Source organism: Muntiacus reevesi, chromosome 6, assembly GCF_963930625.1.
Source record: "Muntiacus reevesi chromosome 6, mMunRee1.1, whole genome shotgun sequence".
NCBI lineage: Eukaryota > Metazoa > Chordata > Mammalia > Artiodactyla > Cervidae > Muntiacus > Muntiacus reevesi.
In genome coordinates, this window is record NC_089254.1 from 41,294,875 (window position 1) to 41,439,053 (window position 144,179).

At 36.5% G+C, this 144,179-nt stretch overlaps 3 protein-coding genes, 3 non-coding genes and 1 pseudogene across 6 annotated transcripts; 3 read left to right on the plus strand and 4 right to left on the minus strand.

Moving 5' to 3' along the window:
• Positions 1–1,842: 1,842 nt before the first annotated feature.
• On the plus strand, positions 1,843–1,988 carry LOC136171284 (small nucleolar RNA SNORA57). Its single transcript, XR_010663825.1, has one exon. It is a non-coding gene; the product is annotated as a small nucleolar RNA SNORA57 (small nucleolar RNA).
• Positions 1,989–5,183: 3,195 nt separating this feature from the next.
• On the minus strand, positions 5,184–5,290 carry LOC136171344 (U6 spliceosomal RNA). Its single transcript, XR_010663868.1, has one exon. It is a non-coding gene; the product is annotated as a U6 spliceosomal RNA (small nuclear RNA).
• Positions 5,291–8,351: 3,061 nt separating this feature from the next.
• LOC136170582 (Parkinson disease protein 7 homolog) lies at positions 8,352–9,280 on the plus strand. The gene has a single exon (XM_065938901.1). It carries the CDS (start codon positions 8,488–8,490, stop codon positions 9,055–9,057), a length of 570 nt encoding a protein of 189 aa, XP_065794973.1. The 5' UTR covers positions 8,352–8,487; the 3' UTR covers positions 9,058–9,280.
• A 6,819-nt stretch (positions 9,281–16,099) lies between these two features.
• Positions 16,100–102,691, minus strand: PTPN12 (protein tyrosine phosphatase non-receptor type 12). The gene is made up of 18 exons (XM_065938595.1): positions 102,539–102,691; positions 65,667–65,775; positions 54,448–54,524; positions 52,796–52,891; positions 52,049–52,087; positions 49,048–49,119; positions 45,521–45,580; positions 43,266–43,408; positions 41,267–41,333; positions 39,106–39,183; positions 38,911–39,009; positions 31,535–31,620; positions 26,534–27,495; positions 22,505–22,582; positions 21,584–21,651; positions 20,628–20,658; positions 18,180–18,287; positions 16,100–17,647 (listed from the first exon to the last, which is right to left on the minus strand). Exons 1-18 carry the CDS (start codon positions 102,635–102,637, stop codon positions 17,586–17,588), a joined length of 2,334 nt encoding a protein of 777 aa, XP_065794667.1. The 5' UTR covers positions 102,638–102,691; the 3' UTR covers positions 16,100–17,585.
• LOC136171309 (small nucleolar RNA U13) lies at positions 45,023–45,127 on the minus strand. The gene has a single exon (XR_010663848.1). It is a non-coding gene; the product is annotated as a small nucleolar RNA U13 (small nucleolar RNA).
• LOC136171222 (developmental pluripotency-associated protein 3-like) lies at positions 61,211–61,728 on the plus strand. Its single transcript, XM_065939988.1, has one exon. It carries the CDS (start codon positions 61,237–61,239, stop codon positions 61,726–61,728), a length of 492 nt encoding a protein of 163 aa, XP_065796060.1. The 5' UTR covers positions 61,211–61,236.
• A 26,230-nt stretch (positions 102,692–128,921) lies between the features above and the next one.
• LOC136171087 (large ribosomal subunit protein eL33 pseudogene) lies at positions 128,922–129,440 on the minus strand (annotated as a pseudogene).
• Between the last annotated feature and the right edge of the window lie 14,739 nt (positions 129,441–144,179).

Genomic DNA, 144,179 nt, shown 5'->3' on the forward strand with positions numbered 1-144,179 from the left:
TAACCTTAAAAAGTTCTGAGTATGACAAAAACCACTACAATATTGTAAAGTAATTAGCCTCCAACTAATAAAAATAAATTTTAAAAAAAGTTCTGATACATACAACAACATGAGTAAACCTTGGAAACTTTATGCTAACTGAAGTAAGGCAGACACAGAAGGCAAATATTGTGTGACTTCACTTACTTAAGGTGCCTGGATCAGTCAGATTCACAGAGATGAAAAGCAGAATGGTGTTTACCAAGCGGCTGGGGCTGGGGTTGTTGTTGTTTACTTGGTAAGTTGTGTCCAGCTCTTGGCGACCTATGGACTGTAGCCCCCCTGGCTCTTCTATCCATGGGATTTTCCCAGCAAGAATACTGGAATGGATTGCCATTTCCTTATCCAGGGGATCTTTCCGACTCAGGGGTCGAGCCTGTGAACCCACATCTCCTGCATTGGCAGCTGGATGCTTTATCATTGAGCCACTAGGGAGGCCCAGGGAATGAGGGAATGGGTAGTTATTGTTTAATCGGTACAGAGTTTCAGTTTATGATGATGAAAAAGTGATGATGAAGTCTTTAGATAGGTTACCTGATTTAGTATTTACAACAGCCATATGATGTAGTACTATTATTATCTTCATTCTATGAATAAGGAAATCGAGGCACAAAGTGGGTTAAGTAGTTTGACCAAGATAATGCAGTTGGTAAATGTCAGAGCTTAGGCAGTTGACTTCAGAAACTATGTTGTATCAGTTAATTTTATTACATTCCTTGAGGGGATTTCAGATGCTTTAGGGGGCTGAAAATGGAGGAACTCCTTTCCTAACAACCAATAGTTTTCGATTTATTCCGTTTCATGTCCAGTACCTGAATAGGGAGAATGAATTCATAGAGTTGTTGATTATTTTATTTTTTGCATTACAGAATCTTAATTTGGAAGAGACTTTTTGACTTTTCCAGACATTGGACTTTCATGTACAATTAAATTTTCAAGATAATTTTGGAGACTAACATGGAGTTTTTTACTTTCATTTTTACTAAGGTAAATACAATGAAAGCATGAAACTATCTTTCATTACCACTATTAACAAAAAGGATATCTTAACACCAAAATAAATAGGAAGGTCGTAAAGACAGAAAAAAAAGGAATCCAATTCAGTTGGATGAATTTACCTTTATGAAAATGATGCTTGCTGCTTGTTTCTTATTTCACTGAATGTACCTGTGGTTAGTGTAAACCTTGACATAGAGAAGCAACATTCTGAGAAAGAACAAATGGGTATTTGGTCTCAGTCAGCCACCTCCCACCAATATCCAGTTGCTTGGATTCTATCACATTATATCAAGTGGCTGGGAGCCTCTGATGGCTCACTTGGAAGAATGTGGTTCCTCTAAGGTGTGTTTTAATGACCATCTTCACTGGGCTGTTTGAAAGTCTGTAGGGGCCTGCAGACCTTACCTTCCTTTAGCAAGAGGATAGCACTTGCTCTAGCAGATTACTTTGGACATTTAACCGTTTATAGCTTATGCCATGACACTTCTCTAAATACCTATTTTGAGTATAAAATACAAGGTGATTTTATGGATTTTAAATCTCGTTTCCCTGTCCTTGATTCCCATCTAGCTAGGCCACCAATTGTGATCTCTAACAGGAAAATGGATAGATCTGAAATTATTATTCATGTTGCTCTCTATATAGACACATTAAAAAACAATTTGTCTCTCATTCTCTTAAAGAGACAAAAATACATGTTTTTTAAAATATCACAGTAGCGGAGGGCGGCGACTGAGTGAGTGTGGCCTAGTAACCGTGGGGGTCAGCCTGGGGATCTCGGGGAGGGAGACGGTGCCTGTGGACCCTCCTTTCCTTGGCAGGGGTCGGGCGTGCAGTCCCGATCCGCATGATGTACAGAGGTAGAGGGGATGGGCTCTGGCCCCCTTGTCCTGTCTTCAGTACCAGTGGTCACCAGTCTGCCGGTTCTATCCTCAAGCGCTGGGACATAGAGAAAAAAAAGGCGGGGGTGGGTGAGGAAAAAAAAACAAGGAAGAAAAAAAAATCACAGTAGCTGTTGAGATGTGTGCTAGCTTGATGAACTTGTGCTGAATATGGAAATACTCTTCCAAGCCAAGGAAATCTCAAAGAAAATGATCACCTTAACATGGTAATTTTAAAGTTGCAGCACATTTGAATTTCCTCAAGTATCACCAGTTTAAAAGTCCAAAAGGAGAATAACATCAATAGCAATAATTCAGATTCCACGGACTCATCCCCCCTGGTTCACAGACAGACTTCATATTTGTTTCTAGGAAGTCCCAGGATGTGTTTGAAAAGTGCCCTAACAATTCTGCGAAGCTTTCCTGTGGTCTCCATCAAAAGGCAGTGCGGGAGAAGGAAATGGCAACCCACTCCAGTATTCTTGCCTGGAAAAGTCCGTGGACAGAGGAGCCTGGCGGGCTGCAGTCCATGGGGTTGCATGACTGCGCATGTGTGCACAAGGGTGGAGGGAGATGGGTTGGTAGCAATAAAGTGGTAGAACTAAAAAAAAACAAACAAAAAAAAGGCAGTGCGGCTTCTGCCCAGTCAGGGGCTTCGGCAAAACCTGCTCACCAGTCAGGTGAGCCTCAGCGGTGGATACACTATAGGCTTGCACTGAAGTTCCCACTGCATATGGAAAACGTGTCATTTTTATATGATTGCAGCTCTAGCTCTAGATAATCAACCTATGTGCTTATTTTTAAGTTGAGGCTTATTTTTATTTTAGAAAAACCTCATTGATTAGTAATGACAGGAAATATGTGAATGTTGTATTTCGAATTAAGCACTTGAATTCACCAGTCCTTCAGTGAATATTAATTGAGCACTAGTATGTGCTAGGCAGTGTTCTACATGCTAGGCATAAATGATAAAGTAAGCTCCTGCCCTCATGGAAAGTTAACATTGAGTTCATGATGCCAGCTCATTTCTGCAAATATACCATCTTGATTTCCATCAAGTTTTCTGAGATTCTGATTTAAAGAGTTTCTACCTTCAATAGCACAAATCATTTGAATAGGAGAAAGACCAGTTATGTGTTTTCTCTTTTATAATTGAAGTAGCTGTAAAAGGAGGGGGAGAGGTATGAGGGTAAAAATTAATAATGTTGCAATTTTGCTGGATTTCAGATTGGGTCTCTCCGTCTGATTGATGCCCTTTACACTCCGTGCAACTTCTTGCCTAGACCTTCCCCAGGACTTGACAACTTAGACACTCTAGACTGGTTTGGACTTCCCTGATAGCTCAGTTGGTAAAGAGTCTGCCAGGAATGCAGGAGAGCCCAGTTCGATTCCTGGGTTGGGAAGATACCCTGGAGAAGGGAAAGGCTACCCACTCCTGTTTTCTGGCCTAGAGAATTCCATGGACTGTATAGTTCATGGGGTTGCAGAGTCGGACATGACTGAGAGACTTTCACTTTCATAGACTAGTTTACTTTCTAATGCATTTTACGGCATTTGGAAGCCCTCCAGTGGCCATATACTATACTTGAAAAAAAATTTTTTTTTTGCTATTCTGAAGTATTTAGGCGTGAAGTGGACTCATGTTTTAGGCTTCCCAGGTGACACAGTTGGTAAAGAATCTGCCTGCCATGCAGGAGACTCAAGAGATGCAGGCTTGATCCTGGGTCGGGAAAATCCCCTGGAGTAGGAAATGGCAACCCACTCTAGTATTCTTGCCTGGGAAATTCTATGGATAGAGGAGCCTGGCGGGCTACAGTCTATGGGACCACAAAGAGTCAGACAGGGCATGACTGAGCGTGCATGCACTGTACTCATGCTTGCAACTTACTTTGAAATGTATCAAAAAATAAGATGGATTAATGTATGATAGGGAGATGTATAGATGGTTAGACGTGCGGTAAAACAAATATAACAGTGTTAATTTTAGGGTTCAGGTGACAGGTGTAAGTATAATTTGGTCACTGTATAGGTCATGGTGTAGTTTCTTTCAACTTCTCTGTTTTACATTTATGTAATAAAATATTGAATAAAAATCTCTTTGCCAGACTCTGAAGATTTATACCTATTACTTCATACTATAGAATTAAAATTTTGTGAAGATAATATTTAAATTACTTTTCAATAAAATTATCCTCATTAATGGATGTGGATTAATTTTTCTTAACATGGATTAATTTTTAAATGTTTGAAAAACACTGGGAGGAGGGGTAATTGAAGGAAGGTGGTCAAATGGTACAAGTTTTCCGTTATAAATATGTACTAAGGATGTAATGTATAATGTATAATATGGTGACTGTAGCTAACATTGCTGTGTGACATGGGAAGGTTATCAGAGTAAATGCTAAGAGCTCTCGTCACAGGAGAAAGTTTTTTTCTTTTCTTTTTATTGCATCTACAAAATAATAGATGTTAACTGAACCTATTGTGGTAATCACTTCACAATATATATAAATCAAGCCATCATACTGTATGCCTTAACCTTGTACAGTGATTCATGTCAGTTATTTCTCAATAAAACTGGTAGGGAAGGTACTTCTTTGTTTCTTTTAGAAAGTTTATACAATGTTAATGTGAAATTGAATGATTTTTTTCTTTTATTTATTTATTTATTTTTTATTTTTTTCTTTTAAAAAGGCTTACCTTCCTAAGATATTTTTACATACTCAGGCAGTTGTTAACAAACTTAACTAAATTCACTCTTTTAAAAAAGTGAGAGGCAACTGTTTGACAATTGCTGAAAATATTTTTTCTTAGTGGAGCTATATTAGTCAGGATTCAAAGCAAAGAACAAAATCCACTCTAGTAACTTAAGCCAAAAGGGATGTATTGCATGATCTTATCACAAATGGTTGGCAGGGTTGAAGAAACAGCCAGTGGGTTGAGCTTCAGGAGTAACTCACAAATCCAGGCTGAAGAACTGAGCTGTCAAAGGACTGTTGATCTGGCCATGCTCAGGAGGTTATCTGCTGAATGGGGAAGACACCCCTACAACCACTGTTTCCACAGCCACGTGTCTTTTTTTTTTTTTAATCTTCCCCATAGGAACTTTTTTTTTTTTTTTCTTTTTTTTTTATTAGTTGGAGGCTAATTACTTCACAACATTTCAGTGGGTTTTGTCATACATTGACATGAATCAGCCATGGAGTTACATGTATTCCCCATCCCGATCCCCCCTCCCACCTCCCTCTCCACCCGATTCCTCTGAAAAATATGGAATGCTTCACGAATTTGCGTGTCATCCTTGCACAGGGGCCATGCTAATCTTCTCTGTATCGTTCCAATTTTAGTATATGTGCTGCCGAAGCGAGCACAACCACGTGTCTTTCACTATAATACAGGCTGTCATGAAGGTGCCTCACAACCCAGCCCTCCACAGCTCAGTTCACTAAACACAACTGCCTATAGTTGATGGAATTCAAATCACATCAGTAACTCTAGCTGCAAGAGAGTTTGAGAAATGCATTTTTAGCCTTCTAGATACTAAAGCCCAGGAAGGCATAGTAAGAGGAGGAAGGCATATTAAGAGGAGGATGGCATTATATGAAACGTTGAACGCTTTTTGATGAATAAATCAGCCTGACAGCACTCACTGTTCATACTATGACTGGGTATGATGAGTAGATGACAGCATATATGAGGCCTTCTCGCCCCAAACATCAAACCTGAATCTGAGAAGCTCACTAGATCCAGCTATTAAGTTTACAAGAATTAGAAGGATAGAGGCTCATGTTTTAAAACACCACAGGGATGCAGTTAGCAAAATCGTGTGGGAAACTATATAGGAAAAGTGACACAATTCAACAAATAAATGGCAAGGGGAAAAAAGGGAGAGGAACCTAAAATTAAGAAATTTAAAAGATGGATCAAGTAAGTGCAGTGTGTGAATCTCGTATGTATCTTCATTGAAACAAAACTATTGTCAAAAACATTTTATGAGACTCTCAGGGAAATTTGAACATGTAAACTTGGAAAACTAATCATATTAATAATTATTTTTAATTTTTTAGACTTGATAATAGTATTGTGGTTATGTCAACAATCATTTTATTCACTTACACAGTAAGATCTTTGCTTTTTCAGTTGATTATATGTTGTTTCTTTCATAATTTATGGCTTTGTGTTTTATACTAAGAATAAACTATATTATGCTAGGCATTTTATGTATATTAGATAATTTAATCCTTGTAGCAGTCCTTTGGTAAAAGGAAATTATAGTGTTCATTAAGGGAAACACACCTATTACAGCCTTTCTGGATGTGGATGAAACAAATGTCTATTTTAAAGTACAGTTGTCAATCGTATGTTTAGGAAGGAACAAGGAGGCAGAGTCAAGGAAGGAACACCATTAGCATTTTAGCTAATTAATGGTTAAGGCACATTATCAGATATCTCCGTTCAAGAGAACAGATTTGTTAGATTCCATAAAATAAATATTAGATTCGGTGTTCAAAATATTTTCAGATTGTTCCCTTGTCCCTGAAACTATAAGAGAACATGAAACTACTGTCTCATTTTAAAGATGGAGACAAACCTGAAACATCATCCCAGCAGGGTGATATAAGGGTGAGTAGCACATTGAGAGTCTTAATATTATCAGACACAGCCAAGGGGATGACTCCTGGACCACCAGTGACTCTAAGACTAGTTGGCTGTAATCTTTTTTTTTTTTTTTTTTGGCTGTAATCTCGAGTTTGCAGTTTTCTGTTAATGGGCTTATACCATGCATTCTGAAACTTTCTTAAAGGCAGAAAGACTCTTGAATATAATAATGGTTTTTGGCCCTTGAAAGTTCAACTCTACCCAACAAAATCTTATTTCTTATCACTCTCACTAGGGAGAATTTAAATTTAATTTAAATATTCTCCTGTAGGAGTAAAGCAATAATGGAAAAAAGTTTTAGAAACACTGGCTTAGACCAAAAGGCTTCATTTAGAATACAGTAATGTTTTTAAAGTATAGTTGATTTAAAAAGTTTCATGTACATAGCACAGTGATTCATTTGTGTGTGTATATATATATATATATACACACACACACATATATATATAAAATGGAAAATAATATATATAGGAAAATACATATATAATGGAAAATAATCCAAAGAGCATACATCTATATACATGTATGTTCTTTTTTCAGATTATTTTCCATTATTGGTTATTACAAGATACTGAATATAGTTCTTTCTGCTATATAGTAGATCCTTGTTGTTTATCTATTTATATTATAGTATTGTGTTTCGGTTCATCCCAAATTCCTAATTATTCCTCCACTGCTTTCCCTTTTGATAACTGTAAGTTTGTTTTCTATGTCTGAGTCCATTTCTGTTTTACAAATAACTTCACTTGCATCATTTTTTTTTAGATTCTGCATATAAGTGATGTCATATAATATGTCTTTCTCTGTCTGACTTCATTTAGGAGGGTAATCTCTACATCTGTCCATGTTGCTGCAAATGACATTATTTCATTCTTTTTTTGTGACTGAGTAATATTCCATTGCAGAATACAGTGATTTTTAAATCATGGTTTCATGTTCTTAGAAATGGATATCATTATATTCATTTTTAATTAATTTTAAAAGCAAATACTCAAGCACGTATAGGTGTTTTCCCCTCAGATTCCAAGTGACTTATGAAATCAAAGTACTACCTTGTCTTCCTAAAAATGATTCACCAAAACTGTGGCTTCTCTGTCTAATGGAAAATTGGTATTAATTGATTAAAAGAATGACTGGATAGCTCCTTGAAGGAACTGCAGCCCCATTTGACTTAGGCTGTCTGTCAGTGAGCTTATCTATCAGTGCAACTAGTAGTAAATGCTAGTTTCCACTAAACTTTGTGCTTCATAAACGATCTAAAACTTGTTGGTGTGTTGACTGTTTAGTTAGTGTTCTCTGCTTCTAGATTTTGTCCCCTGAAAGTGAAAGTCGCTCAATCATGTCCGACTCTTTGTGACCCCATGGACTGTACAGTCCATGGAATTCTCCAGGCCAGAATACTGGAGTGGGTAGCCTTTCCCTTCTCCAGGGGATCTTCCCAACCCAGGGATTGAACCCAGGTCTCCTGCACTGCAGGCAGATTCTTTACCAGCTGAGTTAGCAAGGAATCCCCGATTTTGCCTGCTACTCTTGCTAATATGAAATTGCTGTGGAATTTTCTAACTTGAACTAAAAATAAGAGATTGCTATTCTTTACCCTGAAACTGACAATGCCTTGAGGCAATATCAGAAATGTCACCTCTACTTGTCTCTAAAGTTTATATTATACTAACTAAGTCTGGAAAAGATGCCCTCTTCACTCTGACTGAATGCCACCTCTATTCAGATGATATCATTACAATGAATGTTTTTAAATACACACTGTAGAGTGGTCACCGGTGCAGAAGTGCTGACGGAACGGGCCGAGGCTGGCCGTCTGTGGGAAGAGAGGCGAGGTTCAGGTCTCCTACGGTTGCAGTGAAAGTTTCTTGAAAATCTTGTTTTGATTGAGTCTTTAATAAATATAAAAATGGCTTCAAAAAGAGCTCTGGTCATCCTGGCTAAAGGAGCAGAGGAAATGGAGACGGTGATCCCTGTAGATGTCATGAGACGAGCTGGAATTAAGGTCACCGTTGCAGGCCTGGCTGGAAAAGACCCGGTACAGTGTAGCCGAGATGTTGTCATTTGTCCTGATGCCAGTCTGGAAGATGCAAAAAAAGAGGGACCTTACGATGTGGTGGTTCTGCCAGGAGGTAATCTGGGTGCACAGAATTTATCTGAGTCCGCTGCTGTGAAGGAGATACTGAAGGAACAAGAGAAGAGGAAGGGCCTCATCGCTGCCATCTGTGCAGGTCCTACAGCTCTGCTGGCTCATGAAATAGGTTTTGGAAGCAAAGTTACAACACACCCACTTGCTAAAGACAAAATGATGAATGGAAGTCATTACAGCTACTCCGAGAACCGTGTGGAGAAAGACGGCCTGATCCTCACCAGCCGGGGGCCAGGAACCAGCTTCGAGTTTGCTCTGAAGATTGTCGAGGTGCTGGTCGGCAAGGAGGTGGCTGACCAAGTGAAGGCCCCACTGGTTCTTAAAGATTAAAGTGGAGAGGCTTGATGATGGTCAGAGAGACAGGCCATTTGTAATCCAGCCTCATTGTGTTCACTTTTAAAAGGGGGGCAGTCATTGTGCAGAGTAGCCGTCTTCCTCACTCCCTCCCCGTCCATTTGTGGCTCTGAAATGATAGCTATGGAGAGATTCCGTTATATCCTCCCATTTCTGAGCCTTGATTGCAGAATAAACAGGGCATTTAGCAAAAAAAAAAAATAAAATAAAAAAAAATAAATAAATACACACTGTAAGCAGAAAACTGGGTTAGGCTCAAGAAAATCACAAGTTACTATGGAAGATATATTTTATGAACAACTAATTAAGGTGATGTAGGAGGAACTTCCCTGGTGGTCTGGTATTTAGGATTTGGTGCTTCTACTGCAGGGGGCATGGGTTTGATCCCTGGGCAGGAAACTGTAAGATCCCACATCCTGGAGAGCACGGCCACAGAATTAAAAAAAAAAAATTTAAGAAAGTGATGTGAAAAAATTGCTTAGAATCCTAGAGCTAAAGAAACGTGATGGAAGGAGCAGTTGATTCTGTTGGAAGTCTAGAGAGTTATATTAACATATTGAGGACCTGGAAGGCTTTGTGGGGAAAGTAGACTGGTAGACTTTGAAAGGTATGTGACTCCACTTATACACTTGAGGAAGGTTCTATGTAGTGGGTGACTGTTGGAAGGAGCCAAATGAGCAAACAGAGGAGAAAAATTCCAAGGTATATTTAGGGGCTGTTTTCTGTAGCTAGAGGGTGGAGGGGGCCATGGTGATGGGCAAAAGCTGGAAATATTGGAGACACATCATGGATCTCAAATGACATGCAACAGCCTCCTTGCTCTCATGGTTACTTCCCTGGGAAGAATTACTTACACAGAGCTGTTACTTGAATACATAATACCATCTAACTCCATTTCTGCTTTCTACTCTTCCCCCTTCTTCCCTCAGAGAGAGCAAAATTTCCCTGCATTGTAACCTTGAACAACTTACTTCTCTCTGTACCCTGATTTCCTCATCTATAAATGGATATTAAAGATAGTGCCTTCTTATTGAGTCACAGCGATATATGGACATAGTAGCAGAGTGTTTATTACATAAATAATGTATACAGTTCTACTTAGTAGAAAGTCTCAATTGTTCTGAAGCATATAAGGAAAGGAAAGGGTTTCAGATCTGTTTGGATCTCTGCTACCTTGCAACCTTGAGCTTAAGACCTTTCACATTACAGATTATTTATGTATATCATTATAGCCTTTAAGAATGTAATTGCTAAAAGAACTACTAGTGTGCCCTTTTATTTTAGAACTCAAGAGAAATGCTTTTCCAGCCCTTGGAGCTGCTTACAGAGTTTCATTTTGGGTACATTTCTAATTATGTAAGGCATTATTTAAGATTTTGGTAAGTCCTTGGCTTTTAGCTACAGCCTTTTGACATTTTCAGTTCATTACCAATTGTATATTATAAAAAGGAAGAGAAAGAATACATAGGGCTATTTTATACCTTTATGAAAAGTGGAAAAGTGATAGTAAATAGGAAAAAAGTGGAAACCACATTAAATATTTTGAGATTTAACTTACGCATTTTCTTGTTCCCCATTTTTGTTTTGGTTGTATACTACATAGTAAACTTTATGGTAAAATATAATGTCTTTAAAACATCACTTTGTTTCTCATAGTTCTGGTGATAAGGAAGTCCGCCTAGACGCTCCTCCACGTGGTGTCGGCGGCATTAGCTCTCCGTATAGTTCCTCATCATTCTCTCATTGTTCAGTGTTTTAGCCTGAGTGTCTATACATGCCAGCAGGACCCCAAGGGATTGAAGTAGCCTGCCCTCTCAAGGTCTAGACAAAGAGTTAGCCAAGAAAACATACATGCAGCATTTTATGGGTCAAAACAAAGCACAAGTCCAGCCCAGATACTCGGGGTGGGAAAACAAACTTCACTTTGATGTGAGGACCTGAAAATATTGTGGCCATGATTTCCAACCTGCCACAGTATCTGACCAAGTTAACTATAAAGTTAAAATTGACCAAGTTGGTAAAACTCCAGATTCTGACTTCTGTCCCATACTTTTGCCCTAGAATTACTCTACTGCAGGATAGGAAATAAACAGAGACACCAAGGAAAAGCATGCAAATGGACTTCATCTGGATTTTAACTGCCCCCACCCCTTTGGGATCTTAGCTCCTGGATGCCCCCTGCCATGGCAGCTCAAGTCTTAACCACTGGACCACCATCAGTATTCAAGTCATGTATCTTAAAGCCTATTAGTGACATTTGACTTAAGAAACTAATCCCTTTTCTAGTCAACTAACATATCCACGTTTCTTGCCTGCTAAAGCCTACACTCCTAGCTTCTCTGAAAACTAGAGCATATAGTACTGTCAGTAGTTAAAGTGCAAGGACTTGTAATAGGAGCTAGGCTTAAATCCTGGCTTTGCTACTTTTTGTGACTTTGTGTTCCCCAGATTAACAGGAATGTCCATCTGGCAAGGTTTTTGTGAAGATTAAGAAAGGTAGTGTATTCAGAGATTAGCAGGTCTGGAACTTGGTAAGCATTCTGCAAGGTTAATAATTTTTGTTAGATAGGCCTGAGTCTGCATGAACGTGTATTGATGCCTTAAGATTTGCTTATGGGCGGGGGGGGGCAGGCACTTGGCTTTAGGGACTTTACACTCTCAAACAGTGAAGCCACCCCAAGAAGCTTTAGGGCTATACCTTTCTGAATTTTGAGTGCCTTTCCTTTTTTTTTCAGGGGGGCAGGGCAAAGTTTTCCTATAAATTTCCTTTGCTTGGTAGGCTTGCCCCCTTCTGGCAGAATGGGGAAGAGTTCAGTGATGTCGCACACCTGCAACCACTGAAACTGCTAAAAGCTATTGAGGTTAAAGAATCCAACTTTCAAAAACCTCTAGCCCTAAATTCAAGTGAATTCACATGAAAGCAAAGTCTAAATGTAAAATCTCTACATATAGATTTTTGTTTTTATCTGTTACATGGAAATTGATAATGATAGATGAAATAATATGAAAATGGACAACTCATAAGTTGAAAAAATGTTGAGACTATTTTGTTCTTCTAAATGGCAATAGTAAATTTCCTATAAACTTCATTTTACCTTTTTGACACAACAAAATGTTTACCATATATAATTTTAATTTAAAAAATGTTTTCCTAGGGAATTCCCTGGCAGTCCAGTGGTTAGGACTCAGTACTTTCACTGTTGACCAGGGTTCGACACCTGGTCAGGGAACTAAGATCCTGGAAGCCAAATGGTGCAGTGCCAGAAAAAAAATTAAAAATAACAAAAAAAGATTTTCTTTTTTAATGCTAATGTTTTAATGTTAACCTCAGCTAATCACTATATCCTTCAAATTACACAACATATGTAGCATCCCCAGATTGGTACTTAAAAGTGTTTGTATAGAAGCTGCATGAAAATGTTTTTGTGTACTTATTTCAAATACAATGAGAAATCTAAATGTTGATTTTTATATTTAATATAGTAAATTCTTTCTCACATTTTAGTTTTAGAAAGTATTGAAAATACTCTAATAAGTTTACATACAAGTAGATAAAGATAAAATTTAAAAGCCACAATATTTTAAAACATCACCAATGTATTACATGTTTGTATACTTATATGTTCTGCCTGAAATGTTGGCAAGAGATTTAAGTCACAACTGCTATTACATTAAATCATGATTTTAGTACATAAGGCATTTTATCTCTAAAAAATGAAAAGTGGCTGGAATCTTTGGAATTCTCTTCCCCCACTAACTCAACAAAGCCCAGATCTGTTGTAGTTTAGAACGCTGAGACACACTTTGGGCTACTCAAGCATAGCTGCTTTTTCACTGGTTAAATTGTTCACGATCTAATTGGTCATTTGCCTATCATACAATACTTGTGCACCTTAAAGACAAATAGCAGGGGAAACAGAATGCAGCAAATCTGTTAAGAAAACAGGTTGGATGCATGAGACAAGTGCTCAGGGCTGGTGCACTGGGAAGACCCAGAGGGATGGGATGGGGAGGGAGATGGGAGGGGGATCAGGATGGGGAACACATGTAAATCCATGGCTGATTCATGTCAATGTATGGCAAAAACCACTACAATATTGTAAAGTAATTAGCCTCCAACTAATAAAAATAAATGAAAAAAAAAGTAAAAAAAGAAAACACAGTTTGTATTAAAAACTAGAGCTACTTTTAGCTATTATTGAATGGATATGTACAAAAATCTTTTTTCAATATCTAAAATAACATTACTGAAAGCAGGAAGGCTTCCCTGGTGGCTCAGTGGGTAAAGAAACCACCTGCAATGCACGAGATCCAGGTTTGATCCCTGGGTTGGGAAGATCCCCCAGAGAAGGGAATGGCAACCTGCTCCAGTATTCTTGCCTGGAGAATCCCATGGACAGAGGAGTGTGGTAGACTATAGTAGCCCATGGGGTTGCAGAGAGTTGAACACAAATGAGTGACTAACACATTTACTTTCACTTTCAAAAGCAGGTAAGTAGAGGAGATATCTGTGTAAGAAAACAAAAACAGCAAAAATGTTTCCAAAACTAGCACAAGAGTGATTTACTTAAACTTTATTCTATATTTAAGATTAAACTAGAATGACTTCATGGATTGCAATCAAGACTACCAAATATGTACTTCAACAAAAATATTACGATCAGAACACATTTTAAGACTAAATATAATTAAGATGTCATTCTTCACTTGAATTTCTCTCAAACCTTCAGATTGCATTATTTTTATTGCTCCCCATCACGGGTAGCACAAAACTGTCTCTTTTTAGTTAAATAATTATGTGCCCATCAATAGACAAATGGATAAACATGTGGTGTATATATACAATGAATATGTTACCAAGCCCTGAAAAAGAATGAAATTTTGCCATTTGCAACCAAAAGAATGGAACTAGAGTGTATTATGCTAAGTCAGACAAAGGAAGACAGATACTGTACAATTTAACTTATATTTGGAACTTAAAAAACGGAACAAGTGAATCTGGAAAAAAAAAAACAACCAGAAGTAGATTCATAGATGATAAAACTGGTTGTTGTGAGGGAAAAGGGGTGGGGAAATGAGTGAAATAGGTGATAAAGATTAAGAGGTGCTAACTTCTAGTTATAAACAAGTCACAGGCATGTAATGTACAACATAGGAAATATAGTCACTATTTTAGTAACTCTGTCTGGTTACAGATAGTAACTATAGTTATTATGGTGATAATTTTGTAATGTATAAAAATACTGGATCACTATGTTGTACACCTGAAGCTAATACTATAAGTCAATTTAAAAAAATGACACAGGCCATACATAGCATTAAGAAATGTTTTAAACAATTAAAAAAGAAAGAATTTCATAGATTCAGCTATTTTAAGTGACCACAGGGGTTTAGGATATACAGTTATATAAATTTGCTCAGGCAAAAACATAACCACATGTCCTATGAGGCCGTTACCTGTGAGGAAGTCATTTAACTATTGTCTGAGCCTAGCTCACCACTCATATACAACTATGGTTTTATTGCTCTGTTTATCAATATAAGGAAAAAATGTCCATAAAGTAAAAAATACTATTTGTGAAAAATTGTTTCCAAAAGAAAGGTAACTGATAGTGTTACAATGGAAAAGGAAAGATTAAGTCTTTGTAGTATGAGCTACAAGGTAGAGGTTTCAGATAAAGTGGCAGGATGAATTTGGCAATAATTTATCTCAGATACAAATAAACTTCTTATATGCTTTATATAGGAAATTAAAACGAATAATAACTTTATGGACTATCTAGGCAATATAAAAATCACTGGGAGAAAGCTAAAGATGGAAAAAAGCAGAATTTAAAACATAAAGATAGGCAATGGAATAGAAAAATCTAGTAATTGACTAAGATCAATGAATATATAACTTATGATGATAAGAGTATATATATTTAATGGAGAAAGGACATTAAATAGTGATTCATCAAGGAAAAAAGAAATCTACCTCATACTCTATACAAAAATTAATTCTGCAGTTTTAGATAAAAACATAACAAAATAAAAATATAAATTAAAAAATTAAGCTTCTAGAAAACTGAAGAATATCTTCGTGATCTTGGAGTGGGCAAACATTTCTAAAAGAGAACACCAAAAAAGAATAATTACAAAATAAAACATTCATAAATTGGATTTAATTAAATTTAGGAACTCCTTTTATTAAAAAAAAAAAAAACCCACCATTAATAGAGTGAAAAGGCAAAGCTCAGGCAAACCCACAAGGATTAAAATGTAGAATATATAAATAATTCCAACAAATCAATATGAAAAAGACAAATCACTAAAGAGAAAAACAGGTACAGAGTTGCCAGATGATAGAATATGTGTGTACTCAGCTTTAGTAGATAAGCCAAACAGTATCTTTTTGAGACTTGAACAGATCCTTCACAAAAATGAACAGCCACATGGTCCTAAGCAGGTAAGAATGTACTCAACCTCATTAGTCAGTAGGGAAATACGTAACAATCAGAACAACCAATTTTGAAAACTGGCCGTATCTACAAAGCTGAATATATATGCATACTCTACAAAAACTGCACTCCTGAATTATCTACCCAACAGATGCATATATATAAGTGCACCAAAACACATTAAAAAGTATTTATAGCAACAAAATTTTTATAATTTTCTGAAGCTGAAAACAACACAAATGTCTGTTAGTAGCAGAACAGACAAACTGTGATATATTCACACAATACAAAACTCTAGCAATGAAAAATGAATAAAGGAACTGCTGCACATAATAAATCTTACAGACCCAGAGGGAAGCTTCTCAGTGGCTAGTCCTATTCTACTGCTTGAGGGTGGTCACACTCATAGAAGTGTGTACTTCGTGATGGTTAGTATACTTTCTGCACCCTCTGAATACATGTATACTTCAATGAAGTACTTCAAGGAAGGTGTTCCAAAGCAACTCCTCCCCAAAAGAAGTCTTTACAGATGATTTCAGTGCCATATCATACAAGTCATAAAGTGTATGGAGACTAGGTATTTTTTTCAGTTAAACTTTATTTCAGTTTAAATTTTATTAAGAAAAATGACATGCTGTAGAGGTGTTTGTTTCTTGTGAATATCAAATGCCCACTGGATTCACAATTCTTTCTCTTTTTTTTTACCAAATATATGAGGAAAATGTGAAATTCTAAGACTACTGAGCTTTGAAAATTTTTTGACATGAAATTATAATAGCATTTTCTCTTCCACAGTGATTCTCCTTCTGTTCATATATGATTACTTTATCTCACCTTAGTCTTGTAATTTCTTCCCTCTTTTGTATGCAGAGGGAAAGTACAGGTATCTATCAACTTCAATCCAAAATGTCAAAATTCAAACTTGGTACTTATGGACAGGACCTCTGCTGCAGTGCAGGATGGGAAGAAAGCAGTTCCCCTTATCCAACTGCACCTTTGTTTGGAGATTTCATGGATCCCAGTAGGCAATAATGATAAGGCTGAGAAGTATGAATAGGGCCGACTCAAGATAAGTATTTAGAACTGCACAGCCATGTTGTTGCAGAAGGTGCTCCCTATTTTATAAACAAGAGATTAAACCCCATTCACACATGACTTAAAGATAAGATTGAGCTGGCAGGAAGGTGGATATTAAGTCTAATTTTCTAAAAATGAGGAATGAAAAACCAAAACAAATAGGCACTGTAAATTTGTTTTTGTTTTTTTAATGACAGGTCAAATATCCTGAACACATATAGTTTGATAGTCTTCTAATCCCAGTTGAGTTCAAATATTAAAGTAACACACACAAGCTAAGAGAATTCAATATTGTTCCAAGGCACTTACTGAATCTCCATGACTAGATGAAAACAAGGACAATTAGGATGGACAATTAGACAGTATATAATATAAAAATAACTTTTTGCTTACAATTTACAAAATGTATTATTATTACAATCTTTGATCTCTGATAACCTGTAAAGCTGGCTGCATGAATCCAGCAATTTTAAAAAATCAGAAACTATTTTCTAAAACTTCAGGGCAAATAATTTACAAATAAGGTACACAAAGATTTAGACCATGCAGAAATTTCTTACATCTTCTGTTAATAATATTTTATGACTGCAACTTTATCAAATTATATACCTACTTGCCCTGTACATATACAAAATAATGCATACATGATAAAACATTAGCAAAAAAGAGTAGTCCTTAAACTCAATTTATCATAAAAGTATTACTATATTAACATGTCTACAAGCAGCGTGTAACAGGGTTAAGAGACATTAAGGCAATAATACTTGAAGTTACAAAATAAACCAAATGTAATACTTTTCCTAAGTGTAATATAAGGCAGGTAGATGGTCCCAGCAAAAAAAAAAAAAAAAAGAAAAGAAAAAATCACTAAGGTAACAATCTACACTGCTGTTCGTCCCACATTTTTAAGATGGAATACCATAAATCTGGCTTTCAGTGGCACTTGAATTTTCCAGTATAATTTAAAGTGTCTTTTAGTTCCCTGAATCATGTCCATTCTGAAGGTGGATCTCTTGGTCCTTTAGGTTTTCCACAGCGATTACCAAAACCTAAATCAAAATACCACAATAGTTGGCTAGTGTTCAGAAATAGTTTTACACTATTAAACCATATCTGTAGACATTCTTCTTTTCTGGAACAAATAAATTTCCATATGGAAATTTAGCATTTAAACAAATATTTACAAACATAAACCAACTCTTAATTTCTTCTGTATAGTTGAAAAAATAACTGTTACTTTTATAAAAATAAAATCAATTCTATAAAAATGTAAGAGAAACATTTAGGATATTTTAGTCTTTTCAACACAAAAGTAAGATTTGTTTACATACTACATTTTATATTTTAGTTTTTAATCTCATATGAAACAGGATAAATTTATTTTATAATTAATTCCAAGCAACTTTGATGGTACATGTTTTATTCTTAGCAAGTGTCATTTAAAAACCTGAAGAAATCATAGCATAAAGTTTGATAAACTTTGCCTTAAGGAAATTCTGGAATGATGGCAAATAACTGTTTTTCATTCTTGCCAGCATTAAACACAATTATAGTTTAAAAATTATTTTGTAAACAAATTACCAATCTCTGTGGCTTCTGTTGGACTTTCTGATAGTTGATCTTTCTTGTTACTAAAAGTAGGTGGACATTCTGTACAGGTCTCTGTATGAATACCTCGTGCTGGATGATCTAAAATGCAAACCAAAGCCATTATTAATCAGTCATTTGTCGTATAATATGTAAAAAATTCCTCTAATTGCTTTTAATGTGGGCAAATAGTTAAAAGACCAGTTTTCTCTTGAGCATCATAATTTCAGAGGCCCAGGCAAATGCAAGGGTAATGAACACAGGAAATCATGTTAGGTGTGCTTACAGGCACCTAGAAATCTGCTATGTGAAACTTCTCCTTATACTCTTACTTTAACTTCAACTGAAACGCTTTTCTGTGGAAATCAATAGCAAATAAGTTCATAGTTTATTAATGGAGTTAATATTTGTACCTAAAAAAGTAGTAATTCTTTTAAGGTTTAGTATTGCTTAAATTAGTATTGCTTAAATTGTAGATAGTTTACTTATTTAACTGCCAGTGCTTAAAACTAGTAACAAAAGAAATCAACTACTATGATTCAGTCATTCTTTCACCACTCACCACCTTCATCACATCCCCTATACCCCTGTAATGAACTTCTCTGGAAACTTCTGGAAACTTGGAATATAAGTCAAATGATAGACTATCCTTGTCATCAGGTACTCAAAGTCTAGAAAGAGGCTGACAAACTTTTTCTATATATGGCTAGACAATAAATACTTTAGGCTTTGTAAGCCACATATGGTCTCTGTCCCATATTCTTCATGGATTTTTGTTTTTATTTTCTAAAGTTAATTTTGCTTTAAAAAATAATAAAATTTATTTTATTTTTTAATTTTACTGGAGTATAGTTGATTTACAATGTTGCATTTCTTTGTTTTTATGTTTAAACAACTCTTTAAAATGTAAAAACCATTTATTCAGCTCAAGGGCAGAATAAGAAAACAACCCAAGAGCAGAATTAGGCCTATGGGATATAGTTTGCCAATCCTTGGTCTCGTAGGAGAAACAGACAAGAACATTATTATAGCAGTGTGGTAAGTATAGGGACAGAGAAGAGAGGCATGTAGATGAAACTAGTGGTGGTGATACATTCATGGTTGCCTTCTATGAGGAAATGATGATTTACATTAAAAGCCTCAATTTTCTGAATGAAGTAAAAGGTTTACTACTGAGTAAGAGTTAGTGGGATTCATGATTTTAGAAAAAAATAAATGCTGAGGGCTCAACTGTGGATCAATCCCAGAACTGTATGCTCAATCAATAAAACTGAACAATGTTCCTCAGCAGTATTGAGTAATCTTGAGGGATAAAATAAGATGGCATGGGAATCAGGGACAAGAAAGTTAAGGATAACTATGTGTGTGATTAACGTGATGGATGATGGTATTTAGACTGAATAGAGGAGAAAGAGAAACCAGAAAGGAGTTAACAAAGAAAATAAAAGACCCAGGGATCTAGCAGTAGTAATATAATAAAGATAATAATAACAGCACTGCTACCATTTCAGTGCCTACCATGTGCTGGGCACTGTGTACCTTCATAACAATCATAACCTCCTCTAGAGTAGGTTACTATCATTATCTGCATTTCACAGAGAAGAAAATTGAGGCCTAGAAAGATTAGGTCACTTCCCAAAGCCACGTCATAAGTAAACTGGCAAAAATAAGATTCCAATCTCGGTAGGCTTGACGCTAAAACTTCTGCTCTTTTTCCTTATATGTTGCCTCAGAAAAGTAAACAGAGAATAATAAACAGTTAATGTGATGGAATGAGCTCCATTAGGTACAGATTCAGGGTGACAGCAGCTGAGGCAGAAGAGAGGTTAGGGCAGAGATGATAGATAAACTGAGGGAACTGTACAGGCTAGGATGTTTGGTGAGCCACTCACATGGTTACTCCTTTAAAGGAATGAACAATAACTGGACCTATTTTACTGTGATAGTAAAAGTAATGCAATGGAAAAATTTTCTAACTTGGCATTATAACACTGGGTTGAGCTAACATAAGCTTACAGACCTTCACAAACGTGAAAGTCCTAAAATTTCCAAAACAACCCAATTCAATCATCTAGGTTAATTTTGGGCATTTATTCAAATCACTGTCACATCTAGATTCTAGGTGTTTTTATAAACAACAGAAAAAAATATAAGAAACTATTCTAAAAATTATTTCCTTCCTATCAGTCATTAATGACTGATAATAAATGCTGTTATGCTCCTGACCCATAATAATACCTGATATAATAATAAATTTAAAAGAATTACACTACATAATTCAGGTTTCAGAAAAGTCATCCTACATATTTTTTCACATGGAGAAATAACCAAATAATAACACCAAAAACAAACAAATAACCAAATGTGTACACCATGAGACATGCTATTTTATGTAACTTAATCTATATAATCTATAGCAGAAAAGAACACAATCCAACTTACCACATCTTTCACTTCCAGAGGTTATCAAGCCCTATAAGGAAGACATTCAAAAACTATTATAGTATATCCCTTTCATGCACATAGTATAGAAAATGTGGTGTTATATGAGTATATATCCCAATAAATCAAGATCTATCAAGATTCTCGGTGTCAAAGGAAAAGAAAACAATGGTATTTTCAATTAAGAGTTAAAAATTTTAATATGGTGTTTTTATATTGGGAATAAAAAGACAGGGAAATCCATTTTTCCTTCTGGATGAAAACCAAACTTACAGCATTTACTGATGAGATAATATGCATACAAGTGCATTTTGCCAAGCCTCTACTGTATTCATCAAATTATATTACTGACTGTAAGACATATCTTTATTAGTATGTTACCAATACTTTATGTACCAGTTAAAGTATGTCACAATGTTTTTTTTAACCAATTTTAAGATAAACTCCAATTTCAGAGATATTCAAATATGAGGAAAATACACAAAATATTAATGTTGATAAAAATAGCATTCCCATTGCTAAAATATTGAGCTACCAAAACATTTCCTGAATGTGAAAGGAAACCTCACGTAACCAGAAGAAACAAAGGGAAAGACTATATACCTGATTTTATAATAGAAAGAACAAACTCTAGGATGTACTATGACTCTGAAAATCATTAACTCCTGTTCCATTCATATCTCCAAAATGGTTTGAAACAAGGCATAAGTTACAAATTTCAAAAGCATCTTGGAAAATAATACTCTGAAGTGATGGTCATGATGTTCTTTAAAAAAATTTTTGATCTGACATTTTATATAGGCTTTTTATCTGAAATCATAGCATAAGATACAATTATCAAAAATTATATTTAATAGTGTTAAGGTAACAGCTTTTATAATAAACAACTGTTAAGATCAATTAATAAAAGAACAAAAATATTGAGCTATAGCTGTTCTAATCCCGAAAAGACTCACTTCAGTTTTTTTCTGTTCAGACTGTTCCTCATTTTGAAGTTCATTCCACTCAGCTCTTACAGATGTATCTGAGAAAAATTAAATCTTACAATTAAAATTAACATCTTTAATTCTTTAAATTTCTTGCATTCAGGTAATATTTAAAAACAGATATTACAGATATATAGAAACTATCACTTCCACTAAATTTTTTCCCAGTTTTTATTAACTGAAGAATATTCCTTCAATTTTTTCTTTTTAAAATTTAAAAATTCCATTATCAGAGCTTATATATAAGCACATTGTAATCTACAGGTATGACAGATTTATTTATTTAGCATTAATGAAGTTTACAGCTTCACTATTTTTTTTTAATTCTTAATCAGTTAAAATTAATAAAATACTGGTAAAATGCAACAGATAAGACAGGTAGTAAGCACCTTCACTGAGCACAAGACATTGTAAATATAGCAAAGTTGTTTCTGTATTCCTTTTCAGGATGAGGAGGAGAAATATGTATGTGATCACTTTCTCCCACTTTTCATTGATATTCTTGTGGACTTAAGTGTCACTCAACATCATCTGAGTGACGCTGCCAACAACAGAATTTAAATGTATGTCTTTTCCTATGTAAGTGCTATTTTTATCGAATGAAAAGACAAATTGTATATTGTTATAATTACATTTAACTGAATTATAGTATTTGATATAAATGCAGCCATTTTTTTTTTAAATGCAGCCATTTTATTAGCAGTCTTAGCAAATAAAAACACCATTTTAAGGTATTTTTCATACAAAATATTAAAAACATTTATCAGTGTAAATTCAAGCCTGTTTTTGAATTTAATTATGCAGCTCAAGAGCAACAGATTATAATTAGCCATGTTTTTCAGAGCTTATTATTAGAGTATAAAATACATAAAATCAGAAAGATACACTCACTATGTTCATTTGCTAGTACAAATGATTCAGGAGTTCTTTCAGGTAGGGGAGGAGGCGAATCTTCACTAACATCAACATCTATATTAAATACATAAAATTTAGACAAATTATGAACTTGTTAGAAATGTTAACTCATTTAAAAATGAACTTGTTATCTAAACAAAATGAGAGTTTTTTTGACATTCTTAAAGATCACTGTCACAAGTATCTAAGAGAACTGGCCTTTAAAAGTGCAAAAAATAAACAAGATATCCTTATCACTAGACTCATTATCAAAAAGAATTAGGAAGCTTATTGAGCAAAAAAACCTCCATCATTGTTGCACAGAAGAAATGTCAGTGATTCTCCTGACACCCTTTAGGCATCAACCACACTGTCCTCTGAGTTTTCAAACTCCAACAGAGAAGCCAGCAGGCAAGTGCCACTGGGCTTGCTGATGATCCTTTGAGTCCACAAAGGGAAGCTTTGTCATTTGAAGTCAGTGTTTCCCAAACTATAATCAACAGCACAACTTCATTTATGAGTTTTGCCATACTGTGGACCATATAAATATATATTTAAGTCCCACTCATTTTCAACTTAATGATGTACTTCAGTCATGTTTTAAATAAATATTCATGACTAAAATAGATTGATAGTGCTAGTTATTTTTCTAATACACAAAGTATAACCATTACAAATTTTAGGGCAAGAGAGGGGACTTATGTATACCTATGGCTGATCCATGTTGATGTATGGTAGAAACTAAGATAATATTGATAAGCAATTATCCTCCAATTAAAAATAATTTTTAAAAAGGGTGCACTAAAATGATTCACATGAAAGCAAATTTTTTTGGAATGTTCATTTCTTTAGTGCCTAAAATCTTGTAAACAGTGCCATATGACCATACTTTGAGAATACTGACTGAAGCCATATTATAAAAGCTTTTCATCAGCAAAAACAAAATTAGCTCTTGGAAAAGATAATGCATTAAGTAAGTCTCATTAAGTAAGTCTCATCAGTTAGCCTTATGATGCACATGAAGACTATTAGATCCTTTGACGCTTCACTGGAGGTAGATAAAGAAAATATAAAGATACAATTTTTTGTATCCGTAACCCTTAAAAATATTAAGAACTGTGCTATGATACTTTGCTGTTTTACATTTGACAGGACACGAATTAAAAAGAGAGTGAAAATCAAGAAAATCCTTTTCAATTTTCAACATGCATGAGGCTAGGTATGATTACTCTGGTCCTTCCTACATTTATTTAACTGAAGCCAAAGAAAATACAGCCCCCTGGATTCTCCTGAGAAGAGTTACAGTCCAGTACTTTATATATATAATATCAGTATTGTAACTGTTTCTTGCATATAAAGTTAAGCAAGTAAAAGAACTATCCACCTTACCTGGCAGTAACGGTCTGAGTATTAATCCTATTTCCCCTTGCCCCTTTGTTACTAACAGCTCACAGTGAAGAGATGGGTATTGTAAGGAAGGAATGCATAATCTTGGCATTGTGGTGTCATTTCATAATTAAGTGAACAAATCAGGAAGTAGTCTGGTTGTTTACATCAAGTATCTTTTGGAAACTCTATACCTCTTCTGTTGTAACAGTCCTCATTTTTAAGACTTTATTTTCTAACTGTATACTTGGCTTCTCAATTGCATGTTTCTCTCTGGATCTTTGAATTGCCTTTCCTGTGTAATAAAATTCTGTTTCAGATGTTAGCTAACCAGAGATGCACATTTTCATAGGCTTTTGTAAATAATACACTTTATGGGAGCCTAGTGTAGCCATGTTTGAAAATCTTTCAGGAGGCCTGAGTCAATATTAAAATCAGAATTCATAGCCAGGAATTTGTTTTCAGGCAATAACTTATGCAAAAGGTTGTTTCAGGCATCAAAATTATTCCATAACAAATTTTAAAGCAAACAAGCAAACAATAATCTAATCCTGGTGTCAATGGTTCATCTACAAGGTAAAGTATGAATAACATTAAAATTTAGGACTGCTTGAGGGACTTCCCCGGCAGTCCAGTGGTTAAGAATACACACTTCCACTGCAGGGTATATAAGTTCGAGCCCTGGTCAGGGAACTAAGATCCTAGTACAGTGTGTTCAAAACAAAACAAAACAAAAAGAACTGCCTGTAGTTATGTTGCAACACAGAAGTTCTACAGGAAAATCTTGAATGCCAAAGTCATTTAAGCATAGTTTTGGTCAAACTGCACTGCCTGATACGCTAAAACAAACAAACAAAAACAAAAATGACAATTTCTTGTCTATGTATTTTCTTGTGTAGCTATAACCCAGCAGTTATTTTTCAAATCCTGAAGTTGAGGGAAAAAATATTAACAGTTTTAAATTATGCCAAACTGTTACAATATTTATTATGGCAACCAGTATCTTCTAAAGATCCCTCAAATAAAATGCAGAAGAACAAAGAACTAGCTTGCTGCTGCTGCTACGTCGCTTCAGTCGTGTCTGACTCTGTGCGACCCCACAGACGGCAGCCCACCAGGCTCTGCCGCCCCGGGGATTCTCCAGGCAAGAACGCTGGAGAGGGTTGCCATTTCCTTCTCCAAGAACTAGCGTAGTTCTTAGTAAATTTAAGAAACTAGCTTAGACTCTCATCTACTCTATCAGATAGATCCCCAAAATAAAGAAAATGATAAATAATGTTTGAGGTGAGGAAAACAGGTACCACAATATGGGTGGACTTGTCAGAATTAGAAGAAGTCACCTTTCATGTTCACAGTACTAATTTTGCCTGCACATAATAAATAGCAGTCTGTATGTGTCACTACCAAAGTTCATGGATAAGTAAAAGACCATTGATAATCAATCTATCAGTAAATAGCTTTTGAGTTTATATATTTGCTCCCAACTTTATGTTCTATTTGAGATAGCAATCATGGTAATTTTTATCAGATTAAAGAGGAGTTTCAAGACCCAATAATACATCATGCAACTTAGGGCATGTGTTATCTTGAGATGCTTAGATTGCTTAAAGAGTCATTAATTCAACAGTAGTAGCACTGATGACTAGATATGGAAATATCCCATTTTTTACTGACTGAATTAAACTTCCCATATTCTGTTAAGCAGTTGCAATATTGCTCCTTGGTTAACCTCATTGTTGAAAGGAGCTTTTACTAAGAACAATTTTAAAGAGGTATGTTGTAGTTAAAAGATCATAAAATATAATGAAAAAAATATCTGTTATGTTTTTGTTGTTTAGTTACTAAGTCGTGTCCAACTCTTTGCGGACTGTAGCCTGCTCCTGTCCGTGGAATTTTCCAGGCAAGAAAACTGGATTGGGTTGCCATTTCTTTCTCCTGAGGATCTTCCCAACCCAGGGATAGAACCCTCATTTCCTGCACTGGTAGGTGGATTCTTTACCACTGAGCCAACTGGGAATCCCTTACTCTCTGTAACATACATGGGTGAAATTAAATAGCCAATATGTCAGTGTCACTTTAAGTAATTCTACCTTCTCTAAATTATTTCCAACTATTCAATCATAGACCCATTTATACTAAGAATTGTAAGATATAAGAAGAGAAAGTTTTCAGTTACAACAACTGAAATATTTTGGAAACACAAAGTCTGGTAATGCACTGTGATCAAACTAAGGTAACAATAAAAATAAATTGTTGTTATTGTTCAGTTCATAAGTCATGTTTGACTCTCTTGTGACCCCAGGGACTGTAGCCCACCAGGCTCCTCTATCCATGGGATTTCCCAGGCAAGAATACTAGAGTGGGTTGCTATTTCCTCCTCCAAGGATCTTCCTGACCCAAGGATTGAACCCATGTCTCCTGAACTGACAGGCTGATTCTTTACCACTGAGCCACCAGGAACGCCAACGGTAGAGGCTTACTTTAAAAAAAAATTAGCATAAAAAAATAATAGAATTTTGCTGTATGTTCCAGAGTAATGTGTAGAATAAAACATAATGAATCAATATAACAAAACTGCTCAGAACAGTGACTGACTGGCACAGAGTAAAAAATGTTAAGTGTAGATACTGTTATTATTACCTTTTTCAGCACCCGCTATATCATGCCTAGCAATGGACATTGGTAATACTTTCCTTGGAGAAACGCTACTAGTGGCAGCAGAAACAGTGGCACTTGCTGTTGAAATACTGGTTTTATTCTTGGTCACAGCACCATCAGAGTTCCTTTCATCTGAGTCAGAGTCATCAGAGTGAAGAGGATTAGTAAAACTGAGGGGTGCTCTGAATAGAGGGGAGCTGTCATGATGATCTGCAAGATCATGGGTTTCAACTTGTATTGTGGGGCTTGGTGTTGAACTCACAGTTTTCATTGTTTGACAGTGGATATCTGAGGATTTGCCTTCAGATGAATCAGGCATGGGTAGAGTGTTCTCAGGTCCATGAAATGACCACGTTAAATGTCCTTTTCCATCAAGAGGTAAGTGGTCTGGCCTTGGAGGTGTGTCTGAATTCTTCTGTGAGGCTTCCGGTAGAATAATCGGATCTTTATTTGACTGTGTTGCATTGCAGTCCACACAAGAATTCTGGGAAATATCATCAACTTTTAGATCTCTTGAACTCAATTCCTGTGACTTAGAGATTTTATCAACTGTACACGGTGAAGCCGAAGCTGATTTAATTTTAATTGCGTGTCCCCTATTTAAGAGTGTGTTCCCATCAAAACTTTTTGGTCCTTCTTGAAGAGGAACCTTCTTAATCTCAAAACTTAAATTTCGCTCCAATTTTTTATCTATCTGTTCAATAGCTGATTCATTTTTCCCTGTAAGTTCTGTTGATTTATTATAGTTTCTGTTGAGGTCTGTTGAAGGTTGTTCTGATGAAACCATGTGCAACACTGGCTTTGGATGATATCTGTCATTGTCCTGCCACACAGTAGTGACTGTTGGAAAAGCTGAAGGGGGCGAAGGTGTCAAGATGGGGGGCACTGGGTGAGGTTCTGGAGGCTGCAGTATTTCTTCCTTAGCATCCCCTTCTACAAGGCAACTGGAAAACATGAAAAAAAAATAAAGGAATTATAAGAATGTTCATCCTTTTAAAAAATAAGTTGATAGGTAAGTTATGTAGCTAAGCTTCTTTCTTATGTTAAAAGTCAGTAAATAAAGTCTGTGGTTATGAATAAAAAATTAAAATTTGCCAAACTAAGAAAATTAAATGTTTAACAAGGTAGTAATACATGAACATTGTTTCAAGAAGTTAGATAACACTAAGAATTTTAATAAAAAACCAGCAGTCCCCTCCCAGCCCTCCAGTTACCCTGAAACATCAAGTTTCAACTTTCTTTTTTTTCAAGTTAAAAAAAAATTTATTTAGTTGGTTTACAATATTGTGTTGGTTTCTGCCATGCATCAACCTGAATCACCCACAGGTAGACATATGCGCCCTCCCTCTTGAGTTTCCCTCCCACCTCTCACTCCATGCCACCCCTGCAGATTGTCACAGAGCCCCAGCTTGAGTTCCGAGTCACACGGCAAATTCCCACTGGCTATCCACTTTACGTACGGTAGTGTGTTACATGCTATTCTCTCCATTTCTCCCTCCCTGAAGTTTCAACTTTTTAAAAACTGCTGCTTCTAAGATTTACATTCATATTTCAAAATATTATAAAATGCACAAACTTATTCTGGATCTTTCTATTTCACACATACTTTACTGTCTTCCAGCTATGTAAATGTCTTCTCCATCTTCCTAAGGTTACTAATGTTTGGTTAGTTCAGTCTTATGACTAAAGTTATCATTCATAGCAATGATAGCATCATTCCCTATTTTTTCTTACATAACTCTTATTTTTCCCTAATAATTGCCTTGGGTTTCCTATATATTATCTGTAATTCAGTCCTTCAAATTTTCCTGCAGGTTTGAACACCTCTTATCAACTGGTCAAACACACCACATAACCATCAATACCACAGAGACGTCCCTCTTAGAAACCTTGAGCTTCCCACTCCAGTTTGGACCATTGGCCCCTGAGGCCACCGCAGAGCAGATGATCCTGTTTCCCAGATCACATCTTCCTTTGTCTAGGTATACACACTTGATTTAATGGGTTATACCCTCCAAATTGCTTCTTAAAAATTATAAATAGGAAACAAATTTCCTGAGGCCTATATAATTATTATATTTTCAAGGTTACTGACTTTTGGTAAAGGTTAAATTCTAGACTAGATATAACTTTCCTTCAGAATTTTATATCAGAATTATGATTCCTGTTCCTTTGAATGTGAGCTGTTTATTCTCCCTCTTGTAGCTTTCAAGGTTCTCCTTTTTTTTTTTTAAAAAAAAAAAAAAAGAAAGAAAAACCTTTTGATGTTCTATAATCTCCTGCATGCTTAATTGTTCAGTTGTGTCTGACTGTGCGATCCCATGGACTGCAGCCCCCAGGCTCCTGTGTCCATGGGGATTCCCCAGGCAAGAATACTGGAGTGGGTTGCCATGCCCTCCTCCAGAGGATCTTCCCAACCCAGGGATCAAACCCAGGTCTCCTGCATTGCAGGTGGATTCTTTACCATCTGGGCCACCAGGGAAGCCCACAATCTCAGCGTGTTAACTTTTTAAAATCCATTGTGTTACAGTTTTTAATCCATTGTATCGAGAACTTCCTATACAAACATTTATGTTAAAACTGGGGACTTACTTCTTTGCTGATTTATTATCTTCCAGTCTCCTTCCAGACTACGGCTAGGTTTAGTTTTCCTTATTGTTACTACTATTACTATGTGACATACTTCCTAGTTTGATTCTCTAATGTATTTTCTCCACATCTTCTCTTTTTGTTCATTTTCTTGGGACATTTCCTTATCTTTGAGCCTTCCTTAATTAAAATTAAATTTTTATTTTAAAAACTTATGCTATTATTTTTAATTTCCAAGAGTATCTTCTTTATTATGATCTGGCTCTCTGGTTCTTATTTCATCGCTGTAGCATTAAGTACTGAGAAAATAGGCCCCTCCCCGCATTGTGTGCGGTCTCTGTTTCATCCACGTCTCCCTTTTTTCCCTGCTTATTTGGATATGTCTTTCATGTTAGAATCTTTTATCAAATGTCTGATAATTCCTGGCTTTGTTCATTTTAAATCTACAATTTAAATATTTATAAACCAGAATCATATGACTGACTAAATCAAACACAACAAATGTGCCGCCTTCTCCAATATGACCTACACAACAGATTAACCTGCTTATTGCAGCCTACTAAAAAACAAAGTGTACTGTTTTCTATCAGTCTTATGCTATTTGGATTTTATTTTCAGTTAACAGAGTATTCTTTGTGGAACACAATGAAATTCTGCCAATTTACTCTACTGCATGAATAAGAAGATGACCTAAGTGTGTTATACAAAATCACACACACATAAAAATTTGAGTATATATCCCCAAATAAAACCCTGACATAAGCTGAATGAACATTTTTCTGTTAACACTCATTTACTACTTTTTAAAATTACCTTTTTGTTTGTTGAAGAAAAACAGGACTCAAAGTCTTAAAAAAGGTATATATATGAGAAGGGTTTAAAATTCAGAACACTCTACTCATTTTTTTCTCCTTCAAAATTAGGAAGAGGCTACCACTATCTGTTGTTGGAGGTAGATGACCATATAAATCACAAATATCAGTGCATACTCTGAGGACCTCTACCTTGGCTCAATCTCAAAATCCAAATGAAAAGATTTTAGTGTAGCAAAACAATGTTTCTTAATTTCCTTTAAGGTCATTATAGTGTCTTTAGGACTCTAAAGAACTGAGAGTATGGGAGACAAAAAAGTTAGAGAACTTATAAGCTATAGGTTTAAACTGGCTGCCTTCCACAGCAAATGTGAAAATGAAAATCAAACAAGAAAGAACTGCTGAGAAGTGCTAGTGGGCAGCTGACACCCTAAGCATTGAAACACTGACACCTAAAACCATCATAGGTTTCCTGATCTTCCTTATAGAAGCATGCAAAGGAATTCTAGAGACTATGATACATAGTAACTATTACATCTTTTCTTACTTATTGTAAGCTTTTACTTTTGTAAAGAAGGATCTCATAAAGTACAGTAACCCAATGCCAAGACACAATCATAGTTGCCTCACCCAACTTTAGTCAACTACTATCAAACTTTTAAGGGGAAAAAAATTGGTGAATACTATACAAAGAAGTTCTACTTTGCCGAAGGTCAAGCTGTTTGGGCAGATCTATGCTTGGGATAAGACACAGCCGAGTCATCCCAACAGCATTATTACAAATCTTCCACTGCGCCTCCTTTTAACTCAGTAACTCAATCTTAACTCCACATTTTAAAGAGAAAACCAACATTTGGTGAAAACCAAGTATGTGCCATGTCCTGTATGTAGCATTTTCATATACGTCATTTGATTTACTCGTCAGGAAAATACTTACTAAGAAACCAGTGAACCAACCAAACAGAAAACAAAAATCAAATAAATTAAGTGACTTACAACTTCAAAGCTCGTAAGCAGCTGAAAAGGATTTCAAACAAAATCATTTTGACTACCTATATTCTTTCACACTACCATCCACCTGACCTAGCACTAACCTGAAAGAAACGGGAGAGAAAACGGGTATCAGGAATATTTATTTTTATCTATTATAAATGAGCACTTAGTATGAAAGTAAGATAATCTAGAGATAAATTAACTCATCTTTGCTAATAATATTATTTAACCTCTTCATATAACTTCAACATGCAAATAATTTGACAGTCTTATTACTTGTTATTAGAAAACTGAAATAAATCTTTATAATAGCTAAATTTTTAGTTGTACCATATCAAAAGATGAGCTATAATCAATTCGTGATTATGCTCACTGTTCTGGTATACTACTGAAAATTTATCTAAATTGAAAAGTATTTTTTATAGTATACCATTAAAAGATCAGCTGCCATACATATGCTACATTCTAAACAAAAGAATGATAAGAGAAGTTATTAAAAAAAAACAGTAATATTCAGATTTTTGTTGTTGTTTTAGTAACAGTAAGTAAAAGATAAGTATCGTTTCAAACAAAATGTGACATACAATACCTGCGGGTCCTTGGTGGTTTTGGAGGGGGAGAATCTTGTTTGTCTTGATCTATGGAGCTGATCATATTTTCAGTGTTAACTTCATTCTGCCAAGAGGAAAAAAAGCTTCATTAAGGCTAAGGGAAAAATAATTTTCCTTCTTGCCTATATCACTGCCTAACCAAATGGACCCAAAAAAGTTATGTTTCAGATAAACTTTTTAATTGGGTTTTTGAATTTTTAAAACAATGCTAATTTTGCTGAATAATCAAATAGGTATTATATCTTCTGTACTTAAGAATGAAAAGCCAAATTCAATGAGAAAAATTAATATATAAAAAAAGTCCATCTTCAGTTACTAAAAAAGTCAATCATATACAGCAGCATTTCAACATACTTCAAACGCTCCTGCAAAGAAACAGATGTTTCAAGAAAATGAAGATCAAAGATCTTTTTTTTAAGGCATCACTACCAGTAGATTTGCAACATGCAGATGTTGGGGGGGGAACCACAAAGTAAGTCTTATGTCCTTCAACTTTCCTAAACTTCTTGGAGACACCTATTGCTGCCTACTATTTTTAAACAGGTCCTGAAATGAACTTTAATCATTCATTGCTCCACCATCCCTCTATCAACATAGAACGCCTACTCTATTAGGGTACACAACCCCTATTATCACTGCCTAACCAAATGGACCCAAAAAAGGCAGGCAGAGCCTCCAGGGATATACTCAGTTCTTGCTGGTGACACGGACCCGTGAAGTCACTAAAAGGGATGATCCAGAGTTAGTACAGCTTTAGGTTGTATTTAGTTATGATTGTGAATAGAGATTTGAAATTATTATATAAAACATTGTCTTGAATTAGTTTAGCTTCAGGAAGTACCTCATTTTTATATAGTTAGGCTGTGTTAAATCTGGGCCAGAAGACAAGAATGATTTTCACCCTTGCCTACATCTTAGATAATTTTAGAAAACAAACAAACATCTTTCTAGATACTATAATCAACTAAAAAGTTAGTCACTCAGTTGTGTCTGTCTCTTTGTGACCCTATGAACTGTGTCAACTAAAACCTCTGAAACTGTAGTTTCCTTTTTTTTTAATCAAACCAACCTCTTCCATGTCCATCATGACATCTTCCTTATATAACAGTTTCTTGCCAGTGTTTTTTACTAAGTACTCCCAACAAAAGGAATCAGAGACTCTAACTCTACAGCAAATTTTGTGTACCCGTCTCCTAACATCAGATGCATCCGAAGTATTTTACACATCTTACTGTGTATCTTGTTCTAATCAAAACAAGAGTTACATTATGAGATGAAAGTTTTCATCCTTCATTAGCCACCTCTCAAATTGGAGACTTCTGTTGTAGGGATATCTGCTATAGATAGGTTGACCATACAATTTATTGTCCAAATTAGGACTTGTACACCTAGACAATGAGTATAAACTGGTTTTGCTTCAAGTAAATCAGGAATTTTCATTACCACACTTTTAGATCCTCGACTATCACCAGAATTTAAACTCTGCATCATAAAGACTCCTCTAACATGGTAGTAATCATTTGTTTATTATTTCTATTAATTAAACAATCATACACCCAAAATAGCACTCATTAATATTTTTGTACCAAAATCTATATAAATATTCTCACTAGGTTAAATAACTGTTTCTAACTTACAAAAACACAGCAATTTGTAATAATTAAAACATAAATAGCCTCATGTCATGTCAAGTCAGGTTTTGCTACCAAATACCAAACACATACACACACAGACAAACACACCAACCGTACGTTTTCAGCGCATTTTCAATTTTAGAACAGCAAGCACTGGAAAGGATACAAAAATGTAAAGGACATGGCCCCTAACTTTAAGAATTCTTTAACTATCCAACAAAAAAGTGAAAGGGTAGTAAATCATAAAGTGGTAAAATCTGTACACTGAAGCTATGAAATCAGAGAAAGGAAATGTTATAGATGAGAATATTAAGGATATAGTCAGGAAAATATTAAGAAGTTGAAAATATGAACGTACCATGCAGAATGGCATTAAGGGGTGGATAAGACATTGACAAGGAGAACAGGAGCGAGGTATAGAGTAGGTGGGACTGAACAGGAAGAGAAAGTAAGGGTATTTGCAGGCAAATGACTATATGTGACAAAAGAAGGTGTCATTGAAGACTCCTTATTCTGGGTGAAAGAGTGCCATTAACAAAAAGGGACAAAAGAGGAAAAGACCTTCTGGGGGAGGTCAGATTTTGAGCTTGTTGAATTTCCAATGATTAAACGAATCAATGTAGCAAGGCAGAAATGCAACTCAAGAGAGTCACTGCCCACACTGCAAGAACAAAACCTCCTACTCACTGGACTTAAGAAGGGAACAATGTTCTTGGATTCCTAGTTTTTACCTACAATAATATTTGCTGTACTCTTATATCTTCTGATCCTCTTATATATACACCTTTTGTCCCCACATTTGTCCTAATGTATACTGCTCTCTTTGGCTGCTTTTATTACCAGTTAAAACAATCACCAACTTTTGAAGTTGAAAGGTATTTTAGAAATTAAAGAATCTACCAGAGATCAGGTTCTAGTATATTGTTTGTTTCAAGCAGAGATTACTAAAATTACTTTAAAACTTCTGACCACCTTCACCCATTTCACTAAAGTTATGTATTAATATTTCCACATAACAGAGCTGTATCAAGGGCCACAAAAAAAAAAAAAAAAATTAGAACCTAATAGTCATAAATACTAAGGATGCCACTCTTATGGCAGAAAGCAAAGAACTAAAGAGCCTCTTGATGAACGTGAAAGAGGAGAGTGAAAAAGTTGCCTTAAAACTCAACATTCAGAAAACTAAGATCATGGCATTCGGTCCCATTGTTTCATGGCAATTTGGGCTCCAAAATCACTGCAGCCATGAAATTAAAAGATGCTTGCTCCTTGGAAGAAAAGCTATGACCAACATAGTGCATTAAAAAGCAGAGACATTACTTTGCCAACAAAGGTCTGTCTAGTCAAGGCTATGGTTTTTCCAGTAAGTCATGTATTGATGTGAGAGTTGGGTTATAAAGAAAGCTGAGTGCTGAACAACTGATGCTTTTGAACTGTGGTGTTGGAGAAGACTCTTGAGAGTCCCTTCAACTGCAAGGAGATCCAACCAGTCCATCCTAAAGGAAATCAGTCTTAAATATTCATTGGAAGGACTGATGCTGAAGCTGAAACTCCAATATTTTGGCCACCTGATGCAAAGACCCGACTCACTGGAAAAGACTCTGATGCTGGGAAAGATTGAGGGCCGGAGGAGAAGGGGACGACAGAGGATGAGATTGTTGGATGGCATCACCGACTTGATGGACATGAGTTTGAGTAAACTCTGGGAGATGGTGATGGACAGGGAGGCCTGGTGTGCTGCTGTCCATGGGGTTGCAAAGAGCTGGACATGACTGAACGACTAACTGAACTGAACTAAGGATGTATTATCATTTGCAGGACAAAATAAATATTACAACAAGGTGCTTAAAAAAAATGAGGAAAAAGTTCAGAATTTGATAATATCACTCCCAAAATGTAGAACATGAACATAACAAGGATCATGACACAAATTATTGTTGTTTTTACTCAATAATCCTAAAACCAAAAATTCTGGCATCGATTAATGGTAGTATCTTTTACATACAAGAAAAAAGGCATCAACTAATGGTAGTATCTTTTACATACAAGAAAAAAGGCACGTATGCGAACCTTTGCTTACCGAGGTATTTCTATATCCCAAGTCCATGCTACTGAATTTGAAAATAAATTTTCTCTTTAGATCTCCTACTCTTGGAAGTGATTTTAGTTGTAGTTCTAAATATCTCTAACAAATACTCTTTATTAAAGAGTCATATTGTTGACTAGCATTTCAAACGAAAATCTCTACAAAAATAATTCCAGAACATAGTTTTAAGAGGTTTTGTTTTTAATTCCTCAACTTCCATATTAAGTAGTCAGAGAAATAATAAAGGGAGATTTATGATTATTTCTCAGAGCATAGGTTCAAAAATGTAAGTAATATATTTCAAATCATTTTACTCATCATACAATTCTAAGATAATTTCCCCCAATTTTTTAGATCCCACATATCTCTGACTGGGATTTGTGGCTTCCAACCATATATAAACATGTTTAAAAAACAAGTCATTTATATTTTAAAGTACCTAGAAAACAAGATTTCTTAAGAGGAAAACATTAAAAAATTATCTAAAATGATATCTTATCCACTTCTATCCACTTGTCTTATCCATTCATCCACTGAAAAATACATTCCAGACATTATGGTACACAACCTTTGGCAAAGCCATCAAATACAGCTTTCTTATAATGGATTCTATAGAAAATTGTTTTTCCCTCTTGCAAAACAGGAAAACCCACCTTGTTCAAATGGCAAATTCAGCAGTCACCCTGTCAGCTTTAACAGAAGTTAAAGCTGCAAGCATGTAGTATGTGTCTCCTATATAACCAGGCAATGAGGTAAGAGACTAGGACTGAAATAACTACTATCTGCTATTGTATGTTATTTCACCTAATCTCATACAATGTATGGTTTTTCTTGTATTCCTTGGGGATTTGTAAACCTTTGAGCTACTAGGCAGAAACTATAACAAAATTATACTTGTAATGTGGAGTTCAGGCTAGTAAAAAGGAAGTTTAATTTTAGGAATAAAATCTAAAGAAAAATCAGGTAATGAGAAAAACAAAGATGAAAATAATGCAATGTTTATAACATATTTTCTGGCGATAACTTAAATACAGTTAAAAGCTTTAAAAAATACAACACTGAACACTGTAATTTTTTTTTTCCCTAGCAAAGGCAACAAAAGCAAATTTAAGCAAGTGGGATTATCAAACTAAAAAGCTTCTGCATAGCAAAGCAAACAATCAGGAAAATGAAAAGGCAACCTACCAAACAGGAAACAATATTTGCAAACCATGTATCTGATGAGGGGTTAACACCTAAAAAAATTTAAGAAACTCACAGAACACTGTAGCAAAACAAAACCAAAAAACAAACACAAAAAAACCCCACCACAAACAAGTCAATTAAAAAATGGACGGAAGATTTGAAAAGATATTTTTTCCAAAGACACGAGGATGGCCAACAGGTATCTGAAAAGGTGCTCAACATCACTAACGTTAAGGGAGATGCAAACCTATCAAAATGGCAATTATCGAAAAGACGAGGAAAAAACAAAAGGGAACCTTTGTGTAGTGTTGGTGGGAATGCAAATTGATGCAGCCATTATACAAAACAGCACAGAGGTTCCTCAAAAAATTAAGAATAGAACTACTATATGGTCCAGCAATGCTACTTCTGTATATTTATCTGAAGAAAACGAAACACTAACTTGAAGATACACACATGCACACACACAAATGCAATATGGAATATCATTTGGTGTTAAAAAAGAATGAAATCTTGCCATTTGCAGCAACATGAATGGAACTTGAGGGCATTATACCAAGTGAACTAAGTCAGAGAAAAGACAAATACCATATGATCTCATGTGGAATAAGAAAACAAAAAACCAAACTCAAAGATACAGAAAACAGATTGGTGCTTGAAAGAGGTGGTGTCAGTGACAGACCCAGAGTGAGTGAAACAGGGTCAAAATTTGGAAATTTCCAGTTATAAAATAAGTCATGGGATATAATATACAGTTTGGTGACTATAATTAATAATACTGTATTTTATATTTGAAGGTTCCTAAGAGTAAATGGGCTTCCCAGGTGGTGCCCGTGGTAAAGCATCTGCCTGCCAGTGCAGGAGACGTGAGAGAGATGGGTTCAGTCCCTGGGACAGAAAGATCCTCTGGAGGAGGGCATGGCAGGCCACTCCAGTGCTCTTGCCTGGAGAATCCCACGGAGAGAGGAGCCTGGCAGGGTACGTCCACAGGGTCACATAGAGCCAGACATGACTTAGCACATAAGAAAACAAATATTAACAGTTCTAACCACAAGAAAAAAATTCTGTTAACTATGTATGATGATGGATATTAACTGGACTTATTATAGTGATAATTTCACAATATATGCAAATGTTGAATCACAATGGTGTACACCTGGAAAGTAATGTTACATGTTAATTATATCTCAACAAAAATTAACGTAAATAATTTCTATACATTAAAAATATTTGTTTCTAGAAATAAGGAAATGGTATAACTCTGAAATATAAAAACTTTAACTTTGAAATTAATATTGCATTTATGGAAAAAACAAAAATATTTTTCAATTAAAGTTTAAAGAAAAATGTAGCCTCCTTAGTTTTTGTAAATTTAAAGGAGTCTCAAATAAAATTATACACAGTAATATACAGACATTCTATTTTATATTATAAAATATTTGGCTATGTTGAGCACAGGCTATAACAGGCTTTAATTAAACTAAAGAGAAAACAGATGTGATAATACATGAGGCATAGTTGCACAATGATTCCTTTGTTGATGAAGGAAATACGAATGAAGTCACATGCATGAATCTTAAAAATCTGAAACTATCACATGTCTAATAAAGGAAATACACTATCCCCCAAATCCATGGGTCAATATTAGACTACTTAACACACTGAGGCAATAAGCATTTGGTTAACAAATCTCTCATTTATAACACCAAGATATTTCAAACAAATAGTCTCGGAAATTGCCAAAACCACATAAAGGGGGAAAAAATTAAAACAAAGGTTATAAGTTTTGCCACTAATACCTTCATTTTACTTAAGTTATTGGGGCTAAATTGGTTTATCAAGTGACAGTTAACTTAGGTTCAATAATAAAGACATAAAGAAATTTATCCAAAAAAACTCCAAAATATAGCCCAATACCTTCAAGGATAGAATGATTACATAGAGGAAGTAAGAGGAGTATTTTTTAAAAAGGCAGAAAGAGAGCACTGTGAGAAAACACTAAAATGACAGAGAACTAAAGCCCCAAAGGGACATAATCGTGATCCTATAATTCTACTTAATTAAAAAGCACATACAAAGTAATGACAAAGCTGTATATCATGATGACCAAAAACAAAGGAGAATCAACTTAGAATTTCTTTTGTTGGGTGGAAGGGGAGACAAAAATGGAGTTAATTTGTTAAAAGTAATCTATACTTGAAATGATATTGAATTATATAATTTTTAAGATCTAAATTCATAACTTATTTAGAATATTATTTAACTTTTATTAGAGTCATTAAATATTCATCACCGTAGAGACTGAAATAGGGAGAAGAAAAGGAATTAAATAAAACTAATAACTAACATATTTATTATTAGATAAAACACAAGATGAAAATTAAAAAGCTAAATATCACATCTTGGTAAAAAGTAAATTTTCTAAAATTAATAGGCAAAGAACACCTACCACTCCATCAGTAATTTTCTGGGTGCCATGAATTTCATATAGTTGTAGTTGTTTTTCAAACAGTTGGGCAATAGCTCTATGAACAAGCTCATATTGTTCCTATTAAGGAGATAAAGTGATAAACAAGGGAAAAGACATTAAAAAATGAAAGCAATTATAAAAATACACTTAATAAAGTGAAAGAGAAAAACATACCTTAGTTTGTACTGCAGAATGCCTCTGTGTTCTCATTTCTTGTATTAAGTTAAAAACATTAAATTCTTCTGGTATTTTCTAAAACAAAGAATTTAAACATGAACTCTGGACAACAATTCAGAAAAACAGTATAATAGTCTTCAACTTTTCATACAGACGTTATATATAGCTGGATAACTGAAAACATTTATTAAGCACTACCTACCATGTATCAGAGACTGTCTAGAGCCAAGAACTAATCTTGACTCTCAGCAGTTGAGTTAGTGAGCCAGATATGTTGACAGATAAATGTTCAGCCAATGTATGGTTGCAATACCGTGGGAGTAAAGATGCTGTGACCAACTCTGATTGGTATGTGAGTAAAAAATGAAAGAAATATACACAAATATGGCAGATAGAATGTATAATCTATTTGGGGAATAGAGAAACTTGTTGTAGATAAAACTAACTGAAAGACTGAATGAAGGAGAGCTATTCAAAAGAGAAAAGATAAGGCTACTTGGTATCAGAATACAAACATGATAAATTTTTTTTTAATTCATTTTATAGGCTAGCTGAATTCATTTTATAGGCTAGTGTTTTCTTGGCTGGCTCTATAATAGAGCTATGTCTCTGGAGACTGATTGTGAATGGTACAGAATTAAGTTTCTACACCTGGTATTTTAACTACTACAATAGGCAACCACGACATGAGCAGATGTGATATTCGGGTAACTTCTGTAGCAGGGCAAATAACAGAGTGAAAAGGGGAGAAACTGGTAGAGGTTTACTGAAGCAGTCCAGAAAAAAAAAGAAAAGTAGAAACAGATTTGAGGCATATTGCTGAGGCAGAATTATTAGAACTTGGTCATCAGCAAGAATATTTTGGAGATGAAGATAGAAAAGTTAAACATAATTTCTAGGTTCACTGCTTAAGAGTCTTGACATATATCAAAATATTTTTTTTTATCAATTCCTAACCTAAGGCTTAAGATTATATTTGTTATGTCAAACTCAATCAAATGGGGACTATATTCAAGATACACAATCCTTCTGAAATTACAAGATGTTTGTCTGCTTGTATTCATCCAAATGCTTCCCATCCCAATTTTAATCCCTGATTTTTATGTTAAAATGTGTTATAAAGCTACTTAAAAATTTTCATATAAGTATCAGGAAATGATTAGAATGGGGAAATACAAAAATAAAACTTAACAGGCTTTTTGAAAAAACTATTGAAAATTTAAATATTCCTTATGCAAAAGTACAAAATGGAAAGGCAGAGAAAAAAAAGGAAAATAAAAGAAGGAAAAGAAAATAAATTTTATTGTTCATATTTTATATGACAGATTGACATATTCATAGAAACTATAATGCTATGAAGAATAAAACTTCTTCCTAATTCATAGAAAATGAATGTACTATTGAATCAGCAAATAAACCAAATCTACATATAATGAGGAGACTTAGGCTTTTTAAATCTGTAATGAAGGCTATTTCTTTATATCCTCCATGGTATCAAAACCAATTTCTTGAAAACAGAACTAGTAGCAACAGTAATAACAAGGATAATAATAAAAACTAACAGTAAATGGAACGCTTGCTACCTGCCACACATAGTAGTGATGAACTTTACAAGTTTCTTAAGAACTTATTTAATTCTTCAATTATTGACATTATGATTCCCACTTTCAAATGAAGAAATTATGGTACAATGAGATCAAGTAATTTGACCAAGATCCCACAACTAGTAAATGACAGAGCCAGAATTTTAACCTGGGAGGTCTAGCTCCAGTCAGCATTCTTAACCACTATACTATATGTTTCCAGGTAGACATAAATATTCACTGAATTGATCATATTTATACACAGATAAATATAAAAGACAACAGGGGTGCAGTATTTTGAAAAGTCAATGCAAAGTGTAAATGTCTAATGTAGGTATAAATTCATCCAGAACAAATGAGTGACAATATGTTTATTTTGCTGCCCAGTGTATTATCTCAAGCTAATATGCATCATTTATACCTTTCACTGCCTTTATCTCTTACATAACAAAGCTACTTCTAAAAAAGAAGTAACATGTATAATAAAACATATGCTACAATTTACTGAACTTGTCATAAGTTTAAAAATCATAACAGATGAATTAGATATAATGTTATATAAAAATTATTCTTACCCCAGCTTTTAGTAAATTCCATGTATAATCTATGGCACAAATGGCACCTGTTCTTCCACAGCCTGCACTATGGATATAAAATTTGAAAAAAAATTTTTGATTTTTTTAATAAAAGAACTATAAGATAAACGTGGATGGATATGTTAATACTCAGATGCAAAAAACCATTTAAGAAAGCTGACAAAATTCTACTTATTTAGTAAATAAACTACAACTTAAGGTGTGTGCAGGCAAAATCCTTAACATTATGATTTATATCTTGTTTTCCTTTAATTTAAGGAACTTTCAAGAGTAATACCTAGAAGCGTGAAGCCTTCACTTTGAAAGTCTACCTCTTGAAACCTTGTCTAGCTAACAAAATACCTTGCAGAGATAAATTTATACTATGTTCTAGATAGCTCTGGTAGAGGAAGAAATCTACATCATTTCAATTTGCAAAAGGTACAGGAAAGATGAAGATTAACAAGCCCTAGAAACTGGTTTGAACATAAGCAGTGATTACACTAAAGAAAGAAAGGCCACTAATGCTTTCTAATCTCCTGAAGAATAGAACCTAAAGAATGTAAAGTAAAATATCAAAGTTAGTTATTTTAAAACATGACAAAAATACTTTAAAGCAACTGGTTTTCAGCTAGAGGGAGGCAAATGTAACCAAGGACTGAAAATCACTATGAGTAAATAAAGATGTTACTGACATCTTTGATAATTTTAGGCAGAAAAAAATTGGGGCAGCACTTTAATATGTATTTTCAAACTTTTAGAAATATCAGTAATTTGTTAAACATGTAATCTAAGAATTCATGATAAAGTACATTATAAGCAATTTTGTATGGTTCTTTAAAAAGCTCTTAACAATAGACATCAATAATATTAATTTTAAAGCACTGATTTGTCAATTCCACACATCAAAACATTTCTGAAATTTTAGAGTTAAGAGTTATTACAGTTAAATGATATACATTTAAAACTTTATTACAAAGACAACCATATCAATGAAACACTACAGTTAACATAATATTTTGGTTGTTCAAAAATATTAAATGATCAACTTATTTTATTAAAAGAAAATCTTCACATCAAATTGGATTTATGACCTATATACATTGGCTGGACAATATGAATACAACAGGAAATAATTTCAGTTAACTTGTAAAGAAGTCAAGCCAAAGCAATTTCTTTATCTTACAATTCTACAATTAAACAGACCCTTCTCTTTTTAACGAGTTAGCTACTTAGACTCAACTAATCACAGACGAACTAAAGAAAAATAATTTTAATTAAGCAGGTTGCTAACTGATTCCCACGCCTCCATCAGCAGGTCACCTTTCTGGTTCATAAAGAAAAAGCAGCCCTTTCACTTCACTAAGACAGGCACCACAATCTGACCAACTGGCTAAGAAAACTGTCTTTGGTGCTCCATCACCACCAATGTCTTTTTTTAACTTTTTGTTTTTTATATTCAAGTCAATTAACAATGAGGTGACAGTTTCAAGTGGAAAGCAAAGAGACTCAGCCATACATATATATACATGTATCCATTCTTCCCCAAACCCCCCGCCCATCCAGGCTGCCACATAACATTGAGCAGAGTTCCCTGTGCTATAGAGTAGGCCCCTGTTGGCTATCCATTTAAAATATAACTCCACTAATATCTTTTAACTATTGAATTAACCTGAGTTAATTAACCTCTGAGCCCAAAAAATTTCATTTACTTTTTATAACAAATGTGAATGCAGGTATAAGTCACTTAAAAAATAAACTGCTGTTTTATGCAATAAGTACTATGATTTTAAGTCTTTTGGAAGGATCTAATGTAAAATAAAAAATTAAGAAGGAAAACTGCCTCAGGATCCAAACAGCTTTTACTATTTAGAAACCCATATAATGACCAATCTAATGAAATTCCAAACTTATGTTTCAAAATGCTATACATTACCCACATTATAATGCCATCTATATTGAAAAATATTTAATTAATACTTAGAAAATTCTTTTGTACCTGCAATGAATACAAATAGGCACATCTTCATGTTCCTGGTATTTCCTCATTAAGCTTATCATGTCCAGAATAGAATCAAATGATGAAGGAACATCATGGTCTGGCCAGTTCACATAATGAAACTGATACAGCCTACGGGATTCCTTCAAGAATAACAGAAATTCAACCATTATGAAAATACAGTTACAAATTTTTTATGAAAATACAGTTGCAAATTCTAAACCATACAGAAAAGCTGTACATCTCACTTTGCTGCCATTTCTAAGATATATATGTCATATTCAGCACCTCGTTAAAAAAAATTGATAGCCTACATTCATCACATACCTTTACTTAATCCCCCATGTAATACAATGGGGAAGGTACTATTAGTACTATCCTAATTTTATAGGTAAGGAAATTGAGACAGAAAGAATAACTTGCATAATGTTTCATAGCAGATGACAGTATGGGATCTGAAAGCAGGCAGTTTTACTTCCAAAACCTGCACTTTAACCATTATACTATATATACTATTTAGTTAATCTACAGTAGTAAATGGATGAGAAATATACCATAAGTATTGTTTTAGAATCTATTATAGTTAGAAGGCTAATAGACTATATAAATGAAAAAGAAAATTAGAAATGAAAATTTCCGAACCCAAACCTACTCAAATTATGGTGCAGGCTGCCATCCATCTCTCTACCTTTCAAGGGGTTTGTGAAATGGCTTTCACACTATTTTAATAATACTAAGGTGTTATTTGCCATTTCCACTCATTCTCTCATCAGTCTTCTCAAGGCTACGTGACTTAGGATGATGTCATCACTTTGAGAGCTAATGGAACGTCTGCTTGTGTATTTAAAAAAAAAAAACTCAGTTTTAATTTCAAATATAGTAAATGCTAAAAAGATACAACCCACATAAACAAGAGCTCTTTGGAAACTTCGGTAATTTTTAATAACCTGAAGAGTGGCTATTCTAGGTGTTAAGCAGAAAAAGCACTGCTTGGAATTCAGGCAAAACTGCATTCAAATTCTGCTTCTGTCATTAGTAACTTTAGGCAAGTTACCTAACTTCTCAAAGACCATCTTCATCAGGGGGCAATGGAGAAAACAGTATCTACCCCTATACAAGCTAAGAGGGCTGAAATGCCTGATACACTACTGAAATTCCATAAAGTACCTATCATTATTAGTACAGATTAAAAAATAGCAACCAAAGTTATAATAATTGAGTCAACTAAAGGGAAACGATTAGTCGGTTCAGGGGTTGCTACAATTACTGGAACCATGTCTACTTATAATCAGGAAGGAATTAAGTATGTTTATAAATGCACTGGTTGGGGAAGAATGGTAAGCTTTATGGCCAAGCTTATTTACTTTACAGTGATTTAAATTTAAGACTGAGGAAGAATTGATAGGCATTCTCTCATAGCCGTCAGATTTTTGATTCCTCCTTTGATTTTTTCCTGAAAAAAATGTCATTTTATATAGTTCTGTTGAAGTCACAGGCCTCAAGTGAAAACAAGATATTGAATGCACTGTCTCTTCATTGCTGCACGCAGGCTTTCTCTAGTCGTGGTGAATGGGGGCTGCTCTTCGTTGTGATGCAACGGCTGCTCATCGTGGTAGCTTCCCTTGTTGCAGAGCACAGGCTCTAGACAAGCAGGCTCGGTAGTTGTGGCACATGGGCTTAGTTTCCCCAAGGCAAGTGGGATCTTCTGGGACCAGGGACCCCGTGCACAGACAGATTCTTTTTTTTTCTTTTTTTAACGTCAGACAGGTAATGTGCCGATGTCGTAACAAGGTTTGGAGGGAGGCACGTGTCACGCAGCAGCGTGAACACCCAATCATCATGCTCATGAACTACAAAAGGATCTACAGACAGGTTCTTAACCACTGAACCACTACGGAAGTCCGAAGACTAGCTTTAATGGTGGCTTGTCTCTTTTTAAAACATTGTAAACTAGTAAAAGTGGGTAATAATTATGTAAATAATAACATAATCTGTTTATTGAAATAGAGGAAGACTATCTACAGAAAAGAAACCAATTATTTCATAGTGTGAATTTAATTTAGGAAAAGATTCTAAGTGAGTTAAAGTTTATATTACTTAAAATATTACATCTGATTTTCTTCTTTGTTACACTACATGACAAAAAAAACAACACATCTCCTTAACTATGTAAGATAAGATAGTATACTGTTTACACATATCCTCTCTTTAGGGTACATATTCTTAGAAACTGTCTCTAAATGGAAAATACTTACATTTTGAAATTCAAGTAAGAGTGTCCTAATGAAGTAGTCTGTTCTTGCTTGTTCAGCTTCCTAAATAAAGAGAAACACTTGTGAATCAGTGAGAAGATTAAAACAAAAATATTTACATGCCAAAACAATAATTTCATATTTAAAGTTTACAATATGAAATTACCACCTTTAAAATTCTAGGTATGTCTAATAATTATAAAAACAACCATTCTAAAAGTCATCAATTTGGTTATTTAAGTTTTATTTAGAAGTTTGTTTTTAAACAGAAGTGTCTGTCAACCAATTACTTGGCTAGGAATGGATCATCCAACAAAATACTTGCAAGGTGACAACCATCACCAGAATCATGCAACAGAAATACCACCTACAAACAAAATGTCACTCCTAAGTACCTACAAACACCTTCAATCATTTTATCTATTATGCTTGATTTTTCTCTACCTAACACTCAAACTCTGAGTTAAATGGTTGCCAAATGGGTAAGGAAAAGGATGCATTCAGAAAATCCCAAATTATTATTTTGGTTGATGACAACATAGTCACTTTAAAAGTTACTGTTATTTGTCAGGGTATTAGAATGAAGCCTCTTCATCAGTTTGTCACTAAGTAAACTATTATTTTTGCCTTTTTTAACTAAAACTACAGATATGCGAGAATACCGATTGTCAAGAGCAACAGATATGCTGCTTTATTAATAAAAAAAAAAATCAACATTATTCTGGCTTTAATGTTATAAACCATAATAATTTATTTTGAACTTTTCAAATAACATTAGGGAGAAAGTATGTTTTTAAAACAGAGAATAAATGAAAACATTGGCCCAAGACAACATTTCCTCACCTATAAAAGGTGAGATAAACATTTTTGACTTTGTAGGCCATAAAGTCTCTGTTGTGCTATGATAGGCAAATATGTAAATTAGTGGATACGGCTGTACGCCAATAAAACTTCACTCACAAAACAGGCAGTGGGCTAGACTGACCCATGGACAGTGCTGATCGAAGTGGTTACAAGCAGCACCATGCTTATGAGCTCCTGCTAGCCAGGCCCTCACCCTTCACCAACTCTACCCTCTTTCCCATCTCCAAATCGAGAGAGCGTCTAATACTCTCAGTCTTTTTTTTTTTTCATTTATTTTTATTAGTTGGAGGCTAATTGCTTTACAATATTGTAGTGGTTTTTGTCATACATTGACATGAATCAGCCATACTCTCAGTCTTAAACACTCTGATTGCCAAGTCGAGTCAAATCACTTACTATGGTTATTTTCACTACCTTGCTTTCTATTCATACATTTGATTTGTGTTTTACAAAAGTGATAACAAATCTTGAGTTCTCTGAAACAATCACATGACATACAAATTACTTTCCATTTTGAAATCTTGAAAGAAAAATTTTGCTTTTTCAGCAATCCCATCACTGACAAATCAAACCAGCTCTTACTGATCAAATCAAACTTTTTATTAACAGGACTTTAAAAAATTACTCTTTAGTGCAATTAAAAAACCAATCCTCAAATCAATTCATCTTTTTCCAAATTTTAAACTCTTTCCTACTTTTCTCTATTCATTATTATAAATTGTTTACTATTCCTGATCCTTGCCTGTTAAAAAATTTTTGTTTTTTTGTTGACAATTAATCACTATATGCTGTCACCTAAATTGTGACATTCATTACAGTTAGTACATTTAAATTTACAAATGTTCAACATAAGCACACTGCACAGAACTAAGTTTCCTGAACTGTCCAGGTACCTAATTCTGTAGAATACTCTCTAAACTGGTGGTGGGGAGGTAGGTGTGGGATTAGGTAGTGTTCTGTCACAGAAGTACAATATGGTTATATACTGTTTTTTACTCATTGCAAATAATATGAAATGCAGTAGAATTTTTAAATATTTAATTCACAGTTAATTCTAACCAGGATTTTAGAGAATTGACTATATATTAAATGCAGGCTGTTATATAAATATGAGTTAAAGTGAACATTCTAACAATCACACTGCATTGTAAAGGAGACTGGGGAACATAGTTTGAGTCCTTATCTAAATCAACCAAGAAAGCACTAAATTCCTGGCAGCATAAGAGGAATTCAGAAGTCCTAAGTACAAATAAGTCATAAAATTAAGGACTTCTTGAATACGATGACGAGGAGTAAGATCATAGAAATTATATTTCATTTAACCATGGAAAACAAAATAAAAAACAGTTTTGAGATGGGTAAGGTAATGGTCAATTTTATGTGTTAATCTGGCTTGGCCACGGTGTGCTCTGATTCTTGGTCATACGTTATTCTTGGTGTTCCTGTGAGGGAGTTTTGGGGTGAGATGAACATTTAAATCAGTGGATTTTGAGTAGAGTGGCTGGCCCTCATCCAATCAGTTAACTCATGAATAGAACAAAAGGATCAGACTCCTCCAAGGAAGAGAGAATTCTCCAGGAGACTGCTTTCAGCACTGACTCTTCCTGGTTCTACAGCTGACCGTCTTTGGACTGGAGCTGAAATGTTAGTTTGTCTGGGTCTCAGCCTCCCCACCTTTAGACTAGAATTGCAGTATTGGCTCTTGGTCTCCAGGCTGTGGGTCTTCAGCCTGAAACCGAAGCATCAGCTCGTCCTGGATCTCCAGCTTGCGCACCTCTGCAGATTTTGGACTTGCCCGTCTCCATAGTCTCTTTTCTGTATATACACATTCTACTGCTTCTGTTTCTCTGGAAAACCCTGACTAATATAGCGAAGTTATTTTATTTTCATGTATGCTTGATCATGGTCTTTTGAGTTGAACAAATAAGACAATTTTCTTTTAAGTGATTATAAAAAGACACCATCATGTATAATCCAAAGCAAAGTGTTGGTTCTATTCTAAAGCTTGCTGTTTCTTTTTTCCCCCTCATTGTTTTTGTTTTTTAATTCATCATCTCAGATTTGTGCTTTGTTAGTTTTAGAATTTGAATTTAATTCATTTCCAAAGCTCATCAAATAGGTATCTATTTTAAGTTTTATGTCACGTTTCCTGCCATAAAGGGTCAATCTCTGCTTTTAGGATGGAGGTTCTCAAACCTATCTTTGTATATAATTATAATAATTCTGGGAAGAATAACATAGATATGAAAGATTAACATCATAAACTATACTTCATCATCAAGGATCTTTCCCATTAGTTGAATAAGAGCATAGTTATTTGTTTATTCTTAGATATGTAACACTTACAATCAACTTACATGCAAAGACTAAGACAGAATTAACATAATAAGGAAATTATACATTCATGAAAAGTCATTCTCAAAGTTCCTTAATTTATAAGCATTATGCAACACAATATTGTAAAACAATTATACTCAAATTTTAAAAAGCAGTATAAAACAAGCATTATTAATATTTGTTTATTATAATTAAGTATAGATTCACATGAACACATTGAGTGCTTAGCTTATATAACCCATAAGTCAGCACATATTATAATTTAACTACTCATCAGTCTGACATAGCCACTACCTGATTAAATAATGTATATGAAAATAAGTACTTACACAAGAAATTTTAAATGGTGCAAATGTTATAGGGTCTTCTCCATACAAAGGCCAATACCGTTCACATTTTTTCTGTTGTCCAAAAAAGGTTAGTAAATAACTGATAATTTCTTTTATTTGAACTTTTACAAATATTTTGTGTTCTACTTGTTCTTCATTCCCAGAAAACAAACAACTGCCGTCAGTAGGCAGGGACTAGGAGCTTAGATTTATCCAAATCTTTAAAGGTGGGCTACTAATTCCTCGTCAAGATTAGTAATAAGAACTTTATTCAACTAAGTGTATAAACTGTTCGTTTCTACCTGCTTGTTATATAGACTCCAAAGATCCTCCTCTAGAAAAGAAAAATTGCTTTTTTTTTTTTAAATGCCTAGCACAAGGAGGTCAATTTAGTATAAGAAGTTGCTCAATTTAGTGTAAGAAATTTAGCATGTAAGTTTTAATGGCTAAAAATGACAATATCTATAATACCTAGTTGAATTCTCATTAAGTATAAAATCTGTGGCATAGTGGAAAGAGCACTCCACTTGGTATATGAAAATGATATAAGTAGCAATTTTACTATTTGTTTACATTTAGTTCCTTTACCTATAAAAACAGGGATAATAATCCTTATCTTACATGATTATTTTAAGTAATTTGAGTATATTTCAAATGTTCTACTGTTTGTAAAAACACTATATAAGAATAATGTATTATTTAAACTATTCACTTTTATTTTTGATTAGAGAAGGTATAATCAAACAGTATCCTGTCTTATTTTCCCATAATAAACAGGTATAGAAATAGTAGAATATTCATTTACATTGGTTTCTAGTGTTAAGCCTCATTATTTTAAAATTTTAGGTAAGTGAATAAAAGCCTAACTTCATAGAAGATCCAGTGATTCTGATGCAAGAAATAATGTAATTTTACCGGTAAGACCCAATAAAATGAAGGTCTTTATAACTGACAACCTAGGTTAAAATACACACTTTAGCAGTGGGAAATATTCTTACTAAATCCTCATAGTTCTAAATACAGTAAGTGGAATTGTTACTTATAGGCTGGAATTAACTGTAAGTTGACAATACTGCTCTCAGGGCAAAAAGTAAAACTGCCTAATATGTCAGTTAGCTTAGAGTAAATACTACTAAAATTTTAGAAGGTTTAAAGTCACAAACTTCATTTCCCAGTAGAATTTATAGAAAATGATAAAATTAATTATTTTGAAGGTTTTTTTCTTCTTCTTGGCCTTTCACTTAGTAAAGCTTTAATATCTTGAAGCAGAAAACAAGTTTATAGGAGATTAATTTAGTAAGAATTGAAAGTTTGTGACTAACATGGCTCTCATTCAGAGCAACATTGAGTAAAGATTATATTGGTATTTATATTCCAGGTATGAACTAATTACTGATACAATTGATACCAAAATGTATGTGTTAAACATCATACATGAATTTTATTGTTGTTCAGTTGCTAAGCTGTGTCCAACCCTTTGTGACCCTATGGACCACAGCACGCAGGCTTCCCTGCCTTTACTATCTCCTAAAGTTTGCTCAAACTCATATTCATTGAGTTGATGATGCCATCCAACCATCTCATTCCGTCATCCCCTTCTCCTCCTGCCCTCTATCTTTCCTAGCTCAGGGTCTTTAATCTATAATTTGTCATTCATTTCAGAGATGAGGAAGCGGAAGCTCAGAGGGGGCAGTTCACTGCACCATGCTCCAAGTGCCAGTCAAGTGTAGGTTTGTTTGATTTCATTACCTGTGCTCTTTCCATTAGGTCACACTCTTAAGTCAAAGTGGAGATTATCAAATGAATCCATAGCCCTGACCGATAAAACAACAAAACCAACTAACAAAACACTATGAATCCAAAAAAAATCATTAGGTTCAAAAAGTTCTTGCACTCAATACAACTTTATCTTTTAAGCATTATTACTGATATGCAGTGTGAGCTTATTAATAGAAAGAAAAGAAACAAAGCCTAAATCTTAAAAGTAACTTAAAAAAATTTAGGAAGGTTAAATTTAAATTTCGTAATACAACTAATTAATAATAATAATGGTACCGAAGTACATACTGACAATATTTAAACAGATAATTACTTAACAGTATCTTAGTCTGTATGTTAATCTTACACTGTTCATTTTCTGTCCCATTGCTAATGTTTCCACTACTGGTAACTAATGTGGTTGGGAGTAATGACAAAAATTACTGATAAAAATAAGATTTTCTAGTGATTTATAAATAATAATATTTCACATAACTGAAAGATATAGTATCATCTTGTTTTATGCAATATATCCTTGGCTGAAAATTTTAATAAGTTTTACAACTTTTAAATCATTTCTTAGTTTAACTATAATGCAGTTAATGAACTATGCTTGCATAAGGATACTTCAAACTATCACATAATTTATTTGTCACATTTATAGATGTTCATGCTTAAAATGAAGATTTAGGAATCAAGTTCTGCAGGAGATCAGAATGGTTTTGATACTAATTTCATTTGTACACATTTTTTACCAATGTTAAAAAATTTCAAGTTAAGGAATTTTCTTCTCTTTATTTTGGAGATACCATTACAGACATGTAGTGGAATTGGCAGACAGAAATTAGAAATTTCAAGCTGTAAATTAATCAGAATTATTTAAATCATTTTTATTGTCCATAAACAGTGTTCTACTTACAAACCATTAAATATTATAAGACTAATTAAGTAACAATATAGAATCTATTAAGTAACAATACTAAGTAACAATATAGAATCTGTTATTTTAAATATATCATAAAATGTACCTATAAAACATAAAAGATTTTATGTGCTTAAGAATGATTTGGCTCCTTTTGTTAAAATGAAAGCAACAGCAGAACACACAAAAAAAGAAAAGAATTAACTATTTTAACAACTACAGCTAAGAATATAATAAAAAACCAAGAATATATATCCCTAGAAATGAAGTAATAAAAAAAAATACTCCACAATTACTTTAAATGTTAACAGTTATACATACCCTTCCCATCTCAAATTCACGACAGGCCATCACAATGATCTAAAAAGAAAGGGGGTGGGAAAAGATTGAGAATATATCAGTTAAATGCAATTTTACTTTTCTAACAAAATGAACATTTCAAGAATTATTTTTATTCTGAGCAGAAGTATACCTGTCCTGTCAAAAAAAGTAGGTTTAATATAAAAAGTATGAGTTAAATTGACTTCAAATAACAAGATGTATTTGATTTGAACTGAATTTTTTGAATCTTACAGATATGTCTTTTGTAATTAAAATAATGCATTCAGGATATTTACCGCATAGATACTTTGCTTACTAAAGGTTGAATGTAACTGTCTTTAAACACGAAGGTTATTACATTTGCTTTCCCATCCCAATAGTTTTATAATGTAATGTTTCAAACATACAGCAAAGTTGAAATAATTTTACAGTAAACACTGTATAGCTACCATCTATGTTCTACCATTAACATTTGACAATATTTGTTTTTATCACATAGCTGTCCTTCAGTGTTTGGTAGTTGTCTTATACTACCAACTTAGACCAAGATTTAAAGTACTGCCATACTCTTCTTGAAATATTTCAACAAATTTGTCAAAATTTAACAAGACAACCTAGCCATCAGTTTCTGTCTTTTTAATAAACTAACCATAATTGACATCTCATTATGACTCAAAAGTCATATTGTAGGATACAGTTAACGCATCATTATGGCTAGAAAAGCATGCCATTTCACGCAATACTTACTACAACATTGTACTCCCATATCATCCTCCAAAAATCGATTACTGTATTTGCTAAAGGTCCTTGGGTTGCCACATATGCTTTTGGCCCATAAACACCCTAAAAAAGTTAAAAGCATACAAATTATGATTACCAAAAATATTTTCTTACCTAAATTTTAAGTTTTCAAATTTTATTAGCATTCCTGCTGTTTTCACCTAAACAATTTCCAAATAATTTTTCTTTAATAACGTATAAAAGCATGACAAAATATATTTCACTTCAGCTTCTGGTGAAACATGGTTCATAGAATTCAAAAGTAAACATCCTTATGCTGTTTTAAAAATTATTAGTTACCTAGGAATTGAAAGCCCTAGTCAACAAAACTAACTAGCAGAAACTTAAAAGCATGCATCAATTCTAAAAAATAAGACTAGAACTAGCTAATAGTTCTTTCTTAGCTAGATTCTTCCATAGCTGCCTTTGGTTTAAGCACCTACTAAATAAACTTTTAATAGTAAACCCAAGAATATATCAAACAAACTAGCAGACTAAAATGTTAAACCAGCACATACAGTGAGCCAGTATTATTAGGTACAATTAAAAACTAGAACTTTTAACAAATGTCCTTATGAAAGAACATAAGCATCAATTACATCTGAAAGAATGAACTATGTATTAGTTTTTTATTTTTTCATATTTATTCATTTATTTGGTTAAGCCAGGTATTAGTTGTAATACTCAGGATCTTCGTTACTGCATGTGGAAGCTTTCTGTTTATTTTTTAGTTGCAGTATGCAGGATTTAGTTCCCTGACCAGGGAATGAACCCCTGCATTAGGAGTGGGAAGTCTTAGCCACTGGACCACCAGGGAAGTCCCTAGTATTAACTATTAGTTTTGGGCTCTGCCATATTTGTAATAAAATTGGCTTTTCAGGAAAAAGCTTTTATTTGGAACCATAATTCTTCAATGTTAACATTGATATTAATTTTACCATATAACACTTACCACCTTAATATTTTTCTCAACAAAATACTGTACTAAATAAATTCAAAAGCACAGAGTAACAGAACAAAATAGTCTTCTATTTACTCAAGTAGCAGTCTGAATCTCTCTACTGATAAATACCCTATATGGTTCATTAACAGAAATGACTAAGTACATCTCTGTACATAACAAACATGACAATTTAGCAATCAGTAAAGGCTTCCCAGGTGGCTTGTGGTAAAGAACCTGCCTGCCAATGCAGGAGATGCGGATTCAATCCCTGGGTCTGGACGATCCCCTGGAGAAGGAAACAGCAACCCACTCCAATATTCTTGCCTGGGGAAATCTCATGAACAGAGGAACCTGGCAGGCTACACAGTCCATGGGGGTCAACAAAAAGTTGGACGTGACTTAGCACCTAATCAGCAACAAAGGTGTTTATAATAAGCCTTCAATGTAAAAGAAAAAACACACAAACAAAAGAACTTTATCTCCACTATCATAAAATTAAGCAAAAATCTTTAAGGATGCTAGAAGGAAAACATAAAAATATGTCATGGCTGTGACTTTATTTTTACTTCTTTTACTGTTGCTATCACATCAGGCAATTTAAAATTTTTTAATAAAACTAGTATTGTAGAAAGTCATTAAATATGGCAGAGAAACACCGTTTAACGTTAATACATACCTTAATAAAATTTGCATTGATATAGTCTGAATCTTGAGAAGGAGTCTTTAAAGTCAACTTAACTCGGCTATGATCAACTACAGGGAAAAAAAGGGACTTTTTAAATAATGTCCTATGAGCAGACAAGTTTTTTCCCTAATGAGCCATAAATAAGATTAAATAGCTAAAATTATTCACTTTAAAAAAATGAAAATTGACTTTAAGCAGGGTAATTTCTAACATCATATTGATAGGAAGTAGGTCTCATTATAAAGCTGTGTTTCAAAGTACGAATCAGAATATTCAGAACCTCTTTTAAAAATACAAAGTCCTGGGCATCATCTTAGATTTATTATACAAGAGTTTGGGATTTACATGTTTACAGTTTTTAATAAGCATTTTAGGTGGTGAGCACTAAAACCACTTAATACATTAGTTTGTCAGAATTCTTTTAAGGAACTCTGACCTTCATATTTTATAAGAAATTATAAAAATTAAGTAAAAGTAAAAAATTAAGTAAAAGTGACAAATAAATTAAGATGATGTATGAAAAGTGCTGAATACTTCACTTGACAAATAATATTTACTAATGGGTAGTGTTCACTCAGCTAAATTAGTGTCAGCTGATACCTCCACTGTTAAATTATTATCCTTTCTTTTGTACTTAGTAAATATCTGGCGCTAGATTTTGAGCCTATGAAATCCTACTAAAGTAGTAGGATCACCTAGTTTCATGGTCCTAATAACATGTAACATGCCACAATCATTTTGGTTGTTTCTAATCCAGGGACAATGATTATTAAAGACAATTAAAATACAAAAAGACATACAGAAATGGTAACAAATACAAATAAACTTAACAAACTTTTTGTTTTTTGCCTTGCTGAACCCGTCACCCTGCAGTGGAAGCGTGGAGTCCTAACCACTGGACTGTCAAGAAAATCCCCTAGCAAACTTTTTAAGAAAAATACTTAATTTATTAGTAAACAAACTGAATTTATACATCAATACAAAGGCCCAGTTCTGCTAATTTCATTTATTTATTTTTGGTGAAATCTTCTTTGGAAATATGTAGGAAGAGATATATAAGAAAAACATACTAGTTTCCAATTAAAATTATTTATCCCCTTTCCATATTTCCAGGAAAGAGAATACATACATGTGTATCAATGCTTTGTTCCTTGTTTCATTACATCCTACATGTCTTTGTTAAAAAGCTATTTTAGATCAGAAATCTACATATAAAAAATGCTATGCTTTGGGTAAATGATAATAGAACAATTCTGAAGTCAGTATAATGGCAGTTAAAAACTATATGAGGCTGCTTCTTACCATGTTTGCCAATAATGATAGGTCCCAATTAATTACCCTTATTCATGTGGCATATCAGCCTATAAACAAAGTATCTCAAAGACAGAGACTTTGTACAATAGTTGGCTGACCACTGAATCCTTAGTAAATGTTTCTGGGGACTGTGAATCCAGATGAGAACAGTGGCTCCCAAATGACTGCCAACACTGGTGCCAAGCTGCTTGCTACATACAAGTTGGAAAATTTTTTTTTTTTAATTCTCTGGAAAATTTTATGTGTATATAAAAATAAATAGTATAAAGAACTTCATCTATCCATTACCCATCTTCAGTAAGTGTCAACATTTTGCCACTCTCATCTCAGCTATTGCTGATCACACAGCAACAAAGGGCTGGGGAAAACAACTTAGAAAGCAAGATTTCTTAGAAATCTGCAAGATTTCTGCAGTAAGTCTGATTCAGTCAGTTCATGATGGGACACAGAAATGGATTTTTTTTTTAAATGAAATAATGCCATTAGAAACAACATGATGGACCTAGAGATTATCATACTAAGTGAAGTCAGAAAGAGAAAGATACAATATGACATCACTTATATTTGGAATATAAAATAGGACACAAATGAACATTATGAAACAGGAACAGATAGATGGACATAGAAAATGAACTTGTGGTTGCCAAGAGGGAGAGTGGAAGGGGGAAAGAAGGATTGGAAATTTGAGATTAGCAGATGCATGCTATTACATATAGGATGGATAGACAATAAGGACCTAATACATAGCACAGGAAACTATTCAATATCCTGTGATAAGCCATAATGAAAAGGATTATGAAAATGTATATGTGTAACTAAATCACTCTGCTGTACACCAAAAACTAACACAACATTGTAAATCAGCCATACTTCAATGATAGTTTTTTAATGGCTTTTTTTTTAAACATTCTAAGGCATAGGCAAATTTTCTAGTCACTGCTTCATACTGTATAATCATAGAATATGATTGAGAATTTAAAAATCAATATTATGCTGTATATAACATAGGATGCATATTTTAAGATTCTTTATTGGTGGTCCTGTTAAACATAAACATGAGGAGAAATAACTTAAAGAATATGAAAGAAATGATTGTTTTTCATTTCATGGCTTTGCTGCCTGCTTCTGCAGTTTCCCAGGAGCCATTTCCAAATACATAAAACCAGTATTCACTACACAGGCGGCTCTTTAAAGTAGCAGCTTTTTTCTTCTTTAACAAACATCAACATCTATTCCAACAACAAATACACGTACACACACAAAACAATATATAAATATATTGTTGCCTCCAAGAAAACACACACCTATTGATAAATCCTAGGTGTGAGAAAGAAAAGAATCTCCATAATAACACTGGAATAGGCAGAATACCCTGATCCATCACTTCTAGAGGCTAGCCAGCTCAGTTTTAGCCCTTTCAACAAACAAAAGCAACAGGTCATCCTTGACAAAGGAGTATCTAGAAATTTCTTAATTATGGGACTGGTCTCAGTGGTCTAGCATAAAATAAACCAACTCTCCAAGATAGCCTGAGAAAAACCTAAGTGATCTTTGAATAGTGATTATGAAATTACTTTTAATGGATCAAAAGTAAGAATGTCTGCTCTTGCCACTTCAAGTCAACATTATACTAGAGGTTTCAGCCAGTGAAATAAGGCAAAACAGACACTCAGATTGAAAAGGAAGGAGTAAAACTATCATTATTTACAAATGACAAGATTCTGATATGTAAAAAATCCTAACATTTCCACAGAAAAATTACTAAGATAAACGAGTCCAGGAAGGTCATGGTCGTTTAGTCACCAAGTTGTGTCTGACTCTTGTGACCCCATGGACTGGGGCCTGGCAGCCTTCTCTGTCTGAAGGTCAGTAGATTAAAAAAAGAGAGAAAAAAAAAAATCGATGTGCAAATATGAACTATATTTCTATATACTAGTAACAACTTGAAAATAAAATTAAAATAATTCCATTCACAACAGCATAAAAACTTTTTAAAAGAAAAAATACAAGATGTGTACACTGAAAACCATAAAACACTGCTGAGAGAAATTAAAGATTTAAATAAACAGAGTTGTCTTATATATATGGTTCCCTGGTGGCTCAGATGGTCAAGAATCCACCTACAATGCGAGAGACCCGGGGTCAGTTCCTGGGTGGGGAAGATCCCCTGGAGAAGGGCTGGCAACCCACTCTAGTATTCTTGCCTGGAGAATCCCCACAGACAGAGGAACCTGATGGGCTACATACAGTCCATAGGTTTGCAGAGAGTCGGATACGACTGAGCGACTAAGCACAGCACATATATATACATAAATACTCTTTATCCATTCATCCGTTGATGAACACTTAGATTTAAAGAGGCAATATGCTTTAAGATTGCAATTATCCTCAAACTAATCCATAGATTCAACACAATCCTTATTAAAATTCCAGTAGGAATTTTTGCAGAAATTGACAAGCTTATCCCACAATTTATATGGAAATGCAAAGGACTGAGAATAACCAAACCTATTTTTCAGATGAACACAGAGAACTTAACACTCCTTCTTGCTTTTAAAACTTACTATAAAAAAAAAAAAAGCAACTTACTATAAAGCTACAATGATCAAGATACTGTGATCTGGTGTCAATGAAACAGAATTAAGAGTCCAGAAATAAATTCTTACATTTACGGTCAAATGATTTCCAACAAAAGAGCTAAGGCAATTCAGTGGAGAAAGGATAATTTTCAACAAATGGTGCTGGAACAATGCCACGTGCTCAAAGATTATTTTAGATCCTTACCTCACACCATATTAAAAAATAACTATACACTTAAATGTAACAGCTAAGACTATAATACTTACAGGAATGAAATGAAAAAAACACAGGAGAAAATCTTTGTCATCTGGATTAGGCAAAGAGTTCTTGGAACTGAACATGAAAAGCATGACCCATAAAACTGATAAACTGGACTTCATGAAAATTAAAAGTGTGCATTAAGACACCAAGAAAATGAAAAGACAAACCATAAGCTGAGGGGGGGGGGAAATGTGCAAATCATAATACCTGAAAAATGACTTATATCTGAGGTATATAAAAATACCGGGATGCATGTATCTCTTCAAATTAGTGTTTTTGTTTTTTGTGTATATATAGCCAGGAGTAACACTGTTGGGTCATGTAGTAGTTGCATTATTTTTATGACAGGAGGAAAATACGTATTTCTAAAAACTATTACTTTCAATTTAATTTTCCAAATTAAAATGATTAGAAATTTACTGGAAACTGACTTATCAAACTTTAAATAAAGTAAAAAGGTACTGCTACTCTGCCTATTGCGCCACGGTTAAGAGCTCAGATTCTAGGACAAGGCTTCTCAAGCTCAGCACGAATTTTTATTTGACCTTGGCTATTCTTTGTTGTGAGGAGGCTGTGGCCTCTAGACTGTAGGATGCAGTAGCTTTTCTGTCCTCTACGCATGAGATGCCAGTAGCGGCCTGCTCACTCCACATCCTAGTTATAAGAACCAAACAACCAAACTACGTCTAGTATCGCTAAAATGTGCCTTTAGGAGCAAAATCACTGTGGCTGAAAACCAATGCTTTGGATACAAACTGCCCGGGTTTAAATTCTCACCACACTATTAGCTGTGTGGCAAGCTATTTAAGTTGGTGATGGACAGGGAGGCCTGGCGTGCTCTCAAAGAGTCAGAAACGACTAAGCGACTGAACTGAACTGAACTGAACTAAAGCTATTTAACCTTTGTCTCACTTTTTTATCTGCAAAGTGGCATACGCTAGTACCTCGCTCAGTTTTGTTTTGATGATTATGGCAAATAATCCATTTCCTAAAGAAACTGGCAACCAATACAAAGCAAGGCTTTTATTTTTCAGAGGGCCAGTGTGACAGCACTGAACTTCCCCCTCTATCTCTAGTAAAAATGAATGAAGCTTCCTCCTATTCTCACTTCTCTCCATGTAACTCCTACTACATTATTCTCAATAGCACTAACCACTGTGAGAGACCACACATGTTATCTGAATTGTTCATCGCCTTGCCTACGCCATAAGCTCTACAAGGGCAGGGTATTTGGTCAGTTTGTCTTCTGCTGTGATATGCAGCGCACTGTATATGTTCAAAGCTTCTTGTAAAATGAATGAATGATACAACATATGAAAACAGAAACCTGAAGCTGTTTGAGATTCATTTCCTCAGATGGTAGAAAAAGAAGGTGGAAACACTGTTTCTTTAAGAGTGTGCACATTAATTCCTCCTCTTCATTCCAAAGCAAAAACAACAACCCAGTTGTGGATATGACTAGTGGGAGAAGCAAAGTCCGATGCTGTAAAGAGCAATATTGCATAGGAACCTGGAATGTTAGGTCCATGAATCAACACAAATTGGAAGTAGTCACAGGAGATGGAAAGAGTGAACATCGACATTTCAGGAATCAGCAAACTAAAATGGACTGGAATGGGTGAATTTAACTCAGATGACCATTATATCTACTACTGTGGGCAGGAATCCCTTAGAAGAAATGGAGTAGCCCTCATACTCAAGAAAAGGGTATGAAATGCAGTACTTGGATGCAATCTCAACAATGACAGAATGATCTCTGTTTATTTCCAAGGCAAACCATTCAAAATCATGGTAATCCAAGTCTATGCCCCAACCATTAATGCTGAAGAAGCTAAAGTTGAACAGTTCTATGAAGACCTACAGGACCTTCTAGAACTAACACCCAAAAAAGATGTCCTTTTCATTACAGGGGACTGGAAAAAAAAGTAGGAAGTCAAGAAATACCTGCAGTAACAAGCAAATTTGGCCTTGGAGTACAGAATGAAGCAGGGCAAAGGTTAATAGTGTTTTGCCAAGAGAATGCACTTCTCATAGCAAACTCCCTCTTCCAACAACACAAGAGAAGACTCTACATGTGGACATCACCAGATGGCCAACACCATCAGACTGATTATATTTTTTGCAGCCATGATGGAGAAGCTCTATATAGTCACCAAAAACAAGACCAGGAGCTGACTGTGGCTCAGACTGGGAACTCCTCATTGGCAAATTTAGACTAAAATTGAAGAAAGTAGGGAAAACCATTAGATCATTCAGTTATGACCTAAATCAAATCCCTTACAGTGGAAGTGAGAAAATTTAAGGGACTAGATCTGATAGAGTGCCTGATGAACTATGGATGGAGGTTCATGACATTGTACAGGAGACAGGGATCAAGACCATCCCTAAGAAAAAGAAATGAAAAAAACGAAAATGGCTGTCTGAGGAGGCCTTACAAATACCTGTGAAAAGATGAGAAGTCAAAAGCAAAGGAGAGACTTTGGCGCGTCAGCCTGAGTTTTTTTTCCCCCCTTTCTTAGCTCTATAATTCCTCCAGGCTTCTTTGGAGCAGTTTGGGCCTACAGCATCACCTTCCACTGGCACCCAAAGGTCAAGGAGGAGCTTCAAGCTGTGACTAGACTTCCGATGGATTCATCAGAGGATAACCCAACCTGGACCCTAGAGTCTCTTAAAACATCCATCGAGGATGCTTCTCAGGCAATGCAGGTTGCCACTCAACTCTCTGAAATGTTAGCAACGAACCTCGGTAACTTGACTCTCAACCCTAGTATCAAGTTGCCGTATCTACCAGAATACCCATCTCAACCAACCGGGCAGTTACTTAGTGAGAAAACACCAAATAGGCGGAGAGGGGTGAGAACAGTGTTGAGTGAGCGGAGATACAGGTTGAGAAAGCTGATTGAATCTCTCAGACTTCGCTATGCCAATGGAGTTCCTCGTTCTGACTCTCAAAGAGAACTACAGCAGCAGAAGGACACTGAGATTCGATCAAGAATGCGAAGATTCCAGTGTACCTGTAGTTATTGCCAGTTTAAGAGAAATCCTTCTGATGATAATTATGAGAATTATTACAACACAACATACAGTAATTATGTCATGGAATCAAATGAGTCATAAACATTCTTGTACTGTTTTCTTGCTGGTAATTTTAGGATCATTATGAAGCAGCTTGGGAAAGATTGTACCAATATTTTGATAATGTATATTGTAAGTTTGTCTTTTTTACTTGCATCTCTTTTCCACCTTAATACAGTTAACTTATGAGGAATCTATATGTAGCTTGGATTTGAGATGATTTGAATATACACTAGTTCCACTTTAATCTGACACCAAGAAGTACTACTTAAGTCTCAGGTATTGCCTGTTTCTTAAACCTGAAGTTCGCTATAAGATGAAACTCAACATCAAGAATTTGAAACAAATTAACTTGGAAAGAAATGTAAAGATAACATTGGCTGACTTGGCCAGAGCCTTATTAGTGTGTTAAATAGTAATAAAAATTTTTGATGTGCTGTTTCAGTTTTCAGTAGCGAATAGATGTGTTTATAGAAGATCTTAAAAAAACTTCAGACTTCTTTGAGTAACTTTAAGATAAATCCTTGTTCTTATTTTAGACTTGTTTTTGCTAGCTATGTATTAAATAAATAATACTTATTACCCCCCCAAAAAAAAAAAAGCAAAGGAGAAAAGGAAAGCTACCCATTTGAATGTAGAGTTCCAAAGAATAGCAAGGAGAGATAAGAAAGCCTTCCTCAGTGATTAATGCAAAGAAATCAAGGAAAACAATAGAATGGGAAAGATTAGAGATCTCTTCCAGAAAATTAGAGATACCAAGGGAACATTTCAGGCAAAGATGGGCTCAATAAAGGACAGAAATGGTATAGATCTAACAGAAGCAGAAGATATTAAGAAGAGGTGACAAGAATACACAGAAGAACTGTACAAAAAAGATCTTCAGGACCCAGATAATCACGATAGTGTTATGACTCACCTAGAGCCAGACATCCAGAAATGTGAAGTCAATTGAACCTTAGAAAGCATCACTACAAACAAAGCTAGTGGAGGTGATGGAATTCCAGTTGAGCTATTTCAAATCCTAAAAGATGATGCTGTGAAAGTGCTGCACTCAATATGCCAGCACATTTGGAAAACTCAGCAGTGGCCACAGCACTGGTAAAGGTCAGTTTTCATTCCAATCCCAAAGAAAAGCAATGCCAAAGAATGCTCAAACTACTGCACAATTGCACTCATCTTACACTCTAGTAAAGTAATGCTCAAAATTCTCCAAGCCAGGCTTTAGCAATATGTACACCGGGAACTTCCAGATGTTCAAGCTGGTTTTAGAAAAGGCAGAGGAACCAGAGTTCAAATTGCCAATATCTGCTGAATCATCGAAAAAGCAAGAGAGTTCCAGAAAAACATCTATTTCAGCTTTATTGACTATGCCAAACCCTTTGACTGTGTGGGTAACAATAAACTGTAGGAAATTCTGAAACAGATGGGAGTACCAGACCACCTGACCTGCCTCTTGAGAAATCTGTACACAGGTCAGGAAGCAACAGTTTGAACTGGCCATGGAACAATAGACTGGTTCCTAATAGGAAAAGGAGTATGTCAAGGCTGTATATTGTCACCTTGCTTATTTAACTTATATGCAGAGTACATCATGAGAAACACTGGGCTGGAGGAAGCACAAGCTGGAATCATGATTGCTGGGAGAAATATCAATAATCTCAGATATGCAGATGGAGAAGGAAATGGCAACCCACTCCAGTATTCTTGCCTGGAGAATCCCAGGGACAGAGGAGCCTGGTGGGCTGCCGGCTATGGGATTGCACTGAGTCGGACACAACTGAAGCGACTTAGCAGCAGCAGCAGATATGCAGATGACACCACCCTTATCGCAGAAAGTGAAGAAGAACTAAAGAGTCTCTTGATGAAAGTAAAAGAGGAGAGTGAAAACATTAGCTTAAAGCTCAACATTCAGAAAACTATGGCAACCCATCACTTCATGGCAAATAGATGGGGAAACAGTGGAAACAGTGGCTGACTTTTTTGGGGAGCTCAAAAATCACTGCCAATGGTGACTGCAGCCATGAAATTAAAAGACGGTTGCTCCTTGGAAGCAAAGTTATGAGCCTAGATAGCATGTTAAAAGGCAGAGACATTACTTTGCCAACAAAGGTCTGTCTAGTCAAGGCTATGGTTTTTCCAGTGGTCATGTATGGATGTGAGAGTTGGACTATAAAGAAAGCTGAGTGCCGAAGAATTGATGCTTTTGAACTGTGGTGTTGGAGAAGACTGTTGAGAGTCCCTTGGACTTCAAGGAGATCCAACCAGTCCATCCTAAAGGAGATCAGTCCTGAGTGTTCATTGGAAGGACTGATGTTTAAGCTGAAACTCCAATACTTTAGCTATCTGATGTGAAGAGCTGACTCATTTGAAAAGACCCTGATAATGGGAAAGATTGAAGGGGGGAGGAGAAAGAGACGACAGAGGATGAGATGGTTGGATGGCATCACTGACTCGGACATGAGTTTGGGTCAACTCTGGGAGTTGGTGATGGACAGGGAAGCCTGGAGTGCTGTGGTTCATGGGTCGCAAAGAGTCAGACACGACTGAACTGAAATGAACTGAATATTAATTCTAGAGCATAATTAAGAGTACCTCAAAATCATATTGCTTAATTTAAAAGAACCATTCAGAAACCCATACTATTCACTACTCTCAAGTGGATTGGTAAGAAAAGTGAAATTATATTTTCCAAAAGCTTAATGAGTGGTTACTATGTGCTCGGGACAACTGTAGGCATTGTACATGCACAAAGTAATCTTTTAAGGTAATTATTATTTTAATCTCCATTTTGAAGATGAAGAAACTAAAGCACAGAAAGCATAAATCCAAAATCACACAGATAACAGGTGACAGAAGTAGGACTTGAACTCCAGTCAGAACTCTTCATTATGCTCTGCTGCCAGCTTGTAATAACTGTGCTGCTACCAGCCACCTGCAGATCCCATATCTGAGAGTAAAGCTGAATAACAAGGATGAAGGAAGAAATTTATGCAAAGAGGACAGTAAGAAAGAGGGAAGAAGACAAGTGAGGGAGGAGGCAATTTGAAAAAGGGATATTATAAAAGAAGGAAATTTAAAAAATAAAGACTGGTCAACAACATCAAAATAGTTAACAGAAAAGAATAAGCACTAAACAACAACAACAATAATAATAGTAAAAGTCTATCAAATATGATAATTAAAGTCACTGGAAATTTTATCAAGGACATTTTAGAGAGAATAAGCTTTAGGAATGAATGAGATTTTGTCAATTATACTTCAATAAAGCTAGGAAAAAAAGGATGAAAGGAGAGTTGAGAGAATGGTATCATGGAATGTATACATTTCTAGATACTTGAAGGAAGGAAAAGAGAAAGACTATTGTCAGCTTTAAAAGGCAGCAGGTATGATATAAATTTTTAACTTTTATAGTTAAAGGTATTCTGATAGATTATAATGCTATCAGTCTTAGGCATAACCTCAGAGATACATACCATGTTCTTAGACTACTAAGAACAAGCAGACACACAAGCATGAATCATGGTTCATTGTTTTTCATAGTTCATTATTAATGCTCCATTAATCAATTATAGTTCTTATGAATAGATAATAGATGAGTTAATATTTTTAGCATTTTATAAAATGTATTATACTTATTGAATTATGTCTGTATTATTTTATTTTTTACAAAAAATTTCTCTGAACAGGGAGTCCACAAAAGATATTTTTACTTGGATTTTTCAGATTTAAAAGTGGGGCAGTATCAGAGTAATTGTGATGCTTAAAGGGGAAAAAAATGAACAATAAAACAACAGCAAAATCTACTATCATAAGCAAAGGCAAGCACAACCACAAATTATTATCTTGTAGTGTACCTTAAAAGAGAAGCTCATCATTATTTTCTTAACAAATAAACTCATTAGGAAGAATAAAGCTAGTTTAAGCTATAAAACTACTAATTAGCATATCCATTTGTTCCATTAATGGCATTTTAAACTTACATGGCAGTATGTCCTTATATCTGTTCTTTTTAACATTTTCTTCTTTTTCTCCAGTGGCTGTGGGATAAATCTTTTCTGTTCTATATTTGGTTGACAATCTTCTTAGTCGCTTAAAATCAAAAGAAAAGAAGATTCAAATTTAGAAAAACATTAGTATTTCAAAATGTTAATGAAAATTTGAATGATATATAGCTCTTCATTGAATTTTGCTAACCCCAATTTCTCACAACTCATTTTCTTGTTTTTCTAAGTTCACGGTAATCTCCCTAGCTCTTAATAATTAAGCCCTTAATAATTAACCCTAAGATTTTTTTCTTAGCATAAGAGCAAACCTAAGATTAATATTCCAACTAGTAATTTTAAAAGGGGGACAGTAAAATAAAAGTGGCAGTAGAATAAAAGTGGTAAAGAGTCCACCTAACAATGCAGGACTGAAGAGACTGGGTTTGATCTCTGGGTGAGGAAGTTCCCCTGGAGTAGGAAATGGAAAGCGGTCCAGTATTCTTGCCCGGAAAGTTCCATGGGCAGAGGAGCCCGGCGGGTTACGGTCCATCGGGTCACAAACAGTTGCACATGACTGAGCAACTGAGCACAACACGGCACCAGATATAAATAATTTTATTTAAAGAAACCATTTTTAAGCTGAGTCAGAATATTTAACTCAGGATCCAAAGAACAAACTTTAAAATCACACCTAAAAGATTATATAAAAGTTCTTATTTCTTCTCTCAGTAAACCTTGAGCACCCATGATGTGCCAGGCTCCTTCCAAGGCATAAGCTAATAATTACTTATAAGACACTGCAAAACAAAGTTCTTTGATACTCAATTGGAAATGTTCAACAAAGACCAATTCTGCTTATTCAGTGCATTACAGAAGTGGTTTGTGAGTTAGTGAGAAATTCTTACCACATATGGCAGTAGGGATGTTCTTTGGGCTGGAATATTTCTGCATGTCAGTAATACACTTCCTGCTTTCAGAAGCACTGAAAGTCAGCATTGTGAATTGTTTAAATTCACTACTCAACCACATTGCTGAAATCTAATTTCAAAGGAACCTACTTTCTTCCAGGCTTAAAAACATATCGAAGGCATTCTGGTTTTACTATTCAACAAAAGTATTAAATACAAATGAAAAAGATGTCTGGTAACATTTAATTTTTTCACCATTTTATTTTTGTTCCTTGTGATACTGATAATTAAGCAACTAAGAATAGTATGTCTGTATTTTTACAGATAGAACTTTAATTGAACATCCTTAACTTATTCTTGTATTGACATACTTAACATTTAACATTTGAAATAATCTTAAAGTAGACCCTCACATACAGAATAAATAAGTTTTTCTTCTTCTCTGAAAAACTCCTAAATTTTATCATCCCAATCTTAGAGACCTAAAGCAGGAATATGTTTTTTAAAAATGAAAAATCTTAACTAGAATTTTGTTTTGCACAGGCACAATGCCAAAGCAAAACTGTCCACTTTTACGATGTTATTTCCTGTAGTAATAAAGTTTTCAAAGTATGGAAGTGCATGGGGGGGTAGGGAATTGTAGTTATTTAAAAGTAAATGTGCTGTTGGTGAGGGTGTGGGAAAACCAGAACTTTGACACAACACTGGTAGAAAAGAATATTAGTACAACCCCTAAGGAGGGTAATTTGGCAATTACAAATACACATAACCTCTTAACCTAGAAATGCACGTCTACAAATTTGTTCTCTAGATTAATGGCACACGCTTATGAAATGATGTACACACACAGTTATTTATGGCAGAATTATTTATAACAGGAAAAGAACACAAAATTGGAAAAGACAGTAGAGGGCTGGCTAAAAAGGTCTGTTTCATTTACAGAAGCAGGGTTGAAAACAAATGACGAGGCTCTTAATATACAGTGATATGGAAAGATCTCAAAAATATATATGAAGTGTAAAAAAGCAGAGAACACAGTAGTATATATATTACTGTTAGTGTTTAAAATATTTATTTGTATTTGCTTGTACGTGCATAAAACATCTCAAACTCTTTACAAAGGTTGTTGTCTATGGGGAAGAGAAGGAGTAGCTGTATGCTATGGATGGGAAGGAAACATTACTATACATTCTTTCGTACATTTTGGATTATATGAATGCATTACCTATTCAAAAATAAAATTATTTAAAAAATAAAAGTAGAAAATTTTATTGACAATTTCTCTATTCTACATTAACAAAGATCCTCCTAGTTACTTACATATATATCTTGCATATTTATGCAATTTTTAATTTTCTCTGCTCAAATATTTTCAAATATAGTATCAATGTATTACAAAATATTCTACGTGAATGTGACTAACAGAAAGATAGCAATCCAAACAGTAGCAGAAACACAGGGGTAAGAGACTATAACTTAGGTAACTATCGTTGGGAAAAAAAAAAAACACCCACACACACTAAAAAACAAAACAAAAAAAACTACAAAGAAAAGGAAAGAGAGGATGAATTTAATTGTAAAATGTAAATGCACTTCTGGAATGCCTGCTCCAGTCACTCTAAGCATTTCTTATTATAAGAGAAATTATGTTATTTAAACATGCAAATTAAAATTTTTATAGGAAATTACTTTTCATTTCTCATATATGAAGCTTTAAGAACACTTTTGTGTACAAGTAAATATCTAATTTGAGTCTGAATTTTTATAGATCCAGTTTTCTTAAAGACTAACACAACAACCTGGATAGCATATTTAAAAGCAGAGACATCACTTTGCCAACAAACGTCCGTCTAGTCAAGGCTATGGTTTTCCCAGTGGTCATGTACGGATGTGAGAGTTGGACTGTGAAGAAAGCTGAGCGCCGAAGAATTGATGCTTTTGAACAGTGGTGTTGGAGAAGACTCTTGAGAGTCCCTGGGACTGCAAGGAGATCCAACCAGTCCATCCTAAAGGAGATCAGTCCTGGATGTTCATTGGAAGGACTGATGTTGAAGCTGAAACTCCAATACTTTGGCCACCTCATGCGAAGAGTTGACTCATTGGAAAAGACCCTGATGCTGGGAGGGGTTGGGGGCAGGAGGAAAAGGGGACGACAGAGGATGAGATGGCTGGATGGCATCACTAACTCGATGGACATGAGTTTGAGTAAACTCCAGGAGTTAGTGATGGACAGGGAGGCCTGGCGTGCTGTGATTCATGGGGTCACAAAGAGTCAGACACGACTGAGTGACTGAACTGAACTGAACACAACATAGGATGTTTTTCTACAGTCATGCTTCCAACAAATCTATGTAAGTAGCATACTTAGAAACTTTCTTACCTCTTAGAGATAATAACCTATGTTCTTACCTCTTAGAGATACTAATCTATGATATAGTATAAATAAAACCATGGTGGTCCATTAAACATAAAAAATTGTTTTGTGCATTTAAAAAATTGACATAAAAAATTCTACCCAACTATATTAAAAAGATATCTTCAAATAGGAACTTATTTCCTAACAAAGAATCAGTTTTATAGTTATTTGGTTGAATTAAAGTTCTTGATCTGAAACTCTCTAGCTGTAAGACACTGAATATATTTAACCTGTGTCTCCTCCTCTGTGATCTGAGAATAATAACTACTCTCAGCAAAGAGCCTGGCATGAAAAAAATGGGCTCAATTATTGTTAACAATTACTATAGAATATTTCTGAAACTCTTTAAATGTTATTTGCTACTACAATTTTCTTTCTTTCTTTAAATAAAGCCTTTCCTAGATCAGAGATCAAAAGGCATCACATATTCTAGGCAATTTGTTTTCCTGGGAGTGTTGCATATTATAAAGCATGCTTCATTCATACTGTCAATTTTGAGCACGCTTCACAATCACCTGGAGGGCTTGTTAGACGAGAAACTGCAGGGACCCACCCTCAGAATTTGTATTTAATGAGTTCCCAGGTGATGCTGCTGCTGCTACAGTCTGGAATCTGTGCTTACGAGCCCCTGGTGTAAAGTATGTTCAAGAAGGAGTATAGTGACTGAACTGCATGACAAATACATAAACAGAATGCATGTTACTTCCTCTACTAAACTTTAAACTCTATGAGTACAAGATTATTGTCAGATTAAAAAGTGTAATGCCCTGTATTACCAGAGCATACTTAATTCTTATATGCTAAATAAGTTAATTTTAGAATAACATCTGAATGCTGGGCTAGACAAAAGAAAACGGTTTCATTCTTTTAATACCACATAAAGTTTAATCTCTCATTAGTGCTTGGAGGAAACAGCACCACCAAGGTTTATTTAACTATATGAAATGGAAAGTACTTACACATATAATGTCATTTTAATTTCCTGACCACCGTTTCCATTATCTGTAGTGATGTTGTCTCTATGAAATTGAGAACACGTCACAATGTACTAAGGAGCGTTATTTTTAAGTACAGTGCTATGTGACAGTTGTATGAGAACAGCACTGAACCAAACACTAATAAAAATTATTTATTTATTAAGTTACACATAATTATACTAAAGCAAGAAAATACTTAGAAATCATTGTCCTAACTGAGCAAAAATATAGCTAAATGGTATATTTACATAAAGTTATAAGTACTATTCACATCCTTTATTATGTGTGGCTTTTTTAACTAAGCAAAGGAAAAAAAAAACCTTTAAGAAAGACATTTTCAGCTACCCTTAAAATTTTGAGAAAAATCACATAATAAACTCATATAATTCCACTCTAGAGTTTCTATTCTATAAAGCAAGTCTGGTCATTTTAAATCCCACACCTGAAAATTCTCCAATGAGTCTATCACGTCCTAGATAAATCACCACATCCTTTAATTTTAACATATTTTGAAAGTTGCCTGTCTAATTTCCCAGCTTCTTTTTATAACACTCTGTCACACAGAGTATGACACTTCAGCCATATAGATTTATCACCACGGCCACCACCACCACCACCAGCAACCTTCCACCCCTCAGTTCTACAGGTTTTACTCTTTCTGGTGAGTTAGTAGGACCACTCTGGCTAGAGTGTTATTTCCTTTCTGAAGGCTCTCTTAAACCTTCCCTTCCTCATTGCTCCCAATTCCCAGAACTAAGCAGTCAAGAATTCATTACTCTATTACCACTTGTGAAAAGTATTTATAGTTTAATGTCTCACCCATTAAACTATAACACTGAAGACAGAGACTGGGTATCTTACTGTACTTTATAAACTGCTGCTGCTAAGTCACTTCAGTCGTGTCCGACTCTGTGCGACCCCATAGACGGCAACCCACCAGGCTCCCTCAATCACATTAAAACAAGTGATTTTAAGAATTGTTTAATTAGACTTCTCAGGCAAGTTACAGAGATGTCTCTGATATGTTAGAATTTGTGATGCAAATAAAAATAGGGTTTAACAATCACTGTGTTTTAAAGTTTCAAACAAATCACTTTCTCTTTACTTTTTAAAAACACAAAAGGTTTACTCTCCAATTCTAAATCAGTAACTGATTCTCAGAGGCCTCTAAAGCCATATACAACATGACTATCCTCTTTAAGGTATCCAGTTGTGTGTTAAGACTTGGTTCTTTAAAAGGGTAGAACAGTTTCCTTGTTTATCCAAGGACCAAAGCGAATGAGAATGTGTTTGTGAGCTTGCTGACTCCAGAACTGTCTGCTCAATTGTCCACTGGGTGTCCCAGAGGCATCACAAAATGTCCAAACACAAGTCCAAACAGCACCACCATTCGCCAGTCGCTCAAGCCTAAAAGCTGGGAATCATCCTGACTCCTACCCTTTACCTCCTCTCACCTCAACATCCAATCCACTGGCAAGCTGTGTTAGCTCTGCCCCTCAAATTTATCTAATTCTCTTCATTTTAACCAAACAGACCTAGAATTCAGAGTACATGTAGACAAGAACAAGTATTAAATTTGATTCTGACCTGGATTTTCAATCAGAACAATTAAGAAATCAGTTCTAATGAGATGGATGAAACTGGAGCCCATTATACAGAGTGAAGTAAGCCAGAAAGATAAAGACCAATACAGTATACTAACGCATATATATGGAATTTAGAAAGATGGTAACAATAACCCTATATGCAAAACAGAAAAAGAGACACAGATGTACAGAACAGACTTTCGGACTCTGTGGGAGAAGGCAAGGGTGGGATGTTTCTAGAGAACAGCATCGGAACATGTATATTATCTGTAGTGAAACAGATCACCAGCCCAGGTTGGATGCATGAGACAAGTGCTCGGGCCTGGTGGACTGGGAGGACCCAGAGGAGTCGGGTGGAGAGGGAGGTGGGAGGGGGGGGTCGGGATGGGGAATACATGTAAATCCATGGTTGATTCATGTCAATGTATGACAAAAACCACTACAATACTGTAATTAGCCTCCAACTAATAAAAATAAATGAAAAAATAAAAGAAGAAAGAAAACAAATTGACAGAAAAACAGTAGAGCTTAAATAAAATTAAGGCAACTCAAATTCTTTTTAGTGTAAGATGGAAAATAGATAAATTAGGTATTGGAGATCAATCCTTCTCATACTCTGTTATTAGGCCATACACTACTGCCTCCAATTCCTAAATGTCCCCAACAACTGAAAAAAACAGTATCAACTTTATAAGACACTAATTTTAGAAAATATGCACACAAGAATATGCAAATCATAATAATGTACATTAAAGTTAAATAAAGTGAAATTACTTTATACTGTAGCAAAATATAAGAATAACTAAACAGTACTGCTTTTGCCCTTGCTCTGTAATATTTCTGAAGCAATTATCAGGAAAATTCATCTGAAGTTTTAAAATTCATCTATGTGTACTGTGGCACATAGTTGGCAGACAGTAACAACTGAGATGAAAAAAATTCATCTGGTTTTATGCCTAAAATATTAATGTCATCAGACACAAAAAGCCACTGACTCATAATACTACTGAGTTAACCCAACGACAATAACTGGATGATTATTAAGACAAAATTAAAAAATTTAAAACCTCAAATACAAAGTAGCAGCATCAAGTAGTAAAATCAGAGTATAATTTCCATAAAACATACACTCTCTAACTGGCTATTCTTTATATCTTTACAAATATATTTATGTAAAAATATGTATGCTTAATAACTTATAAGCAGTTAAAATAACAGGTCTTTCAAGTACACAACTGCAATGTTTACCTTTAGTTGCAAATTATGCAACTCTGCCTTTCAAAATTCATCTTCCTATCTTTGCTCACCCTTTTACCTACTGCTGCATGACAGACTAACTTATCTGTCATTATTCAGAAATGCATCCCTATACCTTCTCATTAAAGCTAAGTCAGGGCCCATACCGCTGCTTCATTTTGCTATATAGTAGAAACTAACATAACATTGTAAGACCACTATACTCCAATGAAAATTATTAAAAAAAAAAAAATGTAAGTCAGGGCTGGTACTTAAAAGATATACTTTGAAGTAAATAGGGGCCAATCGTGGGCTTCCTAGATAGCACAGCAGTATAAAAAAATTCATCTGCCCATGCAGGAGATGTAGGTTTGATCCCTAGGTCAGGAAGATCCCCTGGAGGAGGAAATAGCAACCCACTCCAGTATTCTTGCCTGGAGAATCCCATGGACAGATGAGCCTGGTGGGCTACAGTTCACAGGGTCACAAAGAACTGGACACAAATGAACACACATGCATCAAAGGGGCCAATCTTACCAGTCTCTAGGTAATAAAACAATTTTACTCCTTGTTCACGTAAATTTCAATGCTTCAGTTATTTTCAGTTGGCCAAGCAAACTCCTTGCTTCTTTACTGCTCAGTACAGAAATCATCTTGTTGAAACATTTCCTGAGAATAGTACTGGAACCCAACCCTATCTCCACTTCCTCCCTTATTGCTTCCTCATTTCTACTCACAGCACTTGATATTTATCTCTCATCTAGGACATATCCCAATTTGCAATAATTATTTATATGTGTACATATACCATCCCTGATAGAATATGAGTTCCCTGAAGATAGAGACCATGTCTTATTCAATTAATAACAGCTACTACCAGTGTAACCTGTGACAAACTCCAGCAAGTCAATAACACTGTTTAGGTCTTCTCAGGTGGTAATAGTCAGAGGGAAAGGATGCAAATCAGAATTGGCCAGTAAACTTAGGAAGTGATTTTCCTTCCCTCCTTAAACTTCATTATCACTTCATAATGAGACAGCTTTAAGTCAAAGAAGCTAGGGTTCAATTCCTAGTTCCATTAAATACTAGCAAAGGGGATCTCTTCAACACAGTAGTTTTACAATCCTCCATGAATGGATGAAGCAATAGATCTTCATTTTGAGAATTAGTTTTTAAATAAAACTTTGTACTGCAGACTTTATGTTAAAACAATTAATATGGCAAAGCACAAAAGCTAACAGAAAAAAAGGTAGTAAAAAATTTCACATCAAGCCTATAATCATTTTTTGCATATCCTAGACAACAAGCAAATGGCTTCCTTTTCTTAAAGGAAGGACTCCAGTTTTCTAGTTGGAAAAGAAAATATAGTACTTTCTCAAGATCAAAATATTAGAAGATATAATTTATAAATTATATAGAAAAAAACTAGAATCCTATTTGAACTAAGAGGACAATACAATTGTTTTGTTAATACAGCAAATGGAGGGACTTCCGTTGAGGTTCAGTGGTTAAGACTCTGCGGCTACTGCAAAGGTCAAAGGTTCAATCCCTGGTGAGGGAACTAACATCCACATGCCACGTGGTTTAGTCTAAAAATAAATGTAAAAAATAACTAATAATTTAAATACAGTAAATGGGAAAAAAATGGGTTCTCAGGTTTATTTTTGTTTCTGCTCACAAAGTCCTTACCTTCTCTTTCATCTGTTTCTTCATCATCCTTTATCTCATGCCCCTCTCATCATTTAACTCATGCAAACATTGATTCCATATTTTCTATGTCAATCCCAATGTCAAAGATTTTCTTCCACTGTCTCCACAGCAAATTGCTCAAAAATTTCCAAAATCTACGTATTAATACTCCAGCTTCTGACTATGCCTCCCTTCATCTGGTTATGTCTTGACTTAAGAAAACACAATCACTATAGTCCTCATTACTCTGTAGTCTAAACTGGGAAATACTCTAAGCCCAGACTCTCAAAGTATTCTAAAGCAATTCATCACTAATCTCATTATTCCAAAATATATAGTATAAACATACAGTAGACTTGAAGATTTTGAGTCCCAGGGTCAACACATTAAGTTACAATAACTGTCCAACTAAAAAACAAAGACCCCTTAAATTAATAGTGTGGATGTAGAATTCATATTTTCATCTTTGCAAAAACAAATGTAGCACAGGAAGAGTCACCTTTGCAATTTAAGAAAGCTCAATTCATATCCACTATATGGAAATGAAACTTATACTTCTGGTAAACCATTAACTCCTGAACCCCCTGAAAATTTCATTCTTCTCTTTACCACTTGTACTGAAAACTACTGCTCTGAAGTCACCAATAATCTCCAAAAGGCATCAAAATTAATAGCCTCAATTCCTGTAAAGTGTTTAACAAATGATCTACCTCTTTTTAAAACTCTTTTCTTCGATTCCATGAAACTACTGTCTCCTGACTTTCCTCTTACCCTTTCTGGTCCTTTAAGTATGTGTTCTCTATTCATCTATTGTCTCCTCCAATTTTGTCTCTTAGCAAGTCTATCCCCTGCTCCTTACTACTCCTTTAACTATTACATTGGGCTTTGTTGGTGGCTCAGTGGTAAAGAATCCGGGTTGGGAAGATACCCTGAGGAAGGAAATGGCAACTCACTGCAGTGTTCTTGCCTGGAATCCCATGGACAAAAGGAGCCTGGCAGGCTGTAGTCCATGGTGTCAAAAAAGAGCAGGACACAACTTACTGACTAAACAACAAACAACTATTATATGACACAATCTCCAAATCTGTGTTTTCTGGAACATTCACAACAGCCTCTCAAATCTAACTAGATACAAAGAAATTGACTGACTTTTTCAAATGCTTCTATGTCCCTTTTGATATTCATGGCAACTCTACCCTCCTTAGCCCTTCTGGCTTAAAACCTCCCAGTAGTTTTGGACTTTCCTCACTTATCTGTCCACTTGCTTCCTCTCACATCCAACCAGTTTCAAGTTCCAGTGAGAATACCTCAGTAAACAGCTACCAAACCTGGCCCTTAACTTTCTAGTCCCACTACCAATGAAGAAAGATAGTTGTTTTAAAGACAGAATGATGGGTAACTTAATTTTCTTTCCTTTAATTATATTAAAGGAATTGTATTGTCTTTTCAATTAAAAATATTTAAGAAACCCTTTGAATGACTATGTAAAAATGGGAAATTTGGTGGCATAACAAAATAATAAATAACTGATAATTAATGTATGCCAAGGAGTAGAGACAGAAAAACACATTTGTGTTCATCATCATGCATGCAAAGCACCCTACCCAACATTCACCATAGAGCTTGCCTTTAAATATGTAAAGACTGAGAAGAGCATATAAGATCAACAGATAAGGAATTTAAGGAACATTTTTAATTACCTGCTTCAGATTAGCTGACTTCTTATGGTGGTTTAGTCACTAAGTTGTGTCTGATTCTTGCGACCTCATGGACTGTAGCCCGTCAGGCTCCTCTGTCTACGAGATTCTCCAGGCAAGAAATACTGGAGTGGGTTGCTATTTCCTTCTCCAGGGGATCTTCCCAACCCGGGAATCGAACCTGGGTCTCCTGCATTGCAGGCAGATGCTTTCCCAACTGAGCTGTAAGGGAAGCCACTGACTTCTTATAGAAACTAGCAAATACCAAAAAATCTTTATTTGTATATTCAAATAGTGTCTTTTTTTTCTTAAAGACACTAAGAGATTTTAATCTCTTAACGAGATTTTAATCTCTTTTTGTGTGTACCCTAAGATTTGATGCCATACCAGAACAGAATATTTGAGACCACATTGCTCATTACCAGCGACAATTTCTATTTAAAATTCAGAAAGCAATTTCCAACTATACATTATAAGTCTATTTAGGCAGCACTAGACAAAATAAATTACAGGCAAAATTCCAGAATGGCTCACTGATGTTCTCCCTAATCCTTCCATTATGGATCTATGCAGACACCACATATGTCCTTTAATTTACCTAAAAGCTTGAAAATTACCTGGCAAACCAGGCTTAAGTTTACAAGCCATATTTTTGCGTCTTCTCACTCCACTCCCCAAGTCTAGTTACATATAAGGAACTCCTATTAAAATATGCTCTGCCAATTTTCCCTATCAATGCATAAAAATGCTTTGATTAATATGAAGTATTTATGTTTTTAAGATATAAAAAATTAAGTATAATAAAGGATCTACTTCCACACAATCATTTCATTTCTCAAAAAGGAGATCAAGTAGAGATAAAGTCAAGTTAGGTTGCCAAACTTTTGTTTGTAAATTTAAATTTTAAATTCTTATTAGAGACAGTTTGGCAATTCCTTAAAAGGTTAAATATAGAGTTACCATGTAATCCAGTAATTCCACCCCTAGGTATATACTCATGAGAACTGAAAACATATGCCCACACTAAAAACTATACACAAATAATCATAGTAGTATAAGAGTCAAAAAGTGGCAACAATCCAAATGTCCATTAACTGATAAATATAAACAAAATGTAGTCTAGTCAAACAATGGAATATTATTTGGCCATAGAAAAGGAATAAAGTATCGATACATCCTTAACTGATGAAAGTTGAAAACATGCTAAGTAAAAGAACGTAGACAAAAAAAGCAGATATCATTCCATTTATATGAAATGTCCAGACTGGGCAAATTTATAATCAGAAAGTAGATTGGTAGTTTCTAGGATGCTGGGGTGAGGGGGAATGAGGTCTGACAGGTAATGGGCATAAGGTTTCTTTTTGTTGTGATTTCTGATATTAGATATTGATGATTTCTTGCAAAAAGTGTTTCATTCTGGCATTATTTTAGACTTGGTCTGGAAAAGGCCAGATTATACTACTGTGAAGGTATGTCCACCCAAAGTTACCAAGGGTATGATTTTGTCTTCGCATATCTCTTTGTAATAAATATAAATAGTACTCCTCTTCAAACAAAAAGCCAGACTTAAATCATGAAAAACTAGGACCCACTACATACAATTATCAAGATTTCTGCAATATTTTAAATAAAAACAAACATGCGGTAACAGAGTAAATACACAACAAAAATAATTTACAAATAAAATCTAGAATGTGTTTCTTAATTTTAGAATCCTTGAATCAAAATAACCCAAGATTTGAAATAAAAGATGTGACATTTTGATGACTTTCAAAACCATGGTCAAAGTCACTGAACAGAATTTACTAATATTTCCTCTAGTAAAACCTTTACTAAGACAGGCAGAAGATATTGTCAATCTGTATAGCAATCTTGGTAGAAAAAATAATAACTGAAACTTCAGGTGATTTTAAGAGTTGTTAATTAAACTGAATTATGAGTCCATATTAACTGTTCTGAGAGAATTTTACTTTGAAAATGAACCACAAGTTTTATTTTATTATGACTGTTAAATTTTCATAAACTGTCTTTTTTGTGCAAAAGATGAATATATAGAAACACTATATAAAGGACTCCTTCCTACAACTCAATAAAAAAATACACACAATTTAAAAAGAGGCAAAGGACTTAGATACTTCTCAAAAATATATATACAAAGCATATGAAAAGATGCTCAGCATCACTAATCAGCACAGAAATACAAATCAAAACTATAATGAGATGCCACCTCACCAGTGCAACAGCTACTATCAAATAAACGTCCCCCCCAAAAAACGAATGTTGGTGAGGATGTGTAAAACTATAACCTCTGTGTACTGTTGGTGGGATTGCAAAATGGTGTAGCCACTGTGGAAAACAGCATAGTAATTTAAAAAATTAAAACTTGAATCCAACAAGTCCACTTATGGATATACACCCCAAGTAACTGAAAGCTGGCTCTGAGACAGGTATGTGTATACTCAAGTTCATAACAACATGAATCAAAATAGCCAAAAGGTGAAAACAATCCAACTGTCCATGGATGGGCCAATGGATAAACAGAACATGGTATACAGATACAATGAAATACTAACTGACCTTAAATAGGAAAGAAATTCTGACACATGCAGCAGCATGGATGAAACATGAAAATACATTAAATAAAATAAGCCAGCCACAAAAGAACAAATACTTAATTCCACTTAATTCCACTTAAATGAGGTATGAAGACTAATTAAACTCATATAGATGGAAAGGAGAATGGTAGTTGCTATGGGCTAACTGGGAGAAGGGCAATAGGAGTTAGTTGTTTAATGGGTATAGAGTTCTGGTTTTGCAAGATGAAGAGTTCCAGAGATTGGTTTCACAACAATGTGAGTATACTTAGCACTACTAAACTGTACACTTAACACAATTAAAACTTCTTTAAAAAAAAAGTAACAAAGAAACCCTCCGTAGTTGTTTGAATAGAAATTAAATGCCCTAACCAATATAGGAAAGGGACAAGCTAGCTGTTGGGAAGTGCCTTTAAAGTGTCTCTGATTACCAAGTCACACAATATTCATGTAAGGTTAGCTAGCTATGCTCTACTAATGAATTTCTGCCTTTTCATACTGTTCATGGGGTTCTCAAGGGAAGAATACTGAAGTGGCTTGTCATTCCCTTCTCCAGTGGACCACATTTTGTCAGAACTCTCCACCATGACCCGTCCCTCTTAGGTGGCCCTACACGGCATGGCTCACAGTTTCATTGAGTTAGACAAGGCTGTGGTCCATGTGATTATATTGGTTAGTTTTCTGTGATTGTGGTTTTCAGTCTGCCTGCCCTCTGATGGAGAAGGATAAGAGGCTTATGGAAACTTAATGATGGGAGAGACTGACTGAGGGGGAAATTGGGTCTTGTTCTGATGGGCAGGGCCATTCTCAGTAAATCTTTAATCCAATTTTCTGTTGATGGGTGGAGCTGTGTTCCTTCCATGCTAGTTACCTGGGGCCAAACTCTGGTGGAGGTAATGAAGACAATGGTGACCTCCCTCCAAAGATCCCCTGCATGCACTGCTACACTCTGCCCCCAACCTGCAGCAGGCCACCACCAACCCACGCCTCCACTGGAGACGCCTGGACACTCACAGGCAAGTCTGGGTCAGTCTCTTGTGGGGTCACTGTTCCTCTCTCCTGGTCCTGGTGCACAAGGTCCTGTCTGTGCCTCCAGGAGTCTATTTCCCAGTCCTGTGTAAATTCTGGCAGCTCTATGGTAGGGTTAATGGTGACCTCCTCCAAGAGGGCTTATGCCATACCCAAGTCTGCTGCAGCCAGAGCTCCACAGGAGATGCTCAAACACAGTTCTATCTCAGTCTCTGTGGGGTCCCTGGGTCCCGGTGTGTACAAGGTTTGTTTCACCCTCTTAGCGTCTCTGGCAGGAATGGGGTTTGATTCTAAACGCGAATTCGCCCCCCTACTGTAAAGAGCAATACTGCATAGGAACCTGGAATGTTAGGTCCATGAATCAATGCAAATTGGAAGTGTTCAAACAGGAGATGGCAAGAGTGAACATCAACATTTTAGGAATCAGCAAACTAAAATGGACTGGAATGGGTGAATTTAACTCAGATGACCATTATATATACTACTGTGTGCAAGAATATCTTAGAAGAAATGGAGTAGCCGTCATAGTCAACAAGAGTCCAAAATGCAGTACTTGGATGCAATCTCAACAATGACAGAATGATCTCTGTTTGTTTCCAAGGCTAACCATTCAGTATCACAATAATCCAAGTCTATGCCCCGACTAGTAATGCTGAAGAAGCTGAACAGTTCTATGAAGACCTACAGGATATTCTAGAACTAACAACTAAAAAAGATGTCCTGTTTACTTTAGGGAACTGGAATGCAAAAGTAGGAAGTCAAGAAACACCAGGAGTAACAGGCAAATTTGGCCTCGGAGTACAGAATGAAGCAGGGCAAAGGCTAATAGATTTTACCAAGAGAACGCAAACACCCTCTTCCAACAACACAAGAGAAGATTTTACACATGAACATCACCAGATAGTCAACACTGAAATCAGATTGATTATATTCTTTGCAGCCAAAGACGGAGAAGCTCCATACAGTCAGCAAAAACTGACCGGGACCTGACTGTGGCTCAGACCATGAACTCCTTATTGCCAAATACAGACTTAAACTGAAGAAAGTAGGGAAAACCACTAGACCATTCAGGTATGACCTAAATCAAATCCCTTATGATTATACAGTGGAAGTGAGAAATAGATTTAAGGGACTAGATCTGATAAACAGAGTGCCTGATGAACTATGGATGGAGGTTCGTGACATTGTACAGGAGACAGGGATCCACCATCCCCAAGAAAAAAAAGGCAAAAAAGAAAAATGGCTGTCTGAGGAGACCTTACAAATAGCTGTGAAAAGAAGAGAAGCCAAAGGAAAGGAGAAAAGGAAAGCTACCCATTTGAATGCAGAGTTCCAAAGAATAGCAAGGAGAGATAAGAATGCCTTCCTCAATGATCAGTACAAAGAAATCGAGGAAAACAATAGAATGGGAAAGACTAGAGATCTCTTCAAGAATATTAGAGATACCAAGAGAACATTTCAGGCAAAGATGGGCTCAATAAAGGACAGAAATGGTATGGATCTAATAGAAGCAGAAGATATTAAGAAGAGGTGACAAGAATACACAGAAGAACTGTACAAAAAAGATCTTCAGGACCCAGAAAATCACAATGGTGTGATCACTCACCTAGAGCCAGACATCCTGGAATGTGAAGTCAAGTGGGCCTTAGGAAGCATCACTACACACAAAGCTAGTGGAGGTGATGGAATCCCAGTTGAGTTATTTCAAGTCCTAAAAGATGATGCTGTGAAAATGCTGCACTCAATATGCCAGCCCATTTGGAAAACTCAGCAGTGGCCACAGCACGGGTAAAGGTCAGTTTTCATTCCAATCCCAAAGAAAAGCAATGCCAAAGAATGCTCAAACTACTGCACAATTGCACTCATCTTACACTCTAGTAAGGTAATGCTCAAAATTCTCCAAGCCAGGCTTAAGCAATCTGTGAACTGGGGACTTCCAGATGTTCAAGCTGGTTTTAGAAAAGGCAGAGGAACCAGAGATCAAATTGCCAACATCCACTGAATCATCGAAAAAGCAAGAGGGTTCCAAAAAACCTATTTCTACTTTACTGACTATGCCAAAGCCTTTGACTGTGTGGATAACAATAAACTGTAGGAAATTCTGAAACAGATGGGAGTACCAGACCACCTGACCTGCCTCTTGAGAAACCTGTATGCAGGTCAGGAAGCAACAGTTAGGACTGGTCATGGAACAACAGACTGGTTCCAAATAGGAAAAGGAGTACGTCAAGGCTTATTTAACTTATATGCAGAGTACATCATGAGAAACGCTGGGCTGGAGGAAGCACAGCTGAACTCAAGATTGCCAGTAAGCTCAGATATGCAGGTGACACCACTCTTATGGCAGAAAGTGAAACACTGAAGAGCCTCTTGATGACAGTGAACAAAGAGAGTGAAAAAGCTGGCTTAAAGCTCAACATTCAGAAAACTAAGATCATGACATCCAGTCCCATCACTTCATGGCAAATAGATGGGGAAACAGTGGCAGACTTATTTTGGGGGGCTCCAAAATCACTGCAGATGGTGACTGCAGCCATGAAATTAAAAGATGCTTACTCCTTGGAAGAAAAGTTATGACCAAGCTAGACAGCATATTAAAAAGCAGAGACAATGCCAACAAGGCCCGTCTAGTCCAGGCTGTGGTTTTTCCACTAGTCATGTATGGATGTGAGAGTTGGACTGTAAAGAAGCTGAGTGCCGAAGAACTGAACTGCTGTGTTGGAGAAGACTCTTGAGAGTCCCTTGGATAGCAAGGAGATCCAACCAGTCCATCCTAAAGGAAATCAATCCAGAATATTCATTGGAAGGACTGATGTTGAAGCTGAAACTCCAATACTTCGGCTACCTGGTGCAAAGAACTGACTCATTTGAAAAGACCCTGATGCTGGGAAAGATTGAAGGGGAGACGGAAGATGAGATGGTTGGATGGCATCAGAGACTCAATGGACATCAGTTTGAGTAAACTCCAGGAGCTGGTGATAGACAAGGTGCCCTGGTGTGCTGCAGTCCATGGGGTCGCAGGGTTGGACACAAATGAGCAACTGAACTGACCTGAACTGACTAGTGAATTAACTGCTATATTTCGGGGAAAAAAAGAAAACCACTTTCTCTGTTTGTTGACATACTGGATGTGGACAGTTATAATAAAATGAAAAAGTAAGACTCAGTTATCACCTCATGAGGATATATCTTATATCATTTTTTTCCTAACCTACTCTCTGTGTCAGGTATTCTTTTAGGTGGTACAGATAAACCTGCCCTTACGTAGCATATATTCTAAAAGTAGATCCTAGTCAGATATTTCATTCCTTCTTCTATCCATCATTTGTTTATAAGTTTTATCCCATCACTACTACTACTGCTGCCACCCAAGATTTTAATTTTCTATCTGCCAAAGATAATCTCCTATACTTATTTTAATTCCTCCACAATACATAGGGTCTTCCATGTATCACATATACAATGAAATATGACAAGTCTTTTAAATAAAATTGGCACCAATAACCATATTCAGAGCATCACATAGTCAATGAATTGGCACCCTATTATCACACTTATAACTTACTCAGTTCAGTAAGTTGAGATAATATAGTCTGTATAACTGGAGAGTATACATTTAAAATGCTATTTGAGGGACTTCCCTGGTGGCTCAATGGTAAAGAATCCACCCTCGAACCACAACTAGGGAACTTGTGCTCGAGAGCCCGCGAGCCACGGCTACTGAAGCCCGCATGCCTAGAGCCTGGGCTCAGCAACGAGAGAAGTCACTGTAATGAGAAGCCCACACACGACAACGAGAGAGGAGCCCCCGCTTGCCACACCTGGAGAAAAGCCCACGCAGCGATGGAGACCCAGCACAGTCATAAATAAATAAAATTAAAATGCTACTTGAAATTTCATCTGTGTTGTTTACCATTATACTGATATATGAAACTGATAAAAAATGAAGTGTAATTTAAAGTAATTATTTAAATGGAATAAGATAGAAAGTCCAGAGATAAACCCATATACCTATGAGTAACTTATCTTCGACGACGGCAGCAAAAATACACAATGGAGAAAAGACAGTCTCTTCAATAAGTGGTGCTGGGGAAACTGAACAACTATGTGTAAAAGAATGAAATTAGGACACTTCCTAACACCATACACAAAGATAAAGTCAAAACGGATTAAAGATCTAAATGTAAGGCCAGAAACTATAAAACTCTTAGAGGAAAACACAGGCAGAACATTCTATGACGTAAATCAGAGCAAGATCCTCTATGACCCACCTCCTAGAGTAATGGAAGTAAAAACAAAACTAAGCAAGTAGGACCTAATTAAGTTTAAAGCTTTTGCACAGTAAAGGAATCTATAAACAAGATGAAAAGACAACCCTTAAAAACAGAGAAAAGATCAGCAAATGAAACAACTGATAAAAGTGTATGTGTGTGTGTGCGCAGTCAAGTCCGACTCTGCAACCCCAAGGACTGTATAGCCCGCCAGGCTCCTCGGTCCATGGATTTCCCAGGCAAGAATACTGGAGAGGGTTGCCATTTCCTTCTCCAGGGGATCTTCCCAACCCAGGGATTGAACCTGTGTCTCCCGAGTCTCCTGAATTGGCAGGCAGGTTGTTTACCATTAGCGCCACCTGAGCAGTCCAACTGACAAAGGATTAATTTCCAAAATATACAAGGAGCTCATGCCACACAATATCAGAAAAACAAGCAACCCAATTCAAAAAAGTAGGCAGAAGTTCCATTAAGAGACATTTCACCAAAGAAGACAGATGGCTAATAAACACATGAAAAGATGCTAATGATCACTCATTATTAGAGAAATGCAAATCAAAACTACAATGACATATCACCTCACACATGTCAGAATGGCCATCATCAAAACATCTACAACAATAAATGCTGGAGAAGATGTGGAAAAAAGGCAACCCTCTTGCACTGTTGGTGGGAATATAAATTGATACACCCACTATGGAGGACAGTATAGAGATACCTTAAAAAACTAGGAATAAAACTATCATATGACCCAATGATCCCACTATTGGTCATATATCCTGAGAAAATCATAAATGAAAAAGACATATGTACCCCAATGTTCACTGCAGCTCTATTTACAATAGCCAGGACATGGAAGCAAACCTAGATGTCCATTGACAGATGAATGGATAAACAAGCTGTGGTACATACAATATAATAGAGTGTTACTTGGCTATAAAAAGGAATGCATTTAAGGCAGTGCTAATGAGGTGGATGAATCTAGAGCCTTAATTACACAGAGTGAAGTCAGAAAGAAAACAACAAATACTGTATATTAACACATACATATGGGATCTAGAAAAATGGTACCGATGAACCTATTTGAAGGACGGCAATGGAGACAAAGAAATAGCAGATTTGTGGACACAGTGGGGGAAGGGTCATGGAAACACGCATTACCACGTGTAAAAGAAACAGCTGTAGGAATCTGCTGTATGCCTCGGGGAGCTCAACCAGGTGCTCTGTGACAACCTCGAGTAGGAGGATGGGGTGAGAGGTGGGAGGGAGCGTCAAGAGGGAGGGGACACATATATACCTATGGCTAATTCATTGATGTATGGCAGAAACCAACACAATATTGTAAAGCAATCATCATCCAGTTAAAAATAAATTTAAAAATAAATAAAATAAAGTAATAAGCCCCTTGTCCTAAATAACATACCTGAAAACACTTTGTTTTTGATTTATTTCTTTATTACCTACAATGTCACCAAAGAAAGTTTTCAATCTTTCACCACCAAGGGGGAAAAGGTGTAAATGGGTGTTAATACACACATATAAAAACCTATCCAGAGTCTTAGAGATGAGGTATATATGTGTGCCTGTGTATACACACAGTTTCCCAGATGACACAGTGGTAAAGAATCCACTTGCTAATGCAGGGGATGCAAGAGGCTTGGGTTCAACCCCTGGGTAGGGAAGATCCTCTGGAGCAGAAAATGGCAACCTACTCCAGTATTCTTGCCTGGGAAATCCCATGGACAGAGGACCTGGTGGGCTACAGTTCATGTGGTCACAAAAGAGTCTGACACGACTTTGTGATTGAACAACAACATATTTGTACACTAAAAGCAAAGGGAGCCATTCTCATCATGGAATGACGGGAAGCCTCTCAAAAGTCCAAGTTCCCAGATACCTACCAAGGGAGAATCTTGCCGACTGGCTTTTCTGAGGATGGTAGTCCCAGAGTCGTTAACTTTTTCTGCACATAATTATAAATGAAAAAGGAATCACCTCTCCTCCATATACCTCCCCTTTGAAGTAATCAACCAAGTTAAGCTTCTTGCCTTCCAAAAAAAGTCTAACCTATCAACAAATCTAAAAAGCTAGTTTTTCTCTATCGTGGCTGACATTTGCTCTTATCAATTTATGAATTGCCATAATTACCAATTTTTGAATTTTACCAAATTTGGTGGGATCTGATGGACCTGTCTCCAAAGTAAATGCTAAAATAATTTGTATTTCTCTGATTATTGAATAGGTTGGTGATTTTTCCCCATGCTTAGTAATTATTTGCATTTTTCTTCTGTTAATTTTCTTAGCATTTCTTAATTTTCCTATTGGAGTACTCTTTTTATTTATATATAGAAGCTACTTATATTTTAGATAATAACCCTCCAGCTGTTAAATGTGTTAAAGTGTTTTATCTTAATCCACTGCTTATCTCTGCATTACCTTTCATATTACAGATTTTTTTGGTGAGGTCAAATTTGAGATTTATTATTGTAATATCTGTGCTTTAAATACAAGTCAGGAGAAAAAGCACTCTACTCAGATTGGCTTTGTCCCTAAATGTTTCACCAGTCTCTTTACTTGGCATACTCACTCGTTTAGAGAACTATTATATTAAAAAAAAAGTTTACCCAAATATGATGGATCTTTTTGTACTTATTTGAAAATAAAATGAAAAACTCTTGCAATTCAGCTACTATTTTAGACTACAAAGGGAAGTCTCAGGCAAAGGAGTCTTCTCTTGCCTCACCTTGTAAAGTAACTATTCTTAGGTACTAGCAAATTTCTAGTGCTGAGGCCATTAGGCATCTGGTCCCATCACTTCATGGCAAATAGATGTGGAAACAATGGAAAACAGTGACAAACTTGATTTTCTTGGGCTCCAAAATCACTGCAGAAGGTGACTATCGCCATGAAATTAAAAGACTCTTGCTCCTTGGAAGAAAAGTTATGACCAACCTAGACAGCATATTAAAAAGCAGAGATATTACTTCGCCAACAAATGTCCATCTAGTCAAAGCTTTGGTTTTTCCAGTAGTAATGTATGGATGTAAGAGTTGGACTATAAAGAAGCTGAGTGCCAAAGAACTGAACTGCTGTGTTGGAGAAGACTCTTGAGAGTCCCTTGGACAGCAAAAAGATCCAACTAGTCCATCCTAGAGGAAATCAATCCAGAATATTCATTGGAAGGACTGATGCTGAAGCTGAAACTCCAATACTCTGGCCACCTGATGCAAAGAACTGACTCATTTGAAAAGACCCTGATGCTGGAAATGACTGAAGGACGGAGGAGAAGGGGATGACAGAGGATGAGATGGTTGGATGGCATCACCAACTCCATAGACGTGAGTTTGGGTAAACTCCAGGAGTTGGTGGCAAACAGGGAAGCCTGGCGTACTGCAGTCCGTGGGGTCGCAAAGAGCTGGACATGACTGAGCAACTGAACTGAACTGAAGTGAGGCCATTAGGGTGACTTGGCACTTCACTGTCAGCTTGATTTCTCTGAGTCATACAAAACCTCCTGTCATAATACTTAATGTGTTGTGCAGTTACACTGACAATCTCTGCGAGTACATTATTTTAGAGCATATCCTCTATAATCAAACACTTATTGTTTAAATTATAAATACTCTGCTACCTAGAATATTTCCTCTAAATCTACTTTTACTACTTCTACTGTGGAAAATTGATTTAGTATTTATTCTAAAAATTCATAGTATTTTTAAACAATTCCTTGTGTATTAAGTATGTCTTAATACTTAGGAATCACTAACAGCTCTACTATATTAGTTACTTCTATAAATGTTCTTTTCGACTGTGCTTGTTTAGTTAATATTTCTACAAACTGGTGTTCCCTGTGCTTGCTTAGTCACTCAGTGGTGTCCAGCGCTTTGTGACCCCATCGACTGTAGCCCGCCAGGCTCCTCTGCCCGTGAGACTTTCAGGTAAGAATACTGGAGTGGATAGCCATTTCCTTTTCCAGGGGATCTTCCTGACTCAGGGATCAAACTCGTGTCTCCTGCAGTGCACACAGATTCTTTACCACTGAGCTACAGCGGAAAAGCCCATCATACCCAAAAGTAAACGCATGTCATTTAGAGTAAAAACCCAAGTGCTAACAATGATCTCCAAGAACCTGGATGGTTTGCCGTAACCCCCAACACTATCGCAGATCTGCTAAATCTACTCCTACTTGCCTCACCCTGCTCAAGCACACTAGCTTCCTTGATATCCCAACACACTCTTAACTCAGATACTTGGGCACTTAAAGCTCTTTCTGTCTGGAATACTCTTCTCCCAGGTAAATGCATGGCTTTCTCCTTATTTCAAGTCCCAGTTCTATGTCTTAACTACTTTATGTAATAATAATATCGCCTACACTTGTCATATGGTGAAAGCTCAGTCGTGTCCGACTCTTTGCAACCCCGTGGACTGTAGCCCACCAGGCTCCTCCGTCCATGGGATTCTCCAGGCAAGAATACTGGAGTGGGTAGCCATTTCCTTCTCCAGGGGATCTTTCCAACCCAGGGATCGAACCCAGGTCTCCCGCATTGCGGGCAGATGCTTTAACCTCTGAGCCACCAGGGAAACCGTAGATTTATCATATTAAAAACCTGTTTTTCAAAAAAAAAAAAAAACCTGTTTTTCAGCTCTTCCTATATTAAAACTGCACAGGACGTTGTATTCCTTCCAACTTAAACGGTATAATCTATTTCCTATATCTCTGAGGTTGAGGTGGCATTATAACTTGCCTTGGTCAATAGAATGTAAGAGCACTTAGAACATACTTCAAAATATTAGATATGGCATAAACAATATATGGACACAAAACATGGCTTATAAACAATATAAAAACTTGCATATAATAAAGCAACAAAGGGAAAATTAAATGTGCTGGTTAAATATTCACCTTATAATTCTGGTTTAGATTAAATTGCATTTTCCAGAAATACTTTGAAAAGAATCCACCAGCCATAGTAAGAATGTAGACTATGAGAAAATATCAGTGTTTTATTATTGTCTGAAACTCTTAATAAGCAACATTAGAATTCATGTCACTGTAATATTTCATAAGATTTGTAAGATTTTCTATTTTTTAAATATTCAAGTATTTGGTTCTATTTCTCTTAAGACCTAAGGGCACAAAAAACAGGAAATATGCTGTATCTGAGCCAATAATAGAGGAGGGAGACTAAAGAGATAGGTGAAAAACTAGGTATAATGATATTTCATCATCTAGGAAAGAAGAGGCCAAGAAAGTAGAGTCAGCCAGTGCCTACTTAATTACCCATTCAAGAAAACTTAGTTTAAGCATATCTCTTATAATTAATAATAACTTCTCTGAATGCTCTTTTTCACACAAAGTATTTCTGTTTCTAGCTTTTGAACTATTACAATACCTATCCTTTTTACTTTTCCATAAAATGAAAAGATAAAACCATCTGGCATATTAAACTGTATTTCTTACTTTAATGATTAATTTTCTACTATCTAAATTATACAGTTATGAAAAAATAACATTTGTTATTTTGTGCAACATCTAATAATGCCAGTGCATAGGTTTAGAGATAAACATTTAAACATATTCAATTTCTTCAAATAGTTGCAAAATCCTAATATTAGTAGCTACCTGCACTATGTTGGCATTTATAACCTATTTGCAGCACTAGAAGTAAAGAATTATAAACAACTAGGCATAAATTACAGGAAATTTCTGAATTATACAGTACATCCAAATCTACCTCTAACACCCATTAATGAATCTTTGGCACAGACAGGCCAATGGACAGAGTAGCTAAAGACAAGACAGAGGTACAAAGTCAGGCAGGCAGACAGCACAGAGACAGACGCACTGACAATCAGGCAATACACAGTATTAAAGTCCTTAAATTTTAGATGAATCTGACTATATTTAGATTTATTCATGCAAAATCTTACTGGGAAGAAAATATATTAGTCTTTCAGATAGTGATAAATTTCACATGTATATTTAGAGAGAGAATAAAAATGACTAGATATAATACTCTGATAAAACTGATCTTTAGAATTACACTTTCATCTAGAAGGTAATGTTCTGGTTTCATATTTTAACACTGAAAATTGTAGCTTAAATCTTAAGTACCATAAATATGCAGCTTATAGACTATCTTACTTTTATAGTTTCTACACAGTTTAAGGTTTAATATGTACCGTATATGTGAAATTATGCTCTGCCAGAGCCAACAGAGTTCTCTCACGTCACAAGAACTCTGTGCTTCTTTGTCCCTTCTCTGAAAGAAGGTGGGTGGAGTTTACTTGGGACTGAAACCTTAAAATAGAAGCTCATTTTTCCCCCCAGTTTTGCTTCAAAGGTTTTTGCATTAGATACACCTTGGGCTGCCAATCTAGTTAAGGAACTATAACTTTCACCAAGAAAAGTCCCTACCAATCACATCTGAACAAACTCCCTATCCTGGTCAACTTCACACATTTATATTACATAGTACCCATCTCACTGGAAGCAGGTTGACTGATGGGATGTGAATTTCAGGAATGTGAACTTGAGACAGCAATTCTAAATATTCTGAGCTCTTCTCGAAACAGACATAAACTGAGGAACACAGGTTAGATCACTTAAGAGATGCCTTTATTCAACAGCACGTGTAGTGAAAGTCGAATATGGAGAGCTAAGAGTAAAGCAGGTGCACAGAGAAGCAAAGACAAGTGTCCAAGCAGCTCTGGATGGAGAAACTGATAGATACGGAGAACCACAAGGAGCTGAAATAGTCACCCAGGTTATGGATGGATCTCATTTCTTGGTTCCTGTCCTTAAAGCAGTTAAGGAGAATACTCAACACACACACACACACACACACACACACATACACACACACACACATATATATGTATATACACACATATATATTTTTCCTCCCACTTAAACTGGTTTCTTGGAGAAGGAAATGGCAATCCACTCCAGTATTCTTGCCTGGAGAATCCTATGGACAGAGGAGTCTGCAGGCTACAATCCATGGGGTTGCAAAGGGTCATACACAACTGAAGCAACTTAGCACGCAAATGGGTTTGCAAGTAGGCTACAACCAAAAATCTGTACCAATAAAGAATTTTTCTATAATTTTCAGGATATTTATGCCCCACTTTTTTCCTTTTATTAACTTTTTCCCTAAATAATAATAAGACAACTGTTGGTCTCAGCAACATCATGCTACAGAAAAAACATCTGCTATGATAACTTGGGACAAACAGCTCTGGAAACTTCTAACTGTAAAACCTGTAACAAGTTCCTTAGTCTCCAAATACCATTCATGTTTCCTTTAACATCAAAGGGTCTATGACTTATAATGCCAGTGTACAATGAGGGGAGAAGGTGTCCAGAAAAAGCCACTCTCCATACTTTTATAGAATGGGAGTTGACTTTTCTCCATTCTCACTATAGTTGTCGTCCCAAATATGTTGTCTCAAGATCTCAGCCATCACCTAGAAAGCTCAAATATACTGAGGAATCTAAACTAAACAGAGGCTTGCCACTATCAATAATTTGCTGAGGATCTATAGACTCTTTTTTAATGTAATTTTTTTTACAGAGCATTTTTAACAGAAGCTAATGAAAATCACTTATCTGGCCAATTAAGAACTATATAAACTGAGAGTACTACATTATATATCTGGGATAAGGTAAAATTACCAGATTAAAAAACACTGGCTTTGTGGAACTCCATTTTTAAAAGATCCTTCATAACGACCAAACCATACATTGTAACTAAGAGTAAATAACTGTGCGACAATCATGAGACATCAAAACACTCCTCACCAAAACATTCAGGAATGCTGAGGCCAGTACTATATGCATCTCATACTCAGCATTTACGCTGTCCTCGCTTTGGGAATCTCTTCCTGTTTATTTGGTTATATCGGCTTTGCTTATTTTTTTTACACCGCCAGCCACCCTGTTCCTCTCATCTAAAACCCACAGTTCTTATCTGTGTCTTTGCAAATGCTGTTTGTTTTCTATCTCTGAAATGCCTTTTATCCTAGTCCACCTGACAAACTCTCCCTTCAAGAGCCAAGTCAAATGTGGCCCCTGTGCTAAAGCTGGCCATGTTCTCGTCAGGCAGATTTAGGCTCTCCTCCCTCTATGGTTTTAATCTTGAATATACTTCCCTTGGAGTAATAACACATCTTAAACTACTATTGAGTACCTTCTATGTACTACATTAGAAGCTTTAAATATACATTATCTTGGTCCTTCTAGGTAAGTATTATAGCCCCGATTTCCCTACATAACCTGCCTATATGGATAACAGGGCCAGGACAGAAATTACTGTATGGTTCCAAAGCTGGTTATCTTTCTACTAGTCTAGAGTTTCTAAGATTTTTTGGAACCCTTGAGAATCTAAGAACCTTCACCTCTCTCCCAACAGGTTTACACACAAAACATGAAGTATAATTGAAAGGGTTCACAGACCCCCTGCAGCCCATCCACTGCTCCCAGGAACACTTCTTGCTGCTTCTCACAAGTATATTCACAGCCAGTAAATTTCTTAAGGGAAACAACTGTCATATTTTCAGCTGCCAGTTCTAAACACAGTGTCTAGGGTGTAGTGAGTGGATGGTAGGAATCATGACAGACCTGAATTTTTGCACTTCTTCAGAGCCGACCAGCATAACTACTCAAATGTTGTTAAACAGCTTTTCAAATGTAGAGTACAACTAATAACAGTTATTACAGGAAATATAGGTATTAGCATACATCCCAAAGCCTCTGAGATTAACATGAGCCACATTCCACATTCTCTAGGAAAAGCTTTTAGGGAACAACTACTTATATCTGCCATAAACCAGTTCACTGACATTCTAATCTTATACAAATGGAAACAATATCTGTGTTATTTCACAGGGAAGGAGGTAACTGTCAAGGTTTGAATGCATGAATCTAAAAAAATTAAATACTGCAGGAAATATGAAATGCTGGGAGAGGGGTTCAATTCTTGTTTGGAAGACTAGTGATTTAGAACAAGTGCGTTTATCACCGGACTTGCCTTAACAAGTCTTCAACTTAAATCTAATGAAAGGCTTTTTCTCCACGGTATTAAAATTCAAATCTGCAGAGAACAAGTGCTTTAAGATAAACTGGACTAATAGATTTATCTCAGAAAGTGAGAGTTAATTACGATTCTTGCTTCTGAGTTCTGGGTGAATGTGGTCAAGTTATTCTAAATTTTTAGTGTCCTGATCTTCAAAGTACTGGACTATAAAATAGAAGGAAAGTTTTCTAAGAAAGCAGAAAAATATGTTCAGCAGTACAAACACAGATAAGCATTTTTCAAGGATGAGAAACAGCTCATTCCAAAGGAAAGAAGGACGCATACTGCAGGGCGCCGAGTCTAACACTGGAGAGGAGGAGACTGTGTTAAGGCTCTGGAAGGCCAGGTTAAGAAGTACAAACTTGATCCTACCGGCCTGTGATTCTAAACCAGGACAAAAACTACAAAAAAGGGGTAGGGAGGAGGAGGGAAATTTGTAAGATGGACATATAAATACCGTTAGAAGCAAAGCAGAGCTTGGGTTTAATGCTTTGAGATGCCTTAGGCATTTAAAATTCCAATACTTTTAATGATCATCGAAAGGAGCCTTGAGGATTCCTGTGAAGTCACATTTTTCTGTGATAAAAATAAAACCATGTTTCCAATACGGTTCTATATAAATATTAAAGAAAACAAAAGTAGGCAACAAACAGTGGGACCCAAACCCACATCTGATTTTAAAACCAGTATGCCTTCCATTATCCTACAGATGCCAGCACTTGAAAGCAGTATTTTAGGAAAGTGAGCATGATATATGGAAGGAATTACATGAGGCAAGAAACTACAGGCCAGGAAAGAACAACAGCTATTGCTGTAATCACTCCTGAGACACCTACAACTTACAAGATACCGCTACTGTTGAAGAGATGCCAGTGAACTGGTATCTGGATTTTCTTAATGAAATCTAAAATCAAAAGTTAAAAATGGACATTTTATTTAAATTAATAGTCTATGATAACATACCCAGAATATGAGTCATGGAGTGGAGGATACACAGGCAGCTACTTTAAGTGCTTCCCTCAGTCCTTATGACAGCAACCAGTGTCCAGAGAAAAATATGTACCACACTATTTTCCACATTTATGTAGAAGATACTACAATTAATAAATACATATTTATTTAAAAGTTTTACTAAATTCATTCCAGTACTTTATCTTTTATTTTCCTCTTTTTTCTTGGGTACTGAAAATAAAAACATTTGTGCAAGCATGCCTGTAGGCAGGTGGAGGAAAAAGTAACTCTCATGCTGATCTAAGAGACAAGCCTCTTGGACCACTTGAAGAATCCACCTGAAGAATAAATCTGTCTTACAGCATTAAACTCGCTACAATTTCTGCTCACGCGACGGCCATTAATGCCTAAATGCCAGGCACTACATTAAGCAGTGGGGATACAGAGATAATTAAGTCCCAGACTCTAGCCTCGGAGGCTTTCAGTCTGGGGAAGTCAGAAACGTAAATGTTTATGAATCTAATGAACTGAATATTATAGAAACTCAGAAGTGTTTAACATATGAACAAAAAATTTTAATCTATCTAAATGTTAATATCTTACTTTCAGTTTCAATCTTTCAAAACCCTTTTCCAAATTAAATGTCAAATATTGATGGGAAAAAAGCTAACAACATTCTAAAAGTAAATACAGTAAAACAACCTTGAGAATTAATACTTCAGGTAAATTTTTAGTGTGCTAGCTCAGTGAGCCATTCTGGAAAGTTACTTAAAAGTTCACTTCCAATTGTGAAGTTAGTTAAAAGATAAATACATTTGGCTGGACACTCATCAGAGTAAGAAAATCTTAACTAAACCAGTGGCAATGGAAAAGGACTAAGATTAGCTCAAATGCTAGGACTGCAAAATATTGCCTATCACTCTAGCTTTAAAGACATTTTAGACACACCATACCATTTATATAAGCTTACTGAGATATACCTACAAGCCAACCACAAAATAGAACTTTACACCCTCTTAGCGACTTGGCAGCAGCAGCAACAGGCAGTTATAAGACAGACAGACAGACAATAATAAGTATTGGTAAGGATGTAAAGAAATTAGTGGGAATGGAAAACGTGCATTTTCCTGGTAGAACCATAAAATGTACAGCAGCTTTGGATAACAATCTGTCAGTTCCCCAAAAATGTTAAAGGTACTATAGGTACATATCCAAGATAATTGAAAACAGATATCCTAACAAAAACTTGTATAGGTTCACAGTAGCAGCATTCATAAAATAATACAAAATGTATTATATTTCATGTATCATTATACAATACAAAAAATTCCCAAAGTGGAAACAACTCAAATGTCTATCAAGAATTGAATGGGTGAACAAAATGTGATATATCCATACAACAGAAAATTACTCAGTCATAAAACATGATGAAGTCTTTCTGACCACGCAACAACACAGATAAATCTTGAAAACATGTTAAGTCAATGGGGTCAGTCACAAAACACCACATATTATGATTCCATTCATATGAAATGTCTAGATGAGTCAAATCTATGGAGACAGAAGGTAGATTAGTGGCTGCCGAGGTCTGCGAAGAGGAGGGAGGGTGGGAGGAATGACTACTAATGGGTATGGGGTTTCTTTCTGGGCTAATAAAAATTGACTGTGGTAACAACTGCACATTTTTGTGAACATACTAAAAACGATTAAATTGCACAACTTAAAATGAATGAATTTTATGCTAAATAAATTATACCTCAATAAAGCTGTTATTAATTTTTAAAACACTACAAGCCACAATATTGAACAGTTTAACAAACAATGAAATTTTTAATACTATCTAGTGTGAGGAGCATAAGATCTTGCCAGGCTTTCAATCTTTCCTCTCCCATTTTTTAGCAAATCAAATTCACACCTTAAATCAAAAATTTAGAAGTCTTATTTGACAAGTTCTTATTATCTGTATTTTTATGTGTGTGCTCATTCGCGTCCAACTGTTTTGTTACTCTATGGGTTGTAGCCCGCCAGGATCCTCTGTCCATGGGATTTCCCAGGTAAGAATACTGGAGTTGGTTGCCATTTCCTACTTCCGGGAATTTTGCCAACCCACGGATCGAACCCACGTCTCCTGCACTGGCAGGCAGATTCTTTATCACAGAGCCACCATTTGTCTTTTAAAATTATACTTAAATAGCAATCATTTTACCAAAAGATACACACAGAGATAAGAAATATATGTATGAAAAATGCTGTCCCTATCTTATTTATTTTTTTTAAAGCAGAAAGCAGGAGGGTATCTGTGTCGTTCTCTGGCTTCAGCCATCTACATTCAGAATGCTAAAGTAAATGGAAGGAATTTATACTACTTCAGCTATTTCCTCTTCAGCCTATGATAAATCTGGCTTTATCCCATACCCCAACTCCAAACTGCTTTTTCTAGTCACCAAATCACTCCTACTTAGCAAACAGAATCGGTGCTTTCTTAAGCTCACCTTACCGGTCCTCCCAGAATTATCTGACTTTGGTAATGTCTTCCCTGAAACTCTCCCAGGCTTTTCTGACATCCTCTAGGTTTCTTTCCTTCCTCTTTGACCATACCTACACAGGAGTAATCACCAATATTTTCATTTAGAGGCTGCTCTTTAAATGTTGTTGCTTTTCAACCTTAGGTTGGCCACACCATACACTTGTCTGAATGAGTTCATGATTCTCATGCTTTCAAATACCTCTTACATGCTTTAATTCTGTCCCATTAGCTCTCTTGAGCTCTACATTTCTCCAAGATGTCTCATAGGCACCTCAGTTTTAATGTGTCCAAAACTAAACTCATTCTCTTTAATTCTGAAGTTTCTTCCAACCATCTTCTCCCTGGTCGCCTCTGCTTTTTATCCTTCCTTCCTCCTTACCCTACCAAATGGAACCTTCCAACTTGGGTGACAGTATACCAAGCTAGAAACTCTAGAGTCATACTACAATATTCCTCTCTCCTTCACCACTCACATCTAGTGAGTCATGAAGACTTCTTTCTTAATCCTTATCAGATCTTTTGTATATTCTCTGTTCCACTGTCTTAAGTTTGGCTGAGGCCATCATATCTCACTTCCTATATTTCAACAACTTCAAAAATGCTCTCCTTCATCTGGTCATCCATTCATCCATCAGAATCAACTTTCTGCAACACAAATCTGTCAAATGACTGCTTACTTTCCCTATAACGCTGAGACCTGTAGTGTATAAACTGTTCAAAATTACTGTTACTGATCTATAGAATAAAATACAGCACAGATTCAAGAACCTTCACAACCTGATCCCTTACTGGCTTTCTCAGCATCCCATTAGCCTCTACCATGCTAATACCATTGTTTCACTGGTTCCCAAAATATGGTCCAGAGATGGCCCACACCTAGACCATTTTAAAGAATTCACGAGGTTAAAACTCTTTTCTAAGTTACGCTTCCTCACCTGCAAATATACAAATGCACAGACTTTAGTACAATATTTTTATCATGTTCATTCTCCTTAGGAGTGTACACTGGATTTTTCTAGAGGATACATGACACTTGATGCTGTGAAATATGACACTGTATCAGTATGAATGAGAATCCAGATCTCTTCTATTAAGCCAGACAGTAAAAAAATTTACAAAAGTATAAAAATAATGCTTCTTTCCACCAGCAATTTTTTCAAAAAATCATTTGTTATAAAATACAGTGTATGTATGGAATGGTTTTATCACCATTATTTTAAAGTAAATTATTTTTTAAAGTATCTTTTAATTTCTAATACAGTAAAAACAAACAAACCTACCTCTTTGGAGTCCTCAGTAATTTTGAGAATGTAAAAGACTCCTGAGATCAACATGTGTGAGAACTGCTACATTAGTTATAGCAGATTATCTACCACTCTCTAAACATGCTCAACTCTAAAACCCCTATCCTTCTGCATGGAAATGCACCCTCCACTACCTGCCAAATCCCAGCCAGGTCCAAAGGAACCTCGCTCGGATGCATTCTGGAGGATAAAAAAATCAGGTTTTGAAGTCAAGCAAGATACCTTACTTCTCAGAGTGCGTTTCCTTTATCTCTAAAATTTAGGTTATAGCCACCTCATAAACAGCAGATATGTTAAATAAGACAGTGTAAAATGTATGGCACAGTGTTTAACAAATAGAAGGGATAAAAAATGTTAATCTTCTTTCTACTTAATTTATAACATCACAAACACTACTGTAGTAAGATAAAAACAATATAACAATTATTTAATCATAACAAAGCAAGCAAATTGGTTGCTTTGAGCAGTTCTGTCAAGATTACTATTCGTAGAGCAGATGGTTTTATATAATAAATTCCTCGAATGCATAACTACTAAGGTACTTCTGCAGTGACCTGTGATTGATAAATTTAGATTAAAATATCAGTTAGTTTAAATGGCATTTTAACTGAGGAATGCTTGCTATAATGCCTGTTTAGCCTTAAAAAAAAATCCATAAATCTTCTCCTTCATGTTTCACAAAAGTACTGTAATTCACACCTCTGCTGCATCCTGTTTTTGAAATACTCCACTGGCTCTACTTACTAAAGTATTGTTTTTATCTTCATAAGTACAACGAGAATGGGTTTTTAAACTGAAACTGCCATACTGATTTGCAGCTTTACTGTCATCTTTTACAATTTTTAAATATACAAGTGTCTAGTGTATATCACATAAACTTTAGCCTGATTATAATAAATTTACTTCTTGTTTCAATACTTTAATTATACATGACAAAGCTTTAAAAAGCAAAAGAAAATTACTGAAAAACGAAAGCCTAGACATCTCTTTCTCCTTCTATCTCATCTTCTTTTTTCTTCTATCTCTAGTTATATGTAACTGACTACATAAGTCAACCATTTGAGAATACTGAAGACAGCACGATCGTTTGTTAGATGAAGATCCTAAATATCAGTCCCATATTTCAGTCTTGTGAAGTAGGCAGCATTTATCTTCTTTTAAAGTTGAGAGAACTCAGTCAATTCATTTTCTTGCAAGTGGCCAAGGTCAGAAAACTAACCAATGGCAGAGATGGTAGTAAAACCCACACATGTCAAACATAAATGGGCATCACCCTATGTACATAGTTACTTCTCATGATCACCATCTGCAATTTCATAAAGATGACAAGTTGAGATAGTTGTGATCAAGTTCTGGATCTGACACAGATTATCGGTTTAACCATCAACTTGAAATCATTTTGGTGCTGTAGTTTACACCATCTCAATACCTTAGTATTCTCCTCTTTCACAGGATGGGGCACAGAAAAGTTCAATGCCAGGAATAGATAACTCACAGAATAACGACAGGCAGAAAAGTCTCTACCTTTACTAGTCATCGAGATATTCAAATTAAAACAACATACTATTTTTCAACCTCGAATTATCAAAGATCCAAGATTATTATATGAACACTCATATGTTACTGTTAGTTGTAAAAAGTGATACAACTTCAAAAAGTTATGCATTTACATATATCAGATATTTATATCCTTTTATCTAGTACTTCCAACACCACTGGAAGATATGCAATAATTCAAAATAAAGAAATTCTATGCTCAAGTTCTCCACAGAATTATGACACATAATAGCAGAAAATCAGCGGCCTAAACTTTCAACTATAAGAAAATGATTAAGCTATATGACAGTGGCTAGGTGAAATATTGCATAGCCACCTAAAATTATTTTTACAAAGGAAAAACACCTAAATATTAAGTTGGAAAAAACCCTAAGAATATTAAATGGCACATGTAGTATGGTCACAGAGAAGCAATAAAGACATTAACAAAGATAGCCTCTGGGTGATGGGACTATAAGAAGACTGAACAGAATAATGCAGAGACCACAGTATGAATGCCTATTCCACTTGCCTAAAAGTAAGGCATTCTTAATTAATTACTGTTCTAGAATTTCCAAATTTGAAACAATGAACATTATCACTTTATAACTGAATAGGGTTATAACAGCTCGATTATCCCTTAGGCTCAGTTCTCAAATGCTAAAAATTTAAAAATGCATTTTTAACCCATGTCAGAATTTAAGAATAACAGAAGAGCTTATTATTAGAAGACTCTATTAGCCTATATATTTTCTTTTTGTGGCAGAAGGGACAAAGTTTTCCTCCAGCTTTCTAGTCAAGAGAAAAAGAGGCATCAACTAGCAGACTTAATTATAGCTATTGCTTATCAATTCACAGAATAAAAAAAGCAAGCACTAGAAAAGAACAGCCTTAGTCATCAAATCTTAAATGCAGAATCACCTAGCTATCCCTAGGTATTAGGGAAGAAAAAGGAAACTCATTTAGTCCTGGAGAAATGAAATCTCCAATAGGAATCCCTGACTCATCCCCAAAGCATGAACCCGAAGGCTACTTCCCCTGTACAGGAGTTCAGAGACTGGGCACTTGTCCTGACGGCCTGCATCACCAAACAATGCCCTTTCCCGACAGGATGTGCCCATAGAGAACAAGAGGACCGACATGCCAAGTGGACAGGGGTCACACACCTCTCCTTCCACAACCAAAGTAAGACTTTATAAAACTAGTTTTAAACATTTTAAATCTAAGTATGTATTTTCTTTTATGTTTGCTAGAAAGTAATAAAAGGGGGACTCTGTCCAATTACTGTGATATCATTTCAAAGATACTTAACACATTCAAAATTCCCAATAGGAAGAAGGAAACGTCTTCTTTAACTTTTTCAGACAAAAGGGTAATTTGGGGGGGAAAAAATACATGGGCTAAGTATCAGGAGGAAATGTTTAAAATAAGCCATAAATTATTTAATCAACATTTTTTACACTTTCAAAAGATACTAACAAAACCAAACTCCTATTATTGGTTTAGGGAGGCGAGAATCACAAAGCTCAACTATACTGTTATGACACTGAGTGAAGTTAAGGGTTAAGAATTTTAACGCTAAAGTTTTACTAGACTGAAGTCTCTTTAAAATGTGAAAAGTATTTCGTATTTCAGTGCGAAAAGTCATTTCACCTGCACCTTGTAAACAATTAAACTGTACTTTGAAACAAAAACTACCAATGTTTGCGACTCATTTTTATACACATTAACTGTGTATCCTTTTCACAATCCAGAATTTCAGAGTTAGGTGACTACTCCAGAAGATGAATTATGCCCAGAAGCAAAATTTTCCCTAGCTTATTTCCCATTTCCAAACACCGCCAAGACTAAGGAGCAACCACTTCCCAAAGTCCCACTTCCTTTTCCATTCCCCAGACCTCCAGGGTTTCCAACGCCCCAGTCTTGCGCAATATCCGTAGGAGCAGCGCCGCAACCACCGCCTCCTAAGCCGAGAAACAACCCTAAAGGGAACATTGTCCAGCAGAAAAATAAAGGAGGGGGGGTGGCAACGGAGGAAGTCGACTTCTGGTCCCACGCCTTCGGCTCTGACCCCCTCGTAGTGATGGCTCGAGAGCAATTCCACGACCAAGACTTTTAACCTCCTCTCCAGCCCGCCAGTACAAGCAAAGGGCGGAAGGGGGAGGGGGATGTCGGAAAGGGGGGTGGGGAGACTACTAAGGTTATCTCCCAGTTCAGGGCTTCAGCCCGTACAGTCGCCTCCGCCCCACCAGGACTATTGTTCCCAAGTTCCCCACCCCCACCCCGGATAGGAAGTGATAGTCACATCCCCTCCGCCTTCGGCAGTATCCCCTAGGGAGTCTGAAGTAGGCTTCCTTCAGGATAACCACGCACCCTCCACCCCCACGCCCTGCCTCTACACACACTTATCCCTCAACCTCAAATCACGTTGACCCCCTACACCATCTAAAACCTGGGTCTCAAGAGACAAGAGACAGGACGGCAGTAAATGGAAATCGAACATACCACGAGATTTCCTATGGACTATCCTTTCTCTTGCATTGGAGATAATACTGCGAACCCAGAAAGAGCAAAAAGTCCTACCTTGCCCTCTTTTGAGACCAGCTTGAGCAAAGGGACCCCACGAGTTAAATGCAACCTTAACAGCCCCGTTCCTCAGTCCGGCGCTATCCGCTCTCCTTCCTGCCTCGACCCTCCCAGGAGGAGCAGACTGGATGGGGAGATGAGAAGAGCCCACCGGCCTGCACCTCATTCGCCTCCCGCTCCCAGCCCGAGAAACAATAGGTGGTCGCGGGCGGCGGCGCTGAGTGCGGGCTTGGCCAGCGGCCTCTCTCTTCGCGTCCAAGACGCGGGTGGAAGGGGCCGCGGTCGCAGGACGAGAGGAAAGGAGGACGAGGGGCGATCTCACCTCCCAGCCTCCGAATCCACCCCGGCCCTTGGGGTTGGCGCGCGCCCCCTCCGCCCGTCTCCTTACAGCCGCACACAAAGCGCTGGCGGCTGGGCCGGGCGGGCGAGGCGGCAGTAGGCTCGGATGCCGGTGAGAGGAGGCAACAGCAAGGGGAGGGACTCACCATGAAGTCCCGGGCGAAGTTGTCCTCCCCATTGTGGTCCGGACTCTTCATGGCCTGGACCCTCTGGATGAATTTCCTCAGGATCTCCACTTGCTCCATCCTCCCGCGTCCCCCCGGCTGCGGTCGCTGGCCCCCCCGCCGCCCGCCCGCCCGGCGCAGAGCCCGCTCAGTCTTCCCCAGCTCGCCCCCCCTACCCGTCCCGTCTTTCCCGACCCCTGACGCTCCCTGCTCCTCCCTACCGCCCAAGGCAGCGGCCGCACCGGCGGCACCAGCCCGGCTCCCGACCCTACAACTTCCAGGAGCAGCCACTCTCCCACAGTAGTAGCCGAGCCGCAGCGGCTAGCGCCAACCCCAACCCCCAGCTTGCTCCATCCTCCTTCCCCGCCCTGCTCCTGCTCCGTCGGAGACGCAGCCACCGCCTTAGGAACACGGCTCTCCGATCGCCCTGCCCCCCCAACCCCTTCCCGGTTCCTCCTTCCCTCCCTCCCGACTAGCAACCGCAGCCGCCACTCTCCACGGGCGCGCCCCCGCCGCCACCCAGACGCGCGGCCCCGCGCCGCGGCTAGATCCCCGGGGCTACGCCGAGCTGAGCCGCGCCCGCTTGCCACGCCCCCAAGCCCGCCCCGCCGGTTCTAGCCCGGCTAGGAGTGGCTGGAAGGCGCTTCAGCCCTCAGCTGGGAGACTTGACCTCATTTCCGGGGCGTGGTTCCGCCACAGCAGATTGCAGGTCTTAAGAGAGGTGGTTGGAGGGAATTCGACTCCGCCGGGCAGACCCTAGTCAGTTGGAGTAGGACTTGAGTTGGAAACTGCGGTCTCACCGCCTTTTTGTGGAAAAAGCACATTTCTAAACTGCTTTCGCGCCTTCGCCAGCCGTGGGCTGGGACTGCAAGTCCCGGCCGGCAAGAGTCCAGGAGTAGGGGCGGGAGAGGGCGGCGGTGGGAAGAGAGGCATGCTGGGAACTGTAGTGTCTTCACGTTCGCAGCAGGTACGTCTTCATCTTAATGTTGACGGCAATTAGATCTTGGCACTTTGGGCAATGGCTACGGCCGAGAGAAACGAAGCGCTTCTTCAGTGAGAGGACTTTTTTGCTTTTTTGAAAATCAGTCTAAAACCTGGTGAATGAGCGCCTGAGATTCACAGTGTGTCCTAATACATACCACACATGTTTGCTGAATTGGAGAGAATTTGTCTTCTTGCCTTTAGATTCGGAGCAACTCAGAACTGAATAATAATAATTTTATTATATAAATTATATAAGTAATAATTGAAAAATAATAATTTTCACCATAGAATGCATCTTTGTAAGTCTTCTAGTAATCAAAGAAGTCTGTCCTAGTCTCATTCACCATTTTACAATGAAAGTGTTTGCTCATGGTCCCCCAGTATATTCGTAGCGGAGCCCAAGCTAGAACTCAGATCATTTTTATCTCACCCGCACCATGTTACCTCTCACTAAGGAGCGTAAACGTGATAATGTGACTGAAGTGGAAGACCTGATCCATGAACTTCTCTAGGTCACTTTCTTTTTTTCACTATACCCACAAACAATGCTTTTTCCAGATAAAATTGGTTAGGCAATTCGGTTAAAATAAATATCAGTAGCAAGCCCCGTTTCCCAGATGAATGTTTAGAAGCACCGTGGAATTTAATAATAAACTTGAAGAAAACAGGTGTGAGTAGCAAGATCCAATTTCCTATTTGTTTTAAAGAAAAATATTTCTTTTTAAAATAATACAACTGATACATACCAATCTACTCTTCTTCTCAGAAAGAACCACTTCCAGATGTTTCCTTCCAAATGTCTTCCTGTGCATTTGTATACAGGTATGTGCATATAAAAAGATACAGTTTTGTCCTATATTTAAAAAAAGAGTCCCCTTAGAGGAATAGTTTAATTTCTGAGGTGAGCTTTTCAAACAAGGATCTGGAGTATTTTAATCAGATTATTGAGACTCACTGGATATGAGGAAAGATTAAGATCTGGGTTCACTCATCCACCAGTATAGCTCACTGTAGGGTACCCTTTTCCCCTAGAACTAGGCAAGAAATTAGACTTGTGAGCAGAGAAATGGGCAGATGATCAGGACTGCCTCTACTTTTGATATGTCAGAAGAATGTGCAAATCAGATTGATAAAGACTATATGCTGGACAAATTATATCAGTCTAGTGACAGTGGGGTGGAAAGTGTTAACTTGTTTGAGTTATCCAGCCCTGTTTTGGCTGATGGTTTTGCTGGGGCTTTTTTGTTTTTGTTTTTAATTTTTCTTATTACAAGTTTCTCTCTCTCTCTCGCAACACGAGTGTCTCCAGATCTCAGCAGCTACCTTTGGCATCTCATGTAGGTTAGGGAAAGCTAAAGTACCCTTCTGGATTTCAGGTCTTTCTGGCCATGTATGAGTAAGTTGTGAGGTAATAAGGGGAAAGAATGGAATGAACACTTTTGGGAGGCTATACCTGACACAACAAAAGCTGAAACTAAGATCATAGCACTGCAATTACAGAGACTGCGAAGGAGGTGAGAGAGAATGAAAGAACTCACAGAACTCAGTGACTGATTTAGTGGGCAAAAAAGAAGGTGAAATTTTAAAATAACTAAAATTACCAGATTAGAAGAGATCAGAAAGTTTGACAGAACACGAGGTTGTGCATGGTATGGACAAATGGAGACTTTTGCACAGATGTTATGAGAAACTGGCACACCATCTTTGGAAGCAGTTTGCCCGTGTGTGTGTGTGTGTGTGTGTGTGTGTGTGTGTGTTAGTTGCTCGGTGGTCTCTTTGCAACCCCATACCCCATTAACTGTAGCCTGTGAGACACCTCTGTCCATGGAATTCTCTAGGCAAGAATACTGGAATAGGTTGCCATTCCTTTCTTCAGGGGATCTTCCCAACCCAGGGGTCAAACCCAGGTCTTTCATGTTGCAGGCAGATTCTTTCCCATCTCAACAACCAGAGAAGCCCAATTTGGCCACGTGTGTGAGTGTGTTAGTCATTCACTCATGTCCTACTCTTTGCAACCCCTTGGACGGTAGCCCACCAGGCTCCTCTGTCCATGGGATTCTCCAAGCAAGATTACTGGAGTGGGTTGCCATTTACTTCTCCAGGGGATCTTTACAACTCAAGGATCAAACCCATAAATGTATCAAAATGAAAATGTCATGCATACTTTGACTCAAAAGTTTATTGATAATATTTAGAGCTGTGTACAAGCATAAGTACTTTATACAGGCTTATTTGTAATGGCCAGAGTGAAAACAGCGTACCTGCCTATCAAAAGAGGACTGGTTAAAAAAAAAATGGCATATTTAAGTTCTATGAAGCCATTAAAAAATGAAAAAAATAGTCTGTGTTGAGGTCAAATAGGTTTCAGAATCTGCTTATTAAGTGAGAAAAACTTGGCACACATTGCGTTCATGTTATTCTTCTATTTATGTAAAATGGAATGTGGATAAAATATGAATAAAATGCTTGAACATGTATAGAATTTTTCTGAAATATACTTCAGAAACTGTTAGCTGTGATTGCCTCTAGGAGGACCTTGAGAATCTTTGGTAGAAAAGATACAACTTCCAATGAGCATACTCTGTTATATTCTGAGTATTTTAGGATGTGTGTGCATTACTTTTCAAACAAAGTTAAATCTATTTAATTAAAAAATGTTTAGACTTTCAGTCTAGGCAATAGGAAGAATGGCAGTATCTTTAATAGAAACACACAAAAAAGGAGGAGGCTCATCTTGCCTGGGTGATGTTTTAAAATGGCACAGGCTGTTTCAGAATATCCACCTACTTATACCACAATTCCCAAGGAATGTGACTGCTCTACCCATCCACGGCCAAGGATTTGGGCGCTTGACCCAGGTTAACCAACCCATGTTGACTGGCCAGCAGCCTTGACCTGATGTAGGAATGTGATCTGGGAGTGTCAGTTCTCACTGTTGAGAACTGGAACTTAAAACCTAGAGAGAGTAAGTCATAAAGCTCAAGGGCAGAAGCTGAATGCCCTGGGGTAGAATTAGGGATTTGACAAAGCCTGTGAGAAGAGTAGGAAGTATGGAGAATCCGGTTGGTCAAGAAAGGAGCATGAAGTAAGCATACAGAAATAGGTAAAGATGTCACCTTACACGCGTGTGGCCGTGGGAGAGAGGGGGAGAACCTCTGGGGCAACTTAATTTCCTTGTACTTTCTAAGGCAGGTTCTGTTAACATTTATTCCAGTGGTCAGCTCTGCTTTTCCTGAAATACAGTAGGGCAGTAATAAAGATCATGCGCTCTGAAATGAGAGAGATGAAGATTAAAAAACCCATTACACTTCTTAACTCAGGGAAAATCACTTAACCTTGACTTTAAGCCTTAGTTTCATCTTCTAGAAATGCTAGCTGGTGCAGTCTTAACATGATGTGTTTCAGAATTAGTGTACTACACCTTATACTTACTTATAGAAAACACAAAATAAGAACTGGTTAAACAAAGAAGGGAACAACAGAGGGTGAGATGATTGGAGGGCATCACCGACTGGATGGCTATAAGTTTGAGTAAGCTCTGGGAGTTGGTGATGGACAGGGAAGCCTGGCATGCTGCAGTTCATGAGGTTGCAAAGAGTTTGGACACAACTGAGCAACTGAACTGAAAGAAAGATTTAATGATTTCTAGATGTTTTGCTTTTTTGCCCCAACCTCTCTTCTTTGGCTCTTTGCCTACTCAATAGTAACCTTCACTGTGGGTAAATATGTGAGGGGTGAGAAGAAAGCCAAATAATGTTTTAAAAGATCTCCCTTAGTACTTTTGTGAAGATTTTAGTGGGAGTTTAAAATTAATAATCTGAAAGAGAGTTCAGGATTATATATCTATTTCATATTCATAGTGTTCCTTCCCCTCCTAGCTCAGGTGGAAGTAATGCTTTATATCTATAGAAATTTAAACTTTTATCATATTGTTACATCTATTCTCATAAAAACTGCCCTTATTATAGCTTTAATAGTTGTAGCTCTATGTGAGTTCTGGTTTTTTTCTATTACCCGGAAAGTTATTTGGCATTTCTGATTCATTAATAGATGAAAAACTGAATATAACATGGGAGTGAACCTGAGTAGCTCATGTGAAAAACAAATGTCAGGTGCATGACCAGAAGCCACAGATCCTGAGTTTCCAGCTTGTTGCATAAACCACTGAGTCACAGTGCTTTTATACCTGGTATAAGTGAAACTACAGATAAAGAATCAAACCCATTCCTAAGAGTCTCCTAAAGTAGCATTTCTAATATTAACCTTTCATTTCATGCTCCAGTCCTCAGTCTTCTCCCTACTCTCAAACTTAAGGACTGGTAGCTGATAAGTTATGGGAGCATGGATAAGGAAGGAGAGAGGGAAATTCTTCTCTACTTTATTTCTGGTATTCTTTACTCCCCCATCCCTAGACTTAATTATAACAACAAAGCTCTTTACATCTTTTTTTTTTTCTTTTTTGATTGAACTGGGTCTTCATTGCTGCATGAGTTGTCGCAAGCAGGAGCTACTCTCCAGTTGAGGTGTGTGAATTTCTCGTTGTGGTGGCTTCTCTTGTTGCAGAGCATGGGCTCTAGGTGCACTTCAGTTGTCGTGGCGCACAGTTCAGTTGCTTTGCAGCATGTGGGATATTCCCAGACCAGGGATCAAATCCACGTTCCCTGCATCAGTGAGCGGATTCTTAACCATTGTCCCACCAGGCAAGTCCTATGTTCACCATTTTTTAACATGTGAGTTTATTATTGAAATAAGAAATTCAGTTTATAGGGAACTGGATGCAAAAGGAGCATATCTTCTTTAGTTTATAGTAGAATAAGACTTTTAGAAGAAAGGCATGTAAAAATGGAAAGAAATTTGGAAAGGATGAAATTTTTAAATAAAATACATTTCTAAAGTTATATGTCAAGAGTTTTTTTTTTTTTTTAATTCTGTACTCCTTGTTTATTCTCATAACTCTGCCCTAAAGTAAGCAAGCTGGATAATATCATCTCTATCCTTATTTATACATTAGAATACTAGTAAGGATGCCTAAGCTTAAAGAAATGAAATGATTTGCCCAAAATCATATAGATGGCAGAAATGAAATCAAAACCCCGATGATTCTCAACTCTCTTGAAGCTTCAGTGTTACACAACAAAGGCCAAATAGGATAACAATAAATGTTAGCTACAGTTCAGTTCAGTTCAGTCTCTCAGTCTTGTCTGACTCTTTGCGACCCCATGAACCACAGCACACCAGGCCTCCCTGTCCATCACCAACTCCCGGAGATTACTCAAACTCATGCCCATCGAGTCGGTGATGCCATTCAGCCATCTCATCCTCTGTCGCCCCCTTCTCCTCCTACCCCCAATCCCTCCCAGCATCAGGGTCTTTTCCAGTGAGTTAACTCTTCGCATGAGGTGGCTAAAGTACTGGAGTTTCAGCTTCAGCATCAGTCCTTCCAATGAACACCCAGGACTGATCTCCTTTAGGATGGACTGGTTGGATCTCCTTGCAGTCCAAGGGACTCTCAAGAGTCTTCTCCAACATCACAGTTCAAAAGCATCAATTTTTTGATGCTCAGCTTTCTTCACAGTCCAACTCTCACATTCATACATGACCACTGGAAAAACCACAGCCTTGACCAGATGGACCTTTGTTGGCAAAGTAATGTCTCTGCTTTTTCATATGCTGTCTAGGTTGGTGATAACTTTCCTTCCAAGGAGTAAGCGTCTTTTAATTTCATGGCTGCAGTTACCATCTGCAGTGTTTGGAGCCCCCAAAAATAAAGTCTGACACTGTTTCCACTATCTCCCCATCTATTTCCCATGAGGTGATGGGACCAGATGCCATGATCTTAGTTTTCTGAATGTTAAGCTTTAAGCCAACTTTTTCACTCTCCTCTTTCACTTTCATCAAGAGGCTTTTTAGTTCCTCTTCACTTTCTGCCATAAGGGTGGTGTCATCTGCATATCTGAGGTTATTGATATTTCTCCTGGCAGTCTTGATTCCAGCTTGTGCTTCTTCCAGACCAGTGTTTCTCATGATGTACTCTGCATATAAGTTAAATAAGCCGGGTGACAATATACAGCCTTGAGGTACTCCTTTTCCTATTTGGAACCAGTCTGATCCTTTCACGTGATGACTTTTAGTTCCTGTATTCAGGAATGGGTTGTTAACAAGGACTGTAACATATGACTGCGCCATTTATAAAATCCATCCAGTATATTGGTTGGACTCAGGTTCAACTGTCAATAAAAAGCCACAAAATAAAACAGGCAAAAAAATCCCTTTTATTCAGTGACTGCTGTTATTTTAAATTAAAGATAAATTGTGGACAGAAACAGAGAAATACTGTATTATTTCACTTATATATGGAATCTAAAACAAATTCATAGAAAAAGAGTTCATACTTGTGGTTACCAGAGGCAGAGGTGTGGGGAGGGGAGACTAGAGAAAGTATTCAAACTATACAAACTTCTAGTTATAACATAAATAAGTACTAGAGATATAATATGCAATATGATGACTATAGTTAACACTTTGATGATATACAGGAAAATTGTAGAAAGAAGAGTAAATCCTAAGAGTTCTCATCACAAGGAGAAAAACTATTTTCTTCTTTCTTTTTATTGTATTTATGAGATGATGGATGTTAGCTAAACATTGTGGTAATCATTTCCCAATATATATAAATCAGACTATCATGCTGTACACCTTAAACCTACAGAGTGATTCATGTCAACTATTTCTCAATAAAACTAGAAAAAATAAATAGCGATTCCACTTATATATGAGGTATCTAAAGTTGTCAAATTCATAGAAACATAAACTAGAATGGTGATTACCTGAGTCTAGGAGTAGGGGGAAAGGCAGTTGTTTATTGGGTTTAAATTTTGATTTTCAAGATTTTAACAACAATGTAAATATACCTAATATCACTGAACTGTACGCTTTAAAGTGTTTTACTGTCTCCTGGAGGGAAGAGACACTTTATATATACTTAGTATATATGTCTGATCTTTATGTCTGTTGGCACCAGTTGGGTGTCTGCTGTCTGGGATGTCTCTTCATTGCCTGGCTCTCATAGCCAGGAAGCTTGCATTTCTGGGTCCCATGGCACTGTGGCAATTCTTTGGCAAGTTATACCCCCAAGGCACTGTACAGAGCATAGACTGGGACACACCCCCCAGCATTTCTGTGAAGGAGGCCTCTTTGTTTATTTTGGATTTTCAGTCTGAGGAGCAGTCTTCAGGTTTGACCACACTCTGTGGCATGTAGATCTGCCCTCAAGGATCATAGGCCTTGCCTTGCCATGCTATCTGGGCTGTTTCCCTGTGCCTTGCTTCAGTTAACCATTATCATCCAGCAGAGACTTCATACACTTGTCTGGAGCCCTGATATTTGCAAGTGCCACCTAGGGACCCCTTCAGATCATCTGGTTATGGTGGCCAGTGGGACTTACGCTTGTGGTCCTACAGGACTGTATACATTTGCATACATTTAAAAACTGATACTTGAATGTCTCACTTCCAAACAGCCTCAGTGGAGGTGCTGAGATCTTCCAATTTGGGACACTGGAAGATCTTGTCACATACTTAACAACTGGGACCTATTAGAATATAAGAAGTCTGCTTGGTCAAGCACAAAGATTTGAGAGATAGGCAAGAGGAAATGAAACAGCAAATTTGATCTCCTACTTGAGGCCACACCTTCAAGACTGGGAGAGATGGTTTCATCTGCTATTAGAAACCAACACACAGAGTCACGCAAAATGAAAAAACAAAGGAATATGTTCCAAATGAAAGAAAAAGATGAACCCTCAGGAAAACAAAACATTAATGAAGTGGAGATAAGTAGTTTTTATGATAAAGAGTTGAAATTAATGGTCATAAAGGTGCTCTCTGATCTGGAGAGAACGCAGTGAAAATGTAACAAAGAGATGGCAAATGTAAGAAAGTACCAAAAAAGGTCACAGAGCAAAGAATCCAATGACTGAGCTGAAAAATACACCAGCTGGGTTTAAGAGCAGACTAGATGAAGCAGGAAAAAAATCAGTCAGCTCAAAGATAGAGCAGTGAAACTCACCCAATCAGAGAAGCACAGTGAATATAGCTTAAGGAACTAATGGTACATCAAACAGACTAACATTTGTATCATTGAGCTCCCAAAGGAGAAGAGAGAAAGCGGCAGAAATCTTATTTGAAGAAATAATGGCTAAATACTTCTCTAACCTTGAGGAAGGAAACAGACATTTAGATCCAGAAATCCCAGCGTTCCAAATGAGGGGAAATCAAGAGACCCACATACCAAGACATGCTATACTTTAAATGTCAAAAATAAAGACTTGCTGCTGCTGCTAAGTCACTTCAGTCATGTCCAACTCTGTGCGACCCCATAGACAGCAGCCCACCAGGCTCCCCCATCCCTGGGATTCTCCAGGCAAGAACACTTGAGAGGGTTGCCATTTCCTTCTCCAAAAAATAAAGGTTAGAGAATCTTAAAAGTAGCAGGAGAAAACTAACTTGCTACACACAAGGAAACCCCCGTAAGACTTCCCAGAGTTTTCAACAAAAACTTTGCAGGTTATAAATGAATAGCACAATATATTCAAAGTGCTGAAAGAAAAATACTTCTAACCAAGAATATTATACATAGCAGCAGAGCTCACTCAGAAGTGAAGGAGAGAGAAGGCATTTTCCATATGTGCAAAAGCTAGAGTTCATCACCATTAAACTGGTCTTAAAATAAATACCAGTGGAAATTCTTTGAGCTAAAAAGAAAGGGTGCTAATTAATAACAAGAGCACATGAAAATAAATCTCACTGGAAAGGCACATATATAGTAAAGATAGTGAATTAATCACTTACAGAGCTAGTGTGAAGGTTAAGACAAAAGTAGTAAAAAAAAATTAGTTACAAGGGATACACAAGAGAAAAAGATGTAAAATGGGACATCAAAAACATTAAAATGTGGTGGGAGAAGTAATAACAACAAGCTTTACATTTGGGTCAAACTTAAGTTATTTTTACTTAGAATGTTATAGATTCAAGTTTTTATATATAAGCTTCATGGTAACCACAAAGCAAAAATCTTGAGTAAATACACAAAAGATAAACAGAAATGAATATAAACATACCATTAAAGAAATTTAACCACAGTCAAAGAGAGCAGAAGAATAAAGGCACAGAAAGGAACTACAAAAACAGTCAGAAAGTAATTTACAAAATGGCACTAAACACATATCTTTCAATAATTACTTTGAAAATGGACTGAATGCTCCAATCAAAAGACTGAATGGCTGAATGGATTTTTTTCTTTTTTTAAAGATCCATCTATATACTTTACAAAAGACTAACGTTAAATGTTGAGAATCACACAGACTGAAAGTGAAGGTATATTTTCCATGCAAATGAAAGCCAAAAGTAAGGTAAAATAGCTATGCTTATATCAGACAAAACAGAATTTAAAACAAAGAATGTGATGAGACAAAGGAAGACATTACATAATGATAAAGGGTCAATCCAACAGAAAGATAAAACATTTTATACATATTTATACACCAAGCATAGGTCACCTAAATTTTGGAAGCAAATATTAGCATAGCTAAAGGGAGAAATATATAGTACAATAATAGTAGGGGACTTTAGTATCCCACTTACATCAATGGATAAATCTTTGAGACAAAACATCAATAAATAAACACCTTGGCCTTGAACAGCATATTAGACCAGATAGACTTAACAGGTGTTTACATATGATCTATATTCCACCCAAAAGCAACAGAATACATTCTTCTCAAGTGCACGTGGAATGCTTTCTAATATCGATCGTATATTAGGGTGCAAAGCAAGTCTTGATACATTTAAGAGAATTGAAATCATATCAATGGTGTGAAAGTGAAAGTGTTAGTCACTCAGTCATATGCAGCTCTTTGCAACCTCATGCACGATAGCCCACCAGGCTCCTTTGTGACATTTCCTAGGGAAGTGTACTGGAGTGGGTTCCCATTCCCTTCTCCAGGGGATGTCGAACCCAGGTCTTCTGCATTATATTCAATTCTTTACCATTCAATTCAATTCTTTACCATTTGAGCAAACTAGAATAAATAACATGAAGAAAACTGGAAGATTTGCAAAAATGTGGAGGTTAAACAACATGCTACTGAACAACCAAAGGGTCAAAGAAGAAATAAAAAAATACATAAAAATATACCTTGAGACAAAATGGAAAAAGAATATACCAAAATTTATAGGATGCAGCAAGAGTAGTTCTAAAATGGCAGTTCAAAGCAATAAATGCCTTTCTCAAGAATTAAGAAAAGTCTTAAACAACCTAACTTTATTTTTTTTTCTTTTTCATTATGGTTTATTATAGCATATTCAATATAGTTCCCAGTGCTATACAGTAGGACCTTATTATTCATCCATTCTATATGTAATATTTTGCATCTGCTAATCCCAAACTCCCAGTCCATCCCTACGCCACTCCCCCATCCCATTGGCAACCACAGATTTGTTCTTTTCTGTTTCACAGTGAAAGTGAAAGTCGCTCAGTCATGTCTGACTCTTTGCGACCCCATGGCAATACATTCCTGGAATTCTGCAGGCCAGAATACTGAAGTGGATAGCCTGTTCCTCCTCTAGAGGATCTTCCCAACCCAGGGATTGAACCCAGGTCTCCCGCATTGCAGGCAGATTCTCTACCAGTTGAGCCACAAGAGAAGCCTAAGACTACTGGAGTGGGTAGCCTATTCCTTCTCCAGGGAATCTTCCCGACCCAGGAATTGAACCAGGGACTCCTGCATTGCAGGTGGATTCTTTACCAACTGAGCTATGAGGGAAGCCCTGCCCTTCTGAAATCTAAAATATGACACAAATGAACTTGTGTCATATTTTAGATTTCAGATATAAGTAATATGGTAGTTGTCAAACAACATAATCTACACTTCAAGGAATTAGAAAAAGAAAAATGAACAAAGCTCAAAGTTAGTAGAAGGAAGGAAATACAATTAGAGCAGGAGTAAATTAAAATGAGACTAAAAAGACAATAGAAGGAGATGGGAGGGAGGTTCAGAAGGAAAGGGATATAGGTATAGCTATGGTTGATGCTGATTCATGTTGAGCTTTAATAGAAAACAACAAAATTCTGTAGCGTGATTATCCTTTAATTAAGAAATAAATAAATTTAAAAAATAGAAAAGATCAATGAAGTGAAGAACTGGTTATTTGAAAAGATAAACAAAATTGAGAAGTCCTTGGAAACTTACGAAGAAAAAAAAAGACTCAAAATCAGAAATGAAAGAGGAGGTAATATGATCAATACCACAGAAACAGAGTGGATTATCAGTTCAGTTCAGTTCAGTCGTGTCCGACTCTTTGCAACCTCATAGACTGCAGCACGACAGGCCTCCCTGTCCATCACCAACTTCCAGAGTTTACCCAAACTCATGTCCATCTAGTCAGTGATGCCATCCAACCATCTCATCCTCTGTCGTCCCCCTCTCCTCCCGCCTTCACTCTTTCCCAGCATCAGGATCTTTTTCAAATGAGACAGCTCTTCATATCGGGTGGCCAAAGTATTGCAGTTTCAGCTACAACATCAGGCCTTCCAATGAACACCCAGGACTGATCTCCTTTAGGATGGACTGGTTGGATCTCCTTGCAGTCCAAGGGACTCTCAAGAGTCTTCTCCAACACCACTGTTCAAAAGCATCAATTTTTCAGCACTCAGCTTTCTTTATAGTCCAACTCTTACACCCATACATGATCACTGGAAAAACCATAGCCTTGACTAGACGGACCTTTGTTGGCAAAGTAATATCTCTGCTTTTTCATATGCTGTCTAGGTTGGTCATAACTTTCCTTCCAAGGAGTAAGCATCTTTTAATTTCATGGCTGCAATCACCATCTGCAGTGATTTTGGAGCTCAAAAAAATAAAGTCTGACACTCTTTCCACTGTTTCCCCATCTATTTGCCATGAAGTGATGGGACCAGATGCCATAATCTTAGTTTTCTGAATGTTGAGCTTTAAGCCAACTTTTTCACTCTCCTCTTTCACTTTCATCAAGAGGCTCTTTAGTTCTTCTTTGCTTTCTGCCATAAGGGTGGTGTCATCTGCATATCTGAGGTTATTGATATTCCTCCCTGCAGTCTTGATTCCAGCTTGTGCTTCGTCCATCCCAGCATTACCAATGATGTACTCTGCATATAAGTCAAATAAGCAGGGTGACAGTATGTAGCCTTGATGTACTCCTTTCCTGATTTGGAACCAGTTTGTTGTTCCATGTCCAGTTCTAACTCTTGCTTCCTGACCTGCATACAGATTTCTCAAGAGGCAGGTCAGGTGGTCTGGTATCCCCATCTCTTTCAGAATTTTCCACAGCCTGTTGTGATCCACACAGTCAGAGCCTTTGGCATAGTCAATAAAGCAGAAATAGATGTTTTTCTGGATCTCTCTTGCTTTTTCAATGATCCAGTGGATGTTGGCAATTTGATCTCTGGTTCCTCTGCCTTTTCTAAATCCATCTTGAACATCGGAAGTTCACAGTTCACATACTGTTGAAGCCTGACTTGGAGAATTTTGAGGATTAGTTTGCTAGTGTGTGAGATGAGTGCAGTTGTGTGGTAGTTTGTGCCTTCTTTCGCATTCCGTTTCTTTGGGATTGGAATGAAAACTGACCTTTACCAGTGTTGTGGCCACTGCTGAATTTTCCAAATGTGCTGGCATGTTGAGTGCAGCACTTTCACAGCATCATCTTTTAGAACTTGAAATAGCTCAACTGGAATTCCATCACCTCCATTAGCTTTGTGTGTAGTGATGCTTCCTAAGGCCCACTTGACTTTGCACTCCAGGTTGTCTGGCTCTAGGTGAGTGATCACACCATCGTGATTATCTGGGTCGTGAAGATCTTTTTTGCACAGTTCTTCTGTGTATTCTTGCCACCTCTTCTTAATATCTTCTGCTTCTGTTAGGTCCATAATATTTCTGTCCTTTATTGTGCCCATCTTTGCATCAAATATTCCCTTGGTATCTCTAATTTTCTTGAAGAGATCTCTAGTCTTTCCCATTCTATTGTTTTCCTCTATTTCTTTGCATAGATCATAAAAGTGAAAAAGTGAAAGTGTTAGTTGCTCAGTTGTGTCTGACTCTTTGCAACACTGCCAGGCTCCTCTGTCCATGGGATTCTTCAGCCAAGAATACTGGAGTGGGTTGCCATTCCCTTCTCCGGAAGCCTACACACACAGACATACACACACACACACAAGTGGAATCACAGTATTTGTCTTTGTGACTGATTTGTACATAATACAGCACATTTTCTTTCTTCATTCATCTAAGGACTGGGCTGTTTCTACCTTTGGCCATTGTGAGTGGTGCTGCTCTGAACATGTGTGTACATGTATGTAGAGCAATATTGCTAGGTCATATGGTACTTCTGTGTTCAACTTTCTGAGGAACCACTAACCTATTTTCTACAGTGGCTGCACCACTTTATATTCTCACCAGCAATGTACAAGGGTTCCACTTTCTCCTTATCCTTGCCAACACTTGCTATTTTCCTTAAAAATATTTTTTTCATTTGCTAATTTCTAGTCATCTTAGTGGGTTTGAAGTGGTACCTTGTGGTTTTGATTTGCATTTTCCAAAGATCATTGATGTTGAGCATCTTTTCTTACGCTTTTTGATTATTCATATATCTTCTTTGAAAGCATGTCTGTTCATGTCTTTTGTTCACTTATTAGTTATATTCCTTGTCTTTTACTGTTGAGTGATAGCAGTTCTTTCTGTCTTATAGTTACTAGACCCCTATCAGATATATATGAGTTGCAGATATTTTTTCCCATCCCGTGGGTTGTCTTTTTCCTTGAATTTTAAAACACTGCTCTCTGCTACTTCCATCCTATCTCTTTTTCAATTTTGAATACCTAATATATTGTTAGTCACTGTTTTAGATACTAGCAGTAAAAATACAACTATTGTTTACTCTCTTCACACACTTTTTTTTTTCTTCACTGTCTGTTGTTTTTCTCTTAATGCCTTAGTGTGAGCATTTTCTAGAGTTATGTTGCCTTCTCTGTGGAGGCTTCTTGCCCCGTTTTTTGTCCCCGATAAAGCATATTTAACCTTCAGGGCCCAGTCTAAACATCAGTCCTCTGGGAAGATTCTGTGATTTCACCAGGAATAATCAGTCACTCCTTCTTTGATTCTATAGCACTTTATACATTTAAAACAATATTCTATTCTTTACATTGTTTCATAACTGTTTATATCTCTGGGATGTGAGCTCTTTAACATAGAGATCTTATCCTCATAATTAATAAATTTCTCCCAAGCTCCAGTAGAAGTCGGACACATAGAGGTTATTCAACAAATATTGACTAAATTATCGGACCCTGATTTTTTTAAACTTTTCATTATGAAAAATTTTAAATTTATTAAAAAATAAAGACAATAGTGAGATGAATCACTGTTACTTATCTGTCAGCTTTGACAATTATCAGCCTGTGGCCAGTCTCATCTCGTCTACTTCCCTTCCATTCGCTCTCCAGTGAATTATTTTGAAGCAAAGCTCAGAAATCATTTCAGTCAAAAATGCTTTTCTGATATTTTTAAAGGAAATGTTTAAATATTAAATATAAAACTTTAGTGTACATGGAGTCAGCTAACTAGAACCCTCAATTAACTCTCCCCCAATTTTAACAGAACAAGACAGATAAGAAATTATCTGTGATCTCAAAGCTTATATAATTTGATTTAGTAGGTCCTAATCTTGTAACAAATCCAGCATAACCTTCTAAATTTCTATACTTAGCAAAACTCTCAGATTTCACTAAGCTTAATGGTATTGTAAGACCTAAATTATCATAGAAATAGCCAAGGTAAAGTATTTCACTTAGGCAAGAAATATACTTTTTTATGGTAAAGTTAAAAAAATTTTTTTTGTTAAATCTCATTCCATCAGAAACATGTTTCATTACATTTAGATATAAAATGATAACGCTGGAGGCACAAAATTTTTTTTTAATTACATTGCATAATGAAGTGTGTGGAGTGTTATATGAGTATGGTTAAGAATATTGAAAATTACTACCCTTTACTTTTTTTAATTTAAGGAACGTCTTTTGAGCTCTTTCTAGTTCTTGCATTACCTTTGGGGGTCTGTTGGAAACTTGTGAAGGTTTTTTTCTGATACATCTAATGATTTACCACTTTGCTAAGCTACTGTCCTCTCTTGCCTGCCTTTTATGATAGTCTTCTAACTGGTCTTTCTGCATCAGCCCTTGCCTGTCTGCCTCAAAGGTCAGAACAGTCCTTTATAAAATATGTCAGATTCTATCACTACTCAGCTCAAAACTTCCTAGTTACTTCCTATCTCACTAAGAGACAGCATGCTATATTCTCAGTGTATGTGGTATTGCTCACTAGGGTGTGTTTTGGAAATTTGTGCAAACCTTTTGGGATGTACCTTGATTTAGTGGCATTTAGTGTGTTTGGGCCTGCTAGTCCATCCTACAACTTCCCTTAAACAATCATTTCTTATACTCTATGATTTTTAAGTCAACTTTAGAGGTAAAATTTATATAAAATAAAATGGGCCATTTTAACTGTGCAGTTTGGTCAGTTTTGACACATGTATACACCCTTGTAGCCACCACAACAATCAAAGTATAAAGCATTCTCATCATCGCAAAAAGTCCCCTTGTGTGTATGACTTTTGAATGTCCTTTGGACATTCTTGAAGGTGAAAAACCTGTTTATAATGATCTGAACCTAGACCTAACTCCATTTATATAAACATACAAAATGTTTTTGCATGGTTTTAAAGTACATTTGATTTTCTAGAAATGCAACCATCATATAATTTGAGGGAAGATGACACTCTAGAGTGTTCAGAGGTTTGTCATTTAGAAAGGCATTTTAAAGATTGAATCAGCATCACCATTGGTGACTTTTGAGGCTTAAAGAAAACACACCTTTATCATTCTGCATTTGTAGGTGTCACACTTACAGTGGTTAGAAAGGTGGCATTTTTATCTTTTACAGTGTTTATGTCTAAACATTTACCTATTGAAATAGATTAATTTTGTTATAACTTACTTCCATTTATTTCTCATTTGTATTACAGGTTCAGTATTGTATTAGTTCTTTTGAAGTTAGGTGTGTAGATAAGTTTTATCATCAGTGAGGTTCATTTCAGGACATAAGGGAAGAATATGCAACATTTGTTATAAAAAGAGAGTGCTGGACCTTCAGATTAGGGCACTGTCCTATGTATGCCAATCCTGCCTCTTTCCCCCCTAGATTACCTCTCTTTGAATCTGCTATTTACTGTTCTCCTCCCTGCCCTTTTGCTCTAGCTACAGTGGCCACTGACTTCCTTGCTGTTCCATGAAATTTCCAGGCATGTCTGGATGTGTGTCCTCATTTGCTGTTGCTTCCTCTGCTGGAATGGCTTGCTACCACATATCCATATGGCCCGCTCCCTCCCTTTCTTTAGCTCGTTACTTATATAACACTTTCTCAGTGAGGCTTTCCCTGGCCGCCGTATTTTCAGTTCCATCTCTACCACTCAGCACTCCTCATGACTCTTCCCTGATTTATTTCTCTTACAGACTTATTACTCTCTGGACAAACTTTGTATTTTGCTTTTCTTTTTTTTTTTTTTTTTTTTTTTGGTTAACTGTTGACCTGCCCTATGCCCTCCCCCTCACCCCCCACCCCCACCCCCCGGCCAACACACTCTAAAATCTAAATTTCATGAGGACAGCTGCAAAATGTGGATTGGTTCAAAGTGGGGAAAAAAAATCATCCAGTTCCCCAGCCAATTGAAATTTGGTTTTGATATGCTACAAAGTCAGCCCTGGGCTCCTTTTATCTTCCACCCTGGTGTATTGTACTAGCTTCCCCAACTGTTAGTCTTATTTATAAAGGCAGCAGTATCCCTGAAGTTTAGAACAGTGGCCAGTTCACAGTAGGTACTCAATAAATATTTATCGAATGAATGACTGTCTTTAGATTTCCAAAACAGGTGTTTTTGTGTGATTTTATCTAAGAATTTGGAGCCTTAGATACCTTTAGTTTTACATTAATGTGGCTTTCTGGAGAGTAATACAAAGTGTATTACCTAGAGATGTGCCATTTGTGTTCTCCTTATGTTGTAAAAGTTTGGTTGGTTCATAATTCGTTCTCTAAAGGTCCTTTTGTACTTTTTTCCTCATTAAGAAGATTGATAGCTATAACCTAGTGTTATTTATAAACTATACCCATAAGGCACATTGATGTGTGTCCTACATATGGTGTAATTAATCTGAATCGTAAATTACTTACCAATCATTTGCCTCCAGGTGTCAGAAGCAGTATATGGTATCTTTCTTAAGAATAATACTGGGAAAAGATTGTTAATACAAATATACTTCATTAATTTGAGCTCCTACTATTTTAGAAATTGAATTAATTTTCTTGAACTGAGCTAAAAATTTTAATCTTTGAATAATCTCCAGATAAAAGCAAATCAGTGGTTTAAAGAGAATTATAGGTGGATGATCAACCTGTTTAAGAGAACAACCTACCTATAGATAATCATTTGACATAATCATTTGTTTATTCATTCAGGCCAATATTTATTAAGCAGCTGTATGCAGCAAGCGTGGGTCTGGAAATATAAGGGCAAATGAGGCAGACTCCCAGTCTAATACAAGCAAGTACTGACACAAGTATAGACACAATAAAATGTCGTGGTCGTCAATAGAGCAGTCTTACAGGGGACAGAAAGGAATAGATGTGGCCTGCAATGGTCATGTCTGCCTGCAGAATTGAGAATTAGATGGAAAAGTCTTCAAAAAGAAGTTAATGGTTGAACGGAATCTCTGGAGTTACAAATGTGGCTGTGTGGGTTGAATGATGAGATGAAGATATTGTAGACACAAACAGCAGCAGGATGTAGAGGACGGAAATAATCCACCTGGTTAGCAGAACTGTTTGAAAGTATTGGAGTATAGACTACTGTGGGAGCGAGATGAGTTAAGACTGGAGTGGTAGGTAGAGATCAGGAATGAGTGGCCTGGTACCATGTACTAGAGGAATTTGAACTTTATCCTGTGGGCCATGGAGAACCAGTGAAGTCCTTCAAGAGGATCATTGCATCACTTTACTTCACTGGAGTTTGGGAATTCATTAGACAAATGGAATGGGAGGTATTTCAACTCTTAACAGCAGTCCAGATGAGCATTGTTTGAGATCCCATAGTTAAGAATGTAGCAATTAAGATAAAGAAGAGGGAGACAGATTGGAGAAATGCTAGAATCTGTAGGACTGGCTGATGGTTTTGGTGGAGGCATGGAGGGGAGAAAGGACTTAGCACAAGTCATAATCTCAGATGCCTCAAGAGCCAAACAGTTGACAAAAATGAATCAAAGAAGCCTCAGCACCCATTGTGGCTGTTATGAATACTAGCTGAAATGAGAGCTTACCTGAGTCTAGATGGGACATCTACTCTTCAGTTTTAGCCCATTGTTCTGTGTAAGTGGAGCCTGATGTTTCATCTTCTGATTTTTAAAGAGAATCCTAAATCTTTATTTTTCTCCCAAATCTTATATGTTGGCTCAAAGTTGTGTTTTTTTTTTTTTTTAAGTTCTGTCTGAACCAAAATAAACACCTTCAGTAAATAAGCAGCTAGGTTGCACCCTCTGTCCTAAGATGATGCCTTTTTCTTTTTTTTTTTTTAATGATTAGAAGTATAATGCTGTTCACTAAGATAGGAAGTAGAGGGAGAGAAGCAGATTAGGGAGATGATATGGAGAAGACTAATGAGATTTTGAACATGTTGAGTTTGAGGTACATCAATTAACAGCAAGCTACAAATGCAGGTCTGGAACACAAGTGAAAGTCAACTGGAAAATAAAGATCTGGGGGTTATTAGTAAATGAATGGGAGGTGAAATTATTAGCCAGTTTGCTTAAACAACATTTCAAGAAACCTTTGTTTTTCTGTTCTTGCTCACTGGCAACAATTGTTAGGTGTACCTCTCCTGGCCCATTTAGGAACCCTCCATAGTACCTGACACAGTCAAGGGCTTCAGAAAAATTCACTTTCTGCCAAAAACAAGGATTTTTCATGAGGATAGTTTCTGTAACACCACCCTTATTCCTATGTCTGTTTGCCTTTTGGGTTTCTAAGGAAGATCTTTCTGTCACTGATGGAACCAGAAGAACTGACTTGTGGTAGTCTCTCTGAAGGCAAAAGTCAAATATCTCCAAATGCTGCTGCTTTTTTGGTTGTGTTTTTTTTTTTAATATTACAGATTGTAAGACCTTAGGAAATAGAGATTCTTCTTTCTTTCATAGTTCCTCATTAGCAGCTAATTTTCTTCTGTGAATACTTAGAAATGAGAATTGAGTGACATTATTCACTCATTATAATGACATTAATGAGTCATTAATGAGTCAAATAATGACATTATTCAGACATTATTTGAATGCCATGTGAAGATGAACTCATTTCCCAAGGTGGTAACCTTAGTCGCTTGCTCATATTACATGTAGGATTTGAGTTACTTGCAGTTCTATCAGCCTTCAAGTAGGTGTAATGTGTGTCCTCATTTCAGGACCTAGGCTGAAGGAGCATTGCTTTTTGGGGATGGCAGGTAAAGATGGCTGGTGGAAACTCACTGTCTTTTAAAGCTTCTGCTCAGGTATTGTGTATATCATATCTGTCCACATTCCATTGGCTAAACCTGACATCTGTGGGTGGGGATACATAATCCTCTTGGGGATGATCACCACGTCTACAGTAGTAGGCAAGGGTATTATCTGTGCTGGGGTGTGATGAGATGATGAAAAGATGAAAAAGTACTATAATTGAGATCTTACTCTTCTGATGAGATAGGAAAAGTGCTTATAAATAATTTGATACCTGCGTGGGAGAGTAAAGGATTTATTTTTATTAACTTGTGAATGAAAGAGCCAGATTCCAGGTACTATTAAAAAAAAAAAAAAGAAAAGGGCCAGATTCCAGTGAAGTGAGTCTACAGTCAGATCACATGCTGGGCGCTGATGACAGCCACCAAAGTGGAGTTAAGTAAAAGCAATACTGACGCTGCAATGGCAGTAGCGATGCATTCCTGGCATTCAGTTCTCTGCTGGCCTCTCTGATTTTAGACTCTCTGTATATCATGGCAAGCACAGACTTTTATGGACCATGATCACCTGGAGAGCCTCTGCCCCAGCTACAGGGAGCAGCTGCCATTTCCCAGTCCCAACAGGTGTTGCCATGTGGGGACACTAAGGACACTGTTGCCACCTTCAACATCTGAAATCTCACTATTTTTCAATGTTGGCTAAAATTTAAAAGAAACGCACTGTGGGCCAAACAAAGTATTCCTGTGGGTTAAATCAATCTTAGTTTGTGACTGCTTATCTAGAGGAGTGGATTAATTTCATATCCTTCAGATAATCTCCCGTGAACATGCTTCTCTCAACATATGTATTTGTTCTAGTTGTTTTACAGTGCGGAGGTATGATTGACTTCCTTTTGCAAGAATGGAGTTGCTTAAATGACATGTATTCCTGAATAAAAGGCCAAAAAGGAAGAGAAGGTAATTTCATCCCTTCTCGTTTTTTTTTTTTTTCTTCTCGATTTTTATGTGATGATCAAATTATCAGCAGAATATTAATTTTAGAGCTGGCTTTTTTCCATAATATACTTGGAACCAACCCAGGAGAGGCCTGACCTACTGCACAGAGGCTGAAAATGATCGGGTAGCAGCGCCTGGAGGGTACTTGCCTCTCATTTCTATTCTTGTATTTGTTCTTTCCACCACTGGCATTAGTGCTTGATGTTCTCCTCATACATAGCCAATTCAGAGTTCATAGATGATGGTGACTAGAAGAAGGTTTTGCCCCTAATTCTATTAGAACCAAAGAGTCATATTGAAATGGCTGCATTTGGCTGTGTGGGTGTCCCAGTTGTTTTATAGTGGCTTCCACAGCTAAGCCCTTCTGTTGCATGAATAAGGCTAATTCACAGAGAATAAATAGTCTACCACAGTGCTCTTCATTGGGGTCTTCTCAAGGACAGTACAAGATTTCCATAACCCCTGGACTGACAAGATTCATATTTCAAGATGACTTCAAATATTCAGCTAATCAAAGGGGGTAAAAACTTTAGAAACCACACCCAGAAGTATGTCAGACTTGTTTCTTTTCTGACTATAAATCCAGAGAACAATTGAGATTCTTTAAATTTAAATATAAAACCCTATGCTTTATAGAATTAAAGGAATTTTTCAGAGTATTAGGAGTGCATAGCATTGTACCGATAGCATTGTTGTTTAGTTGCCAAATCACGTCCAATTCTTTTGCCACCCCATGACCCCATAGCCCACCAGCCTTTTTGTCCACTGACTTTCTCAGGCAAGAATACTGGAGTAGGTTGCCATTTCCTCTGGGGCATCTTCCCAAACCAGGGATTGAACCTGCATCTCCTGCATTGTTGGTGGATTCTTTACCACTGAGTCACTTGGAAAGCCCATACTAATAGTGTACATATTTCTATTTGGAGCAGTTTGACATAGTTAGAGGTAACATCCACATATACTTGCCACTACAATATGTTAATAGATTATGTCTAAATAAACACATATTCGTAGCATTTGCCTCTTGTGATCGAATATTGTTTAGAAAGAGATAAATTTAAGCTTTCGTATTATATACTCAAATGCATTAGCTTTAATTACACTAATGGTTTAAATTAAGAAAAAAAAGTTATATTAAGTTTGATAATATAAAGTTATTTATCTGTATTCTTTAAAAATATTTGAATTTGAATTAGCATATAATAAAGTACAGAGGCACTTAAAAATGAGAAAGAACAAAAGCTAGTTTATGAATGAGTTTGTGGGAGTGGAAACAATGGGTAGAGATGGTGAATAATTTACCTGAAACCTAAAAAATGACTAGATGTTAAAACCGAGTAGAAAACTTAACTCAGGATTTCTTGGTAAAAGGGGAAATGTAAGTTACATAGTCTTACTGACCACTAAATTGAAATATATCAGTTGCTCAGAAGAAACAAATACTGCTTAACATTGAACTCAAGGGAAAATTTACCTCACAGATCTTATTATGAAGGACACTGTACAAACAAAGATGTCACCAAACTGCAATTTAATGAAAGTTGCCACAATATTCTTTTCATGGTGATTTCAACATAGGCTTTTGGCAGAAGTCCAGAGATACAATGTTCAATAGATTTCTATGAAAACTGAAGAAATTTACATTAATTTTGTAATTTGGGGGTGATGGTAACGCGAATGAGAATAGATTGAATAATTGCTTTTCCCTTTAAAGTGTCCACTTAGCAAAAAATGAAAGAAATATTGAGGACAACATGTAAAACAGACCTCCTGAGATCTTTTTGTTTTCATTAATTCTAAAAGTATTTATTGATGTCACAATGTATATACTTGTTCTGCATGTGACCTAAAAATGTTCATGAAGATCATATCTTTAGATGATCCTTAAGTATTTATATATGATTTATATATCCACTTGTTCTAAGGATTTTCACCTATGCTGAGGTGAGGATATACAATTAAAAAGAAAAAAATCAATAAAATAGCTCATGGGTCTAATTTGGACAAAATATTTTAAGTTGTTAATAAGACAAATAGTTCAAATAATGAGCAAAGGATTTTTAAAAATCCAGAAAAATTTGAGATTCTCATAAATTTTATCTGTCTCTTTGACCTAGTCATTTGTATTTCTGTTAAATGTTTCAGGTCATGTTCATATGCATTTATTTTGAGCCTTGACTTTGACAACGCAGATAGCTAATGCACGTGCCAGGTGATTTTGATCATAATGAGTGATAAAAGATGAAAGAGAAAATGTGGTGATACAAACCCTATATCAAACTCCAAAGCATAAAACCTAATAGTTTTCTCACCCTCTGCCCTTTTTTCTCAGGGGAAATTGTGTGTGACATTAGTTTGAAATGGGTAAGGAAACTCTCCAAAGGTTGCAGAATGGACGGGATTAGCTTTACTAAGGCTCTCCTATGAGAGACACTGTGAGATTTTATGTTGTGTTGCTTTTTACAGGTATTACATGTCTTCAACTCCTGTCCATAGCATCTTGTACCCGGGTTAAGTAATTTGACAAAGAAAGTGTACCAAGTGAGGATTGTAATGATGGCTATAACACGAGGAAGCTGGTTCCCCAGGGGGTTAGGTAACCTGCCCAAAGCCCCACACTGAGGAGAGGGCAGAGCTGGGGTCTGACTCCATGGGACACAAGCAGCAGTATCAGCCTAGAGAGACCATAGAAACAGATATTTTTAAAATGGAAAGAGACTTCATAGATCATCTAGTTATTTCATTGTCCTTTAGCACACCCATTTTACACACAAGGAAAGAGAGATACAATAACATTTATGGTATTTCAGATGGAAATAAGGTGTGAAATTATTGAAAGTGATAGTGAAAATCACTCAGTTGTGTCTGACTCTGTGAACCACAGTCCATGGAATTCCCCAGGCCAAAATACTGGAGTAGATAGCCTATCCTTTCTCCAGCAGGTCTTCCTGACCAGGAATCGAACCAGGGTCTCCTGCATTGCAGGTGGATTGTTTACCAACTGAGCTATCAGGGAAGCGTGAAATTATTGGATCAATTTAATTTTTTGCCTAGTACATAATTTATTGTTTTTGTTTTAGTTATTAAGTCGTGTCCAGCTCTTTTTCAAGCTCCTGGACTGTAGCCCAGCTGGCTCCTCTGTCCATGGGATTTTCCAGGCCAGACTACTGGAGTGGGTTGCCATTTCCCTCTCCAGGGGATCTTCCTGAACTAGGGTTTGAACCTGCATCTCCTGCATTGGCAAGAGGATTCTTTACCACTGATCCACCAGGGAAGCCACTCATATTTTAATAAGTAAATAAGAGGACAATGTGGTAATAATTATTAACTTTTTTGTGAAGAGAAATACGTTGTTGGCAGTAAGACAAGCAGAGTAAACTGAATAAATAAAATCTAGATGCCTGAACTTTCCTGAGGTCCCCACCCAGACCTTCCCCCACTTCTCCCACTATTTTCCTGTCAAATGCTTATAAGCTGGTTTAGGACAACATAGGAGTTTAGAGAAATCATAAGAGCATATTTTCATGTCTGAAGTTCACCCAAATCAATTAGCCTGCCCTTTACCAATTCCTGGCTTCCCTGGTGGCTCAGTGGTAAAAGAATCTGCCTGTCAATGCAGAAGATGCAGGAGACACAGGTTTGATTCCTGGGTCAGGAAGATCCCCTGGAGGAGGAAATAGCAACCCATTCCAGTATTCTTGCCTGGGAAATCCTTTGGACAGAGGAGCCTGGTGGGTTACAGTCCATGGAGTCACAAAGAATTGGACACGACTCAGGACATGCACAGCATAGTCACCAATTTCTAATTGGAAGTATTTCTGAAACTTAGGAAAGGTGGCCTATTTAAAAAAAAATTAGTGGTTATGAAAACCTGAACTCTGAGGTTCTCTGGATAAAATGTTTTTGTAATGTGATAACTGTCTATTTTTGCTTTGGATAGAAATAACTACTTTACTCATCACATTTAATTTTTTTTTTCTTACCAGACTGCAGCAGGTTTAATAGTGGCCCCAAGGGTATGCCCAAGTTGCAATCCCCAGAACCTACAAAGAGGACCTTATTTGCAAAAACAATCTTTGTACATGTGATTGTGCATTTTGAGATGAGATCACTCTGGATTAAGGTGGGCCCTTGTTTGTGCTCAGCTGCTCAATTGTGTCAACTCTTTGCAACCCGATGGGCTATAGCCTGCCAGGCTCCTCTGTCCATAGACTTTTCCAGGCAACAATACTGGAGTGAGTTGCCATTTCCTACTCCAACATTTAATTTTTTTAAAAAACAACTACTCCTTTGCCTCTTATTTGGATCAATACTAGTCCTCCCTCAGTGTGGCTAGTCATGTCCACCTGGGGTGTGTGGTCCACAGAGGTTTTACCCGTTAAGAGAACTTGGAGACTGCAGGCTCTCTCTCTCTAAGTAGCTGGTTCCAGTGTTTATTCATCCTTGTAATTAGGGCGTTCATCTTTACATCTACTATGCATGCGTGACTCCTGCATTTTCTCTGGCTCTGCTTGCTCTGCTGACTGGGACAAGCTGGACAGAAATTCCCTTCCCAGGGAATCTTCCCAAATGCAGGCAGATGATGCCCAGTGCAGTGGTTGTTGCCATGTGAGATGCAAAACAAATTGTAATGTGCCCATCATATCCTTTAAGTCACAATAATCCTACTCTAATGCTCAGCTCAAACTAGTCACTGTGGTAAATCTCAGTACCCAGAAATTATTGTATCTTCTCCTTCCTTTCCCCCATCAAAACAGCTACTTGTTAAATATTGAGTGCAACAAAATAATTATCTGATGAAATGTTTTTCATTTGGTACGATTGAAGGAAAAGACTATTTTCTTCAGCAGCCATTTGCTTTTTAAAGTAAGCACCTATTGATTAAAGAATAAAATGCTTATTGCTATTTTTTTTTAACAAAAGCACAACAGGACAAATCCACACTTTTATTTATTTTCAAGAAGTTTAAATCCTCGAACAGTACAGCATCACACAGATTCCATGTCCAATGGCCTCAACAGGAAGATTACTTCAGAATTTGGCACGAACCATGCCACTGTTTCCATGAGCTCGAGTTATCTTTCCCCAGATTACTCTGGTTTTGTTAGGTTTTCCACCAGGAGTTACTGTGTTGTCCTTTTCTTTGTACACATAAGCACATCTCTTGCCTAGATAGAATTCAGTTTTATCTCGAGCGTATACACCTTCAATTTTCAGGAAAGCAGTGTGTTCCCTTTGGTTCTATAGCCAGCAAAAATGGCCTTGGACCACAGCCTTCCAGACATATTTGTTGTTTTAAAAGTCCCATTCCCAGCAGGCCTCCACAGGGTCCAAGATGGCTAAAAGAGAGCTGCTTATTGCTGTTAATTGTTAGAACTTGAAGCTAATGTTACTTCCTTTCAGGCTTGTACAGTTTAGAAATAATAATGAAGTGTTTAGGGGAGGGAGGTGGGAGGGTTCAGGATGGGGAACACATGTAAATCCATGGCTGATTCATGTCAATGTATGGCAAAACCACTACAATATTGTAAAGGAATTAGCCTCCAACTAATAAAGATAAATTTAAAAAAATGAAGTGTTTAGCAAGTTGTACTCATCCCCCAAAGTAATACTGATTATTATTAGATCTGTATTATTATTAGTCCAAACAGTTCTTTGGTTCTATAAATAATATTTCCATGCCTTTATCTGAAAAGTTTTCTGCTTTAATACAGTCCATATTAATAGTTCTGAAGTAGACAGTAGGTTAATAAGCTCATTTTCTTAAATTTGTCCTTATAGGTCTCATTATATGTCCTTTAAAGCTTTAAGTTGCTTTTCCCTGGAATCTAAGTAATTTGTAATATATCTATAAGCATTTATTTTCCCCATATTCCTATAAGATGCACACTTTTAAAAATGTAAACAGCCAAAATAGAAACATTACTGTAACTTAGAATTAACCCATCCTGGGAACAAAGGGAAGGTAGCTTAGTGGTTAATATATTTTATAGTATTGCTCATACATAACAATGTTAGACACAGTTTCAAATGTGTTACTTTCTTGACTCATATTTACAATGAAAATCACCAGTATCCTCTATTCTTTTCTATTCTCTCCTGGTATACTTGTATAAACCCCATCCTGTGTCAGTTTATACTTGAACAGGTTGTTTTTCTTTCCTAAAGTAATTACACTGCTGTGTTGTTCAGTCACTAAGTTGTGCCTGATTCTTTGTGACTGCATGGACTGCAGCACACCAGGCTTCCCTGTCCTTCACTATCTGCCAGACTTTGCTCAAACTCATGTCCATTGATTCGGTAATGCCATCCAAGCATCTCACCCTCTGCCACTCTCTTCTTCTCCTGCCCTCGATCTTTCCCAGCATCAGGGTCTTTTACAGTGAGTTGGGGCTGCTTGTATCAGGTGGCCAAAGTATTGGAGCTTCAGCTTCAGCATCAGTCCTTCCAATGAATATTCAGGGTTGATTTCCTTAATATTGACTGGTTTAATCTCCTTGCAGTCCAAGGGCCTCTCAAGAGGCCTCCAGCACCACAATTCAAAAGCATCAATTGTTCAGCGCTCAGCCTTCTTTATGGGCCAACTCTCACATCTGTACATGACTCCTGGAAAAATCATAGCTTTGACTATATGAACCTTTGTCAGCAAAGTAATGTCTCTGCTTTTTAATATGCTGTCTAGATTTGTCACAGCTTTCCTTCCAAGGAGCAAGTGTCTTTTAATTTTGTGGCTGCAGTCACAATCTGCAGTGATTCTGGAGCCCAAGAAAATAAAATCTGTCACTGTTTCTACTTTTTCCCCATCTACTTGCCAGTAAGTGATGGGAACGGATGCCATGCTGTTAGTTTTTTAAATGTTGAGTTTTAAGCCAGCTTTTTCACTCTCCTCTTTCACCCTCATCAGGAGGCTCTTTAGTTCCTGTTTGTGTTCTGCCATTAGAGTGGTATCATCTGCATATCTGAGCTTATTGACATTTCTCCTGGCAATCTTGATTCCAGCTTGTGAGTCATCCAGCCTGGCATTTCACAAGATGTACTCTTCAAATAAGTAAAATAAGCAGGGTGACAATATACAGCCCTGACATACTTTTTTCCAATTTTGAATCAGTCCATTGTTCCGTGTCTAGTTTTAACTGCTGCTTATTGATCTGCATATCCCTTTCTCAGGAGACAGGTAAGGTGATCTGGTATTCTCATCTCTTTGAAGAATTTTCTGAAGTCTGTTGTGATACACACAGTCAAAGGCTTTAGTGTTGTCGGTGAACCAGAAGGAGATGTTTTTCTGGAATTCTCTTCCTTTTTCTATGATCCAACAGATGTTAGCAATCTGTCCTCTGGTACCCCTGCCTTTTTAAAACTCAGCTTGTACATTTGGATGTTCTTGGTTCACATACTACTGAATCCTAGTTTGAAAGATTTTGAGCATCACCTTGCTAGCTTGTGAAATGAGCTCACTTGTATGGTAATTTGAACATTTTTTGGCATTGCCTTTACTTCGAGTTGGAACGATGACTGACCTTTTCTAGTCCTTTGGCGACTGCTGAATTTTCCAGATTTGCTGGCATATTGCGTGCAGTGCTTTAACAGCACCATCTTTTAGGATTTGAAATAGCTCAGCTGGAATTCTATCACCTCCACTAGCTTTGTCCTTTAGTAGTGCTTCCTGAGGCCCACTTGACTACACACTCCAGAATGTCTGGCTCTAGGTGAGTGACGACACCACTGTGGTTATCCAGGTCATTAAGGCATTTTGGGTATAGTTCTTTTGTGTATTCTTGCCACCTCTTCTTAATCTCTCTGCTTCTTTTAGGTCCGGGCTGTTTCTGTCCTTTATTGTGCTCATCTTTGCATGAAATGTTCCTTTGGTATCTCCAGTTTTCTTGAGGAGATCTCTAGTCTTTCCCATCCTATTATTTTCCTCTATTTTTTTTTTCTTTGCCTTGTTCACTAAGAAAGCTTTCTTATCTCTCCTTGCTATTCTCTGGATCTCTGCATTCATTTGGGTGTGTCTCTCCCTTTCTCCTTTGCTTTTCTCTTCTTTTCTCAGCTATCTGTAAGACTTCCTCAGACAGGCACTTTGCCTTCTTGCATTTCTTTTTCTTTGGGATGGTTTTGGTCATCGTGTCCTATACAGTGTTATGAATCTCCATCCATAGTTCTTCAGGCACTCTGCCTACTAGATCCGATCACTTGAATCTATTTGTCACCTCTACTGTATAATCATTAAGGGATTTGATTTAGGTCATACCTGAATGGTTTAGTGGTCTTCCCTACTTTCTTCAGTTTAAGCCAGAATTTTGCAATAAGGAGAGTTCATGATCTGAGCCACCATCAATTCCAGGTCTTGTTTTTGCTGACTGTGTTGAGCTTTTCCATCTTTGGCTGCAAAGAACATAATCAGTCTGATTTTGGTATTGACCAGCTGGTGATGTCCATGTGTAGAATTGTCATCTCTTGTGTTGTTGGAAGAGGGTATTTACTATGACCAGTGAGTTCTCTTGGCAAAACTCTGTTAGCTTTTGCTGTGCTTCATTTCATTTCAAAGCCAAACTTGCCCGTTACTCCAGGTATCTCTTGACTTCCTACTTTTGCATTCCAATCCCCTATGATGAAAAGAATTTCTTTTCTTGGTGTTAGTTCTGGAAGGTCTTATAGGTCTTCATAGAATCATTCAACTTCAGCTTCTTCAGCATTAATGGTTGGGGCATAGATTTCGATTACTGTGATGTTGAATGGTTTGTCTTGGAAACAAACTGAGATCGTTTTGTTATTTTTTGAGATTATACCCAACTACTGCATTTCGGACTCTCTTGTTGACTATGTGGGCTACTCCATTTCTTCTAAGGTATTCTTGCCCACAGTAGTAGATATAATGGTCATCTGAATTTAATTCACCCATTCCTGTCCATTTTAGTTCACTGATTCCTAAAATGTTGATATTCACTCTTGCCATCTCCTGCTTGACCACATCCAATTTCTCTTAGATTCTTGGACCTAACACTCTATATTCCTATGCAGTGTTGTTCTTTATAGCATCAGACTTTACTTTCACCACTACACACATCCACAACTGAGCATCATTTCTGCTTGCCTAGCCTCTTCATTCTTTCTGAAGCTATTTCTTCATTCTTCCCCGGCAGCATATTGGACACCTACTGACCTAGGAGGCACTTCTTTCAGTGTCATGTCTTTTATGCTTTTTTATACTGTTCATGTGGTTCTCAAAACAAGGATACGGGAGTGGTTTGCCATTCCCTTCTCCAGTAGACCACGTTTTGTCAGAATTCTCCACCATGACTTGTCCATCTTGGGTGGCCCTGCACAACATAGCTCATAGCTTCATTGAGTCACACAAGGCTATTATCCATGTGATCATTTTGGTTAGCTTCCTGCAAGTGTCGTTTTCGTTCTGGATGCTGTGGGATTGTATTTCTTGCTTCTTCTGTCTGCCTTCTGATGGATGAGGATAAGAGGCTTGTGGACACTTCCTAATGGGAAGGACTGGTTGTGGGGAAAACTGGGTCTTGCTCTGGTGGGCAGAGCCATGCTCAGTAAATCTTTAATCCAGTTTTCAGCTGATGGGTGGAGCTGTGCTCTCTGTTAGTCGTTTGGCCTGAGACGACCCAGTCCTAGAGTCTGCAGGCCCTGTGGTAGGGTAATGGTGACCTCCAAGAAGACTTACACCAATATGCACCTCCCGGGACTGCGGCTGCCTGTACCCCTGTCTACGGGGCAGACCACTGCTGACCCACGCCTCCTCAGGGGACCCTCAGACAGACAGGCAGGTCTGGCTCAGTCTCTTGTGAAATCACGTTAGTGGTATCCCACTAAGCATCTCCTGTTCTTATTCATCCATTTTTCTGTCTTGTTAGAAATTTTAGTTTTAATGCAAATTTCCTTGGTGGCAGCCACCTCTTTCAGTTTGAAATTACTCTTAGCCATCATCATTAAAGTTGCTAATGAAAATGCTTATGGCGTAGGGTTTAGGTCAGATCCCTTGAGATGATCTTCAGTGCCCAAGTCCCTGTTAGCTGTGATAATACAATGGAAATAAGGAAACACTGAAAAGATGAAGATAAAATTTTTTTTTGAAAAGGGAAGGCGGCCATAATGTCAGAGAAATCTAGAGAGTCAAATATACAGAATGAAAGATACAGATGAATAATATGACTAAATGGGAAGACGTGAGAACAGGGGGAAAGTATGTGATCAAGAGAGAGACATATGGCAAATAAAAGTTCAGTAAGTAGATAAAAGTTCAATGTATACAGCAAGACTTACTTAAAACTGGCACACCAGATTTCCATTATTTTCAATGCTTGTTTTAAGAAACACTTCTAGGATAATTTTTAAAATTTACCATTTTAAAAGTTTAAATTTTTAAAGTTTAAAGGCATTTAAAGTTCTCTTCAAAAGTTAATCTACCTTTTTATAGGAAGAAAAATCAATAACATTTATATTTGATTTTGGCTAACATATAGAAACTTATATTTTTCATTTAGTAGAACCACTGTATGAAATGCAAGAGTAAGCAAGGCTTTGAGATCCAGGTAGATTTGAATTCAAATCTTGTTTTTTCCATTTAGTACTTGTTAATTCCAAAAGAACCACTGAATTCTCTTGCCTCATAGGCAGAATGGAGCCAAAATTAAAAATGTTCAGGTCTATAATAAAGTGTAGAAATCATACATGCTAAATTGTTTTCCAGGTAGTGTACATAAAATATATCAAAGCTATTTTTATTAAGTCATGTAGTCCCATTAGTCATTGATATAATAAGTAATATTTCTTGTTTGGATTCCTCGCATTTCATTTAACAAGTCTCGTATATTTTCTTATTTTTGTGTGCTTGATATTGTGTCATTAAATGTGAAATTTTAATATTCAAAACCAATCCTTACAAAATAAAATTTAATATAATTATTTCCTATTTGCAACCAGAATTCATATTGTTTTGCTAATGGGTATCACCTTAACCAAGTAATCAAGTTAAAATCACTAATGAGAAAAACTTCTCATCGTATGTCCCTAATACAATGCACCAAAGACACAGCATCACTTATTATGCATTCTTGCCAGTGATACATGCTTTGATCTCATAATGAGGAAACTTCAAAGAAATCCAAATTGGAGGATATTCTGTAAAAACAAATAGACTGTATTTAAAAAACATTTAAGAGGAAGGCTGGACAACTTTCCAGATTAATGGAGATTGAAAGCTATAACAACTAAGTGCAGTGAGTAATCCTTGATTGGATTCTGAATTAGGAGGAAGGTTGCCATAAAGATCATTATTGATGAAGTTTGACTATGGGGAGTCTATTAGATAATAATATAATATTGTATTAATCTTGAAATCCCTGATTATGTAAAATAATAACTATAAATACATACATAGATAGATAGGCAGAGAAAGAGAGAAAGCAAATGCTAAAGCAAGTGTGACAGACTGGTAAAGCTGGTGAAACTGGATGAAGAATATCAGGAATTGTATGTCCTATTTTTACAGTTCTTTTGTAAGTTTTGTAAATTACTTAATATGAAAAAGTTCAAAAATTGTGTATCTTGTTTTATAGAAAGTAATTGATTTCTTGATGCAACTAGTTACTTTTTAAATAGAATTTATTTAGAAAAGGCTTACAGGTCCAAATCACAGGTATAAGTCTGCCCTTAGCAACCTATCAACTTGTCATAATTGATGCATTATTCTCATGAATGTGCTTAAAAGAAGTAATGAGAGTGATGAATTCTCTCTCATCTTTTTTAATGTGTGGTTCCTCCAGGCTAGCGTAATGCCATAGATAGATCTGCAAGTAGAAGTTTGCATTATTAATATGAACCAAATCGATGATTAAGTAGGAAGCAGCAGTTACAATGAGCAGTTTTGAAGTTTAATTTTTTTTATGTTTTTACCTTTTTACATATGAATATGTAAAAGTTGGACCTAGCAAAAGAATAAGCTTCTTTTGGGAAAAATAAATCTCAACCTAGCCACTGATTTTCAGGGAAGACCATTAATATATGTTTTAAAGAATCATTTTAAATATTTTAGATTTGTTTTCTTTGAGAACCTAAGAAGGTATCTCTCATATAGCTTTCTCTGCAATCTGGAAACAAATTAAATCTTACTTTTTAGTATTTGGTATTTCAAAATGTAAAAGAGAGTCTTGAATTTTTCATTGTTTCCTCCTCTATTAGGAATGAGAAATTCTTTGTATGTGGCAGTCAAAATATGCAGTTTTCAAACAACACAAAAATGGTACTGTTATTTGGATTAGCATCATTTCTGTATTCTCAACTTTGTGTGCATGCATTCATTTTAGTTTATAATTTTAGATTCTGTTTTTCTTTAAAAAATAGATTTTCTTTACAAAACTAGCAAAAAGCAAGTGCCAATTTATTTCATATATTCTCTAGTTGAGAGTGGCCACAGGATCCAAGAGGCCATGTGTCATGAGGTCAGTGTTGTGGGGACTGAGGGCTTTTGTAAGCCCCTGGTTGGTCTGGCTGGATTTCCAGGGTGAGTTAGAAGTCTTTTATATCATGGGATACCTTTCCCAGGTTGTGCAATGTAACCTTTAAAACCAAGCAAACCTGTTGCTCAACTACTTCCGTCCTGTTTCTTCTGTATCCAAATCAGGTTATTTTCATATAAACATGGTTCATTCAATAGGATATTTATGTTGCAGGGAGGGGAAACATTTATACCACCTGACAAGAAGGACTGGAAAGATTTCTGTGGAATTCTTGAAATTTTTTTTAAGTTAATTTGAAAATATGCTGTAAGCCAACTGGGGTTTGGAACACACTCTGAAAAGCAGGCTTTATTGTCTGGATAAAATTCAGGTTGAACCAAGAAGAGGTGATACCAGATGTAATTGTTGTTTATGGATGGCTCTCCCCCTTCTCCTCTCTGACCACCCAGGCTACCACTGGGCTATCCTTTATTTCTCAGCCTAGGACTATGCCACAGGTGTGTCAGGGGAGGCACTGCTGAGAGCCACTTCCCACCAAGACCTTAGACCAGGTCACGGAGTAGGGATGGACATGCATGTTCTTGTTCTGGGGCAGAAGGTGGGAGAGAAAGTGAGAAGAGTATATGAATCGTCCTGACAAGAGAGCATACTTAATAGTTTCAATCATTACAAATTTCTTTAGTTTTTACACAGTGACTTTAAGAGTCAGTCATCTATTCCCTTTGAAGTAGATGATTCATTTCTTACACTTTGTGTTCTGCCTTCCAAATTTATTTTGAGAAAAATGTGCATCAACCAAGTTTGAACTCAGTTTAACTGGTACTTAGTTTGTTCATTCTTCAAGTATCAATCCCTCAAAGAAAAAGAAAACAATGTGATCCCGAGAAATGAATTTGAAAATTTTATTTTTAAAAAGAGGAAAAGAAATTGCTAACATTTCTTTGGATGGTTCTATGCTGTAAATTTCCACTGTCAACATCTGAAACTTGCAAAGTTTCTGTTACAAAAGCTGCTCTTGCATAATGCTCTCTTCTTCACTTTATTCTATAGTATTTCAAGCCCACAACTACTTTGCTGCATTATGAGGATATTTCAAGGTCTACCCCATGTCAAAATACACATATTATTAATTTTATCCAGATATTCAACAAATGATTACTGAAGGCCTTGTTATTGTTGTTTGGTTGCTCAGTCGTGTCCAACTCTTTGCAATCCCATGGACTGCAACACACCAGGTTTCCCTGTCCTTCACCATCTCCCAAAGCTTGCTCAAACTCACGTCCCTTGAATTGGTGATTTCATCCAACTGTCACTGTCTGTGAGCCAAAGATACAAAAATTAAGCCCCCGGTCTAATAGAAATGTATACAGAATAATTATAGTCACAGAAATGTTAGAAAAAATACCTATGAAGTGCAACTGGTACCAGACAATGAAATAGCTAGTTGTGCCAGAGAGATTCAAGGAATGTGGTAGTATTTTATCAAGGTCTTAAAAGATGACTAGAGATTCGCCCAGTGGGTCCACCCAGTGGGAGTAGGCATTCCAATCACAGGGAACATTGTTTGCAAAAGCACGGAGGCCTGAAATGCAAAATAAATCCTGAAAGTGGCCTGGAATCACTGGAATTTAGGGTACAAAAATTAAGAATAACTTCCTTTCACCAGTTGGCTGGCTCTCTCTCAGCTGCCTCTCACATTATCCTCTTGATTTCAGTCTGGCTTCTGCTCCCAATACAACAGGGCTCTTATTAGCACTCAGCATCTCTGGTCACTGAGGGTAATTTCTGAGCTAGTTTATGAGCATCAGACTCCTTTCATGAAAGGGACACACCTTGTGCCCCTGTGTATATTACTCTCTTTAACAAAATCAGTCCTGCCCATTCTAATTATTCTCCCTATTTTTGGGGGTTTATTCCTAAAGATTTTTGACTGTTTTCAAGTCAAGTCTACACTTGAAGAGTAAAGATTTGTCATCATTTGGGATAATTAACTAAGGAATACAATACAAATCCTGGAAATAATCTTGAGAAGTATTCCAAAATGCTTCTAAAAAGTATTCAGAAATGCTAGCATCTTTATAGCCTTTTAAGATGGTTCTTTGGAGAGAGATACATCCAGAAATAATAAGGTAAAACTGTGGAATTCAGTGGTGGGAGGGGAGGGTAGTGTGGAGAGTTTAGATGAAATAATATTAGTGAATAGACATTTGAGGTTCTTTGTAATAATCCATTTTTACATATGTTTGAAACTTTTAATAATAAAAAGTTTTAAAAGTCACCTTATATTATAGTCATCTTTATCTGTTTTATAGGTTGGGAAGGAATAATCATTTTCATAAACATCAAGATACATGGTATACTTTAATGTCATCAGTTCATTACTTCCCCTACCCAAATTGAGAGAATCTAAGTTCTCTGTAAGGACCTCTGGTACCTTTCGCTATAAAATTTTAAAATATCTATTTATATATAGATAAATAATCTTTTATCAATTTCAAAGATAATTAAGTAGGAAGCTAAGTATGTACTGTAAATCCAGTAGATTGTTCAATCGCGAAACCATGCCCAACTCTGTAACCATGTACACTAAAAATTCTACCTTTTACCTCAAAGAGTGCATTGCTTCTTATTTTAGCTTGTCATTTTTTTTTATTTTACAGTACAACTGCACTATGAACACAAATGAAAAATATTATCAAATGTAAAAGTAGAGTTAGTTTCCCCTCTGTTTTGTCGTTATATTGATTTATTTGCCCCCTTTATAATGCACTCCTCACCTATTTAAAAAAAAAAAAAACAACTTTGAGAACTGGAGGCATTCTTAGAGAATACAAATCATGTTCAAATCAGACTCTATTTCAAATTGCCTAGCCTGTAAAGAAGCTTATAGATGTCTTCAGCCCATTTGCAGAATATAAAATGTTTTGTTACAGGAATGGTGAAGTGACTCAGTGGGTCCTGTTCTTCCCTGGGAGAACCCACAGACTCCAGAGCACAGGGTGAGCTTGCCAGTCCAGCTCACCTTTCGATCCAGAGAGCCTGTGGAGATGAACAATGACCGCAAGCAGGGTTGTGCTCTTCCTGTTCAAGTCAATCCTGAACTCACAGTGTCTGCATTTTGTCATGGTTCTCCTTACTCCAAATCCAGCTAAATTAACACACTCCTCGTTCTTAACTTTTTCATTTTATAAACCCCCTCTACAAATTTAAATTTACACATATTCTAGGACACTTTCCCTTTAGGTGATGGTTTCCTGAAGTGTCTCACACCTAAATTGCTCGGAGTGCTGCCCCCACCACAGACGTTCTGGATCAGAAACTCTGGAGGTGGGCCATGGGAATGGGACTCCAGTGCACATTAATGACTGACAGCTAAGTCTTTGGAGGAAGTTTTTGTTTGGCTATGAAATGGCAGGAGAGTGAAAAAGTTGGCTTAAAGCTCAACATTCAGAAAACTAAGATCATGGCATCCAGTCCCATCACTTCATGGGAAATAGATGGGGAAACAGTGGCTGACTTTATTTTTCTGGGCTCCAAAATCACTGCAGATGGTGATTGCAGCCATGAAATTAAAAGGTGTTTACTCCTTGGAAGGAAAGTTATGACCAGCCTAGACAGCATATGAAAAAGCAGAGACATTACTTTGCCAACAAAGGCCCGTCTAGTCAACGCTATGGTTTTTCCAGTAGTCATGTATGGATGTGAGAGTTGGACTATAAAGAAAGCTGAACACTGAAGAATTGATGGCTTTTGAACTGTGGTGTTGGAGAAGACTCTTGAGAGTCCCTTGGACTGCAAGGAGATCCAACCAGTCCATCCTAAAGGAGATCAGTCCTGGGTGTTCATTGGAAGGCCTGATGCTGAAGCTGAAACTCCAATACTTTGGCCACCTGATGCAGAGAGCTGACTTATTTGAAAAGACCCTGATGCTGGGAAAGATTGAGGGCAGGAGGAGAAGAGGATGATAGAGGAAGAGATGATTGGATGGCATCACCGACACAATGGACATGGGTTTGGGTGGACTCTGGGAGTTGGTGATGGACAGGGAGGCCTGGCGTGCTGTGGTTCATGGGGTCGCAAAGAGTCGGACATGACTGAGCGACTGAACTGAACCGAACTGAACTGTTCCTGCCCACTGCCCATCTTGAGAAGTGTATTTCCTCAAGTTGTAAAATGCACTGTTGATTTAACAACACCTTTTCAGGCAAAAAAAAAAAAAAACCTTTTGGGGAAAATTTTAGAAATAATTGCAAAAATATCCATCAGTTCTAGAAATGATGACATTACACCTATATTTACCAGTTGTCAAGTCACTTAATAGTGAGCTCTTTTAAAATACATGTTTAAGTGATCAAGAATCACTTAAACTTGAAATTTTCATTTTCAAATTGTGAGTATTTTATGCCAATGAAAAGATACTACTGAGGCAAGTTGTGCTGTTTTGCAGTAGCAGTCTTCAAACTGTACCTATGCCTAAACTATGATATAAATACTTTGCAAGAAATATGAAGGCCAGAAAAAAAGAGTTTTAGGAGAATTAGGATTCTGTATATTTAGTTTCTCTTTGCACTCCTTAATAGTGATCTGAAAAAGAAATTTCTGGAGAGAGGACCAAGATGACAACCTAAGAGGCTCCTGAGGTACCCTCCCATGGATGCAGTAAAAGTTGCACATGGAGCAGATACCGCTGAAAGATCCAGAAACTAGCCAAGCAACTCCTACATGCCGGATAAGTAAGAAAATACCCACATAAAAACAGGCAGGAGAGAATGAGACATTCTCTCACCATAAATCTTACTCCTGGCATGGAATAAGGACTAAACCCCCAACTCCCAGTTTTCCCTTCAGTGGAAGGCTTGCACCCTACATGAAGCACCCCGAGTTTTAGGACTCCCATTTAACTAGTTCCCCAAACACCTAGCTCTGAAAGCTGATAGGACTTACATTCACAAGGCCGTAGCAAACAAAAATAATATTGTTAATAAATTGTGTTGGAAAATTGGACGCTTATCTAACATCCCACACAAAAATCAATTCAAAGTGAATTAATGACTTGAATACAATGTTTCCATAAAATTCCTCGAAGAAATCATAAGGGGGTGAGCTCTTTGACACCTGGGCTTCCCCAGTGACTCAACAGGTAAAGAACCCACCTACAAGGCAGGAGACACAGGAGACATGGGTTCGATCCTTAGGTCGTGAAGATCCCCTGGAGGAGGAAACGGCAACCCACCCCGTATTCTCTCCTGAAAAAAATTCTGTGGAAAGAGGAGACTGGCGGGCTACAGTCCACAGGGTCACAGAGTCAGACACACCCGAGTGACTAATCATGAATGCAAACTCTTTGACATTGGTCTTGACAGTGATTTTTTTGAATTTGATACCAAAAGTAAACAAAAGTAAAAATAAAGGAATGAGGTGACATCAAACTAAAAATAAAAAGCTGCACGGCACAGGAAATCATCAGTAACATGAAAAGGAAATCTGTGGAGTGGAAGAAAATATTTGCACACCACATATTCATAAGGGGTTACAATGCAGAATATACAAGGAACTCATAGAACCCAGTAGAAAAACAGGAAATAACCCAATTAAAATATAGGCAAAGTATCTGAATAGACATTTTTCCAAGGAAGACATACAAATAGCAGGTACATGAAAAGGTGCTCAGCAGGTAGATGCAAAGCAAAATCATGATACGGTATCATCTCACACCTTCTAGAATGGCCATCCTCTAAAAGACAAGAGGTAGCAAGTACTGACAAGGCTGTGGAGAAAAGGGAACCTCTGTGTCCTGCGGGGAGAAATGTAAATTGGTTCAGCCAGTGTGGAAAACAGTATGGAGAGTCCCCAAAACATGAAAAATAGAACTGCAGGATGATCCAGCAATCCCACTCCTGGGTGTGTATCGGAAGGAAGCTAAATCACTATCTCGAAGAGACAGCTGTACCCTCCTCTTCATAGCAGCAGTATTCAGAGTAGCCGAGACGTAAAAACCACCTAAGTGCCTGTCCTCATGTGAGTGGATAAAGAAAAGTGGTTTTATATATACACATACACATATAATGGAGTTTTATCCCACCTTAAAAAGGAAGGGATTCTTGTCAAATGCATTGCTGAGGGTAAAGCTGGAGAGCATTATACTAAGCGAAATAACCCAGACAAAGACAAATACTGCATGGTATTACTTATATGTGGAATCTGAGGGGGGAAAAAGTCAAACACATAAAAACACAGTAGAAAAGTAGCTTCCTGTGGCAAGGGTGGAGAGCTGGGTACAGTGAAGGAAATAGGGAGAGGTTGGCAAAGTATTATATAAGAAAAAGATGAATAACATCTGAGGATCTAAGTATAATGTGACTATGGTTGATAACAGTGTATTTATTGTATGACTGAATTTGGTAAAAGAGTAGAACTTAAATGTTCTCACCAAAAAAAAAAAGTAAATATGTGAGGTACTTGATATGTTCATTAACTCAATGGGACCAATTATTTTACAATGTATACATATATCAAATCATCACATAGTACACTTTAGATGCTTTACAGTTTTGTCAATTATATAGCAAAAAAACTGAAAAAAAATTTTTTTAACTCATCTGTCTGAGAATACAACATTTCCACCTCTTCTTTCACACAATCCTTCCCCATTATCTTATTTTAAAGAAGCAAGGCCTTCTCTTACTCTGATCTTTCCATAGTGTATTACCCTACAGTAAAAAAAACCTCTGTAACCCACTGGGGTAATATAGAATAGATATTGGTATTGTTGTTGAGAAAGGGAGTCACACTAAAGAATTAATAATACATCCTTTTCCTGGTTTTACTATGTTTTACATATATTTTCCTAGTTTGCTTTTAGTAAAATCAGAGGAAGTTGTCAATTATTTGGTGCTAGGTTTCCCCTGATTTTTAGCATATGTTTCTAACAGAGTGCAAAGAATTGAGGGCATTGCTGTAACAAAACTCCCTTTATTCCCACCTTTTTATTTACATGAACAAATTTTTCTCAACATCTATATTAATATTAAAATGCAAAAAGGTGGGGAGATAATACCTAGGTTGAAGCCTATCTCAATTTGGTTATAAGTAATGTATAATTATCTCTAAATTGATAATCTGACCTAATTTTAGCAAAAGTTAAAATTGACCTAACTTTAACAAAACCATCCAGTCCTCATCCAGCTCATTAAGAGACATATTTAAAATAAAATTTTGTTTTTTCTGTTTAATAATCAAAACTCATAATATATTTATATTATCTTTATGAATAGTATACCAGTAGTAATAGAAATGATAACTCAATCCAGAATAATTTTTAAACACAGCTGCATGGTCACTGATATAAAAAAATGTAGTTTCAACATTTATGCCTTTTATTGTGATAATTAAGACAATTGACAAAAGACATATAAAAATATGTCAGGATCAAAAATTTTAATAGCAGAATGAAAATACAAGTTCAAGGAGAAAAAGGAAAGATGCAAAATCTCATTATTAAAGAACAGCTTGTTCATGTATTTTTTTAAAAACAGATGTTGTGGTACT

Bases quoted from the DNA above. Each gene is read 5' to 3' on its own strand.
- LOC136170582 (XM_065938901.1), top strand. From the start codon at position 8,488: ATGGCTTCAAAAAGAGCTCTGGTCATCCTGGCTAAAGGAGCAGAGGAA.
- LOC136171222 (XM_065939988.1), top strand. From the start codon at position 61,237: ATGGATTCATCAGAGGATAACCCAACCTGGACCCTAGAGTCTCTTAAA.
- PTPN12 (XM_065938595.1), bottom strand. From the start codon at position 102,637: ATGGAGCAAGTGGAGATCCTGAGGAAATTCATCCAGAGGGTCCAGGCC. The intron at 45,581-49,047 runs GTAAGTACTTAT...CTCTTTATTTAG, and splicing joins CACCATTTAAAATTTCTTGT to GAAGCTGAACAAGCAAGAAC. The intron at 31,621-38,910 runs GTAGGTGTTCTT...TCCTCTTGGCAG, and splicing joins AGAAAATTACTGATGGAGTG to AATGAAGTTAACACTGAAAA.